This window comes from Calliopsis andreniformis, unplaced genomic scaffold (assembly GCF_051401765.1).
Source record: "Calliopsis andreniformis isolate RMS-2024a unplaced genomic scaffold, iyCalAndr_principal scaffold0121, whole genome shotgun sequence".
In the NCBI taxonomy this organism is placed as follows: Eukaryota; Metazoa; Arthropoda; class Insecta; order Hymenoptera; family Andrenidae; genus Calliopsis; species Calliopsis andreniformis.
Window position 1 is genome coordinate 401,862 of NW_027480530.1, and position 144,179 is coordinate 546,040.

Here is a 144,179-nt window from a genome sequence, read left to right on the forward strand (position 1 = left end):
ACACTGCTCCTGACAGTGCTCCTGACACAGACACTTCTGCTGATACTGACAATGCTCCTGTCGCTGCTTCTGACACTGCTCCTGACACTGACACTACACCTCAAACTGCTCATGACACTGACGCTGCACCTGACACAGACACTGCTGCTGATACTGACAATGCTCCTGACACTGCTCCTGACACGGACACTGCTCCGAACAATGCTCCTGACACTGACACTGCTCTTGTCACAGACACTGGTCCTGACACTGCTTCTGACACTGACACTGCTCCTGTCACTGACAGTGGTGCTGACACTGCTTCTGACACTGGCACTGGTCCCGACACTGCTCCTGACACTTACCCTGCTCCTGAAACAGCTCCTGACACTGCTCCTGACACTGACACTGCTCCTGATGCTGACACTGACACTGCTCCTGACACCGACACTGCTCCTGTCACTGCTCCTGACATTGACACTGCTCCTGACACTGCTCCTGACACTGACACTGCTCATGGCACAGCTCCTGTCACTGCTCCTGTCACTGACACTGCTCCTGACACTGCTACTGACACAGACACTGCTGCTGATACTGATAATGCTCCTGTAACTGCTCCTGACACTGACACTGCTCCTGACAAAGCTCGTGACACTTCTCCTGACACTGCTCCCTACACTGACACTGCTCCATGACACTGCTCCTGACACAGCTCCTGAAACTGACCCTGCTCCTGTCACTGCACCTGACACTGCTCCAGACACTGACACTGCTCCTGACACAGCTACTGTCACTGACACTGCTCCTGACACTGCTCCTGACACAACTCCTGACACTGACACTGCTCCTGAACCTGACACTGCTCCTGACACTGCTCCAGACACTGACACTGACACTGGTTCTGAAACTACTTCTGACACAGCTCCTGACGATGACACTGCTCCTGACACTGCTTCTGACACTGACACTGCTCCTGACACAGCTCCTGACACAGCTCCTCACACTGACACTGCTCCTGCCACTGCTCCTGTCACTGCTCCTGACACTGCTCTTGACACTGACACTGCTCCTGACACTGCTCCTGACACTGACACTGCTCCTGACACTGCTCCTGACACTGCTCCTGATACTGACACTGCTCCTGACACTGCTCCTGACACTGACACTGGTCCTGACACTGCTCCTGACATTGACACTGCTCCTGACACTGCTCCTGACACTGCTCGCGACATTGCTCCAGACACTGACACTGCTCCTGACACTGCTCCTGACACAGACACTGCTGCTGATACTGACGATGCTCCTGACACTGCTTCTGACACTGCTCCTGATACTGACAATCTCACTGCTACTGATACTGCTCCTGACACTCACACTGCTGCTGATCCTGACAATGCTCTTGACACTGCTCCAGACACTGACACTGATACTGCACCTGACACAACTCCTGAAATAGCTCCTGTAACTGCCACTGCTTCTGACACTGCTCCTGACACTGACACTGCTCCTGACACTGATACTGCTGCTGATCCTGACAAAGCTCCTGACACTGCTACAGACACTGCTCGTGACGTTGCTCCAGACACTGACAGTGCTCCTGACACAGCTCGTGACCGTGAACCTGCTCCTGACACTGCTCCTGACACTGCTCCTGACACTGACACTGCTCATGGCACAGCTCCTGTCACTGCTCCTGACACTGACACTGCTCCTGACACTGACACTGCTCCTGACACTGCACCTGACACTGCTCCTGACACTGTCACTGCTGCTACCACCGCTCCTGACACTGACGCTGCTGCTGATCCTGACAATGCTCCTGACAGTGCTCCTGACACTGACGCTGACACTGCTGATGACAGTGACACTGACACTGACACTGCTCCTGTCACTGACACTGCTCCTCAGACTGCTCTTCACACTGACACTGCTCCTACACTGCTCCTGACACAGACACTTCTGCTGATACTGACAATGCTCCTGTCACTGCTTCTGACACTGCTCCTGATACTGACACTCTCACTGCTACTGACACTGCTCCTGACACGGACACTGCTCCTGACACTGACACTACACCTCAAACTGCTCCTGACACTCCTCCTGACACTGACACTGCTCCTGGCACTGCTCCTGACAGTGACGCTGCTCCAGATGCTGACACTGACACTGCTCCTGGCACTGCTCCTGACGCTGCTCCTGTCACTGACACTGCTCCTCACACTGCTCTTCACACAGACACTGCTCCTGACACTGCTACTGACACAGACACTGCTGCTGATACTGATAATGCTCCTGAAACTGCTCCTGACCCTGACACGGCTGCTCACACTGCTCCTGATACTGACATTGCTCCTGACACTGGTCCCGACACAGACACTGCTGCTGATGCTGACAACGCTCCTGACACTGCTCCTGACACAGACACTGCCACCGAACAATGCTTCTGACACTGACACTGCTCCTGTCACTGGCACTGGTCCTGACACTGCTTCTGACACTGGCGCTGGGCCTGACACTGCTCCTGACACTCACGCTGCTCCTGACACTAACACTGACACTGCTCCTGACACTGCTACTGACACTGACACTGCTCCTGACACTGCTCGCGACATTGCTCCAGACACTGACACTGCTCCTGAGACAGCTCGTGACACTGACACTGCTCCTGACACTGCTCCTGACACTGCTGCTAACACTGACACTGCTCCTGACACTGGCACTGGTCCTGTCAATGCTCCTGACACTGACACTGCTCCCGACACTGCTCCTGACACTGCTGCTGACACTGACACTGTTTGTGACACTGCTCCTGAAACTGACACTGCTCCTCGATCAGCTCCTGACACTGCTGCTGACACTGACACTGCTGCTGATCCTGACACTGCTCCTGACACAGACACTGCTCCTGCCACTGCTCCTGACACTGCTCCTGACACTGCTCCTGACACTGACACTGCTCCTGACACTGCTCCTGACACTGACACTGCTCCTGACACTGCTCCTGACACTGCTCCTGACACTGACACTGCTCATGGCACAGCTCCTGTCACTGCTCCTGTCACTGACACTGCTCCTGACACTGCTACTGACACAGACACTGCTGCTGATACTGATAATGCTCCTGTAACTGCTCCTGACACTGACACTGCTCCTGACAAAGCTCGTGACACTTCTCCTGACACTGCTCCCTACACTGACACTGCTCCATGACACTGCTCCTGACACAGCTCCTGAAACTGACCCTGCTCCTGTCACAGACACTGACGCTGCTCCTGTGTCTGACACTGGTCCTGAGACTGCTTCTGGCACTTGCTGGTCCTGAAACTGCTCCTGACATTGCTCCTGACATTGCCGCTGGTCCTGACACAGACACTGCACCTGGTACTGACACTGACACTGCTCCTGACACTGTCACTGCTCCTGACGCTGCTCCAGGCACTGCGACTGACACTGGCACTGCCCCTGACACTGATCCTGACACTGACGCTGCTCCTGACACAGCTTCTGACACTGACACTGCTCCTGACACTGCTCCTAACACAGACACTTCTGCTGATACTGACAATGCTCCTGTCACTGCTTCTGACACTGCTCCTGATACTGACACTCTCACTGCTACTGACACTGCTCCTGACACTGACACTGCTCCTGACACTGCTCCAGACACTCCTCCTGACACTGACACTGCTCCTGACACAGCTCCTGGCTCTGACACTGCTCCTGACACTGACACTACACCTGACTGTGCTCCTGACACTGCTCCTGACACTGCTCCTGACACTGCTCCGGCGACTGACACTGACACTGCTCCTGAAACTACTTCTGACACAGCTCCTGACGATGACACTGCTCCTGACACTGCTTCTGACACTGACACTGCTCCTGACACAGCTCCTGACACAGCTCCTGACACTGACACTGCTCCTGACACTGACACTGCTCCTGACACTGACACTGCTCCTGACACTGCTCCTGACACTGACACTGCTGCTGATCCTGACAATGCTCCTGACACTGCTCCTGACACTGACGCTCACACTGCTCATGACTGTGACACTGACACTGACAATGCTCCTGGCACTGCTCCTGACACTGCTCCTGAAACTGACACTGCTCCTGATACTGACACTCTCACTGCTACTGACGCTGCTCCTGACACTGACACTGCTCCTGACACTGCTCCAGACACCCCTCCTGACACTGAAACTGCTCCAGACACAGCTCCTGACACTGACACTGCTCCTGACACTGCTCCTGACACAACTCCTGACACTGACACTGGTCCTCACACTGCTCCTGACACTGACGCTGCTCCTCACGCTGGTCCTGACAATGATACTGCCCCTGAGACAGCTCCTGACACTGACGCTGCTCCTGGCACTGCTCCTGGCACTGCTCCTGACACTGACACTGCTCCTCATGCTGACACTGACACTGCTCCTGACACCTACACTGCTCCTGTCACTGCTCCTGACGCTGACACTGCTCCTGACACTGCTCCTGACACTGACACTGCTCCTGGCACAGCTCCTGCCACTGACACTGCTCCTAGCACTGCTCCTGACACTGCTCCTGACACTGACACTGCTCATGGCACAGCTCCTGTCACTGCTCCTGACACTGACACTGCTCCTGACACTGACACTGCTCCTGACACTGCACCTGACACTGCCCCTGACACTGTCACTGCTGCTACCACTGCTCCTGACACTGACGCTGCTGCTGATCCTGACAATGCTCCTGACAGTGCTCCTGACACTGACGCTGACACTGCTGATGACAGTGACACTGACACTGACACTGCTCCTGACACTGCTCCTGACACTGCTCCTGACACTGACACTGCTCCTGACACTGCTCCTGACACTGACACTGCTCCTGCCACTGTTCCTGACACGGCTGCTCACACTGACACTGCTCCTGACGCAGGCACTGGTCCTGACACTGCTCCTGACTCTGACACTGCTCCTGACACTGCTCCTGACACAGCTCGTGACACAGACACTGCTCCTGACAATGCTCCTGACGCTGACACTGCTCCTCACACAGCTCCTGACACTGACACTACACCTCAAACTGCTCATGACACTGACGCTGCTCCTGACACAGACACTGCTGCTGATACTGACGATGCTCCTGACACTGCTCCTGACACGGACACTGCTCCGAACAATGCTCCTGACAGTGACACTGCTCTTGTCACAGACACTGGTCCTGACAATGCTTCTGACACTGACACTGCTCCTGTCACTGACAGTGGTGCTGACACTGCTTCTGACACTGGCACTGGTCCCGACACTGCTCCTGACACAGACACTGCTCCTGCCACTGCTCCTGACACTGCTCCTGACACTGCTCCTGACACTGACACTGCTCCTGACACTGCTCCTGACACTGCTCCTGACACTGGCACTGCTCCTGACACTGCTCCTGACACTGGCGCTGGTCCTGACACTGCTCCTGACACTCACGCTGCTCCTGACACTGACACTGACACTGCTCCTGACACTGCTACTGACACTGACACTGCTCCTGACACTGCTCGCGACATTGCTCCAGACACTGACACTGCTCCTGAGACAGCTCGTGACACTGACACTGCTCCTGCCACTGTTCCTGACACTGCTGCTCACACTGACACTGCTCCTGACACTGGCACTGGTCCTGACAATGCTCCTGACACTGACACTGCTCCCGACACTGCTCCTGACATTGCTGCTGACACTGACACTGTTTGTGACACTGCTCCTGACACTGCTCCTGACACTGGCACTGCTCCTGACACTGCTCCTCACACTGACACTGCTCCTGACACTGCTCCTGACACTGACACTGCTCCCGACACTGCTCCTGACACTGCTGCTGACACTGACACTGTTTGTGACACTGCTCCTGAAACTGACACTGCTCCTCGAACAGCTCCTGACACTGCTGCTGACACTGACACTGCTGCTGATCCTGACACTGCTCCTGACACTGCTCCTGACACAGACACTGCTCCTGCCACTGCTCCTGACACTGCTCCTGACACTGCTCCTGACACTGACACTGCTCCTGACACTGCTCCTGACACAGCTCCTGACACTGGCACTGCTCCTGACACTGCTCCTGACACTGACACTGCTCCGGACACTGCTCCTGACACTGACACTGCTGCTGATCCTGACGCTGATACTGCTCCTGTGTCTGACACTTGTCCTGACACTGCTCCTGACACTGCTCGCGACATTGCTCCAGACACTTACACTGCTCCTGACACTGATACTGCTGCTGATCCTGACAAAGCTCCTGACACTGCTACTGACACTGCTCGTGACGTTGCTCCAGACACTGACACTGCTCCTGACACAGCTCGTGACGGTGACACTGCTCCTGCCACTGTTCCTGACACGGCTGCTCACACTGACACTGCTCCTGACGCTGGCACTGGTCCTGACACTGCTCCTGACTCTGACACTGCTCCTGACACTGCTCCTGACACTGCTCGTGACACAGACACAGCTCCTGATGCTGACACTGACACTGCTCCTGACACTGACACTGCTCCTGACACTGCTCCTGACACTGCTCCTGACACTGACACTGCTGCTAATCCTGACAATGCTCCTGACACTGCTCCTGACACTGACGCTCACACTGCTCATGACTGTGACACTGACACTGTGACTGCTCCCGTCACAGACACTGACGCTGCTCCTGTGTCTGACACTGGTCCTGAGACTGCTCCTGGCACTTGCTGGTCCTGAAACTGCTCCTGACATTGCTCCTGACATTGCCGCTGGTCCTGACACGGACACTGCACCTGGTACTGACACTGACACTGCTCCTGACACTGTCACTGCTCCTGACGCTGCTCCAGGCACTGCGACTGACACTGGCACTGCCCCTGACACTGATCCTGACACTGACGCTGCTCCTGACACAGCTTCTGACACTGACACTGCTGCTGATCCTGACACTGCTCCTGACACAGACACTGCTCCTGCCACTGCTCCTGACACTGCTCCTGACACTGCTCCTCACACTGACACTGCTCCTGACACTGCTCCTGACACTGCTCCTGACACTGGCACTGCTCCTGACACTGCTCCTGACACTGACACTGCTCCTGACACTGCTCCTGACACTGACACTGCTGCTGATCCTGACGCTGATACTGCTCCTGTGTCTGACACTTGTCCTGACACTGCTCCTGACACTGCTCGCGACATTGCTCCAGACACTGACACTGCTCCTGACACAGCTCGTGACACTGCTGCTGACACTGACACTGCTTGTGCAACTGCTCCTGAAACTGACACTGCTCCTCACACAGCTCCTGACACTGGCACTGCTCTTGGCACTGCTCCTGACACTGACACTGCTCCTGACACTGATACTGCTGCTGATCCTGACAAAGCTCCTGACACTGCTACTGACACTGCTCCTGACGTTGCTCCAGACACTGACACTGCTCCTGACACAGCTCGTGACGGTGACACTGCTCCTGCCACTGTTCCTGACACGGCTGCTCACACTGACACTGCTCCTGACGCTGGCACTGGTCCTGACACTGCTCCTGACTCTGACACTGCTCCTCACACAGCTCCTGACACTGACACTACACCTCAAACTGCTCATGACACTGACGCTGCTCCTGACACAGACACTGCTGCTGATACTGACAATGCTCCTGACACTGCTCCTGACACGGACACTGCTCCGAACAATGCTCCTGACAGTGACACTGCTCCTGTCACTGACAGTGGTGCTGACACTGCTTCTGACACTGGCACTGGTCCCGACACTGCTCCTGACACTTACCCTGCTCCTGAAACAGCTCCTGACACTGCTCCTGACACTGACACTGCTCCTGATGCTGACACTGACACTGCTCCTGACACCGACACTGCTCCTGTCACTGCTCCTGACATTGACACTGCTCCTGACACTGCTCTTGACACTGACACTGCTCCTGGCACAGCTCCTGCCACTGACACTGCTCCTGACACTGCTCCTGACACTGCTCCTGACACTGACACTGCTCATGGCACAGCTCCTGTCACTGCTCCTGTCACTGACACTGCTCCTGACACTGACACTGCTCCTGACACTGCACCTGACACTGGTCCTGACACTGTCACTGCTGCTACCACTGCTCCTGACACTGACGCTGATGCTGATCCTGACAATGCTCCTGACAGTGCTCCTGACACTGACGCTGACACTGCTGATGACAGTGACACTGACACTGACACTGCTCCTGTCACTGACACTGCTCCTCAGACTGCTCTTCACACTGACACTGCTCCTGACACTGCTACTGACACAGACACTGCTGCTGATACTGATAATGCTCCTGAAACTGCTCCTGACACTGACACTGCTCCTGACACAGCTCGTGACACTTCTCCTGACACTGCTCCCTACACTGACACTGCTCCATGACACTGCTCCTGACACAGCTCCTGACACTCACACTGCTGCTGATCCTGACAATGCTCTTGACACTGCTCCAGACACTGACACTGATGCTGCACATGACACAACTCCTGAAATAGCTCCTGTAACTGACACTGGTCCTGACACTGCTCCTTACATTGGCGCTGGTCCTGACTCTGCTTCTGACACTGACACTGCTCCTGACACTGCTCCTGACACAGACACTGCTGCTAATACTGACAATGCTCCTGACACTGCTTCTGACACTGCTCCTGATACTGACAATCTCACTGCTACTGATACTGCTCCTGACACTCACACTGCTGCTGATCCTGACAATGCTCTTGACACTGCTCCAGACACTGACACTGATACTGCACCTGACACAACTCCTGAAATAGCTCCTGTAACTGACACTGCTTCTGACACTGCTCCTGACACTGACACTGCTCCTGACACTGATACTGCTGCTGATCCTGACAAAGCTCCTGACACTGCTACTGACACTGCTCGTGACGTTGCTCCAGACACTGACAGTGCTCCTGACACAGCTCGTGACCGTGAACCTGCTCCTGACACTGCTCCTGACACTGCTCCAGACACTGACACTGCTCATGACACAGCTCCTGTCACTGCTCCTGACACTGACACTGCTCCTGACACTGACACTGCTCCTGACACTGCACCTGACACTGCTCCTGACACTGTCACTGCTGCTACCACTGCTCCTGACACTGACGCTGCTGCTGATCCTGACAATGCTCCTGACAGTGCTCCTGACACTGACGCTGACACTGCTGATGACAGTGACACTGACACTGACACTGCTCCTGTCACTGACACTGCTCCTCAGACTGCTCTTCACACTGACACTGCTCCTACACTGCTCCTGACACAGACACTTCTGCTGATACTGACAATGCTCCTGTCACTGCTTCTGACACTGCTCCTGATACTGACACTCTCACTGCTACTGACACTGCTCCTGACACTGACACTGCTCCTGACACTGACACTACACCTCAAACTGCTCCTGACACTCCTCCTGACACTGACACTGCTCCTGGCACTGCTCCTGACAGTGACGCTGCTCCAGATGCTGACACTGACACTGCTCCTGGCACTGCTCCTGACGCTGCTCCTGTTACTGACACTGCTCCTCACACTGCTCTTCACACAGACACTGCTCCTGACACTGCTACTGACACAGACACTGCTGCTGATACTGATAATGCTCCTGAAACTGCTCCTGACCCTGACACGGCTGCTCACACTGCTCCTGATACTGACATTGCTCCTGACACTGGTCCCGACACAGACACTGCTGCTGATGCTGACAACGCTCCTGACACTGCTCCTGACACAGACACTGCCACCGAACAATGCTTCTGACACTGACACTGCTCCTGTCACTGGCACTGGTCCTGACACTGCTTCTGACACTGGCGCTGGGCCTGACACTGCTCCTGACACTCACGCTGCTCCTGACACTAACACTGACACTGCTCCTGACACTGCTACTGACACTGACACTGCTCCTGACACTGCTCGCGACATTGCTCCAGACACTGACACTGCTCCTGAGACAGCTCGTGACACTGACACTGCTCCTGACACTGCTCCTGACACTGCTGCTAACACTGACACTGCTCCTGACACTGGCACTGGTCCTGTCAATGCTCCTGACACTGACACTGCTCCCGACACTGCTCCTGACACTGCTGCTGACACTGACACTGTTTGTGACACTGCTCCTGAAACTGACACTGCTCCTCGAACAGCTCCTGACACTGCTGCTGACACTGACACTGCTGCTGATCCTGACACTGCTCCTGACACTGCTCCTGACACAGACACTGGTCCTGCCACTGCTCCTGACACTGCTCCTGACACTGCTCCTGACACTGCTCCTGACACTGGCACTGCTCCTGACACTGCTCCTGACACTGACACTGCTCCTGACACTGCTCCTGACACTGACACTGCTGCTGACCCTGACGCTGATACTGCTCCTGTGTCTGACACTTGTCCTGACACTGCTCCTGACACTGCTCGCGACATTGCTCCAGACACTGACACTGCTCCTGACACAGCTCGTGACACTGCTGCTGACACTGACACTGCTTGTGCAACTGCTCCTGAAACTGACACTGCTCCTCACACAGCTCCTGACACTGGCACTGCTCTTGGCACTGCTCCTGACACCGACACTGCTTCTGACACTGATACTGCTGCTGATCCTGACCAAGCTCCTGACACTGCTACTGACACTGCTCGTGACGTTGCTCCAGACACTGACACTGCTCCTGACACAGCTCGTGACGGAGACACTGCTCCTGCCACTGTTCCTGACACGGCTGCTCACACTGACACTGCTCCTGACGCTGGCACTGTTCCTGACACTGCTCCTGACTCTGACACTGCTCCTGACACTGCTCCTGACACTGCTCGTGACACAGACACTGCTCCTGACAATGCTCCTGACGCTGACACTGCTCCTCACACAGCTCCTGACACTGACACTGCTCCTGACAGTGCTCCTGACACAGACACTTCTGCTGATACTGACAATGCTCCTGTCGCTGCTTCTGACACTGCTCCTGACACTGACACTACACCTCAAACTGCTCATGACACTGACGCTGCACCTGACACAGACACTGCTGCTGATACTGACAATGCTCCTGACACTGCTCCTGACACGGACACTGCTCCGAACAATGCTCCTGACACTGACACTGCTCTTGTCACAGACACTGGTCCTGACACTGCTTCTGACACTGACACTGCTCCTGTCACTGACAGTGGTGCTGACACTGCTTCTGACACTGGCACTGGTCCCGACACTGCTCCTGACACTTACCCTGCTCCTGAAACAGCTCCTGACACTGCTCCTGACACTGACACTGCTCCTGATGCTGACACTGACACTGCTCCTGACACCGACACTGCTCCTGTCACTGCTCCTGACATTGACACTGCTCCTGACACTGCTCCTGACACTGACACTGCTCATGGCACAGCTCCTGTCACTGCTCCTGTCACTGACACTGCTCCTGACACTGCTACTGACACAGACACTGCTGCTGATACTGATAATGCTCCTGTAACTGCTCCTGACACTGACACTGCTCCTGACAAAGCTCGTGACACTTCTCCTGACACTGCTCCCTACACTGACACTGCTCCATGACACTGCTCCTGACACAGCTCCTGAAACTGACCCTGCTCCTGTCACTGCACCTGACACTGCTCCAGACACTGACACTGCTCCTGACACAGCTACTGTCACTGACACTGCTCCTGACACTGCTCCTGACACAACTCCTGACACTGACACTGCTCCTGAACCTGACACTGCTCCTGACACTGCTCCAGACACTGACACTGACACTGGTTCTGAAACTACTTCTGACACAGCTCCTGACGATGACACTGCTCCTGACACTGCTTCTGACACTGACACTGCTCCTGACACAGCTCCTGACACAGCTCCTCACACTGACACTGCTCCTGCCACTGCTCCTGTCACTGCTCCTGACACTGCTCTTGACACTGACACTGCTCCTGACACTGCTCCTGACACTGACACTGCTCCTGACACTGCTCCTGACACTGCTCCTGATACTGACACTGCTCCTGACACTGCTCCTGACACTGACACTGGTCCTGACACTGCTCCTGACATTGACACTGCTCCTGACACTGCTCCTGACACTGCTCGCGACATTGCTCCAGACACTGACACTGCTCCTGACACTGCTCCTGACACAGACACTGCTGCTGATACTGACGATGCTCCTGACACTGCTTCTGACACTGCTCCTGATACTGACAATCTCACTGCTACTGATACTGCTCCTGACACTCACACTGCTGCTGATCCTGACAATGCTCTTGACACTGCTCCAGACACTGACACTGATACTGCACCTGACACAACTCCTGAAATAGCTCCTGTAACTGCCACTGCTTCTGACACTGCTCCTGACACTGACACTGCTCCTGACACTGATACTGCTGCTGATCCTGACAAAGCTCCTGACACTGCTACAGACACTGCTCGTGACGTTGCTCCAGACACTGACAGTGCTCCTGACACAGCTCGTGACCGTGAACCTGCTCCTGACACTGCTCCTGACACTGCTCCTGACACTGACACTGCTCATGGCACAGCTCCTGTCACTGCTCCTGACACTGACACTGCTCCTGACACTGACACTGCTCCTGACACTGCACCTGACACTGCTCCTGACACTGTCACTGCTGCTACCACCGCTCCTGACACTGACGCTGCTGCTGATCCTGACAATGCTCCTGACAGTGCTCCTGACACTGACGCTGACACTGCTGATGACAGTGACACTGACACTGACACTGCTCCTGTCACTGACACTGCTCCTCAGACTGCTCTTCACACTGACACTGCTCCTACACTGCTCCTGACACAGACACTTCTGCTGATACTGACAATGCTCCTGTCACTGCTTCTGACACTGCTCCTGATACTGACACTCTCACTGCTACTGACACTGCTCCTGACACGGACACTGCTCCTGACACTGACACTACACCTCAAACTGCTCCTGACACTCCTCCTGACACTGACACTGCTCCTGGCACTGCTCCTGACAGTGACGCTGCTCCAGATGCTGACACTGACACTGCTCCTGGCACTGCTCCTGACGCTGCTCCTGTCACTGACACTGCTCCTCACACTGCTCTTCACACAGACACTGCTCCTGACACTGCTACTGACACAGACACTGCTGCTGATACTGATAATGCTCCTGAAACTGCTCCTGACCCTGACACGGCTGCTCACACTGCTCCTGATACTGACATTGCTCCTGACACTGGTCCCGACACAGACACTGCTGCTGATGCTGACAACGCTCCTGACACTGCTCCTGACACAGACACTGCCACCGAACAATGCTTCTGACACTGACACTGCTCCTGTCACTGGCACTGGTCCTGACACTGCTTCTGACACTGGCGCTGGGCCTGACACTGCTCCTGACACTCACGCTGCTCCTGACACTAACACTGACACTGCTCCTGACACTGCTACTGACACTGACACTGCTCCTGACACTGCTCGCGACATTGCTCCAGACACTGACACTGCTCCTGAGACAGCTCGTGACACTGACACTGCTCCTGACACTGCTCCTGACACTGCTGCTAACACTGACACTGCTCCTGACACTGGCACTGGTCCTGTCAATGCTCCTGACACTGACACTGCTCCCGACACTGCTCCTGACACTGCTGCTGACACTGACACTGTTTGTGACACTGCTCCTGAAACTGACACTGCTCCTCGATCAGCTCCTGACACTGCTGCTGACACTGACACTGCTGCTGATCCTGACACTGCTCCTGACACAGACACTGCTCCTGCCACTGCTCCTGACACTGCTCCTGACACTGCTCCTGACACTGACACTGCTCCTGACACTGCTCCTGACACTGACACTGCTCCTGACACTGCTCCTGACACTGCTCCTGACACTGACACTGCTCATGGCACAGCTCCTGTCACTGCTCCTGTCACTGACACTGCTCCTGACACTGCTACTGACACAGACACTGCTGCTGATACTGATAATGCTCCTGTAACTGCTCCTGACACTGACACTGCTCCTGACAAAGCTCGTGACACTTCTCCTGACACTGCTCCCTACACTGACACTGCTCCATGACACTGCTCCTGACACAGCTCCTGAAACTGACCCTGCTCCTGTCACAGACACTGACGCTGCTCCTGTGTCTGACACTGGTCCTGAGACTGCTTCTGGCACTTGCTGGTCCTGAAACTGCTCCTGACATTGCTCCTGACATTGCCGCTGGTCCTGACACAGACACTGCACCTGGTACTGACACTGACACTGCTCCTGACACTGTCACTGCTCCTGACGCTGCTCCAGGCACTGCGACTGACACTGGCACTGCCCCTGACACTGATCCTGACACTGACGCTGCTCCTGACACAGCTTCTGACACTGACACTGCTCCTGACACTGCTCCTAACACAGACACTTCTGCTGATACTGACAATGCTCCTGTCACTGCTTCTGACACTGCTCCTGATACTGACACTCTCACTGCTACTGACACTGCTCCTGACACTGACACTGCTCCTGACACTGCTCCAGACACTCCTCCTGACACTGACACTGCTCCTGACACAGCTCCTGGCTCTGACACTGCTCCTGACACTGACACTACACCTGACTGTGCTCCTGACACTGCTCCTGACACTGCTCCTGACACTGCTCCGGCGACTGACACTGACACTGCTCCTGAAACTACTTCTGACACAGCTCCTGACGATGACACTGCTCCTGACACTGCTTCTGACACTGACACTGCTCCTGACACAGCTCCTGACACAGCTCCTGACACTGACACTGCTCCTGACACTGACACTGCTCCTGACACTGACACTGCTCCTGACACTGCTCCTGACACTGACACTGCTGCTGATCCTGACAATGCTCCTGACACTGCTCCTGACACTGACGCTCACACTGCTCATGACTGTGACACTGACACTGACAATGCTCCTGGCACTGCTCCTGACACTGCTCCTGAAACTGACACTGCTCCTGATACTGACACTCTCACTGCTACTGACGCTGCTCCTGACACTGACACTGCTCCTGACACTGCTCCAGACACCCCTCCTGACACTGAAACTGCTCCAGACACAGCTCCTGACACTGACACTGCTCCTGACACTGCTCCTGACACAACTCCTGACACTGACACTGGTCCTCACACTGCTCCTGACACTGACGCTGCTCCTCACGCTGGTCCTGACAATGATACTGCCCCTGAGACAGCTCCTGACACTGACGCTGCTCCTGGCACTGCTCCTGGCACTGCTCCTGACACTGACACTGCTCCTCATGCTGACACTGACACTGCTCCTGACACCTACACTGCTCCTGTCACTGCTCCTGACGCTGACACTGCTCCTGACACTGCTCCTGACACTGACACTGCTCCTGGCACAGCTCCTGCCACTGACACTGCTCCTAGCACTGCTCCTGACACTGCTCCTGACACTGACACTGCTCATGGCACAGCTCCTGTCACTGCTCCTGACACTGACACTGCTCCTGACACTGACACTGCTCCTGACACTGCACCTGACACTGCCCCTGACACTGTCACTGCTGCTACCACTGCTCCTGACACTGACGCTGCTGCTGATCCTGACAATGCTCCTGACACTGACACTGCTGCTAATCCTGACAATGCTCCTGACACTGCTCCTGACACTGACGCTCACACTGCTCATGACTGTGACACTGACACTGTGACTGCTCCCGTCACAGACACTGACGCTGCTCCTGTGTCTGACACTGGTCCTGAGACTGCTCCTGGCACTTGCTGGTCCTGAAACTGCTCCTGACATTGCTCCTGACATTGCCGCTGGTCCTGACACGGACACTGCACCTGGTACTGACACTGACACTGCTCCTGACACTGTCACTGCTCCTGACGCTGCTCCAGGCACTGCGACTGACACTGGCACTGCCCCTGACACTGATCCTGACACTGACGCTGCTCCTGACACAGCTTCTGACACTGACACTGCTGCTGATCCTGACACTGCTCCTGACACAGACACTGCTCCTGCCACTGCTCCTGACACTGCTCCTGACACTGCTCCTCACACTGACACTGCTCCTGACACTGCTCCTGACACTGCTCCTGACACTGGCACTGCTCCTGACACTGCTCCTGACACTGACACTGCTCCTGACACTGCTCCTGACACTGACACTGCTGCTGATCCTGACGCTGATACTGCTCCTGTGTCTGACACTTGTCCTGACACTGCTCCTGACACTGCTCGCGACATTGCTCCAGACACTGACACTGCTCCTGACACAGCTCGTGACACTGCTGCTGACACTGACACTGCTTGTGCAACTGCTCCTGAAACTGACACTGCTCCTCACACAGCTCCTGACACTGGCACTGCTCTTGGCACTGCTCCTGACACTGACACTGCTCCTGACACTGATACTGCTGCTGATCCTGACAAAGCTCCTGACACTGCTACTGACACTGCTCCTGACGTTGCTCCAGACACTGACACTGCTCCTGACACAGCTCGTGACGGTGACACTGCTCCTGCCACTGTTCCTGACACGGCTGCTCACACTGACACTGCTCCTGACGCTGGCACTGGTCCTGACACTGCTCCTGACTCTGACACTGCTCCTCACACAGCTCCTGACACTGACACTACACCTCAAACTGCTCATGACACTGACGCTGCTCCTGACACAGACACTGCTGCTGATACTGACAATGCTCCTGACACTGCTCCTGACACGGACACTGCTCCGAACAATGCTCCTGACAGTGACACTGCTCCTGTCACTGACAGTGGTGCTGACACTGCTTCTGACACTGGCACTGGTCCCGACACTGCTCCTGACACTTACCCTGCTCCTGAAACAGCTCCTGACACTGCTCCTGACACTGACACTGCTCCTGATGCTGACACTGACACTGCTCCTGACACCGACACTGCTCCTGTCACTGCTCCTGACATTGACACTGCTCCTGACACTGCTCTTGACACTGACACTGTTTGTGACACTGCTCCTGAAACTGACACTGCTCCTCGATCAGCTCCTGACACTGCTGCTGACACTGACACTGCTGCTGATCCTGACACTGCTCCTGACACAGACACTGCTCCTGCCACTGCTCCTGACACTGCTCCTGACACTGCTCCTGACACTGACACTGCTCCTGACACTGCTCCTGACACTGACACTGCTCCTGACACTGCTCCTGACACTGCTCCTGACACTGACACTGCTCATGGCACAGCTCCTGTCACTGCTCCTGTCACTGACACTGCTCCTGACACTGCTACTGACACAGACACTGCTGCTGATACTGATAATGCTCCTGTAACTGCTCCTGACACTGACACTGCTCCTGACAAAGCTCGTGACACTTCTCCTGACACTGCTCCCTACACTGACACTGCTCCATGACACTGCTCCTGACACAGCTCCTGAAACTGACCCTGCTCCTGTCACAGACACTGACGCTGCTCCTGTGTCTGACACTGGTCCTGAGACTGCTTCTGGCACTTGCTGGTCCTGAAACTGCTCCTGACATTGCTCCTGACATTGCCGCTGGTCCTGACACAGACACTGCACCTGGTACTGACACTGACACTGCTCCTGACACTGTCACTGCTCCTGACGCTGCTCCAGGCACTGCGACTGACACTGGCACTGCCCCTGACACTGATCCTGACACTGACGCTGCTCCTGACACAGCTTCTGACACTGACACTGCTCCTGACACTGCTCCTAACACAGACACTTCTGCTGATACTGACAATGCTCCTGTCACTGCTTCTGACACTGCTCCTGATACTGACACTCTCACTGCTACTGACACTGCTCCTGACACTGACACTGCTCCTGACACTGCTCCAGACACTCCTCCTGACACTGACACTGCTCCTGACACAGCTCCTGGCTCTGACACTGCTCCTGACACTGACACTACACCTGACTGTGCTCCTGACACTGCTCCTGACACTGCTCCTGACACTGCTCCGGCGACTGACACTGACACTGCTCCTGAAACTACTTCTGACACAGCTCCTGACGATGACACTGCTCCTGACACTGCTTCTGACACTGACACTGCTCCTGACACAGCTCCTGACACAGCTCCTGACACTGACACTGCTCCTGACACTGACACTGCTCCTGACACTGACACTGCTCCTGACACTGCTCCTGACACTGACACTGCTGCTGATCCTGACAATGCTCCTGACACTGCTCCTGACACTGACGCTCACACTGCTCATGACTGTGACACTGACACTGACAATGCTCCTGGCACTGCTCCTGACACTGCTCCTGAAACTGACACTGCTCCTGATACTGACACTCTCACTGCTACTGACGCTGCTCCTGACACTGACACTGCTCCTGACACTGCTCCAGACACCCCTCCTGACACTGAAACTGCTCCAGACACAGCTCCTGACACTGACACTGCTCCTGACACTGCTCCTGACACAACTCCTGACACTGACACTGGTCCTCACACTGCTCCTGACACTGACGCTGCTCCTCACGCTGGTCCTGACAATGATACTGCCCCTGAGACAGCTCCTGACACTGACGCTGCTCCTGGCACTGCTCCTGGCACTGCTCCTGACACTGACACTGCTCCTCATGCTGACACTGACACTGCTCCTGACACCTACACTGCTCCTGTCACTGCTCCTGACGCTGACACTGCTCCTGACACTGCTCCTGACACTGACACTGCTCCTGGCACAGCTCCTGCCACTGACACTGCTCCTAGCACTGCTCCTGACACTGCTCCTGACACTGACACTGCTCATGGCACAGCTCCTGTCACTGCTCCTGACACTGACACTGCTCCTGACACTGACACTGCTCCTGACACTGCACCTGACACTGCCCCTGACACTGTCACTGCTGCTACCACTGCTCCTGACACTGACGCTGCTGCTGATCCTGACAATGCTCCTGACACTGACACTGCTGCTAATCCTGACAATGCTCCTGACACTGCTCCTGACACTGACGCTCACACTGCTCATGACTGTGACACTGACACTGTGACTGCTCCCGTCACAGACACTGACGCTGCTCCTGTGTCTGACACTGGTCCTGAGACTGCTCCTGGCACTTGCTGGTCCTGAAACTGCTCCTGACATTGCTCCTGACATTGCCGCTGGTCCTGACACGGACACTGCACCTGGTACTGACACTGACACTGCTCCTGACACTGTCACTGCTCCTGACGCTGCTCCAGGCACTGCGACTGACACTGGCACTGCCCCTGACACTGATCCTGACACTGACGCTGCTCCTGACACAGCTTCTGACACTGACACTGCTGCTGATCCTGACACTGCTCCTGACACAGACACTGCTCCTGCCACTGCTCCTGACACTGCTCCTGACACTGCTCCTCACACTGACACTGCTCCTGACACTGCTCCTGACACTGCTCCTGACACTGGCACTGCTCCTGACACTGCTCCTGACACTGACACTGCTCCTGACACTGCTCCTGACACTGACACTGCTGCTGATCCTGACGCTGATACTGCTCCTGTGTCTGACACTTGTCCTGACACTGCTCCTGACACTGCTCGCGACATTGCTCCAGACACTGACACTGCTCCTGACACAGCTCGTGACACTGCTGCTGACACTGACACTGCTTGTGCAACTGCTCCTGAAACTGACACTGCTCCTCACACAGCTCCTGACACTGGCACTGCTCTTGGCACTGCTCCTGACACTGACACTGCTCCTGACACTGATACTGCTGCTGATCCTGACAAAGCTCCTGACACTGCTACTGACACTGCTCCTGACGTTGCTCCAGACACTGACACTGCTCCTGACACAGCTCGTGACGGTGACACTGCTCCTGCCACTGTTCCTGACACGGCTGCTCACACTGACACTGCTCCTGACGCTGGCACTGGTCCTGACACTGCTCCTGACTCTGACACTGCTCCTCACACAGCTCCTGACACTGACACTACACCTCAAACTGCTCATGACACTGACGCTGCTCCTGACACAGACACTGCTGCTGATACTGACAATGCTCCTGACACTGCTCCTGACACGGACACTGCTCCGAACAATGCTCCTGACAGTGACACTGCTCCTGTCACTGACAGTGGTGCTGACACTGCTTCTGACACTGGCACTGGTCCCGACACTGCTCCTGACACTTACCCTGCTCCTGAAACAGCTCCTGACACTGCTCCTGACACTGACACTGCTCCTGATGCTGACACTGACACTGCTCCTGACACCGACACTGCTCCTGTCACTGCTCCTGACATTGACACTGCTCCTGACACTGCTCTTGACACTGACACTGCTCCTGGCACAGCTCCTGCCACTGACACTGCTCCTGACACTGCTCCTGACACTGCTCCTGACACTGACACTGCTCATGGCACAGCTCCTGTCACTGCTCCTGTCACTGACACTGCTCCTGACACTGACACTGCTCCTGACACTGCACCTGACACTGGTCCTGACACTGTCACTGCTGCTACCACTGCTCCTGACACTGACGCTGATGCTGATCCTGACAATGCTCCTGACAGTGCTCCTGACACTGACGCTGACACTGCTGATGACAGTGACACTGACACTGACACTGCTCCTGTCACTGACACTGCTCCTCAGACTGCTCTTCACACTGACACTGCTCCTGACACTGCTACTGACACAGACACTGCTGCTGATACTGATAATGCTCCTGAAACTGCTCCTGACACTGACACTGCTCCTGACACAGCTCGTGACACTTCTCCTGACACTGCTCCCTACACTGACACTGCTCCATGACACTGCTCCTGACACAGCTCCTGACACTCACACTGCTGCTGATCCTGACAATGCTCTTGACACTGCTCCAGACACTGACACTGATGCTGCACATGACACAACTCCTGAAATAGCTCCTGTAACTGACACTGGTCCTGACACTGCTCCTTACATTGGCGCTGGTCCTGACTCTGCTTCTGACACTGACACTGCTCCTGACACTGCTCCTGACACAGACACTGCTGCTAATACTGACAATGCTCCTGACACTGCTTCTGACACTGCTCCTGATACTGACAATCTCACTGCTACTGATACTGCTCCTGACACTCACACTGCTGCTGATCCTGACAATGCTCTTGACACTGCTCCAGACACTGACACTGATACTGCACCTGACACAACTCCTGAAATAGCTCCTGTAACTGACACTGCTTCTGACACTGCTCCTGACACTGACACTGCTCCTGACACTGATACTGCTGCTGATCCTGACAAAGCTCCTGACACTGCTACTGACACTGCTCGTGACGTTGCTCCAGACACTGACAGTGCTCCTGACACAGCTCGTGACCGTGAACCTGCTCCTGACACTGCTCCTGACACTGCTCCAGACACTGACACTGCTCATGACACAGCTCCTGTCACTGCTCCTGACACTGACACTGCTCCTGACACTGACACTGCTCCTGACACTGCACCTGACACTGCTCCTGACACTGTCACTGCTGCTACCACTGCTCCTGACACTGACGCTGCTGCTGATCCTGACAATGCTCCTGACAGTGCTCCTGACACTGACGCTGACACTGCTGATGACAGTGACACTGACACTGACACTGCTCCTGTCACTGACACTGCTCCTCAGACTGCTCTTCACACTGACACTGCTCCTACACTGCTCCTGACACAGACACTTCTGCTGATACTGACAATGCTCCTGTCACTGCTTCTGACACTGCTCCTGATACTGACACTCTCACTGCTACTGACACTGCTCCTGACACTGACACTGCTCCTGACACTGACACTACACCTCAAACTGCTCCTGACACTCCTCCTGACACTGACACTGCTCCTGGCACTGCTCCTGACAGTGACGCTGCTCCAGATGCTGACACTGACACTGCTCCTGGCACTGCTCCTGACGCTGCTCCTGTTACTGACACTGCTCCTCACACTGCTCTTCACACAGACACTGCTCCTGACACTGCTACTGACACAGACACTGCTGCTGATACTGATAATGCTCCTGAAACTGCTCCTGACCCTGACACGGCTGCTCACACTGCTCCTGATACTGACATTGCTCCTGACACTGGTCCCGACACAGACACTGCTGCTGATGCTGACAACGCTCCTGACACTGCTCCTGACACAGACACTGCCACCGAACAATGCTTCTGACACTGACACTGCTCCTGCCACTGGCACTGGTCCTGACACTGCTTCTGACACTGGCGCTGGGCCTGACACTGCTCCTGACACTCACGCTGCTCCTGACACTAACACTGACACTGCTCCTGACACTGCTACTGACACTGACACTGCTCCTGACACTGCTCGCGACATTGCTCCAGACACTGACACTGCTCCTGAGACAGCTCGTGACACTGACACTGCTCCTGACACTGCTCCTGACACTGCTGCTAACACTGACACTGCTCCTGACACTGGCACTGGTCCTGTCAATGCTCCTGACACTGACACTGCTCCCGACACTGCTCCTGACACTGCTGCTGACACTGACACTGTTTGTGACACTGCTCCTGAAACTGACACTGCTCCTCGAACAGCTCCTGACACTGCTGCTGACACTGACACTGCTGCTGATCCTGACACTGCTCCTGACACTGCTCCTGACACAGACACTGGTCCTGCCACTGCTCCTGACACTGCTCCTGACACTGCTCCTGACACTGCTCCTGACACTGGCACTGCTCCTGACACTGCTCCTGACACTGACACTGCTCCTGACACTGCTCCTGACACTGACACTGCTGCTGACCCTGACGCTGATACTGCTCCTGTGTCTGACACTTGTCCTGACACTGCTCCTGACACTGCTCGCGACATTGCTCCAGACACTGACACTGCTCCTGACACAGCTCGTGACACTGCTGCTGACACTGACACTGCTTGTGCAACTGCTCCTGAAACTGACACTGCTCCTCACACAGCTCCTGACACTGGCACTGCTCTTGGCACTGCTCCTGACACCGACACTGCTTCTGACACTGATACTGCTGCTGATCCTGACCAAGCTCCTGACACTGCTACTGACACTGCTCGTGACGTTGCTCCAGACACTGACACTGCTCCTGACACAGCTCGTGACGGAGACACTGCTCCTGCCACTGTTCCTGACACGGCTGCTCACACTGACACTGCTCCTGACGCTGGCACTGTTCCTGACACTGCTCCTGACTCTGACACTGCTCCTGACACTGCTCCTGACACTGCTCGTGACACAGACACTGCTCCTGACAATGCTCCTGACGCTGACACTGCTCCTCACACAGCTCCTGACACTGACACTGCTCCTGACAGTGCTCCTGACACAGACACTTCTGCTGATACTGACAATGCTCCTGTCGCTGCTTCTGACACTGCTCCTGACACTGACACTACACCTCAAACTGCTCATGACACTGACGCTGCACCTGACACAGACACTGCTGCTGATACTGACAATGCTCCTGACACTGCTCCTGACACGGACACTGCTCCGAACAATGCTCCTGACACTGACACTGCTCTTGTCACAGACACTGGTCCTGACACTGCTTCTGACACTGACACTGCTCCTGTCACTGACAGTGGTGCTGACACTGCTTCTGACACTGGCACTGGTCCCGACACTGCTCCTGACACTTACCCTGCTCCTGAAACAGCTCCTGACACTGCTCCTGACACTGACACTGCTCCTGATGCTGACACTGACACTGCTCCTGACACCGACACTGCTCCTGTCACTGCTCCTGACATTGACACTGCTCCTGACACTGCTCCTGACACTGACACTGCTCATGGCACAGCTCCTGTCACTGCTCCTGTCACTGACACTGCTCCTGACACTGCTACTGACACAGACACTGCTGCTGATACTGATAATGCTCCTGTAACTGCTCCTGACACTGACACTGCTCCTGACAAAGCTCGTGACACTTCTCCTGACACTGCTCCCTACACTGACACTGCTCCATGACACTGCTCCTGACACAGCTCCTGAAACTGACCCTGCTCCTGTCACTGCACCTGACACTGCTCCAGACACTGACACTGCTCCTGACACAGCTACTGTCACTGACACTGCTCCTGACACTGCTCCTGACACAACTCCTGACACTGACACTGCTCCTGAACCTGACACTGCTCCTGACACTGCTCCAGACACTGACACTGACACTGGTTCTGAAACTACTTCTGACACAGCTCCTGACGATGACACTGCTCCTGACACTGCTTCTGACACTGACACTGCTCCTGACACAGCTCCTGACACAGCTCCTCACACTGACACTGCTCCTGCCACTGCTCCTGTCACTGCTCCTGACACTGCTCTTGACACTGACACTGCTCCTGACACTGCTCCTGACACTGACACTGCTCCTGACACTGCTCCTGACACTGCTCCTGATACTGACACTGCTCCTGACACTGCTCCTGACACTGACACTGGTCCTGACACTGCTCCTGACATTGACACTGCTCCTGACACTGCTCCTGACACTGCTCGCGACATTGCTCCAGACACTGACACTGCTCCTGACACTGCTCCTGACACAGACACTGCTGCTGATACTGACGATGCTCCTGACACTGCTTCTGACACTGCTCCTGATACTGACAATCTCACTGCTACTGATACTGCTCCTGACACTCACACTGCTGCTGATCCTGACAATGCTCTTGACACTGCTCCAGACACTGACACTGATACTGCACCTGACACAACTCCTGAAATAGCTCCTGTAACTGCCACTGCTTCTGACACTGCTCCTGACACTGACACTGCTCCTGACACTGATACTGCTGCTGATCCTGACAAAGCTCCTGACACTGCTACAGACACTGCTCGTGACGTTGCTCCAGACACTGACAGTGCTCCTGACACAGCTCGTGACCGTGAACCTGCTCCTGACACTGCTCCTGACACTGCTCCTGACACTGACACTGCTCATGGCACAGCTCCTGTCACTGCTCCTGACACTGACACTGCTCCTGACACTGACACTGCTCCTGACACTGCACCTGACACTGCTCCTGACACTGTCACTGCTGCTACCACCGCTCCTGACACTGACGCTGCTGCTGATCCTGACAATGCTCCTGACAGTGCTCCTGACACTGACGCTGACACTGCTGATGACAGTGACACTGACACTGACACTGCTCCTGTCACTGACACTGCTCCTCAGACTGCTCTTCACACTGACACTGCTCCTACACTGCTCCTGACACAGACACTTCTGCTGATACTGACAATGCTCCTGTCACTGCTTCTGACACTGCTCCTGATACTGACACTCTCACTGCTACTGACACTGCTCCTGACACGGACACTGCTCCTGACACTGACACTACACCTCAAACTGCTCCTGACACTCCTCCTGACACTGACACTGCTCCTGGCACTGCTCCTGACAGTGACGCTGCTCCAGATGCTGACACTGACACTGCTCCTGGCACTGCTCCTGACGCTGCTCCTGTCACTGACACTGCTCCTCACACTGCTCTTCACACAGACACTGCTCCTGACACTGCTACTGACACAGACACTGCTGCTGATACTGATAATGCTCCTGAAACTGCTCCTGACCCTGACACGGCTGCTCACACTGCTCCTGATACTGACATTGCTCCTGACACTGGTCCCGACACAGACACTGCTGCTGATGCTGACAACGCTCCTGACACTGCTCCTGACACAGACACTGCCACCGAACAATGCTTCTGACACTGACACTGCTCCTGTCACTGGCACTGGTCCTGACACTGCTTCTGACACTGGCGCTGGGCCTGACACTGCTCCTGACACTCACGCTGCTCCTGACACTAACACTGACACTGCTCCTGACACTGCTACTGACACTGACACTGCTCCTGACACTGCTCGCGACATTGCTCCAGACACTGACACTGCTCCTGAGACAGCTCGTGACACTGACACTGCTCCTGACACTGCTCCTGACACTGCTGCTAACACTGACACTGCTCCTGACACTGGCACTGGTCCTGTCAATGCTCCTGACACTGACACTGCTCCCGACACTGCTCCTGACACTGCTGCTGACACTGACACTGTTTGTGACACTGCTCCTGAAACTGACACTGCTCCTCGATCAGCTCCTGACACTGCTGCTGACACTGACACTGCTGCTGATCCTGACACTGCTCCTGACACAGACACTGCTCCTGCCACTGCTCCTGACACTGCTCCTGACACTGCTCCTGACACTGACACTGCTCCTGACACTGCTCCTGACACTGACACTGCTCCTGACACTGCTCCTGACACTGCTCCTGACACTGACACTGCTCATGGCACAGCTCCTGTCACTGCTCCTGTCACTGACACTGCTCCTGACACTGCTACTGACACAGACACTGCTGCTGATACTGATAATGCTCCTGTAACTGCTCCTGACACTGACACTGCTCCTGACAAAGCTCGTGACACTTCTCCTGACACTGCTCCCTACACTGACACTGCTCCATGACACTGCTCCTGACACAGCTCCTGAAACTGACCCTGCTCCTGTCACAGACACTGACGCTGCTCCTGTGTCTGACACTGGTCCTGAGACTGCTTCTGGCACTTGCTGGTCCTGAAACTGCTCCTGACATTGCTCCTGACATTGCCGCTGGTCCTGACACAGACACTGCACCTGGTACTGACACTGACACTGCTCCTGACACTGTCACTGCTCCTGACGCTGCTCCAGGCACTGCGACTGACACTGGCACTGCCCCTGACACTGATCCTGACACTGACGCTGCTCCTGACACAGCTTCTGACACTGACACTGCTCCTGACACTGCTCCTAACACAGACACTTCTGCTGATACTGACAATGCTCCTGTCACTGCTTCTGACACTGCTCCTGATACTGACACTCTCACTGCTACTGACACTGCTCCTGACACTGACACTGCTCCTGACACTGCTCCAGACACTCCTCCTGACACTGACACTGCTCCTGACACAGCTCCTGGCTCTGACACTGCTCCTGACACTGACACTACACCTGACTGTGCTCCTGACACTGCTCCTGACACTGCTCCTGACACTGCTCCGGCGACTGACACTGACACTGCTCCTGAAACTACTTCTGACACAGCTCCTGACGATGACACTGCTCCTGACACTGCTTCTGACACTGACACTGCTCCTGACACAGCTCCTGACACAGCTCCTGACACTGACACTGCTCCTGACACTGACACTGCTCCTGACACTGACACTGCTCCTGACACTGCTCCTGACACTGACACTGCTGCTGATCCTGACAATGCTCCTGACACTGCTCCTGACACTGACGCTCACACTGCTCATGACTGTGACACTGACACTGACAATGCTCCTGGCACTGCTCCTGACACTGCTCCTGAAACTGACACTGCTCCTGATACTGACACTCTCACTGCTACTGACGCTGCTCCTGACACTGACACTGCTCCTGACACTGCTCCAGACACCCCTCCTGACACTGAAACTGCTCCAGACACAGCTCCTGACACTGACACTGCTCCTGACACTGCTCCTGACACAACTCCTGACACTGACACTGGTCCTCACACTGCTCCTGACACTGACGCTGCTCCTCACGCTGGTCCTGACAATGATACTGCCCCTGAGACAGCTCCTGACACTGACGCTGCTCCTGGCACTGCTCCTGGCACTGCTCCTGACACTGACACTGCTCCTCATGCTGACACTGACACTGCTCCTGACACCTACACTGCTCCTGTCACTGCTCCTGACGCTGACACTGCTCCTGACACTGCTCCTGACACTGACACTGCTCCTGGCACAGCTCCTGCCACTGACACTGCTCCTAGCACTGCTCCTGACACTGCTCCTGACACTGACACTGCTCATGGCACAGCTCCTGTCACTGCTCCTGACACTGACACTGCTCCTGACACTGACACTGCTCCTGACACTGCACCTGACACTGCCCCTGACACTGTCACTGCTGCTACCACTGCTCCTGACACTGACGCTGCTGCTGATCCTGACAATGCTCCTGACAGTGCTCCTGACACTGACGCTGACACTGCTGATGACAGTGACACTGACACTGACACTGCTCCTGACACTGCTCCTGACACTGCTCCTGACACTGACACTGCTCCTGACACTGCTCCTGACACTGCTCCTGACACTGACACTGCTGCTAATCCTGACAATGCTCCTGACACTGCTCCTGACACTGACGCTCACACTGCTCATGACTGTGACACTGACACTGTGACTGCTCCCGTCACAGACACTGACGCTGCTCCTGTGTCTGACACTGGTCCTGAGACTGCTCCTGGCACTTGCTGGTCCTGAAACTGCTCCTGACATTGCTCCTGACATTGCCGCTGGTCCTGACACAGACACTGCACCTGGTACTGACACTGACACTGCTCCTGGCACTGTCACTGCTCCTGACGCTGCTCCAGGCACTGCGACTGACACTGGCACTGCCCCTGACACTGATCCTGACACTGTCACTGCTGCTACCACTGCTCCTGACACTGACGCTGATGCTGATCCTGACAATGCTCCTGACAGTGCTCCTGACACTGACGCTGACACTGCTGATGACAGTGACACTGACACTGACACTGCGCCTGTCACTGACACTGCTCCTCAGACTGCTCTTCACACTGACACTGCTCCTGACACTGCTACTGACACAGACACTGCTGCTGATACTGATAATGCTCCTGAAACTGCTCCTGACACTGACACTGCTCCTGACACAGCTCGTGACACTTCTCCTGACACTGCTCCCTACACTGACACTGCTCCATGACACTGCTCCTGACACAGCTCCTGACACTCACACTGCTGCTGATCCTGACAATGCTCCTGACACTGACACTGCTCCTGACACTGGCACTGCTCCTGACACTGCTCCTGACACTGACACTGCTCCTGACACTGCTCCTGACACTGACACTGCTGCTGACCCTGACGCTGATACTGCTCCTGTGTCTGACACTTGTCCTGACACTGCTCCTGACACTGCTCGCGACATTGCTCCAGACACTGACACTGCTCCTGACACAGCTCGTGACACTGCTGCTGACACTGACACTGCTTGTGCAACTGCTCCTGAAACTGACACTGCTCCTCACACAGCTCCTGACACTGGCACTGCTCTTGGCACTGCTCCTGACACCGACACTGCTTCTGACACTGATACTGCTGCTGATCCTGACCAAGCTCCTGACACTGCTACTGACACTGCTCGTGACGTTGCTCCAGACACTGACACTGCTCCTGACACAGCTCGTGACGGAGACACTGCTCCTGCCACTGTTCCTGACACGGCTGCTCACACTGACACTGCTCCTGACGCTGGCACTGTTCCTGACACTGCTCCTGACTCTGACACTGCTCCTGACACTGCTCCTGACACTGCTCGTGACACAGACACTGCTCCTGACAATGCTCCTGACGCTGACACTGCTCCTCACACAGCTCCTGACACTGACACTGCTCCTGACAGTGCTCCTGACACAGACACTTCTGCTGATACTGACAATGCTCCTGTCGCTGCTTCTGACACTGCTCCTGACACTGACACTACACCTCAAACTGCTCATGACACTGACGCTGCACCTGACACAGACACTGCTGCTGATACTGACAATGCTCCTGACACTGCTCCTGACACGGACACTGCTCCGAACAATGCTCCTGACACTGACACTGCTCTTGTCACAGACACTGGTCCTGACACTGCTTCTGACACTGACACTGCTCCTGTCACTGACAGTGGTGCTGACACTGCTTCTGACACTGGCACTGGTCCCGACACTGCTCCTGACACTTACCCTGCTCCTGAAACAGCTCCTGACACTGCTCCTGACACTGACACTGCTCCTGATGCTGACACTGACACTGCTCCTGACACCGACACTGCTCCTGTCACTGCTCCTGACATTGACACTGCTCCTGACACTGCTCCTGACACTGACACTGCTCATGGCACAGCTCCTGTCACTGCTCCTGTCACTGACACTGCTCCTGACACTGCTACTGACACAGACACTGCTGCTGATACTGATAATGCTCCTGTAACTGCTCCTGACACTGACACTGCTCCTGACAAAGCTCGTGACACTTCTCCTGACACTGCTCCCTACACTGACACTGCTCCATGACACTGCTCCTGACACAGCTCCTGAAACTGACCCTGCTCCTGTCACTGCACCTGACACTGCTCCAGACACTGACACTGCTCCTGACACAGCTACTGTCACTGACACTGCTCCTGACACTGCTCCTGACACAGCTCCTCACACTGACACTGCTCCTGCCACTGCTCCTGTCACTGCTCCTGACACTGCTCTTGACACTGACACTGCTCCTGACACTGCTACTGACACAGACACTGCTGCTGATACTAATAATGCTCCTGAAACTGCTCCTGACCCTCACACGGCTGCTCACACTGCTCCTGATACTGACATTGCTCCTGACACTGGTCCCGACACAGACACTGCTGCTGATGCTGACAACGCTCCTGACACTGCTCCTGACACAGACACTGCTCCGAACAATGCTTCTGACACTGACACTGCTCCTGTCACTGGCACTGGTCCTGACACTGCTTCTGACACTGGCGCTGGGCCTGACACTGTTCCTGACACTCACGCTGCTCCTGACACTAACACTGACACTGCTCCTGACACTGCTACTGACACTGACACTGCTCCTGACACTGCTCGCGACATTGCTCCAGACACTGACACTGCTCCTGAGACAGCTCGTGACACTGACACTGCTCCTGACACTGCTCCTGACACTGCTGCTAACACTGACACTGCTCCTGACACTGGCACTGGTCCTGTCAATGCTCCTGACACTGACACTGCTCCCGACACTGCTCCTGACACTGCTGCTGACACTGACACTGTTTGTGACACTGCTCCTGAAACTGACACTGCTCCTCGATCAGCTCCTGACACTGCTGCTGACACTGACACTGCTGCTGATCCTGACACTGCTCCTGACACAGACACTGCTCCTGCCACTGCTCCTGACACTGCTCCTGACACTGCTCCTGACACTGACACTGCTCCTGACACTGCTCCTGACACTGACACTGCTCCTGACACTGCTCCTGACACTGCTCCTGACACTGACACTGCTCATGGCACAGCTCCTGTCACTGCTCCTGTCACTGACACTGCTCCTGACACTGCTACTGACACAGACACTGCTGCTGATACTGATAATGCTCCTGTAACTGCTCCTGACACTGACACTGCTCCTGACAAAGCTCGTGACACTTCTCCTGACACTGCTCCCTACACTGACACTGCTCCATGACACTGCTCCTGACACAGCTCCTGAAACTGACCCTGCTCCTGTCACAGACACTGACGCTGCTCCTGTGTCTGACACTGGTCCTGAGACTGCTTCTGGCACTTGCTGGTCCTGAAACTGCTCCTGACATTGCTCCTGACATTGCCGCTGGTCCTGACACAGACACTGCACCTGGTACTGACACTGACACTGCTCCTGACACTGTCACTGCTCCTGACGCTGCTCCAGGCACTGCGACTGACACTGGCACTGCCCCTGACACTGATCCTGACACTGACGCTGCTCCTGACACAGCTTCTGACACTGACACTGCTCCTGACACTGCTCCTAACACAGACACTTCTGCTGATACTGACAATGCTCCTGTCACTGCTTCTGACACTGCTCCTGATACTGACACTCTCACTGCTACTGACACTGCTCCTGACACTGACACTGCTCCTGACACTGCTCCAGACACTCCTCCTGACACTGACACTGCTCCTGACACAGCTCCTGGCTCTGACACTGCTCCTGACACAGCTCCTGGCTCTGACACTGCTCCTGACACTGACACTACACCTGACTGTGCTCCTGACACTGCTCCTGACACTGCTCCTGACACTGCTCCGGCGACTGACACTGACACTGCTCCTGAAACTACTTCTGACACAGCTCCTGACGATGACACTGCTCCTGACACTGCTTCTGACACTGACACTGCTCCTGACACAGCTCCTGACACAGCTCCTGACACTGACACTGCTCCTGACACTGACACTGCTCCTGACACTGACACTGCTCCTGACACTGCTCCTGACACTGACACTGCTGCTGATCCTGACAATGCTCCTGACACTGCTCCTGACACTGACGCTCACACTGCTCATGACTGTGACACTGACACTGACAATGCTCCTGGCACTGCTCCTGACACTGCTCCTGAAACTGACACTGCTCCTGATACTGACACTCTCACTGCTACTGACGCTGCTCCTGACACTGACACTGCTCCTGACACTGCTCCAGACACCCCTCCTGACACTGAAACTGCTCCAGACACAGCTCCTGACACTGACACTGCTCCTGACACTGCTCCTGACACAACTCCTGACACTGACACTGGTCCTCACACTGCTCCTGACACTGACGCTGCTCCTCACGCTGGTCCTGACAATGATACTGCCCCTGAGACAGCTCCTGACACTGACGCTGCTCCTGGCACTGCTCCTGGCACTGCTCCTGACACTGACACTGCTCCTCATGCTGACACTGACACTGCTCCTGACACCTACACTGCTCCTGTCACTGCTCCTGACGCTGACACTGCTCCTGACACTGCTCCTGACACTGACACTGCTCCTGGCACAGCTCCTGCCACTGACACTGCTCCTAGCACTGCTCCTGACACTGCTCCTGACACTGACACTGCTCATGGCACAGCTCCTGTCACTGCTCCTGACACTGACACTGCTCCTGACACTGACACTGCTCCTGACACTGCACCTGACACTGCCCCTGACACTGTCACTGCTGCTACCAGTGCTCCTGACACTGACGCTGCTGCTGATCCTGACAATGCTCCTGACAGTGCTCCTGACACTGACGCTGACACTGCTGATGACAGTGACACTGACACTGACACTGCTCCTGACACTGCTCCTGACACTGCTCCTGACACTGACACTGCTCCTGACACTGCTCCTGACACTGCTCCTGACACTGACACTGCTGCTAATCCTGACAATGCTCCTGACACTGCTCCTGACACTGACGCTCACACTGCTCATGACTGTGACACTGACACTGTGACTGCTCCCGTCACAGACACTGACGCTGCTCCTGTGTCTGACACTGGTCCTGAGACTGCTCCTGGCACTTGCTGGTCCTGAAACTGCTCCTGACATTGCTCCTGACATTGCCGCTGGTCCTGACACAGACACTGCACCTGGTACTGACACTGACACTGCTCCTGGCACTGTCACTGCTCCTGACGCTGCTCCAGGCACTGCGACTGACACTGGCACTGCCCCTGACACTGATCCTGACACTGTCACTGCTGCTACCACTGCTCCTGACACTGACGCTGATGCTGATCCTGACAATGCTCCTGACAGTGCTCCTGACACTGACGCTGACACTGCTGATGACAGTGACACTGACACTGACACTGCGCCTGTCACTGACACTGCTCCTCAGACTGCTCTTCACACTGACACTGCTCCTGACACTGCTACTGACACAGACACTGCTGCTGATACTGATAATGCTCCTGAAACTGCTCCTGACACTGACACTGCTCCTGACACAGCTCGTGACACTTCTCCTGACACTGCTCCCTACACTGACACTGCTCCATGACACTGCTCCTGACACAGCTCCTGACACTCACACTGCTGCTGATCCTGACAATGCTCTTGACACTGCTCCAGACACTGACACTGATACTGCACATGACACAACTCCTGAAATAGCTCCTGTAACTGACACTGGTCCTGACACTGCTCCTTACATTGGCGCTGTTCCTGACTCTGCTCCTGACACTGACACTGCTCCTGACACTGCTCCTGACACAGACACTGCTGCTGATACTGACAATGCTCCTGACACTGCTTCTGACACTGCTCCTGATACTGACAATCTCACTGCTACTGATACTGCTCCTGACACTCACACTGCTGCTGATCCTGACAATGCTCTTGACACTGCTCCAGACACTGACACTGATACTGCACCTGACACAACTCCTGAAATAGCTCCTGTAACTGACACTGCTTCTGACACTGCTCCTAACACTGACACTGCTCCTGACACTGATACTGCTGCTGATCCTGACAAAGCTCCTGACACTGCTACTGACACTGCTCGTGACGTTGCTCCAGACACTGACAGTGCTCCTGACACAGCTCGTGACCGTGAACCTGCTCCTGACACTGCTCCTGACACTGCTCCTGACACTGACACTGCTCATGGCACAGCTCCTGTCACTGCTCCTGACACTGACACTGCTCCTGCCACTGCTCCTGTCACTGCTCCTGACACTGCTCCTGACACTGACACTGCTCCTGACACTGCTCCTGACACTGACACTGCTCCTGACACTGCTCCTGACACTGACACTGCTCCTGACACTGCTCCTGACACTCCTCCTGACACTGACACTGCTCCTGACACTGCTCGTGACACTGCTCCTGACACTGACACTGGTCCTGACACTGCTCCTGACATTGACACTGCTCCTGACACTGCTCCTGACACTGCTCGCGACATGGCTCCAGACACTGACACTGCTCCTGAGACAGCTCGTGACACTGACACTGCTCCTGCCACTGTTCCTGACACTGCTGCTCACACTGACACTGCTCCTGACCCTGGCACTGGTCCTGACAATGCTCCTGACACTGACACTGCTCCTGACACTGCTCCTGACACAGCTGCTGACACTGACACTGTTTGTGACACTGCTCCTGAAACTGACACTGCTCCTCGAACAGCTCCTGACACTGCTGCTGACACTGACACTGCTGCTGATCCAGAGCATGCGCCTGATGCTGCCCCTGACACTGACACTGATACTGACACTGCTCCTGACACTGACACTGCTCCTGGCACTGCTCCTGACACTGACACTGCTCCTGACACTGCTCCTGAGACAGCTCCTGACACCGACACTGCTCCTGCCACTGCTCCTGTCACTGCTCCTGACACTGCTCCTGACACTGACACTGCTCCTGACACTGCTCCTGACACTGACACTGCTCCTGACACTGCTCCTGACACTGCTCCTGACACTGACACTGCTCCTGACACTGCTCCTGACACTGCTCCTGACACTGACACTGCTGCTAATCCTGACAATGCTCCTGACACTGCTCCTGACACTGACGCTCACACTGCTCATGACTGTGACACTGACACTGTGACTGCTCCCGTCACAGACACTGACGCTGCTCCTGTGTCTGACACTGGTCCTGAGACTGCTCCTGGCACTTGCTGGTCCTGAAACTGCTCCTGACACTGACACTGCTCCTGACACTGCTCCTGACACAGCTGCTGACACTGACACTGTTTGTGACACTGCTCCTGAAACTGACACTGCTCCTCGAACAGCTCCTGACACTGCTGCTGACACTGACACTGCTGCTGATCCAGAGCATGCACCTGATGCTGCCCCTGACACTGACACTGATCCTGACACTGCTCCTGACACTGACACTGCTCCTGGCACTGCTCCTGACACTGACACTGCTCCTGACACTGCTCCTGAGACAGCTCCTGACACCGACACTGCTCCTGCCACTGCTCCTGTCACTGCTCCTGACACTGCTCCTGACACTGCTCCTGACACTGCTCCTGACACTGACACTGCTGCTAATCCTGACAATGCTCCTGACACTGCTCCTGACACTGACGCTCACACTGCTCATGACTGTGACACTGGCACTGTGACTGCTCCCGTCACAGACACTGACGCTGCTCCTGTGTCTGACACTGGTCCTGAGACTGCTCCTGGCACTTGCTGGTCCTGAAACTGCTCCTGACACTGACACTGCTCCTGACACTGCTCCTGACACAGCTGCTGACACTGACACTGTTTGTGACACTGCTCCTGAAACTGACACTGCTCCTCGAACAGCTCCTGACACTGCTGCTGACACTGACACTGCTGCTGATCCAGAGCATGCACCTGATGCTGCCCCTGACACTGACACTGATCCTGACACTGCTCCTGACACTGACACTGCTCCTGGCACTGCTCCTGACACTGACACTGCTCCTGACACTGCTCCTGAGACAGCTCCTGACACCGACACTGCTCCTGCCACTGCTCCTGTCACTGCTCCTGACACTGCTCCTGACACTGACACTGCTCCTGACACTGCTCCTGACACTGACACTGCTCCTGACACTGCTCCTGACACTGCTCCTGACACTGCTCCTGACACTGCTCCTGACACTGACACTGCTGCTAATCCTGACAATGCTCCTGACACTGCTCCTGACACTGACGCTCACACTGCTCATGACTGTGACACTGACACTGTGACTGCTCCCGTCACAGACACTGACGCTGCTCCTGTGTCTGACACTTGTCCTGAGACTGCTCCTGGCACTTGCTGGTCCTGAAACTGCTCCTGACATTGCTCCTGACATTGCCGCTGGTCCTGACACAGACACTGCACCTGGTACTGACACTGACACTGCTCCTGACACTGTCACTGCTCCTGACGCTGCTCCAGGCACTGCGACTGACACTGGCACTGCCCCTGACACTGATCCTGACACTGACGCTGCTCCTGACACAGCTTCTGACACTGACACTGCTGCTGATCCTGACACTGCTCCTGACACAGACACTGCTCCTGCCACTGCTCCTGACACTGCTCCTGACACTGCTCCTGACACTGACACTGCTCCTGACACTGCTCCTGACACTGCTCCTGACACTGGCACTGCTCCTGACACTGCTCCTGACACTGACACTGCTCCTGACACTGCTCCTGACACTGACACTGCTGCTGATCCTGACGCTGATACTGCTCCTGTGTCTGACACTTGTCCAGACACTGCTCCTGACACTGCTCCTGACACTGACACTGCTCCTCACACAGCTCCTGACACTGGCACTGCTCTTGGCACTGCTCCTGACACTGATACTGCTGCTGATCCTGACAAAGCTCCTGACACTGCTACTGACACTGCTCCTGACGTTGCTCCAGACACTGACACTGCTCCTGACACAGCTCGTGACGGTGACACTGCTCCTGCCACTGTTCCTGACACGGCTGCTCACACTGACACTGCTCCTGACGCTGGCACTGGTCCTGACACTGCTCCTGACTCTGACACTGCTCCTCACACAGCTCCTGACACTGACACTACACCTCAAACTGCTCATGACACTGACGCTGCTCCTGACACAGACACTGCTGCTGATACTGACAATGCTCCTGACACTGCTCCTGACACGGACACTGCTCCGAACAATGCTCCTGACAGTGACACTGCTCTTGTCACAGACACTGGTCCTGACACTGCTTCTGACACTGACACTGCTCCTGTCACTGACAGTGGTGCTGACACTGCTTCTGACACTGGCACTGGTCCCGACACTGCTCCTGACGCTTACCCTGCTCCTGAAACAGCTCCTGACACTGCTCCTGACACTGACACTGCTCCTGATGCTGACACTGACACTGCTCCTGACACCGACACTGCTCCTGTCACTGCTCCTGACGCTGACACTGCTCCTGACACTGCTCTTGACACTGACACTGCTCCTGGCACAGCTCCTGCCACTGACACTGCTCCTGACACTGCTCCTGACACTGCTCCTGACACTGACACTGCTCATGGCACAGCTCCTGTCACTGCTCCTGACACTGTCACTGCTCCTGACACTGAAACTGCTCCTGACACTGCACCTGACACTGGTCCTGACACTGTCACTGCTGCTACCACTGCTCCTGACACTGACGCTGATGCTGATCCTGACAATGCTCCTGACAGTGCTCCTGACACTGACGCTGACACTGCTGATGACAGTGACACTGACACTGACACTGCGCCTGTCACTGACACTGCTCCTCAGACTGCTCTTCACACTGACACTGCTCCTGACACTGCTACTGACACAGACACTGCTGCTGATACTGATAATGCTCCTGAAACTGCTCCTGACACTGACACTGCTCCTGACACAGCTCGTGACACTTCTCCTGACACTGCTCCCTACACTGACACTGCTCCATGACACTGCTCCTGACACAGCTCCTGACACTCACACTGCTGCTGATCCTGACAATGCTCTTGACACTGCTCCAGACACTGACACTGATACTGCACATGACACAACTCCTGAAATAGCTCCTGTAACTGACACTGGCCCTGACACTGCTCCTTACATTGGCGCTGTTCCTGACTCTGCTCCTGACACTGACACTGCTCCTGACACTGCTCCTGACACAGACACTGCTGCTGATACTGACAATGCTCCTGACACTGCTTCTGACACTGCTCCTGATACTGACAATCTCACTGCTACTGATACTGCTCCTGACACTCACACTGCTGCTGATCCTGACAATGCTCTTGACACTGCTCCAGACACTGACACTGATACTGCACCTGACACAACTCCTGAAATAGCTCCTGTAACTGACACTGCTTCTGACACTGCTCCTAACACTGACACTGCTCCTGACACTGATACTGCTGCTGATCCTGACAAAGCTCCTGACACTGCTACTGACACTGCTCGTGACGTTGCTCCAGACACTGACAGTGCTCCTGACACAGCTCGTGACCGTGAACCTGCTCCTGACACTGCTCCTGACACTGCTCCTGACACTGACACTGCTCATGGCACAGCTCCTGTCACTGCTCCTGACACTGACACTGTTTGTGACACTGCTCCTGAAACTGACACTGCTCCTCGAACAGCTCCTGACACTGCTGCTGACACTGACGCTGCTGCTGATCCAGAGCATGCGCCTGATGCTGCCCCTGACACTGACACTGATCCTGTCACTGCTCCTGACACTGACACTGCTCCTGGCACTGCTCCTGACACTGACACTGCTCCTGACACTGCTCCTGAGACAGCTCCTGACACCGACACTGCTCCTGCCACTGCTCCTGACACTGCTCCTGACACTGACACTGCTGCTAATCCTGACAATGCTCCTGACACTGCTCCTGACACTGACGCTCACACTGCTCATGACTGTGACACTGACACTGTGACTGCTCCCGTCACAGACACTGACGCTGCTCCTGTGTCTGACACTGGTCCTGAGACTGCTCCTGGCACTTGCTGGTCCTGAAACTGCTCCTGATATTGCTCCTGACATTGCCGCTGGTCCTGACACAGACACTGCACCTGGTACTGACACTGACACTGCTCCTGACACTGTCACTGCTCCTGACACTGTTCCAGGCACTGCGACTGACACTGGCACTGCCCCTGACACTGATCCTGACACTGACGCTGCTCCTGACACAGCTTCTGACACTGACACTGCTCCTGACACTGCTCCTGACACAGACACTTCTGCTGATACTGACAATGCTCCTGTCACTGCTTCTGACACTGCTCCTGATACTGACACTCTCACTGCTACTGACACTGCTCCTGACACTGACACTGCTCCTGACACTGCTCCAGACACTCCTCCTGACACTGACACTGCTCCTGACACAGCTCCTGGCTCTGACACTGCTCCTGACACTGACACTACACCTGACTGTGCTCCTGACACTGCTCCTGACACTGCTCCTGACACTGCTCCGGCGACTGACACTGACACTGCTCCTGAAACTACTTCTGACACAGCTCCTGACGATGACACTGCTCCTGACACAGCTCCTGGCTCTGACACTGCTCCTGACACTGACACTACACCTGACTGTGCTCCTGACACTGGTCCTGACACTGCTCCTGACACTGCTCCGGAGACTGACACTGACACTGCTCCTGAAACTACTTCTGACACAGCTCCTGACGATGACACTGCTCCTGACACTGCTTCTGACACTGACACTGCTCCTGACACAGCTCCTGACACAGCTCCTGACACTGACACTGCTCCTGACACTGACACTGCTCCTGACACTGCTCCTGACACTGCTCCTGATACTGACACTGCTGCTGATCCTGACAGTGCTCCTGACACTGCTCCTGACACTGACGCTCACACTGCTCATGACTGTGACACTGACACTGACAATGCTCCTGGCACTGCTCCTGACACTGTTCCTGAAACTGACACTGCTCCTGATACTGACACTCTCACTGCTACTGACGCTGCTCCTGACACTGACACTGCTCCTGACACTGCTCCAGACACCCCTCCTGACACTGAAACTGCTCCAGACACAGCTCCTGACACTGACACTGCTCCTGACACTGCTCCTGACACAACTCCTGACACTGACACTGGTCCTCACACTGCTCCTGACACTGACGCTGCTCCTCACGCTGGTCCTGACAATGATACTGCCCCTGAGACAGCTCCTGACAGTGACGCTGCTCCTGGCACTGCTCCTGGCACTGCTCCTGACACTGACACTGCTCCTCATGCTGACACTGACACTGCTCCTGACACCTACACTGCTCCTGTCACTGCACCTGACGCTGACACTGCTCCTGACACTGCTCCTGTCACTGACACTGCTCCTGGCACAGCTCCTGCCACTGACACTGCTCCTGACACTGCTCCTGACACTGCTCCTGACACTGACACTGCTCATGGCACAGCTCCTGTCACTGCTCCTGACACTGACACTGCTCATGGCACAGCTCCTGTCACTGCTCCTGACACTGACACTGCTCCTGACACTGACACTGCTCCTGACACTGCACCTGACACTGCTCCTGACACTGTCACTGCTCCTGGTACTGACACTGACACTGCTCCTGACACAGGCACTGTTTCTGGTACTGACACTGACACTGCTACTGACACTGCCACTGCTCCTGACGCTGCTTCAGACAATGCAACTGACACTGGCACGGCTCCTCACACTGCTCCTGACACTGACACAGCTCCTGACACTGCTCCTGACACTGACACTGCACCTGACACTGCTCCTGGCATTGACATTGGTCCTGACACTTCTCCTGAAACAGACACTGATCCTCACACAGCTCCTGACACTGACACTGCTCCTCACGCTGCATCTGGCACTCACACTGCTGCTGATCCTGACAATGCTCTTGACACTGCTCCAGACACTGACACTGATACTGCACCTGACACAACTCCTGAAATAGCTCCTGTAACTGACACAGCTCCTGACACTGGTCCTGACACTGACACTGCTGCTGATCCTGAGAATTCTGCTGACACTGCTCCTGACACTGAGACTGACACGGATCCTGACACAGATACTGCTCCTCACACTGCTCCTGACACTGGCACTGCTCCTGGCACTGCTCCTGACACTGCTACTGACACTGACACTGCTTGTGGAACTGCTCCTGAAACTGACACTGCTCCTCACACAGCTCCTGACACTGGCACTGCTCTTGGCACTGCTCCTGAAACTGACACTGCTCCTGACACTCATACTGCTGCTGATCCTGACAAAGCTCCTGACACTGCTACTGACACTGCTCGTGACGTTGCTCCAGACACTGACACTGCTCCTGACACAGCTCGTGACGGTGACACTGCTCCTGCCACTGTTCCTGACACGGCTGCTCACACTGACACTGCTCCTGACGCTGGCACTGGGCCTGACACTGCTCCTGACACTGACACTGCTCCTGACACTGCTCCTGACACTGCTCGTGACACAGATACTGCTCCTGACAATGCTCCTGACACTGACACTGCTCCTCACACAGCTCCTGACACTGACACTGCTCCTGACAGTGCTCCTGACACAGACACTTCTGCTGATACTGACAATGCTCCTGTCGCTGCTTCTGACACTGCTCCTGACACTGACACTACACCTCAAACTGCTCATGACACTGACACTGCTCCTGACACAGGCACTGCTGCTGATACTGACAATGCTCCTGACACTGCTCCTGACACGGACACTGCTCCGAACAATGCTCCTGACACTGACACTGCTCTTGTCACAGACACTGGTCCTGACACTGCTTCTGACACTGACACTGCTCCTGTCACTGACAGTGGTGCTGACACTGCTTCTGACACTGGCACTGGTCCCGACACTGCTCCTGACACTTACCCTGCTCCTGAAACAGCTCCTGACACTGCTCCTGACACTGACACTGCTCCTGATGCTGACACTGACACTGCTCCTGACACCGACACTGCTCCTGTCACTGCTCCTGACACTGACACTGCTCCTGGCACTGACACTGCTCCTGACACTGCACCTGACACTGCTCCTGACACTGTCACTGCTGCTACCACTGCTCCTGACACAGACGCTGCTGCTGATCCTGATAATGCTCCTGACAGTGCTCCTGACACTGACGCTGACACTGCTGATGACAGTGACACTGACACTGACACTGCTCCTGTCACTGACACTGCTCCTCAGACTGCTCTTCACACTGACACTGCTCCTGACACTGCTCCTGACACTGACACTACTCCTGACACTGCTCCAGACACTGCTCCTGACACTGACACTGCTCCTGGCACTGACACTGCTCCTGACACTGCACCTGACACTGCTCCTGACACTGACACTGCACCTGACACTGCTCCTGGCATTGACATTGGTCCTGACACTTCTCCTGAAACAGACACTGATCCTCACACAGCTCCTGACACTGACACTGCTCCTCACGCTGCATCTGGCACTCACACTGCTGCTGATCCTGACAATGCTCTTGACACTGCTCCAGACACTGACACTGATACTGCACCTGACACAACTCCTGAAATCGCTCCTGTAACTGACACAGCTCCTGACACTGGTCCTGACACTGACACTGCTGCTGATCCTGAGAATTCTCCTGACACTGCTCCTGACACTGAGACTGACACGGATCCTGACACTGATACTGCTCCTCACACTGCTCCTGACACTGGCACTGCTCCTGGCACTGCTCCTGACAGTGACACTGCTCCTGACTCAGCTCGTGACACTGACACTGCTCTTCACACTGCTCTTCACACAGACACTGCTCCTGACACTGCTACTGACACAGACACTGCTGCTGATACTGATAATGCTCCTGACCCTGACACGGCTGCTCACACTGCTCCTGATACTGACTTTGCTCCTGACAACGGTCCCGACACAGACACTGCTGCTGATGCTGACAATGCTCCTGACACTGCTCCTGACACAGACACTGCACCGAACAATGCTTCTGACACTGACACTGCTCCTGTCACTGGCACTGGTCCTGACACTGCTTCTGACACTGGCGCTGGTCCTGACACTGCTCCAGACACTCACGCTGCTCCTGACACTGACACTGCTCCTGACACTGCTCCTGACACAGACACTTCTGCTGATACTGACAATGCTCCTGTCACTGCTTCTGACACTGCTCCTGATACTGACACTCTCACTGCTACTGACACTGCTCCTGACACTGACACTGCTCCTGACACTGCTCCAGACACTCCTCCTGACACTGACACTGCTCCTGACACAGCTCCTGTAACTGACACTGCTCCTGACACTGACACTACACCTGACTGTGCTCCTGACACTGCTCCTGACACTGCTCCTGACACTGCTCCGGAGACTGACACTGACACTGCTCCTGAAACTACTTCTAACACAGCTCCTGACGATGACACTGCTCCTGACACTGCTTCTGACACTGAGACTGCTCCTGACACAGCTCCTGACACAGCTCCTGACACTGACACTGCTCCTGACACTGACACTGCTCCTGGCACTGCTCCTGACACTGACACTGCTGCTGATCCTGACAATGCTCCTGACACTGCTCCTGACACTGACGTTCACACTGCTCATGACTGTGACACTGACACTGACAATGCTCCTGTCACTGCTCCTGACACTGCTCCTGAAACTGACACTGCTCCTGACACTGCTCCTGACACGGCTCCTGACACTTCTCCTGACACTGCTCGTGCACTGACACTGCTCCATGACACTGCTCCAGACACAGCTCCTGACACTGACCCTGCTCCTGACACTGCTCCTGACACTGCTCCAGACACTGACACTGCTCCAGACACAGCTACTGTCACTGACACTGCTCCTGACACTGCTCCTGACACAACTCCTGACACTGACACTGGTCCTCACACTGCTCCTGACACTGACGCTGCTCCTCACGCTGGTCCTGACAATGATACTGCCCCTGAGACAGCTCCTGACACTGACGCTGCTCCTGGCACTGCTCCTGGCACTGCTCCTGACACTGACACTGCTCCTGATGCTGACACTGACACTGCTCCTGACGCCGACACTGCTCCTCTCACTGCTCCTGACGCTGACACTGCTCCTGACACTGCTCCTGACACTGACACTGCTCCTGGCACAGCTCCTGCCACTGACACTGCTCCTGACAATGCTCCTGACACTGCTCCTGACACTGACACTGCTCATGGCACAGCTCCTGTCACTGCTCCTGACACTGACACTGCTCCTGACACTGACACTGCTCCTGACACTGCACCTGACACTGCTCCTGACACTGTCACTGCTGCTACCACTGCTCCTGACACAGACGCTGCTGCTGATCCTGACAATGCTCCTGACAGTGCTCCTGACACTGACGCTGACACTGCTGATGACAGTGACACTGACACTGACACTGCTCCTGTCACTGACACTGCTCCTCAGACTGCTCTTCACACTGACACTGCTCCTGACACTGCTCCTGACACTGACGCTCACACTGCTCATGACTGTGACACTGACACTGACACTGCTCCCGTCACAGACACTGATACTGCTCCTGTGTCTGACACTTGTCCTGAGACTGCTTCTGGCACTTGCTGGTCCTGAAACTGCTTCTGACATTGCGCCTGACATTGAAGCTGGTCCTGACACAGACACTGCACCTGGTACTGACACTGACACTGCTCCTGACACTGACCCTGCTCCTGACACAGCTTCTGACACTGACACTGCTCCTGACACTGCTCCTGACACAGATACTTCTGCTGATACTGACAATGCTCCTGTCACTGCATCTGACACTGCTCCTGATACTGACACTCTCACTGCTACTGACACTGCTCCTGACACTGACACTGCTCCTGACACTGCTCCAGACACTCCTCCTGACACTGACACTGCTCCTGACACAGCTCCTGGCACTGACACTGCTCCTGACACTGACACTACACCTCAAACTGCTCCTGACACTCCTCCTGACGCTGACACTGCTCCTGGAACTGCTCCTGACACTGACGCTGCTCCTGATGCTGACACTGCTCCTCACGCTGGTCCTGACAATGACACTGCCCCTGAGACTGCTCCTGACACTGACGCTGCTCCTGGCACTGCTCCTGGCACTGACACTGCCCCTGCCACTGTTCCTAACACTGCTGCTGAAACGGACACTGCTCGTGACAAAGCTACTGTCACTGACACTGCTCCTGAAACTGCTCCAGACACAGCTCCTGACACTGACACTGCTCCATGACACTGCTCCTGACACAGCTCCTGACACTGACCCAGCTCCTGACACTGCTCCTGACACAACTCCTGACACTGACACTGGTCCTCACACTGCTCCTGACACTGACACTGCTCCTCACGCTGGTCCTGACAATGACACTGTCCCTGAGACTGCTCCTGACACTGACGCTGCTCCTGGCACTGCTCCTGGCACTGCTCCTGACACTGACACTGCTCCTGATGCTGACACTGACACTGCTCCTGACACCGACACTGCTCCTGTCACTGCTCCTGACACTGGCACTGCTCCTGGCACTGCTCCTGACACTGCTACTGACACTGACACTGCTCCTGACACTGCTCGCGTCATTGCTCCAGACACTGACACTGCTCCTGAGACAGCTCGTGACACTGACACTGCTCCTGACACTGCTCCTGACACTGCTGCTAACACTGACACTGCTCCTGACACTGGCACTGGTCCTGTCAATCCTCCTGACACTGACACTGCTCCCGACACTGCTCCTGACACTGCTGCTGACACTGACACTGTTTGTGACACTGCTCCTGAAACTGACACTGCTCCTCGAACAGCTCCTTACACTGCTGCTGACACTGACACTGCTGCTGATCCTGACACTGCTCCTGACACTGCTCCTGACACAGACACTGCTCCTGCCACTGCTCCTGACACTGCTCCTGACACTGCTCCTGACACTGACACTGCTCCTGACACTGCTCCTGACACTGGCACTGCTCCTGACACTGCTCCTGACACTGCTCCTGACACTGACACTGCTGCTGATCCTGACGCTGATACTGCTCCTGTGTCTGACACTTGTCCTGACACTGCTCCTGACACTGCTCGCGACACTGACACTGCACCTGACACTGCTCCTGACACTGACACTGCTGCTGATCCTGACGCTGATACTGCTCCTGTGTCTGACACTTGTCCTGACACTGCTCCTGACACTGCTCGCGACATTGCTCCAGACACTAGCACTGCTCCTGACACAGCCCGTGACACTGCTGCTGACACTGACACTGCTTGTGGAACTGCTCCTGAAACTGACACAGCTCCTCACACAGCTCCTGACACTGGCACTGCTCTTGGCACTGCTCCTGAAACTGACACTGCTCCTGACTCTGCTCCTGACACTGCTCCAGACACTGACACTGCTCCTGACACAGCTACTGTCACTGACACTGCTCCTGACACTGCCCCTGACACAACTCCTGACACTGACACTGACACTGCTCCTGACACAGCTCGTGACGGTGACACTGCTCCTGCCACTGTTCCTGACACGGCTGCTCACACTGACACTGCTCCTGACAATGGCACTGGTCCTGACACTGCTCCTGACACTGACACTGATCCTGACACTGCTCCTGACACTGCTTGTGACACAGACACTGCTCCTGACAATGCTCCTGACACTGCACCTGAGACTGACGCTGCTCCTGACACTGCTCCTGACACTGCTCCTGACACTTCTCCTGACACTGCTCGTGACACTGACACTGCTCCATGACACTGCTCCTGACACAGCTCCTGACACTGACCCTGCTCCTGACACTGCTCCTGACACTGCTCCAGACACAGACACTGCTCCAGACTCAGCTACTCTCACTGACACTGCTCCTGACGCTGCTCCTGACACAACTCCTGACACTGACACTGGTCCTCACACTGCTCCTGACACTGACACTGCTCCTCACACTGCACCTGACACAGACACTACACCTGATACTGAGACTGACACTGCTCCCGACACTGACACTGACTGTGTTCCTGTCACAGCTCCTGACACTGCTCCTGACACTGACACTGGTCCTGACACTGCTCCTGAAACTGACACTGGTCCTGCAACTGGCACTGCTCCTCACACTGCTCCTGACACTGACTATGCTCATGACACTGCTCCTGACACTGACACAGCTCCTGACACTGCTCCTGGCACTGACACTGCGCCTGACACTGCTCCTGCCCTTGACACTGCTCCTGACACTCCTCCTGACACTGGCACTGCACCTCCACAGGGACTGCTCATAGTACTGACACTGACGCTGCTCCTGACACTGCTCCAGACACTGATACTGACACTGCTCCTGAAACCACTTCTGACACAGTTCCTGACAATGACACTCTTCCCGACACTGCTTCTGACAGCGACACTGCTCCTGACACTGCTCCTGACGCAGCTCCTGACACTGACACTGCTCCGGAAGCTGACACTGCTCCTGACGGCGCTCCAGACACTGCCACTGGTCCTGACACTGCTCCTGAAACTGACACTGGTCCTGACACTGACACTGCTCCTGACACTGCTCCAGACACTGCTACAGACACTGCTCCTGAAACTACTTCTGACACAGTTCCCGACAATAACACTGTTCCTGACACTGCTTCTGAAACTGACACTGCTCCTGACACTGCTCCTGACAGTGACACTGTTCCTGCCACTGTTCCTGACACTGCTGCTCACACTGACACTGCTCCTGACACTGGCACTGGCCCTGACACTGCTCCTGACACTGACACTGCTTCTGGTACTGACACTGACACTGCTCCTGACACTGCTACTGACACTGACACTGCTCCTGACACTGCTCGTGACAATTCTCCAGACACTGACACTGCTCCTGACACAGCACATGATAGTGACACTGCTCCTGCCACTGTTCCTGACACTGCTGCTCACGCTGACACTGCTCCTGGCACTGGCACAGGTCCTGACACAGCTCCTAACACTGACACTGCTCCTGACACTGCTACTGACACTACTCCTGACACTGCTGCTGACACTGTCACAGCTGCTGTTCCTGATAATGCTCCTGACACTGCTCCTGACACTGACACTGCTAATGACACTGCTCCTGACACTGACACAGCTCCTGACACTGCACCTGGCACTGACACTGCGCCTGACACTACTGCTGACGCTGACACTGCTCCTGCTATTGACACTGCTCCTGACACTGCACCTGACACTGACACTGCACCTGACACTGTCCCTAACACTGGTGATGACACTGACACTGCTCCTGACACAGCGCCTGTCACTGACACTGCGCCTGACACTGCTCCTGACGCAGCTACTGACACTGGCACTGCTCCAGAACCTGACACTGCTCCTGACACTGCTCCAGACACTGACACTGCTGCTGATCCTGACAATGCTCCTGACCATGCTCCTGACACTGCTCCTGACACTGACACTGCTCCTGACACTGCTCCTGACACTGACACTGCTCCTGACACAGCTCCTGACACTGTCACTGCTCCTGACACTGACACTGCTCCTGACACTGCTTCTGACACTGGCACTGATCCTGACACTGCTCCTGACACTGACGCTGACACTGCTCATGACAGTGACACTGACACTGACATTGCTCCCGACACTGACACTGACGTTGTTCCTGACACAGCTCCTCACACTGCTCCTAACGCTGACACTGGTCCTGACACTGCTCCTGAATCTGACACTGGTCCTGATACTGACACTGCTCCTCACACTGCTCCTGACACTGACACTGCTCCTGACACTGCTCCTGACACTGACACAGCTCATGACACTGCACCTCGCACTGACACTGCGCCTGACACTACTGCTGACGCTGACACTGCTCCTGCTATTGACACTGCTCCTGACACCGCTCCCGACACTGACACTGCACCTGCACAGGGAATGCTCCTGGTACTGAGACTGACACTGCTCCAGACACTGCTCCTAACACTGACACTGCCCCTGACACTATTCCTAACACTGGTGATGACACTGTCACTGCTCCTGACACAGCTACTGTCACTGACACTGCGCCTAACACTGCTCCTGACGCAGCTCCTGACACTGACACTGCTCCAGAACCTGTCACTGCTCATGACACTGCTCCAGACACTGACACTGACACTGCTCCTGAAACTACTTCTGACACAGCTCCTGACAATGACACTGCTCATGACACTGCTCTTGACACTGACACTGCTGCTGATCCTGAGAATTCTCCTGACACTGCTCCTGACACTGACACTGACACGGATCCTGACACTGACACTGCTCCTCACACTGCTCCTGACGCTGGCACTGCTCCTGGCACTGCTCCTGACACAGACACTGCTTCTGACACTGATACTGCTGTTGATCCTGACAAAGCTACTGACACTGCTACTGACACTGCTCGTGACGTTGCTCCAGACACTGACACTGCTCCTGACACTGCTCCTGACACAACTCCTGACACTGACACTGCTCCTGAACCTGACACTGCTCCTGACACTGCTCCAGACACTGACACTGACACTGCTCCTGAAACTACTTCTGACACAGCTCCTGACGATGACACTGCTCCTGACACTGCTTCTGACACTGGCACTGGTCCTGACACTGCTCCTTACATTGGCGCTGGTCCTGACTCTGCTCCTGACACTGACACTGCTCCTGACACTCACACTGCTGCTGATCCTGATAATGCTCTTGACACTGCTCCAGACACTGACACTGATACTGCACCTGACACAACTCCTGAAATAGCTCCTGTAACTGACACTGCTCCTGACACTGATCCTGACACTGACACTGCTGCTGATCCTGAGAATTCTCCTGACACTGCTCCTGACACTGACACTGACACGGATCCTGACACTGACACTGCTCCTCACACTGCTCCTAAAACTGGCACTGCTCCTGGCACTGCCCCTGACACTGACACTGCTGCTGATCCTGACAAAGCTCCTGACACTGCTACTGACACTGCTCGTGACGTTGCTCGAGACACTGACACTGCTCCTGACACTGCTCCTGACACTGCTCGTGACACAGACACTGCTCCTGACAATGCTCCTGACACTGCACCTGATACTGACACTGCTCCTGACACTGCTCCTGACACTGCTCCTGACACTGCCCCTGCCACTGTTCCTAACACTGGTGCTGAAGCGGACACTGCTCCAGACACAGCTACTGTCACTCACACTGCTCCTGACACTGCTCCTGACACAACTCCTGACACAACTCCTGACACTGACACTGGCCCTCACACTGCTCCTGACACTGACACTGCTCCTCACGCTGGTCCTGACAATGATACTGCCCCTGAGCCTGCTCCTGACACTGACGCTGCTCCTGGCGCTGCTCCTGGCACTGCTCCTGACACTGACACTGCTCCTGATACTGACACTGACACTGCTCCTGACACCGACACTGCTCCTGTCACTGCTCCTGACGCTGACACTGCTCCTGACACTGCTCCTGACACTGACACTGCTCCTGGCGCAGCTCCTGCCACTGACACTGCTCCTGACACTGCTCCTGATACTGCTCCTGACACTGACACTGCTCATGGCACAGCTCCTGTCACTGCTCCGGGCACTGACACTGCTCCTGACACTGACACTGCTCCTGACACTGCACCTGACACTGCTCCTGACACTGTCACTGCTACTACCACTGCTCCTGACACTGATGCTGCTGCTGATCCTGAGAATGCTCCTGACAGTGCTCCTGACACTGACGCAGACACTGTTGATGACAGTGACACTGACACTGACACTGCTCCTGTCACTGACACTGCTCCTCACACTGCTCTTCACACAGACACTGCTCCTGACACTGCTACTGACACAGACACTGCTGCTGATACTGATACTGATCCTGAAACTGCTCCTGACCCTGACACGGCTGCTCACACTGCTCCTGATACTGACATTGCTCCTGACACTGGTCCTGACACAGACACTGCTGCTGATGCTGACAATGCTCCTGACACTGCTCCTGACACAGACACTGCTCCGAACAATGCTCCTGACACTGACACTGCTCCTGTCACTGGCACTGGTCCTGACACTGCTCCTCACACTGGCGCTGGTCCTGAAACTGCTCCTGACACTGACACTGACACTGCTCCTGACACTGCTACTGACACTGACACTGCTCCTGACACTGCTCGCGACATTGCTCCAGACACTGACACTGCTCCTGAGACAGCTCGTGACACTGACACTGCTCCTGCCACTGTTCCTGACACTGCTGCTCACACTGACACTGCTCCTGACACTGGCACTGGTCCTGACAATGCTCCTGACACTGACACTGCTCCTGACACTGCACCTGACACTGCTGCTGACACTGACACTGCTTGTGACACTGCTCCTGAAACTGACACTGCTCCTCGAACAGCTCCTGACACTGCTGCTGACACTGACACTGCTACTGATCCTGACACTGCTCCTGACACTGCTCCTGACACTGACACTGCTTCTGCCACTGCTCCTGACACTGCTCCTGACACTGCTCCTGACACTGACACTGCTCCTGGCACTGCTCCTGGCACTGCTCCTGACACAGACACTGCTCCTGACACTGATACTGCTGTTGATCCTGACAAAGCTACTGACACTGCTACTGACACTGCTCGTGACGTTGCTCCAGACACTGACACTGCTCCTGACACTGCTCCTGACACAACTCCTGACACTGACACTGCTCCTGAACCTGACACTGCTCCTGACACTGCTCCTGACACTGCTCCTGACACTGACACTGCTCATGGCACAGCTCCTGTCACTGCTCCTGACACTGACACTGCTCCTGACACTGCACCTGACACTGCTCCTGACACTGTCACTGCTGCTACCACTGCTCCTGACACTGACGCTGCTGCTGATCCTGACAATGCTCCTGACAGTGCCCCTGACACTGACGCTGACACTGCTGATGACTGTGACACTGACAATGACACTGCTCCTGTCACTGACACTGCTCCTCAGACTGCTCCTCACACTGACACTGCTCCTGACACTGCTACTGACACAGACACTGCTGCTGATACTGATAATGCTCCTGAAACTGCTCCTGACACTGACACTGCTCCTGACACAGCTCGTGACACTTCTCCTGACACTGCTCCCTACACTGACACTGCTCCATGACACTGCTCCTGACACAGCTCATGAAACTGACGCTGCTCCTGACTCTGCTCCTGACACGGCTCCAGACACTGACACTGCTCCTGACACAGCTACTGTCACTGACACTGCTCCTGACAGTGCCCCTGACACAACTCCTGACACTGACACTGACACTGCTCCTGACACAGCTCGTGACGGTGACACTGCTCCTGCCACTGTTCCTGACACGGCTGCTCACACTGACACTGCTCCTGACAATGGCACTGGTCCTGACACTGCTCCTGACACTGACACTGCTCCTGACACTGCTCCTGACACTGCTTGTGACACAGACACTGCTCCTGACAATGCTCCTGACACTGCACCTGAGACTGACACTGCTCCTGACACAGCTCCTGACACTGCTCCTGACACTGCTCCTGACACAGACACTGCTGCTGATCATGTCAGTGCTGCTGACACGGCTCCTGAGACTGACACTGCTCCTGACACTGCTCCTGACACTGCTCCTGACACTTCTCCTGACACTGCTCGTGACACTGACACTGCTCCATGACACTGCTCCTGACACAGCTCCTGACACTGACCCTGCTCCTGACACTGCTCCTGACACTGCTCCAGACACAGACACTGCTCCAGACTCAGCTACTCTCACTGACACTGCTCCTGACGCTGCTCCTGACACAACTCCTGACACTGACACTGGTCCTCACACTGCTCCTGACACTGACACTGCTCCTCACACTGCTCCTGACACAGACACTACACCTGATACTGAGACTGACACTGCTCCCGACACTGACACTGACTGTGTTCCTGACACAGCTTCTGACACTGCTCCTGACACTGACACTGGTCCTGACACTGCTCCTGAAACTGACACTGGTCCTGCAACTGGCACTGCTCCTCACACTGCTCCTGACACTGACTATGCTCATGACACTGCTCCTGACACTGACACAGCTCCTGACACTGCTCCTGGCACTGACACTGCGCCTGACACTGCTCCTGCCCTTGACACTGCTCCTGACACTCCTCCTGACACTGGCACTGCACCTCCACAGGGACTGCTCATGGTACTGTCACTGACGCTGCTCCTGACACTGCTCCAGACACTGATACTGACACTGCTCCTGAAACCACTTCTGACACAGTTCCTGACAATGACACTCTTCCCGACACTGCTTCTGACAGCGACACTGCTCCTGACACTGCTCCTGACGCAGCTCCTGACACTGACACTGCTCCGGAAGCTGACACTGCTCCTGACGGCGCTCCAGACACTGCCACTGGTCCTGACACTGCTCCTGAAACTGACACTGCTCCTGACACTGCTCCTGACACTGACACTGCACCTGACACTGCTCCTGGCATTGACACTGGTCCTGACACTTCTCCTGAAACAGACACTGATCCTCACACAGCTCCTGACACTGACACTGCTCCTCACGCTGCTCCTGACACTCACACCGCTGCTGATCCTGACAATGCTCTTGACACTGCTCCAGACACTGACACTGATACTGCACCTGACACAACTCCTGAAATAGCTCCTGTAACTGACACAGCTCCTGACACTGCTCCTGACACTGACACTGCTGCTGATCCTGAGAATTCTCCTGACACTGCTCCTGACACTGACACTGACACGGATCCTGACACTGACACTGCTCCTCACACTGCTCCTGACGCTGGCACTGCTCCTGGCACTGCTCCTGACACAGACACTGCTCCTGACACTGATACTGCTGTTGATCCTGACAAAGCTACTGACACTGCTACTGACACTGCTCGTGATGTTGCTCCAGACACTGACACTGCTCCTGACACTGCTCCTGACACAACTCCTGACACTGACACTGCTCCTGAACCTGACACTGCTCCTGACACTGCTCCAGACACTGACACTGACACTGCTCCTGAAACTACTTCTGACACAGCTCCTGACGATGACACTGCTCCTGACACTGCTTCTGACACTGACACTGCTCCTGACACAGCTCCTGACACAGCTCCTGACACTGACACTGACACTGCTCCTGACACTGACACTGACACTGCTCATGACAGTGACTCTGACACTGACACTGCTCCCGGCACAGAGACTGAGACTGATCCTGACACTGACACTGCTCCTGTAACTGACACTTGTCCTGAGACTGCTTCTGACACTGGCACTGGTCCTGACACTGCTCCTTACATTGGCGCTGGTCCTGACTCTGCTCCTGACACTGACACTGCTCCTGACACTGCTCCTGACACTCACACTGCTGCTGATCCTGATAATGCTCCTGACACTGCTCCAGACACTGACACTGATACTGCACCTGACACAACTCCTGAAATAGCTCCTGTAACTGACACTGCTCCTGACACTGCTCCTGACACTGACACTGCTCCTGAACCTAACACTGCTCCTGACACTGCTCCAGACACTGACACTGCTCCTCACACTGCTCCTGACGCTGACACTGCTCCTGACACTGCTCTTGACACTGACACTGCTCCTGAAACTACTTCTGACACAGCTCCTGACGATGACACTGCTCCTGACACTGCTTCTGACACTGACACTGCTCCTGACACAGCTCCTGACACTGCTCCTGACACTGCTCCTGACACAGACACTGCTGCTGATCATGTCAGTGCTGCTGACACGGCTCCTGAGACTGACACTGCTCCTGACACTGCTCCTGACACTGCTCCTGACACTTCTCCTGACACTGCTCGTGACACTGACACTGCTCCATGACACTGCTCCTGACACAGCTCCTGACACTGACCCTGCTCCTGACACTGCTCCTGACACTGCTCCAGACACAGACACTGCTCCAGACTCAGCTACTCTCACTGACACTGCTCCTGACGCTGCTCCTGACACAACTCCTGACACTGACACTGGTCCTCACACTGCTCCTGACACTGACACTGCTCCTCACACTGCTCCTGACACAGACACTACACCTGATACTGAGACTGACACTGCTCCCGACACTGACACTGACTGTGTTCCTGACACAGCTTCCGACACTGCTCCTGACACTGACACTGGTCCTGACACTGCTCCTGAAACTGACACTGGTCCTGCAACTGGCACTGCTCCTCACACTGCTCCTGACACTGACTATGCTCATGACACTGCTCCTGACACTGACACAGCTCCTGACACTGCTCCTGGCACTGACACTGCGCCTGACACTGCTCCTGCCCTTGACACTGCTCCTGACACTCCTCCTGACACTGGCACTGCACCTCCACAGGGACTGCTCATGGTACTGTCACTGACGCTGCTCCTGACACTGCTCCAGACACTGATACTAACACTGCTCCTGAAACCACTTCTGACACAGTTCCTGACAATGACACTCTTCCCGACACTGCTTCTGACAGCGACACTGCTCCTGACACTGCTCCTGACGCAGCTCCTGACACTGACACTGCTCCGGAAGCTGACACTGCTCCTGACGGCGCTCCAGACACTGCCACTGGTCCTGACACTGCTCCTGAAACTGACACTGCTCCTGACACTGCTCCTGACACTGACACTGCACCTGACACTGCTCCTGGCATTGACACTGGTCCTGACACTGCTCCTGAAACAGACACTGATCCTCACACAGCTCCTGACACTGACACTGCTCCTCACGCTGCTCCTGACACTCACACCGCTGCTGATCCTGACAATGCTCTTGACACTGCTCCAGACACTGACACTGATACTGCACCTGACACAACTCCTGAAATAGCTCCTGTAACTGACACAGCTCCTGACACTGCTCCTGACACTGACACTGCTGCTGATCCTGAGAATTCTCCTGACACTGCTCCTGACACTGACACTGACACGGATCCTGACACTGACACTGCTCCTCACACTGCTCCTGACGCTGGCACTGCTCCTGGCACTGCTCCTGACACAGACACTGCTCCTGACACTGATACTGCTGTTGATCCTGACAAAGCTACTGACACTGCTACTGACACTGCTCGTGACGTTGCTCCAGACACTGACACTGCTCCTGACACTGCTCCTGACACAACTCCTGACACTGACACTGCTCCTGAACCTGACACTGCTCCTGACACTGCTCCAGACACTGACACTGACACTGCTCCTGAAACTACTTCTGACACAGCTCCTGACGATGACACTGCTCCTGACACTGCTTCTGACACTGACACTGCTCCTGACACAGCTCCTGACACAGCTCCTGACACTGACACTGACACTGCTCCTGACACTGACACTGACACTGCTCATGACAGTGACTCTGACACTGACACTGCTCCCGGCACAGAGACTGAGACTGATCCTGACACTGACACTGCTCCTGTAACTGACACTTGTCCTGAGACTGCTTCTGACACTGGCACTGGTCCTGACACTGCTCCTTACATTGGCGCTGGTCCTGACTCTGCTCCTGACACTGACACTGCTCCTGACACTGCTCCTGACACTCACACTGCTGCTGATCCTGATAATGCTCCTGACACTGCTCCAGACACTGACACTGATACTGCACCTGACACAACTCCTGAAATAGCTCCTGTAACTGACACTGCTCCTGACACTGCTCCTGACACTGACACTGCTCCTGAACCTAACACTGCTCCTGACACTGCTCCAGACACTGACACTGCTCCTCACACTGCTCCTGACGCTGACACTGCTCCTGACACTGCTCTTGACACTGACACTGCTCCTGGCACAGCTCCTGCCACTGACACTGCTCCTGACACTGCTCCTGACACTGCTCCTGACACTGACACTGCTCATGGCACAGCTCCTGTCACTGCTCCTGACACTGACACTGCTCCTGACTCAGCTACTCTCACTGACACTGCTCCTGACGCTGCTCCTGACACAACTCCTGACACTGACACTGGTCCTCACACTGCTCCTGACACTGACACTGCTGCTGATCATGTCAGTGCTGCTGACACGGCTCCTGAGACTGACACTGCTCCTGACACTGCTCCTGACACTGCTCCTGACACTTCTCCTGACACTGCTCGTGACACTGACACTGCTCCATGACACTGCTCCTGACACAGCTCCTGACACTGACCCTGCTCCTGACACTGCTCCTGACACTGCTCCAGACACAGACACTGCTCCAGACTCAGCTACTCTCACTGACACTGCTCCTGACGCTGCTCCTGACACAACTCCTGACACTGACACTGGTCCTCACACTGCTCCTGACACTGACACTGCTCCTCACACTGCTCCTGACACAGACACTACACCTGATACTGAGACTGACACTGCTCCCGACACTGACACTGACTGCGTTCCTGACACAGCTTCCGACACTGCTCCTGACACTGACACTGGTCCTGACACTGCTCCTGAAACTGACACTGGTCCTGCAACTGGCACTGCTCCTCACACTGCTCCTGACACTGACTATGCTCATGACACTGCTCCTGACACTGACACAGCTCCTGACACTGCTCCTGGCACTGACACTGCGCCTGACACTGCTCCTGCCCTTGACACTGCTCCTGACACTCCTCCTGACACTGGCACTGCACCTCCACAGGGACTGCTCATGGTACTGTCACTGACGCTGCTCCTGACACTGCTCCAGACACTGATACTAACACTGCTCCTGAAACCACTTCTGACACAGTTCCTGACAATGACACTCTTCCCGACACTGCTTCTGACAGCGACACTGCTCCTGACACTGCTCCTGACGCAGCTCCTGACACTGACACTGCTCCGGAAGCTGACACTGCTCCTGACGGCGCTCCAGACACTGCCACTGGTCCTGACACTGCTCCTGAAACTGACACTGCTCCTGACACTGCTCCTGACACTGACACTGCACCTGACACTGCTCCTGGCATTGACACTGGTCCTGACACTGCTCCTGAAACAGACACTGATCCTCACACAGCTCCTGACACTGACACTGCTCCTCACGCTGCTCCTGACACTCACACCGCTGCTGATCCTGACAATGCTCTTGACACTGCTCCAGACACTGACACTGATACTGCACCTGACACAACTCCTGAAATAGCTCCTGTAACTGACACAGCTCCTGACACTGCTCCTGACACTGACACTGCTGCTGATCCTGAGAATTCTCCTGACACTGCTCCTGACACTGACACTGACACGGATCCTGACACTGACACTGCTCCTCACACTGCTCCTGACGCTGGCACTGCTCCTGGCACTGCTCCTGACACAGACACTGCTCCTGACACTGATACTGCTGTTGATCCTGACAAAGCTACTGACACTGCTACTGACACTGCTCGTGACGTTGCTCCAGACACTGACACTGCTCCTGACACTGCTCCTGACACAACTCCTGACACTGACACTGCTCCTGAACCTGACACTGCTCCTGACACTGCTCCAGACACTGACACTGACACTGCTCCTGAAACTACTTCTGACACAGCTCCTGACGATGACACTGCTCCTGACACTGCTTCTGACACTGACACTGCTCCTGACACAGCTCCTGACACAGCTCCTGACACTGACACTGACACTGCTCCTGACACTGACACTGACACTGCTCATGACAGTGACTCTGACACTGACACTGCTCCCGGCACAGAGACTGAGACTGATCCTGACACTGACACTGCTCCTGTAACTGACACTTGTCCTGAGACTGCTTCTGACACTGGCACTGGTCCTGACACTGCTCCTTACATTGGCGCTGGTCCTGACTCTGCTCCTGACACTGACACTGCTCCTGACACTGCTCCTGACACTCACACTGCTGCTGATCCTGATAATGCTCCTGACACTGCTCCAGACACTGACACTGATACTGCACCTGACACAACTCCTGAAATAGCTCCTGTAACTGACACTGCTCCTGACACTGCTCCTGACACTGACACTGCTCCTGAACCTAACACTGCTCCTGACACTGCTCCAGACACTGACACTGCTCCTCACACTGCTCCTGACGCTGACACTGCTCCTGACACTGCTCTTGACACTGACACTGCTCCTGGCACAGCTCCTGCCACTGACACTGCTCCTGACACTGCTCCTGACACTGCTCCTGACACTGCTCCTGACACTGACACTGCTCATGGCACAGCTCCTGTCACTGCTCCTGACACTGACACTGCTCCTGACACTGACACTGCTCCTGACACTGCACCTGACACTGCTCCTGACACTGTCACTGCTGCTACCACTGCTCCTGACACTGACGCTGCTGCTGATCCTGACAATGCTCCTGACAGTGCTCCTGACACTGACGCTGACACTGCTGATGACAGCGACACTGACACTGACACTGCTCCTGACACTGCTCCTGACACTGCTCCTGACACTGACACTGCTCCTGACACTGCTCCTGACGCAGCTCCTGACACTGACACTGCTCCGGATGCTGACACTGCTCCTGACGGCGCTCCAGACACTGCCACTGGTCCTGACACTGCTCCTGAAACTGACACTGCTCCTGACACTGCTCCTGACACTGACACTGCACCTGACACTGCTCCTGGCATTGACACTGGTCCTGACACTGCTCCTGAAACAGACACTGATCCTCACACAGCTCCTGACACTGACACTGCTCCTCACGCTGCTCCTGACACTCACACCGCTGCTGATCCTGACAATGCTCTTGACACTGCTCCAGACACTGACACTGATACTGCACCTGACACAACTCCTGAAATAGCTCCTGTAACTGACACAGCTCCTGACACTGCTCCTGACACTGACACTGCTGCTGATCCTGAGAATTCTCCTGACACTGCTCCTGACACTGACACTGACACGGATCCTGACACTGACACTGCTCCTCACACTGCTCCTGACGCTGGCACTGCTCCTGGCACTGCTCCTGACACAGACACTGCTCCTGACACTGATACTGCTGTTGATCCTGACAAAGCTACTGACACTGCTACTGACACTGCTCGTGACGTTGCTCCAGACACTGACACTGCTCCTGACACTGCTCCTGACACAACTCCTGACACTGACACTGCTCCTGAACCTGACACTGCTCCTGACACTGCTCCAGACACTGACACTGACACTGCTCCTGAAACTACTTCTGACACAGCTCCTGACGATGACACTGCTCCTGACACTGCTTCTGACACTGACACTGCTCCTGACACAGCTCCTGACACAGCTCCTGACACTGACACTGACACTGCTCCTGACACTGACACTGACACTGCTCATGACAGTGACTCTGACACTGACACTGCTCCCGGCACAGAGACTGAGACTGATCCTGACACTGACACTGCTCCTGTAACTGACACTTGTCCTGAGACTGCTTCTGACACTGGCACTGGTCCTGACACTGCTCCTTACATTGGCGCTGGTCCTGACTCTGCTCCTGACACTGACACTGCTCCTGACACTGCTCCTGACACTCACACTGCTGCTGATCCTGATAATGCTCTTGACACTGCTCCTGACACTGACACTGATACTGCACCTGACACAACTCCTGAAATAGCTCCTGTAACTGACACTGCTCCTGACACTGATCCTGACACAGACACTGCTGCTGATCCTGAGAATTCTCCTGACACTGCTCCTGACACTGACACTGACACTGCTCCTGACACTGACACTGCTCCTGACACTGCACCTCACACTGCTCCTGACACTGTCACTGCTACTACCACTACTCCTGACACTGATGCTGCTGCTGATCCTGAGAATGCTCCTGACAGTGCTCCTGACACTGACGCAGACACTGTTGATGACAGTGACACTGACACTGACACTGCTCCTGTCACTGACACTGCTCCTCACACTGCTCTTCACACAGACACTGCTCCTGACACTGCTACTGACACAGACACTGCTGCTGATACTGATACTGATCCTGAAACTGCTCCTGACCCTGACACGGCTGCTCACACTGCTCCTGATACTGACATTGCTCCTGACACTGGTCCTGACACAGACACTGCTGCTGATGCTGACAATGCTCCTGACACTGCTCCTGACACAGACACTGCTCCGAACAATGCTCCTGACACTGACACTGCTCCTGTCACTGGCACTGGTCCTGACACTGCTCCTCACACTGGCGCTGGTCCTGAAACTGCTCCTGACACTGACGCTGCTCCTGACACTGACACTGACACTGCTCCTGACACTGCTACTGACACTGACACTGCTCCTGACACTGCTCGCGACATTGCTCCAGACACTGACACTGCTCCTGAGACAGCTCGTGACACTGACACTGCTCCTGCCACTGTTCCTGACACTGCTGCTCACACTGACACTGCTCCTGACACTGGCACTGGTCCTGACAATGCTCCTGACACTGACACTGCTCCTGACACTGCACCTGACACTGCTGCTGACACTGACACTGCTTGTGACACTGCTCCTGAAACTGACACTGCTCCTCGAACAGCTCCTGACACTGCTGCTGACACTGACACTGCTACTGATCCTGACACTGCTCCTGACACTGCTCCTGACACTGACACTGCTTCTGCCACTGCTCCTGACACTGCTCCTGACACTGCTCCTGACACTGACACTGCTCCTGGCACTGCTCCTGGCACTGCTCCTGACACAGACACTGCTCCTGACACTGATACTGCTGTTGATCCTGACAAAGCTACTGACACTGCTACTGACACTGCTCGTGACGTTGCTCCAGACACTGACACTGCTCCTGACACTGCTCCTGACACAACTCCTGACACTGACACTGCTCCTGAACCTGACACTGCTCCTGACACTGCTCCTGACACTGCTCCTGACACTGACACTGCTCATGGCACAGCTCCTGTCACTGCTCCTGACACTGACACTGCTCCTGACACTGCACCTGACACTGCTCCTGACACTGTCACTGCTGCTACCACTGCTCCTGACACTGACGCTGCTGCTGATCCTGACAATGCTCCTGACAGTGCCCCTGACACTGACGCTGACACTGCTGATGACTGTGACACTGACAATGACACTGCTCCTGTCACTGACACTGCTCCTCAGACTGCTCCTCACACTGACACTGCTCCTGACACTGCTACTGACACAGACACTGCTGCTGATACTGATAATGCTCCTGAAACTGCTCCTGACACTGACACTGCTCCTGACACAGCTCGTGACACTTCTCCTGACACTGCTCCCTACACTGACACTGCTCCATGACACTGCTCCTGACACAGCTCATGAAACTGACGCTGCTCCTGACTCTGCTCCTGACACGGCTCCAGACACTGACACTGCTCCTGACACAGCTACTGTCACTGACACTGCTCCTGACAGTGCCCCTGACACAACTCCTGACACTGACACTGACACTGCTCCTGACACAGCTCGTGACGGTGACACTGCTCCTGCCACTGTTCCTGACACGGCTGCTCACACTGACACTGCTCCTGACAATGGCACTGGTCCTGACACTGCTCCTGACACTGACACTGCTCCTGACACTGCTCCTGACACTGCTTGTGACACAGACACTGCTCCTGACAATGCTCCTGACACTGCACCTGAGACTGACACTGCTCCTGACACAGCTCCTGACACTGCTCCTGACACTGCTCCTGACACAGACACTGCTGCTGATCATGTCAGTGCTGCTGACACGGCTCCTGAGACTGACACTGCTCCTGACACTGCTCCTGACACTGCTCCTGACACTTCTCCTGACACTGCTCGTGACACTGACACTGCTCCATGACACTGCTCCTGACACAGCTCCTGACACTGACCCTGCTCCTGACACTGCTCCTGACACTGCTCCAGACACAGACACTGCTCCAGACTCAGCTACTCTCACTGACACTGCTCCTGACGCTGCTCCTGACACAACTCCTGACACTGACACTGGTCCTCACACTGCTCCTGACACTGACACTGCTTCTCACACTGCTCCTGACACAGACACTACACCTGATACTGAGACTGACACTGCTCCCGACACTGACACTGACTGTGTTCCTGACACAGCTTCTGACACTGCTCCTGACACTGACACTGGTCCTGACACTGCTCCTGAAACTGACACTGGTCCTGCAACTGGCACTGCTCCTCACACTGCTCCTGACACTGACTATGCTCATGACACTGCTCCTGACACTGACACAGCTCCTGACACTGCTCCTGGCACTGACACTGCGCCTGACACTGCTCCTGCCCTTGACACTGCTCCTGACACTCCTCCTGACACTGGCACTGCACCTCCACAGGGACTGCTCATGGTACTGTCACTGACGCTGCTCCTGACACTGCTCCAGACACTGATACTGACACTGCTCCTGAAACCACTTCTGACACAGTTCCTGACAATGACACTCTTCCCGACACTGCTTCTGACAGCGACACTGCTCCTGACACTGCTCCTGACGCAGCTCCTGACACTGACACTGCTCCGGAAGCTGACACTGCTCCTGACGGCGCTCCAGACACTGCCACTGGTCCTGACACTGCTCCTGAAACTGACACTGCTCCTGACACTGCTCCTGACACTGACACTGCACCTGACACTGCTCCTGGCATTGACACTGGTCCTGACACTTCTCCTGAAACAGACACTGATCCTCACACAGCTCCTGACACTGACACTGCTCCTCACGCTGCTCCTGACACTCACACCGCTGCTGATCCTGACAATGCTCTTGACACTGCTCCAGACACTGACACTGATACTGCACCTGACACAACTCCTGAAATAGCTCCTGTAACTGACACAGCTCCTGACACTGCTCCTGACACTGACACTGCTGCTGATCCTGAGAATTCTCCTGACACTGCTCCTGACACTGACACTGACACGGATCCTGACACTGACACTGCTCCTCACACTGCTCCTGACGCTGGCACTGCTCCTGGCACTGCTCCTGACACAGACACTGCTCCTGACACTGATACTGCTGTTGATCCTGACAAAGCTACTGACACTGCTACTGACACTGCTCGTGATGTTGCTCCAGACACTGACACTGCTCCTGACACTGCTCCTGACACAACTCCTGACACTGACACTGCTCCTGAACCTGACACTGCTCCTGACACTGCTCCAGACACTGACACTGACACTGCTCCTGAAACTACTTCTGACACAGCTCCTGACGATGACACTGCTCCTGACACTGCTTCTGACACTGACACTGCTCCTGACACAGCTCCTGACACAGCTCCTGACACTGACACTGACACTGCTCCTGACACTGACACTGACACTGCTCATGACAGTGACTCTGACACTGACACTGCTCCCGGCACAGAGACTGAGACTGATCCTGACACTGACACTGCTCCTGTAACTGACACTTGTCCTGAGACTGCTTCTGACACTGGCACTGGTCCTGACACTGCTCCTTACATTGGCGCTGGTCCTGACTCTGCTCCTGACACTGACACTGCTCCTGACACTGCTCCTGACACTCACACTGCTGCTGATCCTGATAATGCTCCTGACACTGCTCCAGACACTGACACTGATACTGCACCTGACACAACTCCTGAAATAGCTCCTGTAACTGACACTGCTCCTGACACTGCTCCTGACACTGACACTGCTCCTGAACCTAACACTGCTCCTGACACTGCTCCAGACACTGACACTGCTCCTCACACTGCTCCTGACGCTGACACTGCTCCTGACACTGCTCTTGACACTGACACTGCTCCTGAAACTACTTCTGACACAGCTCCTGACGATGACACTGCTCCTGACACTGCTTCTGACACTGACACTGCTCCTGACGCAGCTCCTGACACTGCTCCTGACACTGCTCCTGACACAGACACTGCTGCTGATCATGTCAGTGCTGCTGACACGGCTCCTGAGACTGACACTGCTCCTGACACTGCTCCTGACACTGCTCCTGACACTTCTCCTGACACTGCTCGTGACACTGACACTGCTCCATGACACTGCTCCTGACACAGCTCCTGACACTGACCCTGCTCCTGACACTGCTCCTGACACTGCTCCAGACACAGACACTGCTCCAGACTCAGCTACTCTCACTGACACTGCTCCTGACGCTGCTCCTGACACAACTCCTGACACTGACACTGGTCCTCACACTGCTCCTGACACTGACACTGCTCCTCACACTGCTCCTGACACAGACACTACACCTGATACTGAGACTGACACTGCTCCCGACACTGACACTGACTGTGTTCCTGACACAGCTTCTGACACTGCTCCTGACACTGACACTGGTCCTGACACTGCTCCTGAAACTGACACTGGTCCTGCAACTGGCACTGCTCCTCACACTGCTCCTGACACTGACTATGCTCATGACACTGCTCCTGACACTGACACAGCTCCTGACACTGCTCCTGGCACTGACACTGCGCCTGACACTGCTCCTGCCCTTGACACTGCTCCTGACACTCCTCCTGACACTGGCACTGCACCTCCACAGGGACTGCTCATGGTACTGTCACTGACGCTGCTCCTGACACTGCTCCAGACACTGATACTGACACTGCTCCTGAAACCACTTCTGACACAGTTCCTGACAATGACACTCTTCCCGACACTGCTTCTGACAGCGACACTGCTCCTGACACTGCTCCTGACGCAGCTCCTGACACTGACACTGCTCCGGAAGCTGACACTGCTCCTGACGGCGCTCCAGACACTGCCACTGGTCCTGACACTGCTCCTGAAACTGACACTGCTCCTGACACTGCTCCTGACACTGACACTGCACCTGACACTGCTCCTGGCATTGACACTGGTCCTGACACTGCTCCTGAAACAGACACTGATCCTCACACAGCTCCTGACACTGACACTGCTCCTCACGCTGCTCCTGACACTCACACCGCTGCTGATCCTGACAATGCTCTTGACACTGCTCCAGACACTGACACTGATACTGCACCTGACACAACTCCTGAAATAGCTCCTGTAACTGACACAGCTCCTGACACTGCTCCTGACACTGACACTGCTGCTGATCCTGAGAATTCTCCTGACACTGCTCCTGACACTGACACTGACACGGATCCTGACACTGACACTGCTCCTCACACTGCTCCTGACGCTGGCACTGCTTCTGGCACTGCTCCTGACACAGACACTGCTCCTGACACTGATACTGCTGTTGATCCTGACAAAGCTACTGACACTGCTACTGACACTGCTCGTGACGTTGCTCCAGACACTGACACTGCTCCTGACACTGCTCCTGACACAACTCCTGACACTGACACTGCTCCTGAACCTGACACTGCTCCTGACACTGCTCCAGACACTGACACTGACACTGCTCCTGAAACTACTTCTGACACAGCTCCTGACGATGACACTGCTCCTGACACTGCTTCTGACACTGACACTGCTCCTGACACAGCTCCTGACACAGCTCCTGACACTGACACTGACACTGCTCCTGACACTGACACTGACACTGCTCATGACAGTGACTCTGACACTGACACTGCTCCCGGCACAGAGACTGAGACTGATCCTGACACTGACACTGCTCCTGTAACTGACACTTGTCCTGAGACTGCTTCTGACACTGGCACTGGTCCTGACACTGCTCCTTACATTGGCGCTGGTCCTGACTCTGCTCCTGACACTGACACTGCTCCTGACACTGCTCCTGACACTCACACTGCTGCTGATCCTGATAATGCTCCTGACACTGCTCCAGACACTGACACTGATACTGCACCTGACACAACTCCTGAAATAGCTCCTGTAACTGACACTGCTCCTAACACTGCTCCTGACACTGACACTGCTCCTGAACCTAACACTGCTCCTGACACTGCTCCAGACACTGACACTGCTCCTCACACTGCTCCTGACGCTGACACTGCTCCTGACACTGCTCTTGACACTGACACTGCTCCTGGCACAGCTCCTGCCACTGACACTGCTCCTGACACTGCTCCTGACACTGCTCCTGACACTGACACTGCTCATGGCACAGCTCCTGTCACTGCTCCTGACACTGACACTGCTCCTGACACTGACACTGCTCCTGACACTGCACCTGACACTGCTCCTGACACTGTCACTGCTGCTACCACTGCTCCTGACACTGACGCTGCTGCTGATCCTGACAATGCTCCTGACAGTGCTCCTGACACTGACGCTGACACTGCTGATGACAGCGACACTGACACTGACACTGCTCCTGACACTGCTCCTGACACTGCTCCTGACACTGACACTGCTCCTGACACTGCTCCTGACGCAGCTCCTGACACTGACACTGCTCCGGATGCTGACACTGCTCCTGACGGCGCTCCAGACACTGCCACTGGTCCTGACACTGCTCCTGAAACTGACACTGCTCCTGACACTGCTCCTGACACTGACACTGCACCTGACACTGCTCCTGGCATTGACACTGGTCCTGACACTGCTCCTGAAACAGACACTGATCCTCACACAGCTCCTGACACTGACACTGCTCCTCACGCTGCTCCTGACACTCACACCGCTGCTGATCCTGACAATGCTCTTGACACTGCTCCAGACACTGACACTGATACTGCACCTGACACAACTCCTGAAATAGCTCCTGTAACTGACACAGCTCCTGACACTGCTCCTGACACTGACACTGCTGCTGATCCTGAGAATTCTCCTGACACTGCTCCTGACACTGACACTGACACGGATCCTGACACTGACACTGCTCCTCACACTGCTCCTGACGCTGGCACTGCTCCTGGCACTGCTCCTGACACAGACACTGCTCCTGACACTGATACTGCTGTTGATCCTGACAAAGCTACTGACACTGCTACTGACACTGCTCGTGACGTTGCTCCAGACACTGACACTGCTCCTGACACTGCTCCTGACACAACTCCTGACACTGACACTGCTCCTGAACCTGACACTGCTCCTGACACTGCTCCAGACACTGACACTGACACTGCTCCTGAAACTACTTCTGACACAGCTCCTGACGATGACACTGCTCCTGACACTGCTTCTGACACTGACACTTCTCCTGACACAGCTCCTGACACAGCTCCTGACACTGACACTGACACTGCTCCTGACACTGACACTGACACTGCTCATGACAGTGACTCTGACACTGACACTGCTCCCGGCACAGAGACTGAGACTGATCCTGACACTGACACTGCTCCTGTAACTGACACTTGTCCTGAGACTGCTTCTGACACTGGCACTGGTCCTGACACTGCTCCTTACATTGGCGCTGGTCCTGACTCTGCTCCTGACACTGACACTGCTCCTGACACTGCTCCTGACACTCACACTGCTGCTGATCCTGATAATGCTCTTGACACTGCTCCAGACACTGACACTGATACTGCACCTGACACAACTCCTGAAATAGCTCCTGTAACTGACACTGCTCCTGACACTGATCCTGACACTGACACTGCTGCTGATCCTGAGAATTCTCCTGACACTGCTCCTGACACTGACACTGACGCGGATCCTGACACTGACACTGACACGGATCCTGACACTGACACTGCTCCTCACACTGCTCCTAAAACTGGCACTGCTCCTGGCACTGCTCCTGACACTGACACTGCTGCTGATCCTGACAAAGCTCCTGACACTGCTACTGACACTGCTCGTGACGTTGCTCGAGACACTGACACTGCTCCTGACACTGCTCCTGACACTGCTCGTGACACAGACACTGCTCCTGACAATGCTCCTGACACTGCACCTGATACTGATACTGCTCCTGACACTGCTCCTGACACTGCGCCTGACACTGCCCCTGCCACTGTTCCTAACACTGGTGCTGAAACGGACACTGCTCGTGACAAAGCTACTGTCACTGACACTGCTCCTGAAACTGCTCCAGACACAGCTCCTGACACTGACACTGCTCCTGAACCTAACACTGCTCCTGACACTGCTCCAGACACTGACACTGCTCCTCACACTGCTCCTGACACTGACACTGCTCCTGACACTGCTCCTGACACTGACACAGCTCATGACACTGCACCTCGCACTGACACTGCGCCTGACACTACTGCTGACGCTGACACTGCTCCTGCTATTGACACTGCTCCTGACACCGCTCCCGACACTGACACTGCACCTGCACAGGGAATGCTCCTGGTACTGAGACTGACACAGCTCCAGACACTGCTCCTAACACTGACACTGCCCCTGACACTATTCCTAACACTGGTGATGACACTGACACTGCTCCTGACACAGCTACTGTCACTGACACTGCGCCTGACACTGCTCCTGACGCAGCTCCTGACACTGACACTGCTCCAGAACCTGTCACTGCTCATGACACTGCTCCAGACACTGACACTGACACTGCTCCTGAAACTACTTCTGACACATCTCCTGACAATGACACTGCTCATGACACTGCTCTTGACACTGACACTGCTGCTGATCCTGAGAATTCTCCTGACACTGCTCCTGACACTGACACTGACACGGATCCTGACACTGACACTGCTCCTCACACTGCTCCTGACGCTGGCACTGCTCCTGGCACTGCTCCTGACACAGAGACTGCTTCTGACACTGATACTGCTGTTGATCCTGACAAAGCTACTGACACTGCTACTGACACTGCTCGTGACGTTGCTCCAGACACTGACACTGCTCCTGACACTGCTCCTGACACAACTCCTGACACTGACACTGCTCCTGAACCTGACACTGCTCCTGACACTGCTCCAGACACTGACACTGACACTGCTCCTGAAACTACTTCTGACACAGCTCCTGACGATGACACTGCTCCTGACACTGCTTCTGACACTGACACTGCTCCTGACACAGCTCCTGACACAGCTCCTGACACTGACACTGACACTGCTCCTGACACTGACACTGACACTGCTCATGACAGTGACTCTGACACTGACACTGCTCCCGGCACAGAGACTGAGACTGATCCTGACACTGACACTGCTCCTGTAACTGACACTTGTCCTGAGACTGCTTCTGACACTGGCACTGGTCCTGACACTGCTCCTTACATTGGCGCTGGTCCTGACTCTGCTCCTGACACTGACACTGCTCCTGACACTGCTCCTGACACTCACACTGCTGCTGATCCTGATAATGCTCTTGACACTGCTCCTGACACTGACACTGATACTGCACCTGACACAACTCCTGAAATAGCTCCTGTAACTGACACTGCTCCTGACACTGATCCTGACACAGACACTGCTGCTGATCCTGAGAATTCTCCTGACACTGCTCCTGACACTGACACTGACACGGATCCTGACACTGACACTGCTCCTCACACTGCTCCTAAAACTGGCACTGCTCCTGGCACTGCTCCTGACACTGACACTGCTGCTGATCCTGACAAAGCACCTGACACTGCTACTGACACTGCTCGTGACGTTGCTCGAGACGCTGACACTGCTCCTGACACTGCTCCTGACACTGCTCGTGACACAGACACTGCTCCTGACAATGCTCCTGACACTGCACCTGATACTGACACTGCTCCTGACACTGCTCCTGACACTGCTCCTGACACTGCCCCTGCCACTGTTCCTAACACTGGTGCTGAAACGGACACTGCTCCAGACACAGCTACTGTCACTCACACTGCTCCTGACACTGCTCCTGACACAACTCCTGACACAACTCCTGACACTGACACTGGTCCTCACACTGCTCCTGACACTGACACTGCTCCTCACGCTGGTCCTGACAACGATACTGCCCCTGAGCCTGCTCCTGACACTGACGCTGCTCCTGGCGCTGCTCCTGGCACTGCTCCTGACACTGACACTGCTCCTGATACTGACACTGACACTGCTCCTGACTCCGACACTGCTCCTGTCACTGCTCCTGACGCTGACACTGCTCCTGACACTGCTCCTGACACTGGCACTGCTCCTGGCGCAGCTCCTGCCACTGACACTGCTCCTGACACTGCTCCTGATACTGCTCCTGACACTGACACTGCTCATGGCACAGCTCCTGTCACTGTTCCGGGCACTGACACTGCTCCTGACACTGACACTGCTCCTGACACTGCACCTGACACTGCTCCTGACACTGTCACTGCTACTACCACTGCTCCTGACACTGATGCTGCTGCTGATCCTGACAATGCTCCTGACAGTGCTCCTGACACTGACGCAGACACTGCTGATGACAGTGACACTGACACTGACACTGCTCCTGTCACTGACACTGCTCCTCACACTGCTCTTCACACAGACACTGCTCCTGACACTGCTACTGACACAGACACTGCTGCTGATACTGATACTGATCCTGAAACTGCTCCTGACCCTGACACGGCTGCTCACACTGCTCCTGATACTGACATTGCTCCTGACACTGGTCCTGACACAGACACTGCTGCTGATGCTGACAATGCTCCTGACACTGCTCCTGACACAGACACTGCTCCGAACAATGCTCCTGACACTGACACTGCTCCTGTCACTGGCACTGGTCCTGACACTGCTCCTCACACTGGCGCTGGTCCTGAAACTGCTCCTGACACTGACGCTGCTCCTGACACTGACACTGACACTGCTCCTGACACTGCTACTGACACTGACACTGCTCCTGACACTGCTCGCGACATTGCTCCAGACACTGACACTGCTCCTGAGACAGCTCGTGACACTGACACTGCTCCTGCCACTGTTCCTGACACTGCTGCTCACACTGACACTGCTCCTGACACTGACACTGCTCCTGACACTGCTCCTGACACTGCTGCTGACACTGACACTGTTTGTGACACTGCTCCTGAATCAGACACTGCTCCTCGAACAGCTCCTGACACTGCTGCTGACACTGACACTGCTACTGATCCTGACACTGCTCCTGACACTGCTCCTGACACTGACACTGCTCCTGCCACTGCTCCTGACACTGCTCCTGACACTGCTCCTGACACTGACACTGCTCCTGGCACTGCTCCTGGCACTGCTCCTGACACAGACACTGCTCCTGACACTGATACTGCTGTTGATCCTGACAAAGCTAATGACACTGCTACTGACACTGCTCGTGACGTTGCTCCAGACACTGACACTGCTCCTGACACTGCTTCTGACACAACTCCTGACACTGACACTGCTCCTGAACCTGGCACTGCTCCTGACACTGCTCCAGACACTGACACTGACACTGCTCCTGAAACTACTTCTGACACAGCTCCTGACGATGACACTGCTCCTGACACTGCTTCTGACACTGCTCCTGACACCGACACTGCTCCTGTCACTGCTCCTGACGCCGACACTGCTCCTGACACTGCTCCTGACACTGACACTGCTCCTGGCACAGCTCCTGCCACTGACACTACTCCTGACACTGCTCCTGACACTGCTCCTGACACTGACACTGCTCATGGCACAGCTCCTGTCACTGCTCCTGACACTGACACTGCTCCTGACACTGCACCTGACACTGCTCCTGACACTGTCACTGCTGCTACCACTGCTCCTGACACTGACGCTGCTGCTGATCCTGACAATGCTCCTGACAGTGCCCCTGACACTGACGCTGACACTGCTGATGACTGTGACACTGACAATGACACTGCTCCTGTCACTGACACTGCTCCTCAGACTGCTCCTCACACTGACACTGCTCCTGACACTGCTACTGACACAGACACTGCTGCTGATACTGATAATGCTCCTGAAACTGCTCCTGACACTGACACTGCTCCTGACACAGCTCGTGACACTTCTCCTGACACTGCTCCCTACACTGACACTGCTCCATGACACTGCTCCTGACACAGCTCATGAAACTGACGCTGCTCCTGACTCTCCTCCTGACACTGCTCCAGACACTGACACTGCTCCTGACACAGCTACTGTCACTGACACTGCTCCTGACACTGCCCCTGACACAACTCCTGACACTGACACTGACACTGCTCCTGACACAGCTCGTGACGGTGACACTGCTCCTGCCACTGGTCCTGACACTGCTGCTCACGCTGACACTGCTCCTGGCACTGGCACAGGTCCTGACACAGCTCCTAACACTGACACTGCTCCTGACACTGCTACTGACACTGCTCCTGACACTGACACTGGTCCTGACACTGCTCCTGAAACTGACACTGGTCCTGACACTGCTCCTGAAACTGACACTGGTCCTGCAACTGGCACTGCTCCTCACACTGCTCCTGACACTGACCCTGCTCCTGACACTGCTCCTGACACTGCTCCAGACACAGACACTGCTCCAGACTCAGCTACTCTCACTGACACTGCTCCTGACGCTGCTCCTGACACAACTCCTGACACTGACACTGGTCCTCACACTGCTCCTGACACTGACACTGCTCCTCACACTGCTCCTGACACAGACACTACACCTGATACTGAGACTGACACTGCTCCCGACACTGACACTGACTGCGTTCCTGTCACAGCTCCTGACACTGCTCCTGACACTGACACTGGTCCTGACACTGCTCCTGCCCTTGACACTGATCCTGACACTCCTCCTGACACTGGCACTGCACCTCCACAGGGACTGCTCATGGTACTGACACTGACGCTGCTCCTGACACTGCTCCAGACACTGATACTGACACTGCTCCTGAAACCACTTCTGACACAGTTCCTGACAATGACACTCTTCCCGACACTGCTTCTGACAGCGACACTGCTCCTGACACTGCTCCTGACGCAGCTCCTGACACTGACACTGCTCCGGAAGCTGACACTGCTCCTGACGGCGCTCCAGACACTGCCACTGGTCCTGACACTGCTCCTGAAACTGACACTGGTCCTGAAACTGACACTGCTCCTGACACTGCTCCAGACACTGCTACAGACACTGCTCCTGAAAGTACTTCTGACACAGTTCCTGACAATGACACTGTTCCTGACACTGCTTCTGAAACTGACACTGCTCCTGACACTGCTCCTGACAGTGACACTGTTCCTGCCACTGTTCCTGACACTGCTGCTCACACTGACACTGCTCCTGGCGCTGGCACTGGCCCTGACACTGCTCCTGACACTGACACTGCTTCTGATACTGACACTGACACTGCTCCTGACACTGCTACTGACACTGACACTGCTCCTGACACTGCTCGTGACAATTCTCCAGACACTGACACTGCTCCTGACACAGCACATGATAGTGACACTGCCCCTGCCACTGTTCCTGACACTGCTGCTCACGCTGACACTGCTCCTGGCACTGGCACAGGTCCTGACACAGCTCCTAAGACTGACACTGCTCCTGACACTGCTACTGACACTACTCCTGACACTGCTGCTGACACTGTCACAGCTGCTGATCCTGATAATGCTCCTGACACTGCTCCTGACACTGACACTGCTAATGACACTGCTCCTGACACTGACACAGCTCCTGACACTGCACCTGGCACTGACACTGCGCCTGACACTACTGCTGTCGCTGACACTGCTCCTGCTATTGACACTGTTCCTGACACTGCACCTGACACTGACACTGCACCTGACACTGTCCCTAACACTGGTGATGACACTGACACTGCTCCTGACACAGCTCCTGTCACTGACACTGCGCCTCACACTGCTCCTGACGCAGCTACTGACACTGGCACTGCTCCAGAACCTGACACTGCTCCTGACACTGCTCCAGACACTGACACTGCTGCTGATCCTGACAATGCTCCTGACCATGCTCCTGACACTGCTCCTGACACTGACACTGCTCCTGACACTGACACTGCTCCTGACACTGCTCCTGACACTGACACTGCTCCTGACACAGCTCCTGACACTGTCACTGCTCCTGACACTGACACTGCTCCTGACACTGCTTCTGACACTGGCACTGATCCTGACACTGCTCCTGACACTGACGCTGACACTGCTCATGACAGTGACACTGACACTGACATTGCTCCCGACACTGACACTGACGTTGTTCCTGACACAGCTCCTCACACTGCTCCTAACGCTGACACTGGTCCTGACACTGCTCCTGAATCTGACACTGGTCCTGATACTGACACTGCTCCTCACACTGCTCCTGACACTGACACTGCTCCTGACACGGCTCCTGACACTGACACAGCTCATGACACTGCACCTCGCACTGACACTGCGCCTGACACTACTGCTGACGCTGACACTGCTCCTGCTATTGACACTGCTCCTGACACCGCTCCCGACACTGACACTGCACCTGCACAGGGAATGCTCCTGGTACTGAGACTGACACTGCTCCAGACACTGCTCCTAACACTGACACTGCCCCTGACACTATTCCTAACACTGGTGATGACACTGACGCTGCTCCTGACACAGCTACTGTCACTGACACTGCGCCTGACACTGCTCCTGACGCAGCTCCTGACACTGACACTGCTCCAGAACCTGTCACTGCTCATGACACTGCTCCAGACACTGACACTGACACTGCTCCTGAAACTACTTCTGACACTGCTCCTGACAATGACACTGCTCATGACACTGCTCTTGACACTGACACTGCTGCTGATCCTGAGAATTCTCCTGACACTGCTCCTGACACTGACACTGACACGGATCCTGACACTGACACTGCTCCTCACACTGCTCCTGACGCTGGCACTGCTCCTGGCACTGCTCCTGACACAGACACTGCTTCTGACACTGATACTGCTGTTGATCCTGACAAAGCTACTGACACTGCTACTGACACTGCTCGTGACGTTGCTCCAGACACTGACACTGCTCCTGACACTGCTCCTGACACAAGTCCTGACACTGACACTGCTCCTGAACCTGACACTGCTCCTGACACTGCTCCAGACACTGACACTGACACTGCTCCTGAAACTACTTCTGACACAGCTCCTGACGATGACACTGCTCCTGACACTGCTTCTGACACTGACACTGCTCCTGACACAGCTCCTGACACAGCTCCTGACACTGACACTGACACTGCTCCTGACACTGACACTGACACTGCTCATGACAGTGACTCTGACACTGACACTGCTCCCGGCACAGAGACTGAGACTGATCCTGACACTGACGCTGCTCCTGTAACTGACACTTGTCCTGAGACTGCTTCTGACACTGGCACTGGTCGTGACACTGCTCCTTACATTGGCGCTGGTCCTGACTCTGCTCCTGACACTGACACTGCTCCTGACACTGCTCCTGACACTCACACTGCTGCTGATCCTGATAATGCTCTTGACACTGCTCCAGAAACTGACACTGATACTGCACCTGACACAACTCCTGAAATAGCTCCTGTAACTGACACTGCTCCTGACACTGATCCTGACACTGACACTGCTGCTGATCCAGAGAATTCTCCTGACACTGCTCCTGACACTGACACTGACACGGATCCTGAGACTGACACTGCTCCTCACACTGCTCCTAAAACTGGCACTGCTCCTGGCACTGCCCCTGACACTGACACTGCTGCTGATCCTGACAAAGCTCCTGACACTGCTACTGACACTGCTCGTGACGTTGCTCGAGACACTGACACTGCTCCTGACACTGCTCCTGACACTGCTCGTGACACAGACACTGCTCCTGACAATGCTCCTGACACTGCACCTGATACCGAGACTGCTCCTGACACTGCTCCTGACACTGCTCCTGACACTGCCCCTGCCACTGTTCCTAACACTGGTGCTGAAACGGACACTGCTCCAGACACAGCTACTGTCACTCACACTGCTCCTGACACTGCTCCTGACACAACTCCTGACACAACTCCTGACACTGACACTGGTCCTCACACTGCTCCTGACACTGACACTGCTCCTCACGCTGGTCCTGACAATGATACTGCCCCTGAGCCTGCTCCTGACACTGACGCTGCTCCTGGCGCTGCTCCTGGCACTGCTCCTGACACTGACACTGCTCCTGATACTGACACTGACACTGCTCCTGACACCGACACTGCTCCTGTCACTGCTCCTGACGCTGACACTGCTCCTGACACTGCTCCTGACACTGACACTGCTCCTGGCGCAGCTCCTGCCACTGACACTGCTCCTGACACTGCTCCTGATACTGCTCCTGACACTGACACTGCTCATGGCACAGCTCCTGTCACTGCTCCGGGCACTGACACTGCTCCTGACACTGACACTGCTCCTGACACTGCACCTGACACTGCTCCTGACACTGTCACTGCTACTACCACTGCTCCTGACACTGATGCTGCTGCTGATCCTGAGAATGCTCCTGACAGTGCTCCTGACACTGACGCATACACTGTTGATGACAGTGACACTGACACTGACACTGCTCCTGTCACTGACACTGCTCCTCACACTGCTCTTCACACAGACACTGCTCCTGACACTGCTACTGACACAGACACTGCTGCTGATACTGATACTGATCCTGAAACTGCTCCTGACCCTGACACGGCTGCTCACACTGCTCCTGATACTGACATTGCTCCTGACACTGGTCCTGACACAGACACTGCTGCTGATGCTGACAATGCTCCTGACACTGCTCCTGACACAGACACTGCTCCGAACAATGCTCCTGACACTGACACTGCTCCTGTCACTGGCACTGGTCCTGACACTGCTCCTCACACTGGCGCTGGTCCTGAAACTGCTCCTGACACTGACGCTGCTCCTGACACTGACGCTGACACTGCTCCTGACACTGCTACTGACACTGACACTGCTCCTGACACTGCTCGCGACATTGCTCCAGACACTGACACTGCTCCTGAGACAGCTCGTGACACTGACACTGCTCCTGCCACTGTTCCTGACACTGCTGCTCACACTGACACTGCTCCTGACACTGGCACTGGTCCTGACAATGCTCCTGACACTGACACTGCTCCTGACACTGCACCTGACACTGCTGCTGACACTGACACTGTTTGTGACACTGCTCCTGAAACTGACACTGCTCCTCGAACAGCTCCTGACACTGCTGCTGACACTGACACTGCTACTGATCCTGACACTGCTCCTGACACAGCTCCTGACACTGACACTGCTCCTGCCACTGCTCCTGACACTGCTCCTGACACTGCTCCTGACACTGACACTGCTCCTGGCACTGCTCCTGGCACTGCTCCTGACACAGACACTGCTCCTGACACTGATACTGCTGTTGATCCTGACAAAGCTCCTGACAATGCTCCTGACACTGCACCTGATACTGACACTGCTCCTGACACTGCTCCTGACACTGCTCCTGACACTGCCCCTGCCACTGTTCCTAACACTGGTGCTGAAACGGACACTGCTCGTGACAAAGCTACTGTCACTGACACTGCTCCTGAAACTGCTCCAGACACAGCTCCTGACACTGACACTGCTCCTGAACCTAACACTGCTCCTGACACTGCTCCAGACACTGACACTGCTCCTCACACTGCTCCTGACACAGACACTGCTGCTGATCCTGTCAGTGCTGCTGACACGGCTCCTGAGACTGACACTGCTCCTGACACTGTTCCTGACACGGCTCCTGACACTTCTACTGACACTGCTCGTGACACTGACACTGCTCCATGACACTGCTCCTGACACAGCTCCTGACACTGACCATGCTCCTGACACTGCTCCTGACACTCCTCCAGACACTGACACTGCTCCAGACACAGCTACTGTCACTGACACTGCTCCTGACACTGCTCCTGACACAACTCCTGACACAACTCCTGACACTGACACTGGTCCTCACACTGCTCCTGACACTGACACTGCTCCTCACGCTGGTCCTGACAATGGTACTGCCCCTGAGCCTGCTCCTGACACTGACGCTGCTCCTGGCACTGCTCCTGACACTGCTCCCGGCACTGACACAGCTCCTGACACTGCTCCTGCCACTGACACTACTGCTGACACTGACACTGGTCCTGACACTGCTCCTGACACTGGCACTCGTCCTGACACTGCTCCTCACACTGACCCTGCTCCTGACACTGATCCTGCTCCTGACACTGCTCCTGATACTGCTCCAGACACTGACACTACCCCTGACACTGTTCCTAACACTGCTGCTGACACTGACGCTGCTCCTGACACAGCTTCTGACACTGGCACTGCTCCTGACACTGCTCCTGACACAGCTCCTGACACTGACACTGCGACTGACCCAGAGACTGCTCCTGACACTGCTCCAGACACTGACGCTGACAGCGCTCCTGAAATTACTACTGACACAGCTCCTGACACTGACACTGCTCCTGTCACTGACACTGTTCCTGACACCACTCCAGACACTGACACTGACACTGCTCCTGACACTACTCCTCACACAGCTGCTGACACTGACACTTCTCCTGGCACTGCTCCTGGCACTGCTCCTGACACTGACACTGCTCCTGACACTGCTGCTGACACTGCTACTGACACTGACACTGCTCCTGACACTGCACCTAACACTGACACTGCTCCTGACACTGCTCCTGACACAGCTCCTGACATTGTCACTGCTGCTGACCCAGACACTGCTCCCGACGCTGCTACTGACACTGCTCCTGACACTGCTACTGACACTGACACTGCTGCTGAACCTGATAATGTTCCTGACGCTGCTCCTGACACTGACACTGCTAATGACACTGCTCCTGACACTGACACTGCTCCTCACACTGCTCCTGACACAGACACTACACCTGATACTGAGAATGACACTGCTCCCGACACTGACACTGACTGTGTTCCTGACACAGCTCCTGACACTGCTCCTGACACTGACACTGGTCCTGACACTGCTCCTGAAACTGACACTGGTCCTGCAACTGACACTGCTCCTCACACTGCTCCTGACACTGACTATGCTCATGACACTGCTCCTGACACTGACACAGCTCCTGACACAGCTCCTGGCACTGACACTGCGCCTGACACTGCTCCTGCCCTTGACACTGCTCCTGACACTGCTCCTGACACTGGCACTGCACCTCCACAGGGTCTGCTCGTGGTACTGACACTGACGCTGCTCCTGACACTGCTCCAGACACTGATACTGACACTGCTCCTGAAACTACTTCTGACACAGTTCCTGACAATGACACACTTCCCGACACTGCTTCTGACAGCGACACTGCTCCTGACACTGCTCCTGACGCAGCTCCTGAAACTGACACGGCCCCAGAACCTGACACTGCTCCTGACACTGCTCCAGACACTGACACTGACACTGCTCCTGAAACTACTTCTGACACAGCTCCTGACAATGACACTGCTCATGACACTGCTTCTGACACTGACGATGCTACTGACACTGCTCCTGACACAGACACTGCTGCTGATACTAACAATGATCCTGCACTGCTCCTGACACTGACACTGCTCATGACACTGCTCCTAACACTGACACTGCTCCTTACAGTGACACTGACACTGACACTGCTCCCGACACTTACACTGACTCTGATCCTGGCACTGACACTGCTCCTGTAACTGACACATGTCCTGACACTGCTTCTGACTCTGGCACTGTTCCTGACACTGCTCCTGACATTGGCGCTGGTCCTGACCCTGCTCCTGACACTGACACTGCTACTGACACTGCTCCTGACACTGCTCCTGACACTGACACTGGTCCTGACACTGCTCCTGAAACTGACACTGTTCCTGACACTGACACTGCTCCTCACACTGCTCCTGGCACTGACACTGCTCCTCAGACTGCTCCTAACACTGACACTGCTCCTGACGCTGCTCCTGACACAGCTCCTGACACTGACACTGCGACTGACCCAGAGACTGCTCCTGACACTGCTCCAGACTCTGACGCTGACAGCGCTCCTGAAATTACTACTGACACAGCTCCTGACACTGACACTGCTCCTGTCACTGACACTGTTCCTGACACCACTCCAGACACTGACACTGACACTGCTCCTGACACTACTCCTCACACAGCTGCTGACACTGACACTTCTCCTGGCACTGCTCCTGGCACTGCTCCTGACACTGACACTGCTCCTGACACTGCTGCTGACACTGCTACTGACACTGACACTGCTCCTGACACGGCACCTAACACTGACACTGCTCCTGACACTGCTCCTGACACAGCTCCTGACATTGTCACTGCTGCTGACCCAGACACTGCTCCCGACACTGCTACTGACACTGCTCCTGACACTGCTACTGACACTGACACTGCTGCTGAACCTGATAATGTTCCTGACGCTGCTCCTGACACTGACACTGCTAATGACACTGCTCCTGACACTGACACTGCTCCTCACACTGCTCCTGACACAGACACTACACCTGATACTGAGAATGACACTGCTCCCGACACTGACACTGACTGTGTTCCTGACACAGCTCCTGACACTGCTCCTGACACTGGCACTGGTCCTGACACTGCTCCTGAAACTGACACTGGTCCTGCAACTGACACTGCTCCTCACACTGCTCCTGACACTGACTATGCTCATGACACTGCTCCTGACACTGACACAGCTCCTGACACAGCTCCTGGCACTGACACTGCGCCTGACACTGCTCCTGCCCTTGACACTGCTCCTGACACTGCTCCTGACACTGGCACTGCACCTCCACAGGGACTGCTCGTGGTACTGACACTGACGCTGCTCCTGACACTGCTCCAGACACTGATACTGACACTGCTCCTGAAACTACTTCTGACACAGTTCCTGACAATGACACACTTCCCGACACTGCTTCTGACAGCGACACTGCTCCTGACACTGCTCCTGACGCAGCTCCTGATACTGACACGGCCCCAGAACCTGACACTGCTCCTGACACTGCTCCAGACACTGACACTGACACTGCTCCTGAAACTACTTCTGACACAGCTCCTGACAATGACACTGCTCATGACACTGCTTCTGACACTGACGATGCTACTGACACTGCTCCTGACACAGACACTGCTGCTGATACTAACAATGATCCTGCACTGCTCCTGACACTGACACTGCTCATGACACTGCTCCTAACACTGACACTGCTCCTTACAGTGACACTGACACTGACACTGCTCCCGACACTTACACTGACTCTGATCCTGGCACTGACACTGCTCCTGTAACTGACACATGTCCTGACACTGCTTCTGACTCTGGCACTGTTCCTGACACTGCTCCTGACATTGGCGCTGGTCCTGACCCTGCTCCTGACACTGACACTGCTACTGACACTGCTCCTGACACTGCTCCTGACACTGACACTGGTCCAGACACTGCTCCTGAAACTGACACTGTTCCTGACACTGACACTGCTCCTCACACTGCTCCTGGCACTGACACTGCTCCTCAGACTGCTCCTAACACTGACACTGCTCCTGACGCTTCTCCTGACACTGCTGCTGACCCTGTCACTGCTCCTGACACAGCTCTTGTCACTGACACTGTGCCTGACACTGCTCCTGACACAGCTCCTGACAGTGACACTGTTCCTGCCACTGTTCCTGACACTGCTGCTCACACTGACACTGCTCCTGACACTGGCACTGGCCGTGACACTGCTCCTGACACTGACACTGCTTCTGTTACTGACACTGACACTGCTCCTGACACTGCTACTGACACTGACACTGCTCCTGACACTGCTCGTGACAATTCTCCAGACACTGGCACTGCTCCTGACACAGCACATGATAGTGACACTGCTCCTGCCACTGTTCCTGACACTGCTGCTCACGCTGACACTGCTCCTGGGACTGGCACAGGTCCTGACACTGCTCCTAACACTGACACTGCTCCTGACACTGCTCCTGACACTGCTCGTGACACTGACACTGCTGCTGATACTGACAATGCTCCTGACACTGCTTCTGACACTGCTCCTGAAACTGACACTGCTCCTTATACTGACACTCTCACTGCTACTGTCTCTGCTCCTGACACTGACACTTCTGCGGATCCTGACAATGCTCCTGACACTGCTACCGACACTGCTACTGACACTACTCCTGACACTGCTGCTGACACTGTCACAGCTGCTGATCCTGATAATGCTCCTGACACAGCTCCTGACACTGACACTGCTCCTGACACTGCTCCTGACACTGCTCCTGACACTGACGCTGCTACTGTTCCTGAGAATGCGACTGACACTGGTCCTGACACTGACATTGCTCCTGACACTGCTCCTGACACTGACACTGCTCGTGGCACTGCTCCTGACACTGACACTGCTCCAGCCACTGCTGCTGACACTGACACTACTGCTGATCCTGATAATGCTCCTGACACTGCTCCTGACACTGACACTGCCTAATGACACTGCTCCTGACACTGACACTGCTCCTCACACTGCTCCTGGCACAGACACTACTCCAGACACTGAGACTGACACTGCTCCTGACACAGCTCCTGACACTGCTCCTGATACTGACACTGCTCCAGAGACAGTTCCTGTCACAGACACTGCGCCTGACACTGCTCCTGACACAGCTCCTGACACTGACACTGCTCCTGAACCTGACACTGCTCCTGACACTGCTCCAGACACTGACACTGCACTGCTCCTGCAACTACTTCTGACACAGCTCCTGACATCGACACTGCTCCTGACACTTCTTCTGACACTGACACTGCTCCTGACACTGCTCCCGTCACAGCTACTGACTCTGACACTGACACTACTCCTGACACTGACACTGACACTACTGATGACACTGACACTGACACTGACACTGACACTGATCCTGACACGGACACTGCTCCTGTAACTGACACTTGTCCTCACACTGCTTCTGACACTGGCACTGATCCTGACACTGCTCCTGCCACTGACACTGCACCTGCACAGGGACTGCTCCTGGTACTGACACTGACGCTGCTCCTGACACTGCTCCAGACACTGATACTGACACTGCTCCTGAAACAACGTCTGACACAGTTCCTGACACTGACACTGACACTGCACCTGGCACTGACACTGATACTGCTCATGATAGTGACACTGACACTGACACTGCTCCCGACACTGACACTGACACTGATCCTGACACTGACACTGCCCCTGTAACTGACACTTGTCCTGACACAGCTTCTGACACTGGCACTGTTCCTGACACTGCTCCTGAGACTGCTCCTTACATTGGCGCTGGTTCTGTCTCTGCTCCGGACAGTGACGCTGCTGCTGATCCTGACAATGCTCCTGACACTGCTCCTGCCACTGACGCTGACACTGCTGATGACAGTGACACTGACACTGACATTGCTCCCGACACAGACACTGACATTGTTGCTGACACAGCTCCTGACACTGCTCCTAACGCTGACACTGGCCCTGACACTGCTCCTGAAACTGACACTGGTCCCGCAACTGACACTGCTCCTCACACTGCTCCTGACACTGACACTGCTCATGACACTGCTCCTGACGCTGACACAGCACCTGACACTGTTCCTGGCACTGATACTGCGCCTGACATTACTGCTGACACTGACACTGCTCCTGACCCTGTCACTGCTCCTGACACTGCTGCTGACACTGACACTGCTCCTGGCACTGTTCCTGGCACTGCTCCTGACACTGCTCCTGACACTGCTCCTGACACTGACACTGCTCCTGACACTGACACTGCCCCTGACACTGCTCCTGACACTGACACTGCTGCTGACACAGCTCCTGACACTGTCACTGCTCCTGACACTGACACTGCTTCTGATACTGACACTGACACTGCTCCTGACACTGCTACTGACACTGACACTGCTCCTGACACTGCTCGTGACAATTCTCCAGACACTGACACTGCTCCTGACACAGCACATGGTAGTGTCACTGCTCCTGCCACTGTTCCTGACACTGCTGCTCACGCTGACACTGCTCCTGGCACTGGCACAGGTCCTGACACTGCTCCTAACAGTGACACTGCTCCTGACACTGCTCCTGACACTGCTCGTGACACTTACACTGCTGCTGACACTGACAATGCTCCTGACACTGCTTCTGACACTGCTCCTGAAACTGACACTGCTCCTTATACTGACACTCTCACTGCTACTGACTCTGCTCCTGACACTGACACTGCTGCGGATCCTGACAATGCTCCTGACACTGCTACCTGCACTGCTACTGACACTACTCCTGACACTGCTGCTGACACTGTCACAGCTGCTGATCCTGATAATGCTCCTGACACTGCTCCTGACACTGACACTGCTAATGACACTGCTCCTGACACTGACACTGCTCCTCCCACTGCTCCTGACACTGACACTGGTCCTGACACTGCTCCTGACACTGCTGCTGACACTGACACTGCTCCTGACACAGCTCTTGTCACTGACACTGTGCCTGACACTGCTCCTGACACAGCTCCTGACAGTGACACTGCTCCTGCCACTGTTCCTGACACTGCTGCTCACACTGACACTGCTCCTGACACTGGCACTGGCCCTGACACTGCTCCTGACACTGACACTGCTTCTGATACTGACACTGACACTGCTCCTGACACTGCTACTGACACTGACACTGCTCCTGACGCTGCTCGTGACAATTCTCCAGACACTGACACTGCTCCTGACACAGCACATGATAGTGACACTGCTCCTGCCACTGTTCCTGACACTGCTGCTCACGCTGACACTGCTCCCGGCACTGGCACAGGTCCTGACACTGCTCCTAACACTGACACTGCTCCTGACACTGCTCCTGACACTGCTCGTGACACTGACACTGCTGCTGATACTGACACTGGTCCTGACACAGCTCTTGTCACTGACACTGTGGCTGACATTGCTCCTGACACAGTTCCTGACAGTGACACTGCTCCTGCCACTGTTCCTGACACTGCTGCTCACACTGACATTGCTCCTGACACTGGCACTGGCCCTGACACTTCCCCTGACCCTGACACTGCTCCTGACCCTGACACTGCTCCTGACACTGATCCTGACACAGACACTGCTCCGGACACTGGCACTGCTCCTCACACAGCTCCTGACACTGACACTGCTCCTGACACTGCTCCTGACACTGACACTGCTACTGATCCTGAGAATGCGCCTGACACTGGTCCTGACACTGACACTGCTCCTGACACTGCTCCTGACACTGACACTACTGCTGATCCTGATAATGCTCCTGACACTGCACCTGACACTGACACTGCCTAATGACACTGCTCCTGACACTGACACTGCTCCTCACACTGCTCCTGACACAGACACTACTCCAGACACTGAGACTGATACTGCTCCTGACACTGCTCCTGACACTGCTCCTGGTACTGACACTGCTCCAGAGACAGCTCCTGTCACTGACACTGCGCCTGACACTGCTCCTGACACAGCTCATGACACTGACACTGCTCCTGAACCTGACACTGCTCCTGACACTGCTCCAGACACTGACAATGACACTGCTCCTGAAACTACTTCTGACACAGCTCCTGACAATGACACTGCTCCTGACACTTCTTCTGACACTGACATTGCTCCTGACACTACTCCTGTCATAGCTACTGACTCTGACACTGACACTACTCCTGACACTGACACTGACACTACTGATGACACTGACACTGACACTCACACTGCTCCTGTGACTGACACTTGTCCTCACACTGCTTCTGACGCTGGCACTATTCCTGACACTGCTCCTGCCACTGATACTACTCCTGACACTGACACTGATACTGAGACTGCTCCCGACACTGCTCCAGACACTCCTCCTGACACTGACAATGCTCCTGACACAGCTCCTGACACTGACACTGCTGCTGACACTGACACTGCTCCTCAAACGGCTCCTGACACAGACACTGCTCCGGACAATTCTCCTGACATAGACACTGCTCCAGTCACTGACACTGGTCCTGACACTGCCTCTGATACTGGCCCTGGTCCTGACACTGCTCCTGACACTCACGCTGACACTGCTCATGACAGTGACACTGACACTGACATTGCTCCCGACACAGACACTGACATTGGTCCTGACACAGCTCCTGACACTGCTCCTAACGCTGACACTGGTCCTGACACTGCTCATGAAACTGACACTGGTCCTGACACTGACACTACTCCTCACACTGCTCCTGACACTGACACTGCTCCTGACACTGCTCCTGACACTGACACAGCTCCTGACACTCCACCTGACACTGACACTGCGCCAGACACTACTGCTGACCCTGACACTGCTCCTGCTATTGACGCTGCTCCTGACATTCCTCCTGACACTGACACTGCACCTGACACTGTCCCCAACACTGGTGATGACACTGACACTGCTCCTGACACAGCTCCTGTCACTGACACTGCGCCTGACACTGCTCCTGACGCAGCTCCTGACACTGGCACAGCTCCTGACACTGTTCCTGGCACTGATACTGCGCCTGACATTACTGCTGACACTGACACTGCACCTGACACTGCTCCTGACACTGACAATGCTCCTGACACTGCTCCTGACACTGGCACTGCTCCTGACAGTGACAATGACACTGTTCCCGACACTTACACTGACTCTGATCCTGACACTGACACTGCTCCTGTAACTGACACTTGTCCTGACACTGCTTCTGACTCTGGCACTGATCCTGACACTGCTCCTGATATTGGCGCTGGCCTTGACACTGCTCCTGACACTGACACTGCTACTGACACTGCTCCTGACACTGCTCCTGACACCGACACTGGTCCTGGCACTGCTCCTGAAACTGACACTGTTCCTGACACTGACACTGCTCCTCACACTGCTCCTGGCACTGACACTGCACCTGAGACTGCTCCTAACACTGACACTGCTCCTGACACTGCTCCTGACACTGCTGCTGACACTGACACTGCTCCTGACACAGCTCTTGTCACTGACACTGTGCCTGACACTGCTCCTGACACAGCTCCTGACAGTGACACTGCTCCTGCCACTGTTCCTGACACTGCTGCTCACACTGACACTGCTCCTGGCACTGGCACAGGCCCTGACACTGCTCCTGACACTGACACTGCTCCTGATACTGACACCGACACTGCTCCTGACACTGCTACTGACGCTGATACTGCTCCTGACACTGCTCGTGACAATTCTCCAGACACTGACACTGCTCCTGACACAGCACATGATAGTGACACTACTCCTGCCACTGTTCCTGACACTGCTGCCCACGCTGACACTGCTCCTCGCACTGGCACAGGTCCTGACACTGCTCCTAACACTGACACTGCTCCTGGCACTGCTCCTGTCACTGCTGCTGACACTGACACTGCTCCTGACACAGCTCTTGTCACTGACACTGTGCCTGACACTGCTCCTGACACAGCTCCTGACACTGACACTGCTCCTGACACTGCTCCTGACACTGCTCCTGACACTGACGCTGCTACTGATCCTGAGAATGGGCCTGACACTGGTCCTGACACTGACACTGCTCCTGACACTGCTCCTGACACTGACACTGCTCGTGGCACTGCTCCTGACACTGACACTGCTCCAGCCACTGCTGCTGACACTGACACTACTGCTGATCCTGATAATGCTCCTGACACAGCTCCTGACACTGACACTGCCTAATGACACTGCTCCTGACACTGACACTGCTCCTCACACTGCACCTGACACAGACACTACTCCAGACATTGAGACTGAAACAGCTCCTGACACTGCTCCTGACACTGCTCCTGACACTGACACTGCTCCAGACACAGCTCCTGTCACTGACACTGCGCCTGACACTGCTCCTGACACAACTCCTGACACTGAGACTGCTCCTGAACCTGACACTGCTCCTGACACTGCTCCAGACACTGACACTGCACTGCTCCTGCAACTACTTCTGACACAGCTCCTGACATTGACACTGCTCCTGACACTTCTTCTGACACTGACACTGCTCCTGACACTACTCCTGTCACAGCTACTGACTCTGACACTGACACTACTCCTGACACTGACACTGACACTACTGATGACACTGACACTGACACTGACACTGACACTGATCCTGACACGGACACTGCTCCTGTAACTGACACTTGTCCTCACACTGCTTCTGACACTGGCACTGTTCCTGACACTGCTGCTGAGACTGCTCCTGACATTGGCGCTGGTTCTGTCTCTGCTCCTGACAGTGACGCTGCTGCTGATCCTGACAATGCTCCTGACACTGCTCCTGACACGGCTCCTGACACTGACACTGCACCAGCCACTGCTACTGACACTGATCCTGAGAACGCTCCTGACACTGCACCTGACACTGACACTGCACCTGACACTGCTCCTTACACTGACACTGCTCCTGAGACAGCTCCTGACACTGTCACTGCTCCTGACAGTGACACTGACACTGTTCCCGACACTGCTACTGAAACAGATCCTGACACTGACACTGCTCCTGCCACAGCTCCTCACACAGACACTGCTGCTGATACTAACAATGATCCTGCACTGCTCCTGACACTGACACTGCTCCTGACACTGCTCCTAACAGTGACACTGCTCCTTACAGTGACACTGACACTGTCACTGCTCCCGACACTTACACTGACTCTGATCCTGACACTGACACCGCTCCTGTAACTAACACTTGTCCTGACACTGCTCCTGACACTGCTCCTGACACTGACACTGCTCCAGACACAGCTCCTGTCACTGACACTGCGCCTGACACTGCTCCTGACACAACTCCTGACACTGAGACTGCTCCTGAACCTGACACTGCTCCTGACACTGCTCCAGACACTGACACTGCACTGCTCCTGCAACTACTTCTGACACAGCTCCTGACATTGACACTGCTCCTGACACTTCTTCTGACACTGACACTGCTCCTGACACTACTCCTGTCACAGCTACTGACTCTGACACTGACACTACTCCTGACACTGACACTGACACTACTGATGACACTGACACTGACACTGACACTGACACTGATCCTGACACGGACACTGCTCCTGTAACTGACACTTGTCCTCACACTGCTTCTGACACTGGCACTGTTCCTGACACTGCTGCTGAGACTGCTCCTGACATTGGCGCTGGTTCTGTCTCTGCTCCTGACAGTGACGCTGCTGCTGATCCTGACAATGCTCCTGACACTGCTCCTGACACTGACGCTGACACTGCTCATGACAGTGACACTGACACTGACATTGCTCCCGACACAGACACTGACATTGTTCCTGACACAGCTCCTGACACTGCTCCTAACGCTGACACTGGTCCTGACACTGGTCCTGACACTGCTCCTGACACTGCTCCTAACACTGACACTGCTGCTGATCCTGACAATGCTCCTGACCATGCTCCTGACACTGACACTGCTCTTGAAACTGCTCCTGACACTGCTGCTGACACTGACACTGCTCCTGGCACTGTTCCTGGCACTGCTCCTGACACTGCTCCTGACACTGCTCCTGACACTGACACTGCTCCTGACACTGACACTGCTCCTGACACTGCTCCTGACACTGACACTGCTCCAGACACAGCTCCTGTCACTGACACTGCGCCTGACACTGCTCCTGACACAGCTCCTGACACTGAGACTGCTCCTGAACCTGACACTGCTCCTGACACTGCTCCAGACACTGACATTGACAATGCTCCTGACACTACACCTGACACAGCTCCTGACACTGACACTGCTCCTGGCACTGCTCCTGACACGGCTCCTGACACTGACACTGCACCAGCCACTGCTACTGACACTGATCCTGAGAACGCTCCTGACACTGCACCTGACACTGACACTGCACCTGACACTGCTCCTTACACTGACACTGCTCCTGAGACAGCTCCTGACACTGTCACTGCTCCTGACAGTGACACTGACACTGTTCCCGACACTGCTACTGAAACAGATCCTGACACTGACACTGCTCCTGCCACAGCTCCTCACACAGACACTGCTGCTGATACTAACAATGATCCTGCACTGCTCCTGACACTGACACTGCTCCTGACACTGCTCCTAACAGTGACACTGCTCCTTACAGTGACACTGACACTGTCACTGCTCCCGACACTTACACTGACTCTGATCCTGACACTGACACCGCTCCTGTAACTAACACTTGTCCTGACACTGCTTCTGGCTCTGGCACTGTTCCTGACACTACTGCTGACGTTGGCGCTGGACCTGACACTGCTCCTGACTCTGACACTGCTACTCACACTGCTCCTGACACTGCTCCTGACACTGACACTCGTCCTGACACAGCTCTTGTCACTGACACTGTGCCTGACACTGCTCCTGACACAGCTCCTGACAGTGACACTGCTCCTGCCACTGTTCCTGACACTGCTGCTCACACTGACACTGCTCCTGACACTGGCACTGGCCCTGACACTTCTCCTGACCCTGACACTGGTCCTGACCCTGACACTGCTCCTGACACTGACACTGCTCCTCACACTGCACCTGACACAGACACTACTCCAGACACTGAGACTGACACTGCTCCTGACACTGCTCCTGACACTGCTCCTGATACTGACACTGCTCCAGAGACAGCTCCTGTCTCAGACACTGCGCCTGACACTGCTCCTGACACAGCTCCTGACACTGACACTGCTCCTGAACCTGACGCTGCTCCTGACACTGCTCCAGACACTGCCACTGCACTGCTCCTGCAACTACTTCTGACACAGCTCCTGACATTGACACTGCTCCTGACACTTCTTCTGACACTGACACTGCTCCTGACACTACTCCTGTCACAGCTACTGACTCTGACACTGACACTACTCCTGACACTGACACTGACACTACTGATGACACTGACACTGACACTGACACTGACACTGATCCTGACACGGACACTGCTCCTGTAACTGACACTTGTCCTCACACTGCTTCTGACACTGGCACTGTTCCTGACACTGCTCCTGCCACTGACACTGCACCTGCACAGGGACTGCTCCTGGTACTGACACTGACGCTGCTCCTGACACTGCTCCAGACACTGATACTGACACTGCTCCTGAAACAACTTCTGACACAGTTCCTGACACTGACACTGACACTACACCTGGTACTGACACTGATACTGCTCATGATAGTGACACTGACACTGACACTGCTCCCGACACTGACACTGACACTGATCCTGACACTGACACTGCCCCTGTAACTGACACTTGTCCTGACACTGCTTCTGACACTGGCACTGTTCCTGACACTGCTCCTGAGACTGCTCCTGTCATTGGCGCTGGTTCTGTCTCTGCTCCTGACAGCGACGCTGCTGCTGATCCTGACAATGCTCCTGACACTGCTCCTGACACTGACGCTGACACTGCTCATGACAGTGACAATGACACTGCTCCTGACACTGACGCTGACACTGCTCATGACAGTGACACTGACACTGACATTGCTCCCGACACAGACACTGACATTGTTCCTGACACAGCTCCTGACACTGCTCCTAACGCTGACACTGGTCCTGACACTGCTCCTGAAACTGACACTGGTCCCGCAACTGACACTGCTCCTCACACTGCTCCTGACAATGACACTGCTCATGACACTGCTCCTGACGCTGACACAGCTCCTGACACTGTTCCTGGCACTGATACTGCGCCTGACATTACTGCTGACACTGACACTGCTCCTGACCATGACACTGCTCCTGGCACTGTTCCTGACACTGACACTGCTCATGACACTGCTCCTGACACTGACACTGCTCCTGACACTGCTCCTGACACTGACACTGCTGCTGACACAGCTCCTGACACTGTCACTGCTCCTGACACTGACACTGCTCCCAACACTGCTACTGACACTGCTCCTGACACTGCTCCTGGCACTGACACAGCTCCTGACACTGCTCCTGCCACTGACACTACTCCTGACACTGACACTGGTCCTGACACTGCTCCTGACACTGGCACTGGTCCTGACGCTGCTCCTGACGCTGCTCCTGACACTGCTCCAGACACTGATACTGACACTGCTCCTGAAACTACTTCTGACACAGTTCCTGACAATGACACTCTTCCTGACACTGCTTCTGACAGCGACACTGCTCCTGACACTGCTCCTGACGCAGCTCCTGACACTGACACTGCTCCGGAAGCTGACACTGCTCCTGACGGCGCTCCAGACACTGCCACTGGTCCTGACACTGCTCCTGAAAATGACACTGGTCCTGACACTGACACTGCTCCTGGCACTGCTCCAGACAGTGATACAGACACTGCTCCTCAAACTACTTCTGACACAGTTCCTGACAATGACACTGTTCCTGACACTGCATCTGAAACTGACACGGCCCCAGAACCTGACACTGCTCCTGACACTGCTCCAGACACTGACACTGACACTGCTCCTGAAACTACTTCTGACAGAGCTCCTGACAATGACACTGCTCATGACACTGCTTCTGACACTGACGCTGCTACTTACACTGCTCCTGACACAGCTCCTGACAGTGACACTGCTCCTGAACCTGAAACTGCTCCTGACACCGCTCCAGACGCTGACACTGACACTGCTCCTGACACTACTCCTGACACAGCTCCTGACACTGACACTGACACTACTGATGACACTGACACTGACACTGACACTGACACTGATCCTGACACTGACACTGCTCCTGTAACTGACACTTGTCCTCACACTGCTTCTGACACTGGCACTATTCCTGACACTGGTCCTGCCACTGACACTACCCCTGACACTGACACTGCTCCTGACACTGCTCCTGACACTGCTCCTGACACTGACGCTGCTACTGATCCTGAGAATGCGCCTGACACTGGTCCTGACACTGACACTGCTCCTGACACTGCTCCTGACACTGACACTGCTCGTGGCACTGCTCCTGACACTGACACTGCTCCAGCCACTGCTGCTGACACTGACACTACTGCTGATCCTGATAATGCTCCTGACACAGCTCCTGACACTGACACTGCCTAATGACACTGCTCCTGACACTGACACTGCTCCTCACACTGCACCTGACACAGACACTACTCCAGACATTGAGACTGAAACTGCTCCTGACACTGCTCCTGATACTGACACTGCTCCAGAGACAGCTCCTGTCACAGACACTGCGCCTGACACTGCTACTGACACAGCTCCTGACACTGACACTGCTCCTGAACCTGACACTGCTCCTGACACTGCTCCAGACACTGACACTGCACTGCTCCTGCAACTACTTCTGACACAGCTCCTGACATTGACACTGCTCCTGAGACTTCTTCTGACACTGACACTGCTCCTGACACTACTCCTGTCACAGCTACTGACTCTGACACTGACACTACTCCTGACACTGACACTGACACTACTGATGACACTGACACTGACACTGACACTGACACTGATCCTGACACGGACACTGCTCCTGTAACTGACACTTGTCCTCACACTGCTTCTGACACTGGCACTGTTCCTGACACTGCTCCTGAGACTGCTCCTGACATTGGCGCTGGTTCTGTCTCTGCTCCTGACAGTGACGCTGCTGCTGATCCTGACAATGCTCCTGACACTGCTCCTGACACTGACGCTGACACTGCTCATGACAGTGACACTGACACTGACATTGCTCCCGACACAGACACTGACATTGTTCCTGACACAGCTCCTGACACTGCTCCTAACGCTGACACTGGTCCTGACACTGCTCCTGAAACTGACACTGGTCCCGCAACTGACACTGCTCCTCACACTGCTCCTGACACTGACACTGCTCATGACACTGCTCCTGACACTGCCACTGCACTGCTCCTGCAACTACTTCTGACACAGCTCCTGACATTGACACTGCTCCTGACACTTCTTCTGACACTGACACTGCTCCTGACACTGTTCCTGACACTGCTGCTCACACTGACACTGCTCCTGACACTGGCACTGGCCCTGACACTTCTCCTGACCCTGACACTGGTCCTGACCCTGACACTGCTCCTGACACTGACACTGCTCCTCACACTGCACCTGACACAGACACTACTCCAGACACTGAGACTGACACTGCTCCTGACACTGCTCCTGATACTGACACTGCTCCAGAGACAGCTCCTGTCACAGACACTGCGCCTGACACTGCTCCTGACACAGCTCCTGACACTGACACTGCTCCTGACACTGCTCCAGACACTGCCACTGCACAGCTCCTGCAACTACTTCTGACACAGCTCCTGACATTGACACTGCTCCTGACACTTCTTCTGACACTGACACTGCTCCTGACACTACTCCTGTCACAGCTACTGACTCTGACACTGACACTACTCCTGACACTGACACTGACACTACTGATGACACTGACACTGACACTGACACTGACACTGATCCTGACACGGACACTGCTCCTGTAACTGACACTTGTCCTCACACTGCTTCTGACACTGGCACTGTTCCTGACACTGCTCCTGCCACTGACACTGCACCTGCACAGGGACTGCTCCTGGTACTGACACTGACGCTGCTCCTGACACTGCTCCAGACACTGATACTGACACTGCTCCTGAAACAACTTCTGACACAGTTCCTGACACTGACACTGACACTACACGTGGCACTGACACTGATACTGCTCATGATAGTGACACTGACACTGACACTGCTCCCGACACTGACACTGACACTGATCCTGACACTGACACTGCCCCTGTAACTGACACTTGTCCTGACACTGCTTCTGACACTGGCACTGTTCCTGACACTGCTCCTGAGACTGCTCCTGACATTGGCGCTGGTTCTGTCTCTGCTCCTGACAGCGACGCTGCTGCTGATCCTGACAATGCTCCTGACACTGCTCCTGACACTGACGCTGACACTGCTCATGACAGTGACACTGACACTGCTCCTGACACTGACGCTGACACTGCTCATGACAGTGACATTGACACTGACATTGCTCCCGACACAGACACTGACATTGTTCCTGACACTGCTCCTGACACTGCTCCTAACGCTGACACTGGTCCTGACACTGCTCCTGAAACTGACACTGGTCCCGCAACTGACACTGCTCCTCACACTGCTCCTGACACTGACATTGCTCATGACACTGCTCCTGACGCTGACACAGCTCCTGACACTGTTCCTGGCACTGATACTGCGCCTGACATTACTGCTGACACTGACACTGCTCCTGACCCTGACACTGCTCCTGGCACTGTTCCTGACACTGACACTGCTCATGACACTGCTCCTGACACTGACACTGCTCCTGACACTGCTCCTGACACTGACACTGCTGCTGACACAGCTCCTGACACTGTCACTGCTCCTGACACTGACACTGCTCCCAACACTGCTACTGACACTGCTCCTGACACTGCTCCTGGCACTGACACAGCTCCTGACACTGCTCCTGCCACTGACACTACTCCTGACACTGACACTGGTCCTGACACTGCTCCTGACACTGGCACTGGTCCTGACGCTGCTCCTGACGCTGCTCCTGACACTGCTCCAGACACTGATACTGACACTGCTCCTGAAACTACTTCTGACACAGTTCCTGACAATGACACTCTCCCTGACACTGCTTCTGACAGTGACACTGCTCCTGACACTGCTCCTGACACTGCTCCAGACACTGACATTGACAATGCTCCTGACACTACACCTGACGCAGCTCCTCACACTGACACTGCTCCTGGCACTGCTCCTGACACGGCTCCTGACACTGACACTGCACCAGCCACTGCTACTGACACTGATCCTGAGAACGCTCCTGACACTGCACCTGACACTGACACTGCACCTGACACTGCTACTTACACTGACACTGCTCCTGAGACAGCTCCTGACACTGTCACTGCTCCTGACAGTGACACTGACACTGTTCCCGACACTGCTACTGAAACAGATCCTGACACTGACACTGCTCCTGTAACTGACACTTGTCCTGACACTGCTTCTGACTCTGGCACTGATCCTGACACTGCTCCTGATATTGGCGCTGGCCTTGACACTGCTCCTGACACTGACACTGCTACTGACACTGCTCCTGACACTGCTCCTGACACCGACACTGGTCCTGGCACTGCTCCTGAAACCGACACTGTTCCTGACACTGACACTGCTCCTCACACTGCTCCAGGCACTGACACTGCACCTGAGACTGCTCCTAACACTGACACTGCTCCTGACACTGCTCCTGACACTGCTGCTGACACTGACACTGCTCCTGACACAGCTCTTGTCACTGACACTGTGCCTGACACTGCTCCTGACACAGCTCCTGACAGTGACACTGCTCCTGCCACTGTTCCTGACACTGCTGCTCACACTGACACTGCTCCTGACACTGGCACAGGCCCTGACACTGCTCCTGACACTGACACTGCTCCTGATACTGACACCGACACTGCTCCTGACACTGCTACTGACACTGATACTGCTCCTGACACTGCTCGTGACAATTCTCCAGACACTGACACTGCTCCTGACACAGCACATGATAGTGACACTACTCCTGCCACTGTTCCTGACACTGCTGCCCACGCTGACACTGCTCCTGGCACTGGCACAGGTCCTGACACTGCTCCTAACACTGACACTGCTCCTGGCACAGCTCCTGTCACTGCTGCTGACACTGACACTGCTCCTGACACAGCTCTTGTCACTGACACTGTGCCTGACACTGCTCCTGACACAGCTCCTGACACTGACACTGCTCCTGACACTGCTCCTGACACTGCTCCTGACACTGACGCTGCTACTGATCCTGAGAATGCGCCTGACACTGGTCCTGACACTGACACTGCTCCTGACACTGCTCCTGACACTGACACTGCTCGTGGCACTGCTCCTGACACTGACACTGCTCCAGCCACTGCTGCTGACACTGACACTACTGCTGATCCTGATAATGCTCCTGACACAGCTCCTGACACTGACACTGCCTAATGACACTGCTCCTGACACTGACACTGCTCCTCACACTGCACCCGACACAGACACTACTCCAGACATTGAGACTGAAACTGCTCCTGACACTGCTCCTGACACTGCTCCTGATACTGACACTGCTCCAGAGACAGCTCCTGTCACAGACACTGCGCCTGACACTGCTCCTGACACAGCTCCTGACACTGACACTGCTCCTGAACATGACACTGCTCCTGACACTGCTCCAGACACTGACACTGCACTGCTCCTGCAACTACTTCTGACACAGCTCCTGACATTGACACTGCTCCTGACACTTCTTCTGACACTGACACTGCTCCTGACACTACTCCTGTCACAGCTACTGACTCTGACACTGACACTACTCCTGACACTGACACTGACACTACTGATGACACTGACACTGACACTGACACTGACACTGATCCTGACACGGACACTGCTCCTGTAACTGACACTTGTCCTCACACTGCTTCTGACACTGGCACTGTTCCTGACACTGCTGCTGAGTCTGCTCCTGACATTGGCGCTGGTTCTGTCTCTGCTCCTGACAGTGACGCTGCTGCTGATCCTGACAATGCTCCTGACACTGCTCCTGACACTGACGCTGACACTGCTCATGACAGTGACACTGACACTGACATTGCTCCCGACACAGACACTGACATTGTTCCTGACACAGCTCCTGACACTGCTCCTAACGCTGACACTGGTCCTGACACAGCTCCTGACACTGAGACTGCTCCTGAACCTGACACTGCTCCTGACACTGCTCCAGACACTGACATTGACAATGCTCCTGACACTACACCTGACACAGCTCCTGACACTGACACTGCTCCTGGCACTGCTCCTGACACGGCTCCTGACACTGACACTGCACCAGCCACTGCTACTGACACTGATCCTGAGAACGCTCCTGACACTGCACCTGACACTGACACTGCACCTGACACTGCTCCTTACACTGACACTGCTCCTGAGACAGCTCCTGACACTGTCACTGCTCCTGACAGTGACACTGACACTGTTCCCGACACTGCTACTGAAACAGATCCTGACACTGACACTGCTCCTGCCACAGCTCCTCACACAGACACTGCTGCTGATACTAACAATGATCCTGCACTGCTCCTGACACTGACACTGCTCCTGACACTGCTCCTAACAGTGACACTGCTCCTTACAGTGACACTGACACTGTCACTGCTCCCGACACTTACACTGACTCTGATCCTGACACTGACACCGCTCCTGTAACTAACACTTGTCCTGACACTGCTTCTGGCTCTGGCACTGTTCCTGACACTACTGCTGACATTGGCGCTGGACCTGACACTGCTCCTGACTCTGACACTGCTACTGACACTGCTCCTGACACTGCTCCTGACACTGACACTCGTACTGACACAGCTCTTGTCACTGACACTGTGCCTGACACTGCTCCTGACACAGCTCCTGACAGTGACACTGCTCCTGCCACTGTTCCTGACACTGCTGCTCACACTGACACTGCTCCTGACACTGGCACTGGCCCTGACACTTCTCCTGACCCTGACACTGGTCCTGACCCTGACACTGCTCCTGACACTGACACTGCTCCTCACACTGCACCTGACACAGACACTACTCCAGACACTGAGACTGACACTGCTCCTGACACTGCTCCTGACACTGCTCCTGATACTGACACTGCTCCAGAGACAGCTCCTGTCTCAGACACTGCGCCTGACACTGCTCCTGACACAGCTCCTGACACTGACACTGCTCCTGAACCTGACGCTGCTCCTGACACTGCTCCAGACACTGCCACTGCACTGCTCCTGCAACTACTTCTGACACAGCTCCTGACATTGACACTGCTCCTGACACTTCTTCTGACACTGACACTGCTCCTGACACTACTCCTGTCACAGCTACTGACTCTGACACTGACACTACTCCTGACACTGACACTGACACTACTGATGACACTGACACTGACACTGACACTGACACTGACCCTGACACGGACACTGCTCCTGTAACTGACACTTGTCCTCACACTGCTTCTGACACTGGCACTGTTCCTGACACTGCTCCTGCCACTGACACTGCACCTGCACAGGGACTGCTCCTGGTACTGACACTGACGCTGCTCCTGACACTGCTCCAGACACTGATACTGACACTGCTCCTGAAACAACTTCTGACACAGTTCCTGACACTGACACTGACACTACACCTGGCACTGACACTGATACTGCTCATGATAGTGACACTGACACTGACACTGCTCCCGACACTGACACTGACACTGATCCTGACACTGACACTGCCCCTGTAACTGACACTTGTCCTGACACTGCTTCTGACACTGGCACTGTTCCTGACACTGCTCCTGAGACTGCTCCTGACATTGGCGCTGGTTCTGTCTCTGCTCCTGACAGCGACGCTGCTGCTGATCCTGACAATGCTCCTGACACTGCTCCTGACACTGACGCTGACACTGCTCATGACAGTGACACTGACACTGCTCCTGACACTGACGCTGACACTGCTCATGACAGTGACACTGACACTGACATTGCTCCCGACACAGACACTGACATTGTTCCTGACACAGCACCTGACACTGCTCCTAACGCTGACACTGGTCCTGACACTGCTCCTGAAACTGACACTGGTCCCGCAACTGACACTGCTCCTCACACTGCTCCTGACAATGACACTGCTCATGACACTGCTCCTGACGCTGACACAGCTCCTGACACTGTTCCTGGCACTGATACTGCGCCTGACATTACTGCTGACACTGACACTGCTCCTGACCATGACACTGCTCCTGGCACTGTTCCTGACACTGACACTGCTCATGACACTGCTCCTGACACTGACACTGCTCCTGACACTGCTCCTGACACTGACACTGCTGCTGACACAGCTCCTGACACTGTCACTGCTCCTGACACTGACACTGCTCCCAACACTGCTACTGACACTGCTCCTGACACTGCTCCTGGCACTGACACAGCTCCTGACACTGCTCCTGCCACTGACACTACTCCTGACACTGACACTGGTCCTGACACTGCTCCTGACACTGGCACTGGTCCTGACGCTGCTCCTGACGCTGCTCCTGACACTGCTCCAGACACTGATACTGACACTGCTCCTGAAACTACTTCTGACACAGTTCCTGACAATGACACTCTTCCTGACACTGCTTCTGACAGCGACACTGCTCCTGACACTGCTCCTGACGCAGCTCCTGACACTGACACTGCTCCGGAAGCTGACACTGCTCCTGACGGCGCTCCAGACACTGCCACTGGTCCTGACACTGCTCCTGAAAATGACACTGGTCCTGACACTGACACTGCTCCTGGCACTGCTCCAGACAGTGATACAGACACTGCTCCTCAAACTACTTCTGACACAGTTCCTGACAATGACACTGTTCCTGACACTGCATCTGAAACTGACACGGCCCCAGAACCTGACACTGCTCCTGACACTGCTCCAGACACTGACACTGACACTGCTCCTGAAACTACTTCTGACAGAGCTCCTGACAATGACACTGCTCATGACACTGCTTCTGACACTGACGCTGCTACTGACACTGCTCCTGACACAGCTCCTGACAGTGACACTGCTCCTGAACCTGAAACTGCTCCTGACAACGCTCCAGACGCTGACACTGACACTGCTCCTGACACTACTCCTGACACAGCTCCTGACACTGACACTGACACTACTGATGACACTGACACTGACACTGACACTGACACTGATCCTGACACAGACACTGCTCCTGTAACTGACACTTGTCCTCACACTGCTTCTGACACTGGCACTATTCCTGACACTGGTCCTGCCACTGACACTACCCCTGACACTGACACTGCTCCTGACACTGCTCCTGACACTGCTCCTGACACTGACGCTGCTACTGATCCTGAGAATGCGCCTGACACTGGTCCTGACACTGACACTGCTCCTGACACTGCTCCTGACACTGACACTGCTCGTGGCACTGCTCCTGACACTGACACTGCTCCAGCCACTGCTGCTGACACTGACACTACTGCTGATCCTGATAATGCTCCTGACACAGCTCCTGACACTGACACTGCCTAATGACACTGCTCCTGACACTGACACTGCTCCTCACACTGCACCTGACACAGACACTACTCCAGACATTGAGACTGAAACTGCTCCTGACACTGCTCCTGACACTGCTCCTGATACTGACACTGCTCCAGAGACAGCTCCTGTCACAGACACTGCGCCTGACACTGCTACTGACACAGCTCCTGACACTGACACTGCTCCTGAACCTGACACTGCTCCTGACACTGCTCCAGACACTGACACTGCACTGCTCCTGCAACTACTTCTGACACAGCTCCTGACATTGACACTGCTCCTGAGACTTCTTCTGACACTGACACTGCTCCTGACACTACTCCTGTCACAGCTACTGACTCTGACACTGACACTACTCCTGACACTGACACTGACACTACTGATGACACTGACACTGACACTGACACTGACACTGATCCTGACACGGACACTGCTCCTGTAACTGACACTTGTCCTCACACTGCTTCTGACACTGGCACTGTTCCTGACACTGCTGCTGAGACTGCTCCTGACATTGGCGCTGGTTCTGTCTCTGCTCCTGACAGTGACGCTGCTGCTGATCCTGACAATGCTCCTGACACTGCTCCTGACACTGACGCTGACACTGCTCATGACAGTGACACTGACACTGACATTGCTCCCGACACAGACACTGACATTGTTCCTGACGCAGCTCCTGACACTGCTCCTAACGCTGACCCTGGTCCTGACACTGCTCCTGAAACTGACACTGGTCCCGCAACTGACACTGCTCCTCACACTGCTCCTGACACTGACACTGCTCATGACACTGCTCCTGACACTGCCACTGCACTGCTCCTGCAACTACTTCTGACACAGCTCCTGACATTGACACTGCTCCTGACACTTCTTCTGACACTGACACTGCTCCTGACACTGTTCCTGACACTGCTGCTCACACTGACACTGCTCCTGACACTGGCACTGGCCCTGACACTTCTCCTGACCCTGACACTGGTCCTGACCCTGACACTGCTCCTGACACTGACACTGCTCCTCACACTGCACCTGACACAGACACTACTCCAGACACTGAGACTGACACTGCTCCTGACACTGCTCCTGACACTGCTCCTGATACTGACACTGCTCCAGAGACAGCTCCTGTCACAGACACTGCGCCTGACACTGCTCCTGACACAGCTCCTGACACTGACACTGCTCCTGACACTGCTCCAGACACTGCCACTGCACAGCTCCTGCAACTACTTCTGACACAGCTCCTGACATTGACACTGCTCCTGACACTTCTTCTGACACTGACACTGCTCCTGACACTACTCCTGTCACAGCTACTGACTCTGACACTGACACTACTCCTGACACTGACACTGACACTACTGATGACACTGACACTGGTCCTGACACTGCTCCTGACACTGGCACTGGTCCTGACGCTGCTCCTGACGCTGCTCCTGACACTGCTCCAGACACTGATACTGACACTGCTCCTGAAACTACTTCTGACACAGTTCCTGACAATGACACTCTCCCTGACACTGCTTCTGACAGTGACACTGCTCCTGACACTGCTCCTGACGGAGCTCCTGACACTGACACTGCTCCGGAATCTGACACTACTCATGACGCCGCTCCAGACACTGCCACTGGTCCTGACACTGCTCTTGAAACTGACACTGGTCCTGACACTGACACTGCTCCTGACACTGACACTGCTGCTGAACCTGAGAATGCTCCTGACACTGCTCCTGACACTGACACAGCTGCTGATTCTGAGAATGCACCTGACACTGCTCCTGACACTGACACTGGTCCTGAAACTGCACCTGAAACTGACACTGACACTACTCCTCACACACTGCTCCTGACACTGACACTGCTCCTGGCACTGCTCCTGACGCTGCTCCTGACACTGCTCCTGACACTGACACTACTGTTGATGCTGAGAATGCTCCTGACACCGCTCCTCACACTGACACTACTCCTGACACTACTCCTGTCACTGACACTGCTCCTGGCACTGCTCCTGACACTGACGCTGCTCCTGATACTGGCTCTGTCACTGCTCCTGACACTGACACTGCTCCAGACACTGCTCATAACACTGACACTGCTCCAGGCACTGCTCCGCACACTGATCCTGATAATGCTCCTGACACTGCAACTGACACTGACACTGCTCCTGACGCTGCTCCTGACACTGACACTGCTCCTGACGCTGCTCCTGACACTGACACTGCTGGTGACACAGCTCCTGACACTGACACTGCTCCTGAACCTGACACTGCTCCAGACACTGACACTGACACTGCTGATGACTGTGACACTGACACTGACACTGCTCCCGACACTGACACTGACTCTGATCCTGACACTGACACTGCTCCTGACACTGCTCCCGACATTGACACTGCTGGTGACACTGCTCTTGACACTGACACTGCTCCTGAACCTGACACTGCTCCAGACACTGACACTGACACTGCTCATGACAGTGACACTGACACTGACACTGCTACCGACACTGACACTGACTCTGTTCCTGACACTGACACTGCTCCTGACACTGCTCCCGACACTGACACTGACTCTGATGCTGACACTGACACTGCTCCTGACACTACTCCCGACACTGGCGCTACTCCTGGCACTGCTCCTGACACTGACACTGCCTAATGACACTGCTCCTGACACTGACACTGCTCCTGAACCTGACACTGCTCCAGACACTGACACTGACACTGCTCATGACAGTGACACTGACACTGACACTGCTCCCGACACTGACACTGACTCTGATCCTGACACTGACACTGCTCCTGACACTGCTCCCGACACTGACACTGACTCTGATGCTGACACTGACACTGCTCTTGACACTGCTCCCGACACTGGCACTACTCCTGGCACTGCTCCTGACACTGCCACTGCCTAATGACACTGCTCCTGACTCTGACACTGCTCCTCACACTGCTCCTGACGCAGACACTACTCCTGATACTGAGACTGCCTCTGCTCCTGACACTGCTCCTGACACAGCTCCTGACACTGACACTGCTCCAGACACAGCTCCTGTCACTGACACTGCGCCTGACACTGCTCCTGAACCTGACACTGCTCCTGACACTGCTCCAGACACTGACACTGACACTGCTCCTGAAACTACTTCTGACACAGCTCCTGACAATGACACTGCTCCTGACGCTTCTTCTGACACTGACACTGATCCTGACACTACTCCTGTCACAGCTCCTGACTCTGACACTGGTCCTGACACTGCTCCTGACACTGACCCTGCTCCTGACACTGATCCTGCTCCTGACACTGCTCCTGATACTGCTCCAGACACTGACACTTCCCCTGACACTGTTCCTAACACGGCTGCTGACACTGACACTGCTCCTGACACAGCTTCTGACACTGGCACTGCTCCTGACACTGCTCCTGACACTGACACTGCGACTGACCCAGAGACTGCTCATGACACTGCTCCAGACACTGACGCTGACAGCGCTCCTGAAATTACTACTGACACAGCTCTTGACACTGACACTGCTCCTGACACTGCTGCTGACACTGCTACTGGCACTGACACTGCTCCTGACACTGCACCTGAAACTGACACTGGTCCTGCAACTGACACTGCTCCTCACACTGCTCCTGACACTGACAATGCTCATGACACTGCTCCTGACACTGACACAGCTCCTGACACTGCGCCTGGCACTGACACTGCGCCTGACACTACTGATGACGCTGACACTGCTCCTGCCCTTGACACTGCTCCTGACACTGCTCCTGACACTGACACTGCACCCCCACAGGGACTGCTCATGGTACTGACACTAACGCTGCTCCTGACACTGCTCCAGACACTGATACTGACACTGCACCTGAAACTACTTCTGACACAGTTCCTGACAATGACCCTCTCCCTGACACTGCTTCTGACAGTGACACTGCTCCTGACACTGCTCCTGACGGAGCTCCTGACACTGACACTGCTCCGGAAGCTGACACTACTCCTGACGCCGCTCCAGACACTGCCACTGGTCCTGACATTGCTCTTGAAACTGACACTGGTCCTGACACTGACACTGCTCCTGACACTGACACTGCTGCTGAACCTGAGAATGCTCCTGACACTGCTCCTGACACTGACACAGCTGCTGATTCTGAGAATGCACCTGACACTGCTCCTGACACTGACACTGGTCCTGAAACTGCACCTGTAACTGACACTGACACTACTCCTCACACACTGCTCCTGACACTGACACTGCTCCTGGCACTGCTCCTGACGCTGCTCCTGACACTGCTCCTGACACTGACACTACTGTTGATGCTGAGAATGCTCCTGACACCGCTCCTCACACTGACACTACTCCTGACACTACTCCTGTCACTGACACTGCTCCTGGCACTGCTCCTGACACTGACGCTGCTCCTGATACTGGCTCTGACACTGCTCCTGACACTGACACTGCTCCAGACACTGCTCATAACACTGACACTGCTCCAGGCACTGCTCCGCACACTGATCCTGATAATGCTCCTGACACTGCAACTGACACTGACACTGCTCCTGACGCTGCTCCTGACACTGACACTGCTGGTGACACAGCTCCTGACACTGACACTGCTCCTGAACCTGACACTGCTCCAGACACTGACACTGACACTGCTGATGACAGTTACACTGACACTGACACTGCTGCCGACACTGACACTGACTCTGATCCTGACACTGACACTGCTCCTGACACTGCTCCCGACATTGACACTGCTGGTGACACTGCTCCTGACACTGACACTGCTCCTGAACCTCACACTGCTCCAGACACTGACACTGACACTGCTCATGACAGTGACACTGACACTGACACTGCTACCGACACTGACACTGACTCTGATCCTGACACTGACACTGCTCCTGACACTGCTCCCGACACTGACACTGACTCTGATGCTGACACTGACAATGCTCCTGACACTGCTCCCGACACTGGCACTACTCCTGGCACTGCTCCTGACACTGACACTGCCTAATGACACTGCTCCTGACACTGACACTGCTCCTGAACCTGACACTGCTCCAGACACTGACACTGACACTGCTCATGACAGTGACACTGACACTGACACTGCTCCCGACACTGACACTGACTCTGATCCTGACACTGACACTGCTCCTGACACTGCTCCCGACACTGACACTGACTCTGATGCTGACACTGACACTGCTCCTGACACTGCTCCCGACACTGGCACTACTCCTGGCACTGCTCCTGACACTGACACTGCCTAATGACACTGCTCCTGACTCTGACACTGCTCCTCACACTGCTCCTGATGCAGACACTACTCCTGATACTGAGACTGCCACTGCTCCTGACACTGCTCCTGACACAGCTCCTGACACTGACACTGCTCCAGACACAGCTCCTGTCACTGACACTGCGCCTGACACTGCTCCTGAACCTGACACTGCTCCTGACACTGCTCCAGACACTGACACTGACACTGCTCCTGAAACTACTTCTGACACAGCTCCTGACAATGACACTGCTCCTGACACTTCTTCTGACACTGACACTGATCCTGACACTACTCCTGTCACAGCTCCTGACTCTGACGCTGGTCCTGACACTGCTCCTGACATTGACCCTGCTCCTGACACTGATCCGGCTCCTGACACTGCTCCTGATACTGCTCCAGACACTGACACTTCCCCTGACACTGTTCCTAACACTGCTGCTGACACTGACACTGCTCCTGACACAGCTTCTGACACTGGCACTGCTCCTGACACTGCTCCTGACACAGCTCCTGACACTGGCACTGCTCCTGAACCTGACACTGCTCCAGACACTGACACTGACACTGCTCATGACAGTGACACTGACACTGACACTGCTCCCGACACTGACACTGACTCTGATCCTGACACTGACACTGCTCCTGACACTGCTCCCGACACTGACACTGACTCTGATGCTGACACTGACACTGCTCCTGACACTGCTCCCGACACTGGCACTACTCCTGGCACTGCTCCTGACACTGACACTGCCTAATGACACTGCTCCTGACTCTGACACTGCTCCTCACACTGCTCCTGACGCAGACACTACTCCTGATACTGAGACTGCCACTGCTCCTGACACTGCTCCTGACACAGCTCCTGACACTGACACTGCTCCAGACACAGCTCCTGTCACTGACACTGCGCCTGACACTGCTCCTGAACCTGACACTGCTCCTGACACTGCTCCAGACACTGACACTGACACTGCTCCTGAAACTACTTCTGACACAGCTCCTGACAATGACACTGCTCCTGACACTTCTTCTGACACTGACACTGATCCTGACACTACTCCTGTCACAGCTCCTGACACAGCTCCTGACATTGTCACTGCTCCTGACCCAGACACTGCTCCTGACACTGCACCTAACACTGACACTGCTCCTGACACTGCTCCTGACACTGCTCCTGACACAGCTCCTGACATTGTCACTGCTCCTGACCCAGACACTGCTACCGACACTGCTACTGACACTGCTCCTGACACTGCTGCTGACACTGACACTGCTGCTGATCCTGATAATGCTGCTGACGCTGCTCCTGACACTGACACTGCTAATGACACTGCTCCTGACACTGACACTGCTCCTCACACTGCTCCTGACACAGACACTACACCTGATACTGAGACTGACACTGCTCCCGACACTGACACTGACTGTGTTCCTGACACAGCTCTTGACACTGCTCCTGACACTGACACTGGTCCTGACACAGCTCCTGACGATGACACTGCTCCTGACACTGCTTCTGACACTGACACTGCCCCTGACACAGCTCCTGACACGGCTCCTGACTCTGACACTGACACTGCTCCTGACACTGACACTGACACTGCTCATGACAGTGACTCTGACACTGACTCTGCTCCCGGCACAGAGACTGAGACTGATCCTGACACTGACACTGCTCCTGTAACTGACACTTGTCCTGAGACTGCTTCTGACACTGGCACTGGTCCTGACACTGCTCCTTACATTGGCACTGTTCCTGACTCTGCTCCTGACACAGACACTGCTCCTGACACTGCTCCTGACGCAGACACAGCTTCTGACACTGACACTGCTCCTGACACTGCTCCTGCCACAGACACTTCTGCTGATACTGACAATGCTCCTGTCAGTGCTTCTGACACTGCTCCTGATACTGACACTCTCACTGCTACTGACACTGCTCCTGACACTGACACTGCTCCTGACACTGTTCCAGACACTCCATCTGACACTGACACTGCTCCTGTCACTGCTCCTGACGCTGCTCCTGACACTGCTCCTGACACAGGCACTGCACCTGGTACTGACACTGACACTGCTCCTGACACAGGCACTGTTTCTGGTACTGACACTGACACTGCTACTGACACTGCCACTGCTCCTGACGCTGCTCCAGACAGTGCAACTGGCACTGGCACGGCTCCTCACACTGCTCCTGACACTGACACTGCTCCTGACACTGCTCCTGGCACTGCTCCTGACACTGACACTGCTGCTGATCCTGACAATGCTCCTGACACTGCTCCTGACCCTTATGCTGACAGTGCTCATGACTGTGACACTGACACTGGCACTGCTCCCGTCACAGACACTGACACTGATCCTGACACTGACCCTGCTCCTGTGTCTAATACTTGTCTTGAGACTGCTTCTGACACTGGCTGGTCCTGACACTGCTCCTGACATTGCTCTTGACATTGCCGCTGGTCCTGACACAGACACTGCACCTGGTACTGACACTGACACTGCTCCTGACACTGTCACTGCTCCTGACGCTGCTCCAGACACTGCAACTGACACTGGCACTGCCCCCGTCACTGATCCTGACACTGACACTGCTCCTGACACAGCTTCTGACACTGACACTGCTCCTGACACTGCTCCTGACACAGACACTGCTACTGAACCTAACACTGCTCCTGACACTGCTCCAGACACTGACACTGCTCATGACACTGCTCCAGACACAGACACTGCTGCTGATCCTGACAATGCTCCTGACACTGCACCTGAGACTGACACTGCTCCTGACACTGCTCTTGACACTGCTCCTGACACAGCACCTGACACTGACAATGACACTGCTCCTGACACTGACACTGACACTGCTCATGACAGTGACTCTGACACTGACACTGCTCCCGGCACAGAGACTGAGGCTGCTCCTGACACTGACACTGCTCCTGTAACTGACACTTGTCCTGAGACTGCTTCTGACACTGGCACTGGTCCTGACACTAATCCTTACATTGGCGCTGGTCCAGACTCTGCTCCTGACACTGACACTGCTCCTGACACTGCTCCTGACACAGACAATGCTGCTGATCCTGAGAATTCTCCAGACACTGCTCCTGACACTGACACTGACACGGATTCTGACACTGACACTGCTCCTGACACTGCTCCTGACACTGGCACTGCTCCTGGCGCTGCTCCTGACACTGACACTGCTCCTGACACTGACGCTGCCCCTGACACTGCACCTGACACTGCTCCTGACACTGTCACTGCTGCTACCACTGCTCCTGACACAGACACTTCTGCTGATACTGACAATGCTCCTGTCACTGCTTCTGACACTGCTCCTGATACTGACACTCTCACTGCTACTGACACTGCTCCTGACACTGACACTACACCTCAAACTGCTCCTGACACTCCTCCTGACACTGACACTGCTCCTGGCGCTGCTCCTGTCACTGACGCTGCTCCTGATGCTGACACTGACACTGCTCCTGGCACTGCACCTGACGCTGTTCCTGACTCTGCTCCTCACACAGGCACTGCACCTGGTACTGACACTGGCACTGCTCCTGACACAGGCACTGTTTCTGGTACTGACACTGACACTGCTACTGACTCTGCTACTGCTCCTGACGCTGCTCCAGACACGGCAACTGACACTGGCACGGCTCCTCACACAGCTCCTGACACTCACACTGCTCCTGACACTGCTCCTGACACTGACACTGCACCTGACACTGCTCCTGGCACTGCAACTGGTCCTGACACTGCTCCTGAAACTGACACTGGTCCTCACACTGCTCCTGACAGTGACACTGCCCCTCACGCTGGTCCTGACAATGATACTGCACCTGACACAACTCCTGAAGTAGCTCCTGTAACTGACACAGCTCCTGACACTGCTCCTGACACTGACACTGACACGGATCCTGACACTGACACTGCTCCTCACACTGCTCCTGACACTGGCACTGCTCCTGGCACTGCTCCTGACACTGACACTGCTCCTGATACTGACACTGACACTGCTCCTGACACTGCTACTGACACTGACACTGCTCCTGACACTGCTCGCGACATTGCTCCAGACACTGACACTGCTCCTGAGACAGCTCGTGACACTGACACTGCTCCTGCCACTGTTCCTGACATTGCTGCTCACACTGACACTCCTCCTGACACTGCTACTGACACTGACACTGCTCCTGACACTGCTCGCGACATTGCTCCAGACACTGACACTGATCCTGACACTGCTCCTGACACTGACACTGCTCCTGGCACTGCTCCTGACACAGCTCCTGACACTGACCCTGCTCCTGACACTGCTCCTGACACTGCTCCAGACACTGACACTGCTCCAGACACAGCTACTGTCACTGACACTGCTCCTGACACTGACACTGCACCTGACACTGCTCCTGGCACTGCAACTGGTCCTGACACTGCTCCTGAAACTGACACTGGTCCTCACACTGCTCCTGACAGTGACGCTGCCCCAGTCACTGATCCTGACACTGACCCTGCTCCTGACACAGCTTCTGACACTGACACTGCTCCTGACAATGCTCCTGACATTGACACTGCCCCTCACACAGCTCCTGACACTGACACTGCTCCTGACACTGCTCCTGACACAGACACTTCTGCTGATACAGACAATGCTCCTGTCACTGCTTCTGTCACTGCTCCTGATACTGACACACACACTGCTACTGACACTGCTCCTGACACTGACACTGCTCCTGACACTGCTCCAGACACTCCTCCTGACACTGACACTGCTCCTGACACAGCTCCTGACACTGACACTACACCTCAAACTGCTCCTGACGCTCCTCCTGACACTGACACTGCTCCTGGCACTGCTCCTGACACTGACGCTGCTCCTGATGCTGACACTGACACTGCTCCTGGCACTGCTCCTGACACTGACGCTCACACTGCTCATGACTGTGACACTGACACTGACACTGCTCCCGTCACAGACACTGACACTGCTCCTGTGTCTGACACTTGTCCTGAGACTGCTTCTGGCACTTGCTGGTCCTGAAACTGCTCCTGCCATTGCTCCTGACATTGCCGCTGGTCCTGACACAGACACTGCACCTGGTACTGACACAGACACTGCTCCTGGCACTGTCACTGCTCCTGACGCTGCTCCAGACACTGCAACTGACACTGGCACTGCCCCTGACACTGATCCTGGCACTGATCCTGCTCCTGACACAGCTTCTGACACTGACACTGCTCCTGACACTGCTCCTGACACAGACACTTCTGCTGATACTGACAATGCTCCTGTCACTGCTTCTGACACTGCTCCTGATACTGACACTATCACTGCTACTGACACTGCTCCTGACACTGACACTGCTCCTGACACTGCTCCAGACGCTCCTCCTGACCCTGACACTGCTCCTGACACAGCTCCTGGCACTGACACTGCTCCTGACACTGACACTACACCTCAACCTGCTCCTGACACTCCTCCTGACACTGACACTGCTCCTGGAACTGCTCCTGACACTGACGCTGCTCCTGATGCTGACACTGACACTGCTCCTGTCACTGCTCCTGACGCTGCTCCAGACACTGCAACTGACACTGACACTGCTGTTGATCCTGACAATGCTCCTGACACTGCTCCTGACACTGATGCTGACACTGCTCATGACTGTGACACTGACACTGACACTGCTCCCGTCACAGACACTGACACTGATCCTGACACTGACACTGCTCCTGTGTCTAACACTTGTCCTGAGACTGCTTCTGACACTGGCTGGTCCTGACACTGCTCCTGACATTGCTCCTGACATTGCCGCTGGTCCTGACACAGACACTGCACCTGGTACTGACACTGACACTGCTCCTGACACTGTCACTGCTCCTGACGCTGCTCCAGACACTGCAACTGTCACTGGCACTGCCCCCGTCACTGATCCTGACACTGACCCTGCTCCTGGCACAGCTTCTGACACTGACACTGCTCCTGACACTGCTCCTGACACTGACACTGCTCCTGACGCTGCTCCAGACACTGCAACTGACACTGGCACTGCCCCCGTCACTGATCCTGACACTGACCCTGCTCCTGACACAGCTTCTGACACTAACACTGCTCCTGACACTGCTCCTGACACTGACACTGCTCCTGGCACTGCTCCTGACACAGACGCTGCTCCTAATACTGACTCTGACACTGCTCCTGGCACTGCTCCTGATACTGCTCCTGGAACTGCTCCTGACACTGACGCTGCTCCTGATGCTGACACTGACACTGCTCCTGTCACTGCTCCTGACGCTGCTCCAGACACTGCAACTGACACTGTCACGGCTCCTCACACTGCTCCTGACACTGACACTGCTCCTGACACTGCTCCTGGCACTGCTCCTGACACTGACACTGCTGCTGATCCTGACAATGCTCCTGACACTGCTCCTGACCCTTATGCTGACAGTGCTCATGACTGTGACACTGACACTGGCACTGCTCCCGTCACAGACACTGACACTGATCCTGACACTGACCCTGCTCCTGTGTCTAATACTTGTCTTGAGACTGCTTCTGACACTGGCTGGTCCTGACACTGCTCCTGACATTGCTCTTGACATTGCCGCTGGTCCTGACACAGACACTGCACCTGGTACTGACACTGACACTGCTCCTGACACTGTCACTGCTCCTGACGCTGCTCCAGACACTGCAACTGACACTGGCACTGCCCCCGTCACTGATCCTGACACTGACACTGCTCCTGACACAGCTTCTGACACTGACACTGCTCCTGACACTGCTCCTGACACAGACACTGCTACTGAACCTAACACTGCTCCTGACACTGCTCCAGACACTGACACTGCTCATGACACTGCTCCAGACACAGACACTGCTGCTGATCCTGACAATGCTCCTGACACTGCACCTGAGACTGACACTGCTCCTGACACTGCTCCTGACACTGCTCCTGACACAGCACCTGACACTGGCAATGACACTGCTCCTGACACTGACACTGACACTGCTCATGACAGTGACTCTGACACTGACACTGCTCCCGGCACAGAGACTGAGGCTGCTCCTGACACTGACACTGCTCCTGTAACTGACACTTGTCCTGAGACTGCTTCTGACACTGGCACTGGTCCTGACACTAATCCTTACATTGGCGCTGGTCCAGACTCTGCTCCTGACACTGACACTGCTCCTGACACTGCTCCTGACACAGACAATGCTGCTGATCCTGAGAATTCTCCAGACACTGCTCCTGACACTGACACTGACACGGATTCTGACACTGACACTGCTCCTGACACTGCTCCTGACACTGGCACTGCTCCTGGCGCTGCTCCTGACACTGACACTGCTCCTGACACTGACGCTGCCCCTGACACTGCACCTGACACTGCTCCTGACACTGTCACTGCTGCTACCACTGCTCCTGACACAGACACTTCTGCTGATACTGACAATGCTCCTGTCACTGCTTCTGACACTGCTCCTGATACTGACACTCTCACTGCTACTGACACTGCTCCTGACACTGACACTACACCTCAAACTGCTCCTGACACTCCTCCTGACACTGACACTGCTCCTGGCGCTGCTCCTGTCACTGACGCTGCTCCTGATGCTGACACTGACACTGCTCCTGGCACTGCACCTGACGCTGTTCCTGACTCTGCTCCTCACACAGGCACTGCACCTGGTACTGACACTGGCACTGCTCCTGACACAGGCACTGTTTCTGGTACTGACACTGACACTGCTACTGACTCTGCTACTGCTCCTGACGCTGCTCCAGACACGGCAACTGACACTGGCACGGCTCCTCACACAGCTCCTGACACTCACACTGCTCCTGACACTGCTCCTGACACTGACACTGCACCTGACACTGCTCCTGGCACTGCAACTGGTCCTGACACTGCTCCTGAAACTGACACTGGTCCTCACACTGCTCCTGACAGTGACACTGCCCCTCACGCTGGTCCTGACAATGATACTGCACCTGACACAACTCCTGAAGTAGCTCCTGTAACTGACACAGCTCCTGACACTGCTCCTGACACTGACACTGACACGGATCCTGACACTGACACTGCTCCTCACACTGCTCCTGACACTGGCACTGCTCCTGGCACTGCTCCTGACACTGACACTGCTCCTGATACTGACACTGACACTGCTCCTGACACTGCTACTGACACTGACACTGCTCCTGACACTGCTCGCGACATTGCTCCAGACACTGACACTGCTCCTGAGACAGCTCGTGACACTGACACTGCTCCTGCCACTGTTCCTGACATTGCTGCTCACACTGACACTCCTCCTGACACTGCTACTGACACTGACACTGCTCCTGACACTGCTCGCGACATTGCTCCAGACACTGACACTGATCCTGACACTGCTCCTGACACTGACACTGCCCCTGGCACTGCTCCTGACACAGCTCCTGACACTGACCCTGCTCCTGACACTGCTCCTGACACTGCTCCAGACACTGACACTGCTCCAGACACAGCTACTGTCACTGACACTGCTCCTGACACTGACACTGCACCTGACACTGCTCCTGGCACTGCAACTGGTCCTGACACTGCTCCTGAAACTGACACTGGTCCTCACACTGCTCCTGACAGTGACGCTGCCCCAGTCACTGATCCTGACACTGACCCTGCTCCTGACACAGCTTCTGACACTGACACTGCTCCTGACAATGCTCCTGACATTGACACTGCCCCTCACACAGCTCCTGACACTGACACTGCTCCTGACACTGCTCCTGACACAGACACTTCTGCTGATACAGACAATGCTCCTGTCACTGCTTCTGTCACTGCTCCTGATACTGACACACACACTGCTACTGACACTGCTCCTGACACTGACACTGCTCCTGACACTGCTCCAGACACTCCTCCTGACACTGACACTGCTCCTGACACAGCTCCTGACACTGACACTACACCTCAAACTGCTCCTGACGCTCCTCCTGACACTGACACTGCTCCTGGCACTGCTCCTGACACTGACGCTGCTCCTGATGCTGACACTGACACTGCTCCTGGCACTGCTCCTGACACTGACGCTCACACTGCTCATGACTGTGACACTGACACTGACACTGCTCCCGTCACAGACACTGACACTGCTCCTGTGTCTGACACTTGTCCTGAGACTGCTTCTGGCACTTGCTGGTCCTGAAACTGCTCCTGCCATTGCTCCTGACATTGCCGCTGGTCCTGACACAGACACTGCACCTGGTACTGACACAGACACTGCTCCTGGCACTGTCACTGCTCCTGACGCTGCTCCAGACACTGCAACTGACACTGGCACTGCCCCTGACACTGATCCTGGCACTGATCCTGCTCCTGACACAGCTTCTGACACTGACACTGCTCCTGACACTGCTCCTGACACAGACACTTCTGCTGATACTGACAATGCTCCTGTCACTGCTTCTGACACTGCTCCTGATACTGACACTATCACTGCTACTGACACTGCTCCTGACACTGACACTGCTCCTGACACTGCTCCAGACGCTCCTCCTGACCCTGACACTGCTCCTGACACAGCTCCTGGCACTGACACTGCTCCTGACACTGACACTACACCTCAACCTGCTCCTGACACTCCTCCTGACACTGACACTGCTCCTGGAACTGCTCCTGACACTGACGCTGCTCCTGATGCTGACACTGACACTGCTCCTGTCACTGCTCCTGACGCTGCTCCAGACACTGCAACTGACACTGACACTGCTGTTGATCCTGACAATGCTCCTGACACTGCTCCTGACACTGATGCTGACACTGCTCATGACTGTGACACTGACACTGACACTGCTCCCGTCACAGACACTGACACTGATCCTGACACTGACACTGCTCCTGTGTCTAACACTTGTCCTGAGACTGCTTCTGACACTGGCTGGTCCTGACACTGCTCCTGACATTGCTCCTGACATTGCCGCTGGTCCTGACACAGACACTGCACCTGGTACTGACACTGACACTGCTCCTGACACTGTCACTGCTCCTGACGCTGCTCCAGACACTGCAACTGTCACTGGCACTGCCCCCGTCACTGATCCTGACACTGACCCTGCTCCTGGCACAGCTTCTGACACTGACACTGCTCCTGACACTGCTCCTGACACTGACACTGCTCCTGACGCTGCTCCAGACACTGCAACTGACACTGGCACTGCCCCCGTCACTGATCCTGACACTGACCCTGCTCCTGACACAGCTTCTGACACTAACACTGCTCCTGACACTGCTCCTGACACTGACACTGCTCCTGGCACTGCTCCTGACACAGACGCTGCTCCTAATACTGACTCTGACACTGCTCCTGGCACTGCTCCTGATACTGCTCCTGGAACTGCTCCTGACACTGACGCTGCTCCTGATGCTGACACTGACACTGCTCCTGTCACTGCTCCTGACGCTGCTCCAGACACTGCAACTGACACTGTCACGGCTCCTCACACTGCTCCTGACACTGACACTGCTCCTGACACTGCTCCTGGCACTGCTCCTGACACTGACACTGCTGCTGATCCTGACAATGCTCCTGACACTGCTCCTGACCCTTATGCTGACAGTGCTCATGACTGTGACACTGACACTGGCACTGCTCCCGTCACAGACACTGACACTGATCCTGACACTGACCCTGCTCCTGTGTCTAATACTTGTCTTGAGACTGCTTCTGACACTGGCTGGTCCTGACACTGCTCCTGACATTGCTCTTGACATTGCCGCTGGTCCTGACACAGACACTGCACCTGGTACTGACACTGACACTGCTCCTGACACTGTCACTGCTCCTGACGCTGCTCCAGACACTGCAACTGACACTGGCACTGCCCCCGTCACTGATCCTGACACTGACACTGCTCCTGACACAGCTTCTGACACTGACACTGCTCCTGACACTGCTCCTGACACAGACACTGCTACTGAACCTAACACTGCTCCTGACACTGCTCCAGACACTGACACTGCTCATGACACTGCTCCAGACACAGACACTGCTGCTGATCCTGACAATGCTCCTGACACTGCACCTGAGACTGACACTGCTCCTGACACTGCTCCTGACACTGCTCCTGACACAGCACCTGACACTGGCAATGACACTGCTCCTGACACTGACACTGACACTGCTCATGACAGTGACTCTGACACTGACACTGCTCCCGGCACAGAGACTGAGGCTGCTCCTGACACTGACACTGCTCCTGTAACTGACACTTGTCCTGAGACTGCTTCTGACACTGGCACTGGTCCTGACACTAATCCTTACATTGGCGCTGGTCCAGACTCTGCTCCTGACACTGACACTGCTCCTGACACTGCTCCTGACACAGACAATGCTGCTGATCCTGAGAATTCTCCAGACACTGCTCCTGACACTGACACTGACACGGATTCTGACACTGACACTGCTCCTGACACTGCTCCTGACACTGGCACTGCTCCTGGCGCTGCTCCTGACACTGACACTGCTCCTGACACTGACGCTGCCCCTGACACTGCACCTGACACTGCTCCTGACACTGTCACTGCTGCTACCACTGCTCCTGACACAGACACTTCTGCTGATACTGACAATGCTCCTGTCACTGCTTCTGACACTGCTCCTGATACTGACACTCTCACTGCTACTGACACTGCTCCTGACACTGACACTACACCTCAAACTGCTCCTGACACTCCTCCTGACACTGACACTGCTCCTGGCGCTGCTCCTGTCACTGACGCTGCTCCTGATGCTGACACTGACACTGCTCCTGGCACTGCACCTGACGCTGCTCCTGACTCTGCTCCTCACACAGGCACTGCACCTGGTACTGACACTGGCACTGCTCCTGACACAGGCACTGTTTCTGGTACTGACACTGACACTGCTACTGACTCTGCTACTGCTCCTGACGCTGCTCCAGACACTGCAACTGACACTGGCACGGCTCCTCACACAGCTCCTGACACTCACACTGCTCCTGACACTGCTCCTGACACTGACACTGCACCTGACACTGCTCCTGGCACTGCAACTGGTCCTGACACTGCTCCTGAAACTGACACTGGTCCTCACACTGCTCCTGACAGTGACACTGCCCCTCACGCTGGTCCTGACAATGATACTGCACCTGACACAACTCCTGAAGTAGCTCCTGTAACTGACACAGCTCCTGACACTGCTCCTGACACTGACACTGACACGGATCCTGACACTGACACTGCTCCTCACACTGCTCCTGACACTGGCACTGCTCCTGGCACTGCTCCTGACACTGACACTGCTCCTGATACTGACACTGACACTGCTCCTGACACTGCTACTGACACTGACACTGCTCCTGACACTGCTCGCGACATTGCTCCAGACACTGACACTGCTCCTGAGACAGCTCGTGACACTGACACTGCTCCTGCCACTGTTCCTGACATTGCTGCTCACACTGACACTCCTCCTGACACTGCTACTGACACTGACACTGCTCCTGACACTGCTCGCGACATTGCTCCAGACACTGACACTGATCCTGACACTGCTCCTGACACTGACACTGCTCCTGGCACTGCTCCTGACACAGCTCCTGACACTGACCCTGCTCCTGACACTGCTCCTGACACTGCTCCAGACACTGACACTGCTCCAGACACAGCTACTGTCACTGACACTGCTCCTGACACTGACACTGCACCTGACACTGCTCCTGGCACTGCAACTGGTCCTGACACTGCTCCTGAAACTGACACTGGTCCTCACACTGCTCCTGACAGTGACGCTGCCCCTCACGCTGGTCCTGACAATGATACTGCACCTGACACAACTCCTGAAATAGCTCCTGTAACTGACACAGCTCCTGGCACTGCTCCTCACACTGCTCCTGACACTGGCACTGCTCCTGGCACTGCTCCTGACACTGACACTGCTCCTGATACTGACACTGACACTGCTCCTGGCACTGCTCCTGACGCTGCTCCAGACACTGCAACTGACACTGACACTGCTGTTGATCCTGACAATGCTCCTGACACTGCTCCTGACACTGATGCTGACACTGCTCATGACTGTGACACTGACACTGACACTGCTCCCGTCACAGACACTGACACTGATCCTGACACTGACACTGCTCCTGTGTCTAACACTTGTCCTGAGACTGCTTCTGACACTGGCTGGTCCTGACACTGCTCCTGACATTGCTCCTGACATTGCCGCTGGTCCTGACACAGACACTGCACCTGGTACTGACACTGACACTGCTCCTGACACTGTCACTGCTCCTGACGCTGCTCCAGACACTGCAACTGTCACTGGCACTGCCCCCGTCACTGATCCTGACACTGACCCTGCTCCTGGCACAGCTTCTGACACTGACACTGCTCCTGACACTGCTCCTGACACTGACACTGCTCCTGACGCTGCTCCAGACACTGCAACTGACACTGGCACTGCCCCCGTCACTGATCCTGACACTGACCCTGCTCCTGACACAGCTTCTGACACTAACACTGCTCCTGACACTGCTCCTGACACTGACACTGCTCCTGGCACTGCTCCTGACACAGACGCTGCTCCTAATACTGACTCTGACACTGCTCCTGGCACTGCTCCTGATACTGCTCCTGGAACTGCTCCTGACACTGACGCTGCTCCTGATGCTGACACTGACACTGCTCCTGTCACTGCTCCTGACGCTGCTCCAGACACTGCAACTGACACTGTCACGGCTCCTCACACTGCTCCTGACACTGACACTGCTCCTGACATTGCTCCTGACACTGACACTGGTCCTGACACTGCTCCTGAAACAGACACTGATCCTCACACAGCTCCTGACACTGACACTGCTCCTCACGCTGCTTCTGATACTCACACTGCTGCTGATCCTGACAATGCTCTTGACACTGCTCAAGACACTGACACTGATACTGCACCTGACACAACTCCTGAAATAGCTCCTGTAACTGACACAGCTCCTGACACTGACACTGCTGCTGAACCTGAGAATTCTCCTGACACTGCTCCTGACACTGACACTGACACGGATCCTGACACTGACACTGCTGCTCACACTGCTCCTGACACTGGCACTGCTCCTGGCACTGCTCCTGACACAGACACTGCTCCTGATACTGACACTGGCACTGCTCCTGACACCGACACAGCTCCTGTCACTGCTCCTGACGCTGACACTGCTCCTGACACTGCTCCTGACACTGACACTGCTCCTGGCGCAGCTCCTGCCACTGACACTGCTCCTGATACTGCTCCTGACACTGCTCCTGACACTGACACTGCTCATGGCACAACTCCTGTCACAGACACCTCTGCTGATACTGACAATGCTCCTGTCACTGCTTCTGACACTGCTCCTGATACTGACACTCTCACTGCCACTGACACTGCTCCTGAAACTGACACTGCCTCTGACACTGCTCCAGACACTCCTCCTGACACTGACACTGCTCCTGACACAGCTCCTGGCACTGACACTGCTCCTGACACTGACACTACACCTCAAACTGCTCCTGACACTCCTCCTGACACTGACACTGCTCCTGGAACTGCTCCTGACACTGACGCTGCTCCTGATGCTGACACTGACACTGCTCCTGTCACTGCTCCTGACGCTGCTCCTGACACTGCTCCTGACACAGGCACTGCACCTGGTACTGACACTGACACTGCTCCTGTCACAGGCACTGTTTCTGGTACTGACACTGACACTGCTACTGACACTGCCACTGCTCCTGACGCTGCTACAGACACTGCAACTGACACTGTCACGGCTCCTCACACTGCTCCTGACACTGACACTGCTCCTGACACTGCTCCTGGCACTGCTCCTGACACTGACACTGCTGCTGATCCTGACAATGCTCCTGACACTGCTCCTGACACTGATGCTGACACTGCTCATGACTGTGACACTGACACTGACACTGCTCCCGTCACAGACACTGATACTGCTCCTGGGTCTGACACTTGTCCTGAGACTGCTTCTGGAACTTGCTGGTCCTGAAACTGCTCCTGACATTGCTCCTGACATTGAAGCTGGTCCTGACACAGACACTGCACCTGGTACTGACACTGACACTGCTCCTGAAACTGTCACTGCTCCTGCCGCTGCTCCAGACACTGCAACTGACACTGGCACTGCCCCTGACACTAATCCTGACACTGACCCTGCTCATGACACAGCTTCTGACACTGACACTGCTCCTGACACTGCTCCTGCCACAGACACTTCTGCTGATACTGACAATGCTCCTGTCACTGCTTCTGACACTGCTCCTGATACTGACACTCTCACTGCTACTGACACTGCTCCTGACACTGACACTGCTCCTGACACTGTTCCAGACACTCCATCTGACACTGACACTGCTCCTGTCACTGCTCCTGACGCTGCTCCTGACACTGCTCCTGACACAGGCACTGCACCTGGTACTGACACTGACACTGCTCCTGACACAGGCACTGTTTCTGGTACTGACACTGACACTGCTACTGACACTGCCACTGCTCCTGACGCTGCTCCAGACAGTGCAACTGGCACTGGCACGGCTCCTCACACTGCTCCTGACACTGACACTGCTCCTGACACTGCTCCTGGCACTGCTCCTGACACTGACACTGCTGCTGATCCTGACAATGCTCCTGACACTGCTCCTGACCCTTATGCTGACAGTGCTCATGACTGTGACACTGACACTGGCACTGCTCCCGTCACAGACACTGACACTGATCCTGACACTGACCCTGCTCCTGTGTCTAATACTTGTCTTGAGACTGCTTCTGACACTGGCTGGTCCTGACACTGCTCCTGACATTGCTCTTGACATTGCCGCTGGTCCTGACACAGACACTGCACCTGGTACTGACACTGACACTGCTCCTGACACTGTCACTGCTCCTGACGCTGCTCCAGACACTGCAACTGACACTGGCACTGCCCCCGTCACTGATCCTGACACTGACACTGCTCCTGACACAGCTTCTGACACTGACACTGCTCCTGACACTGCTCCTGACACAGACACTGCTACTGAACCTAACACTGCTCCTGACACTGCTCCAGACACTGACACTGCTCATGACACTGCTCCAGACACAGACACTGCTGCTGATCCTGACAATGCTCCTGACACTGCACCTGAGACTGACACTGCTCCTGACACTGCTCCTGACACTGCTCCTGACACAGCACCTGACACTGACAATGACACTGCTCCTGACACTGACACTGACACTGCTCATGACAGTGACTCTGACACTGACACTGCTCCCGGCACAGAGACTGAGGCTGCTCCTGACACTGACACTGCTCCTGTAACTGACACTTGTCCTGAGACTGCTTCTGACACTGGCACTGGTCCTGACACTAATCCTTACATTGGCGCTGGTCCAGACTCTGCTCCTGACACTGACACTGCTCCTGACACTGCTCCTGACACAGACAATGCTGCTGATCCTGAGAATTCTCCAGACACTGCTCCTGACACTGACACTGACACGGATTCTGACACTGACACTGCTCCTGACACTGCTCCTGACACTGGCACTGCTCCTGGCGCTGCTCCTGACACTGACACTGCTCCTGACACTGACGCTGCCCCTGACACTGCACCTGACACTGCTCCTGACACTGTCACTGCTGCTACCACTGCTCCTGACACAGACACTTCTGCTGATACTGACAATGCTCCTGTCACTGCTTCTGACACTGCTCCTGATACTTACACTCTCACTGCTACTGACACTGCTCCTGACACTGACACTACACCTCAAACTGCTCCTGACACTCCTCCTGACACTGACACTGCTCCTGGCGCTGCTCCTGTCACTGACGCTGCTCCTGATGCTGACACTGACACTGCTCCTGGCACTGCACCTGACGCTGCTCCTGACTCTGCTCCTCACACAGGCACTGCACCTGGTACTGACACTGGCACTGCTCCTGACACAGGCACTGTTTCTGGTACTGACACTGACACTGCTACTGACTCTGCTACTGCTCCTGACGCTGCTCCAGACACTGCAACTGACACTGGCACGGCTCCTCACACAGCTCCTGACACTCACACTGCTCCTGACACTGCTCCTGACACTGACACTGCACCTGACACTGCTCCTGGCACTGCAACTGGTCCTGACACTGCTCCTGAAACTGACACTGGTCCTCACACTGCTCCTGACAGTGACACTGCCCCTCACGCTGGTCCTGACAATGATACTGCACCTGACACAACTCCTGAAGTAGCTCCTGTAACTGACACAGCTCCTGACACTGCTCCTGACACTGACACTGACACGGATCCTGACACTGACACTGCTCCTCACACTGCTCCTGACACTGGCACTGCTCCTGGCACTGCTCCTGACACTGACACTGCTCCTGATACTGACACTGACACTGCTCCTGACACTGCTACTGACACTGACACTGCTCCTGACACTGCTCGCGACATTGCTCCAGACACTGACACTGCTCCTGAGACAGCTCGTGACACTGACACTGCTCCTGCCACTGCTCCTGACACTGACACTGCTGTTGATCCTGACAATGCTCCTGTCACTGCTTCTGACACTGCTCCTGATACTGACACTTTCACTGCCACTGACACTGCTCCTGAAACTGACACTGCCTCTGACACTGCTCCAGACACTCCTCCTGACACTGACACTGCTCCTGACACAGCTCCTGGCACTGACACTGCTCCTGACACTGACACTACACCTCAAACTGCTCCAGACACTCCTCCTGACACTGACACTGCTCCTGGCGCTGCTCCCGTCACTGACGCTGCTCCTGATGCTGACACTGACACTGCTCCTGGCACTGCTCCTGACGCTGCTCCTGACTCTGCTCCTGACACAGGCACTGCACCTGGTACTGACACTGACACTGCTCCTGACACAGGCACTGTTTCTGGTACTGACACTGACACTGCTACTGACACTGCTACAGCTCCTGACGCTGCTCCAGACACTGCAACTGACACTGGCACGGTTCCTCACACTGCTCCTGACACTGACACTGCTCCTGACACTGCTCCTGACACTGGCACGGCTCCTCACACAGCTCCTGACACTGACACTGCTCCTGACACTGCTCGAGACACTGACACTGCTGCCGATCCTGAGAATGCTCCTGATACTGCTCCTGACACTGATGCTGACACTGCTCATGACTGTGACACTGACACTGACACTGCTCCCGTCACAGACACTGACACTGATCCTGACACTGACACTGCTCCTGTGTCTGACACTTGTCCTGAGACTGCTTCTGACACTTGCTGGTCCTGAAACTGCTCCTGACATTGCTCCTGACATTGCCGCTGGTCCTGACACAGATACTGCACCTGGTACTGACACTGACACTGCTCCTGACACTGTCACTGCTCCTGACGCTGCTCCAGACACTGCAACTGACACTGGCACTGCCCCTGACACTGATCCTGACACTGACCCTGCTCCTGACACAGCTTCTGACACTGACACAGCTCCAGACACTGCTCCTGGCACAGACACTTCTGCTGATACTGACAATGCTCCTGTCACTGCTTGTGACACTGCTCCTGATACTGACACTCTCACTGCTACTGACGCTGCTCCTGACACTGACACTGCTCCTTACACTGCTCCAGACACTGACACTGCTCCTGACACTGACACTACACCTCAAACTGCTCCTGACACTCCTCCTGACACTGACACTGCTCCTGTCACTGCTCCTGACGCTGCTCCTGACACTGACGCTGACACTGCTCATGACTGTGACACTGACACTGACGCTGCTCCCGTCACAGACACTGACACTGATCCTGACGCTGATACTGCTCCTGTGTCTGACACTTGTCCTGACACTGCTCCTGACACTGCTCGCGACATTGCTCCAGACACTGACACTGCTCCTGACACAGCTCATGACACTGCTGCTGACACTGACACTGCTTGTGGCACTGCTCCTGAAACTGACACTGCTCCTGACACTGATACTGCTGCTGATCGTGACAAAGCTCCTGACACTGCTACTGACACTGCTCGTGACGTTGCTCCAGACACTGACACTGCTCCTGACACAGCTCGTGACGGTGACGCTGCTCCTGCCACTGTTCCTGACACGGCTGCTCACACTGACACTGCTCCTGACACTGGCACTGGTCCTGACACTGCTCCTGACACTGCAACTGACACTGGCACGGCTCCTCACACAGCTCCTGACACTGACACTGCTCCTGACACTGCTCCTGACACTGACACTGCACCTGATACTGACACTCTCACTGCTACTGACACTGCTCCTGACACTCACACTGCTGCTGACCCTGACAATGCTCTTGACACTGCTCCAGACACTGACACTGATACTGCACCTGACACAACTGCTGAAATAGCTCCTGTAGCTGACACTGCTCCTGACACTGCTCCTGACACTGACACTGCTGCTGATCCTGAGAATTCTCCTGACACTGCTCCTGACACTGACACTGACACGGATCCTGACACTGACACTGCTCCTCACACTGCTCCTGACACTGGCACTGCTCCTGGCACTGCTCCTGACACTGACAGTGCTCCTGACACTGCCACTGCCCCTGACACTGCACCTGACACTGCTCCTGACACTGTCACTGATGCTACCACTGCTCCTGACACAGACACTTCTGCTGATACTGACAATGCTCCTGTCACTGCTTCTGACACTCCTCCTGATACTGACACTCTCACTGCTACTGACACAGCTCCTGACACTGACACTACACCTCAAACTGCTCCTGACACTCCTCCTGACACTGACACTGCTCCTGGAACTGCTCCTGACACTGACGCTGCTCCTGATGCTGACACTGACGCTGCTCCTGATGCTGACACTCACACTGCTCCTGTCACTGCACCTGACGCTGCTCCAGACACTGCAACTGACACTGACACTGCTGCTGATCCTGACAATGCTCCTGACACTGCTCCTGACACTGATGCTGACACTGCTCATGACTGTGACACTGACACTGACACTGCTCCCGTCACAGACACTGACACTGATCCTGTCACTGGCACTGCTCCTGTGTCTAACACTTGTCCTGAGACTGATTCTGACACTGGCTGGTCCTGACACTGCTCCTGACATTGCTCCTGACATTGCCGCTGGTCCTGACACAGACACTGCACCTGGTACTGACACTGACACTGCTCCTGACACTGTCACTGCTCCTGACGCTGCTCCTGACACTGCAACTGACACTGGCACTGCTCCCGTCACTGATCCTGACACTGACCCTGCTCCTGACACAGCTTCTGACACTGACACTGCTCCTGACACTGCTCCTGACACTGACACTGCTCCTGGCACTGCTCCTGACACTGACGCTGCTCCTGATACTGACTCTGACACTGCTCCTGACACAGCTCGTGACACTTCTCCTGACACTGCTCCCTACACTGACACTGCTCCATGACACTGCTCCTGACACAGCTCCTGAAACTGACCCTGCTCCTGACACTGCTCCTGGCACTGCTCCAGACACTGACACTGCTCCTGACACAGCTACTGTCACTGACACTGCTCCTGACACTGCTCCTGACACAACTCCTGACACTGTGACTGCTCCTGTACCTGACACTGCTCCTGACACTGCTCCAGACACTGACACTGACACTGCTCCTGACACAGGCACTGTTTCTGGTACTGACACTGACACTGCTACTGACACTGCTACTGCTCCTGACGCTGCTCCAGACACTGCAACTGACACTGGCACGGCTCCTCACACAGCTCCTGACACTGACACTGCTCCTGACACTGCTCCTGACACTGACACTGCACCTGACACTGACACTGCTCCTGATACTGACACTGACACTGCTCCTGACACCGACACTGCACCTGCCACTGCTCCTGGCGCTGACACTGCTCCTGACACTGCTCCTGGCACTGCTCCTGACACTGACACTGCTGCCGATCCTGAGAATGCTCCTGATACTGCTCCTGACACTGATGCTGACACTGCTCATGACTGTGACACTGACACTGACACTGCTCCCGTCACAGACACTGACACTGATCCTGACACTGACACTGCTCCTGTGTCTGACACTTGTCCTGAGACTGCTTCTGACACTTGCTGGTCCTGAAACTGCTCCTGACATTGCTCCTGACATTGCCGCTGGTCCTGACACAGACACTGCACCTGGTACTGACACTGACACTGCTCCTGACACTGTCACTGCTCCTGACGCTGCTCCAGACACTGCAACTGACACTGGCACTGCCCCTGACACTGATCCTGACACTGACCCTGCTCCTGACACAGCTTCTGACACTGACACAGCTCCAGACACTGCTCCTGGCACAGACACTTCTGCTGATACTGACAATGCTCCTGTCACTGCTTGTGACACTGCTCCTGATACTGACACTCTCACTGCTACTGACGCTGCTCCTGACACTGACACTGCTCCTTACACTGCTCCAGACACTGACACTGCTCCTGACACTGACACTACACCTCAAACTGCTCCTGACACTCCTCCTGACACTGACACTGCTCCTGTCACTGCTCCTGACGCTGCTCCTGACACTGACGCTGACACTGCTCATGACTGTGACACTGACACTGACGCTGCTCCCGTCACAGACACTGACACTGATCCTGACGCTGATACTGCTCCTGTGTCTGACACTTGTCCTGACACTGCTCCTGACACTGCTCGCGACATTGCTCCAGACACTGACACTGCTCCTGACACAGCTCATGACACTGCTGCTGACACTGACACTGCTTGTGGCACTGCTCCTGAAACTGACACTGCTCCTGACACTGATACTGCTGCTGATCGTGACAAAGCTCCTGACACTGCTACTGACACTGCTCGTGACGTTGCTCCAGACACTGACACTGCTCCTGACACAGCTCGTGACGGTGACGCTGCTCCTGCCACTGTTCCTGACACGGCTGCTCACACTGACACTGCTCCTGACACTGGCACTGGTCCTGACACTGCTCCTGACAATGCTCCTGACACTGCTCCTGACACTGCTCCTGACACCGACACTGCTCCTGCCGCTGCTCCTGACACTATTCCTGACACTGACGCTCACAGTGCTCATGACTGTGACACTGACACTGACACTGCTCCCGTCACAGACACTGATACTGCTCCTGACAATGCTCCTGACACTGACACTGCTCCTCACACAGCTCGGGACACTGACACTGCTCCTACATTACTCCTGACACAGACACTTCTGCTGATACTGACAATGCTCCTGTCACTGCTTCTGACACTGCTCCTGATACTGACACTCTCACTGCTACTGACACTGCTCCTGGCACTGACACTGCTCCTGACACTGTCACTACACCTCAAACTGCTCCAGACACTCCTCCTGACACTGACACTGCTCCTGGCGCTGCTCCCGTGACTGACGCTGCTCCTGATGCTGACACTGACACTGCTCCTGGCACTGCTCCTGACGCTGCTCCTGACTCTGGTCCTGACACAGGCACTGCACCTGGTACTGACACTGACACTGCTCCTGACACAGGCACTGTTTCTGGTACTGACACTGACACTGCTACTGACACTGCTACCGCTCCTGACGCTGCTCCAGACACTGCAACTGACACTGGCACGGTTCCTCACACTGCTCCTGACACTGACACTGATCCTGACACTGCTCCTGATACTGACACTGCACCTGACACTGCTCCTGGCACTGCAACTGGTCCTGGCACTTCTCCTGAAACTGACACTGGTCCTCACACTGCTCCTGACACTGACACTGCTCCTGACACTGCTCCTGACACTGACACTGCACCTGACACTGCTCCTGGCACTGCAACTGGTCCTGACACTGCTCCTGAAACTGACACTGGTCCTCACACTGCTCCTGACACTGACACTGCCCCTCACGCTGGTCCTGACAGCGATACTGCCCCTGAGACTGCTCCTGACACTGACGCTGTTCCTGGCACTGCTCCTGGCACTGCTCCTAACACTGACACTGCTCCTGATACTGTCACTGACACTGCTCATGACACCGACACTGCACCTGCCACTGCTCCTGACGATGACACTGCTCCTGACACTGCTCCTGACACTGACACTGCTCCTGGCGCAGCTCCTGCCACTGACACTGCTCCTGACACTGCTCCTGACACTGCTGCTGACACTGACACAGTTTGTGACACTGCTCCTGAAACTGACACTGCTCCTCGAACAGCTCCTGACACTGCTGCTGACACTGACACTGCTGCTGATCCTGAGCATGCGCCTGATGCTGCTCCTGACACTCACTCTGATCCTGACACTGCTCCTGACACTGACACTGCTCCTGGTACTGCTCCTGACACTGACACTGCTCCTGACACTGCTCCTGACACTGCTCCTGACACTGCTCCTGACACAGACACTGCTCCTGCCACTGCTCCTGTCACTGCTCCTGACACTGCTCCTGACACTGACACTGCTCCTGACACTGCTCCTGACACTGCACCTGACACTGACACTGCTCCTGACACTGCTCCTGACACTGACACTGCTGCTGATCCTGACAATGCTCCTGACACTGCTCCTGACACTGACGCTCACACTGCTCATGACTGTGACACTGACACTGACACTGCTGCCGTCACAGACACTGACACTGCTCCTGTGTCTGACACTTGTCCTGAGACTGCTCTGGCACTTGCTGGTCCTGAAACTGCTCCTGACATTGCTCCTGACATTGCCGCTGGTCCTGACACAGACACTGCACCTGGTACTGACACTGACACTGCTCCTGACACTGCCACTGCTCCTGACGCTGCTCCAGATACTGCAACTGACACTGGCACTGCCCCTGACACTGATCCTGACACTGACCCTGCTCCCGCCGCAGCTTCTGACACTGACACTGCTCCTGACACTGCTCCTGACACAGACACTTCTGCTGATACTGACAATGCTCCTGTCACTGCTTCTGAGACTGCTCCTGATACTGACACTCTCACTGCTACTGACACTGCTCCTGACATTGACACTGCTCCTGACATTGCTCCAGACACTCCTCCTGACACTGACACTGCTCCTGACACAGCTCCTGGCACTGACACTGCTCCTGACACTGACACTACACCTCAAACTGCTCCTGACACTCCTCCTGACATTGACACTGCTCCTGGAACTGCTCCTGACACTGACGCTGCTCCTGATGCTGACACTGACACTGCTCCTGTCACTGCTCCTGACGCTGCTCCAGACACTGCAACTGACACTGGCACGGCTCCTCACACTGCTCCTGACACTGACACTGCTCCTGACACTGCTCCTGGCACTGCTCCTGACACTGACACTGCTGCTGATCCTGACATAGCTCCTGACACTGCTCCTGACACTGATGCTGACACTGCTCATGACTGTGACACTGACACTGGCACTGCTCCCGTCACAGACACTGACACTGATCCTGACACTGACACTGCTCCTGTGTCTACCACTTGTCCTGAGACTGCTTCTGACACTGGCTGGTCCTGACACTGCTCCTGACATTGCTCCTGACATTGCCGCTGGTCCTGACACAGACACTGCACCTGGTACTGACACTGACACAGCTCCTGACAATGTCACTGCTCCTGACGCTGCTCCAGACACTGCAACTGACACTGGCACTGCCCCTGACACTGATCCTGACACTGCCCTGCTCCTGACACAGCTTCTGACACAGACACTGCTCCTCACACTGCTCCTGACACTGAAACTGCTCCTGGCACTGCTCCTGACACTGACGCTGCTCCTGACACTGCACCTGACACTGCTCCTGACACTGTCACTGCTACTACCACTGCTCCTGACACTGACGCTGCTGCTGATCCTGACAATGCTCCTGACAGTGCTCCTGACACTGACGCTGACACTGCTGATGACAGTGACACTGACACTGACACTGCTCCTGTCACTGACACTGCTCCTCACACTGCTCTTCACACAGCCACTGCTCCTGACACTGCTACTGACACACACACTGCTGCTGATACTGATAATGCTCCTGAAACTGCTCCTGACCGTGACACGGCTGCTCACACTGCTCCTGATACTGACCTTGCTCCTGACACTGGTCCTGATACAGACACTGCTGCTGATGCTGACAATGCTCCTGACACTGCTCCTGACACAGACACTGCTCCGAACAATGCTTCTGACACTGACACTGCTCCTGTCACTGGCACTGGTCCTGACACTGCTTCTGACACTGGCGCTGGTCCTGACACTGCTCCTGACACTGACGCTGCTCCTGACACTGACACTGACACTGCTCCTGACACTGCTACTGACACTGACACTGCTCCTGACACTGCTCGCGACATTGCTCCTGACATTGCCGCTGGTCCTGACACAGCCACTGCACCTGGTACTGACACTGACACTGCTCCTGACACTGTCACTGCTCCTGACGCTGCTCCAGACACTGCAACTGACACTGGCACTGCCCCTGACACTGATCCTGACACTGACCCTGCTCCTGACACAGCTTCTGACACTGACACAGCTCCAGACACTGCTCCTGGCACAGACACTTCTGCTGATACTGACAATGCTCCTGTCACTGCTTGTGACACTGCTCCTGATACTGACACTCTCACTGCTACTGACGCTGCTCCTGACACTGACACTGCTCCTTACACTGCTCCAGACACTGACACTGCTCCTGACACTGACACTACACCTCAAACTGCTCCTGACACTCCTCCTGACACTGACACTGCTCCTGTCACTGCTCCTGACGCTGCTCCTGACACTGACGCTGACACTGCTCATGACTGTGACACTGACACTGACGCTGCTCCCGTCACAGACACTGACACTGATCCTGACGCTGATACTGCTCCTGTGTCTGACACTTGTCCTGACACTGCTCCTGACACTGCTCGCGACATTGCTCCAGACACTGACACTGCTCCTGACACAGCTCATGACACTGCTGCTGACACTGACACTGCTTGTGGCACTGCTCCTGAAACTGACACTGCTCCTGACACTGATACTGCTGCTGATCGTGACAAAGCTCCTGACACTGCTACTGACACTGCTCGTGACGTTGCTCCAGACACTGACACTGCTCCTGACACAGCTCGTGACGGTGACGCTGCTCCTGCCACTGTTCCTGACACGGCTGCTCACACTGACACTGCTCCTGACACTGGCACTGGTCCTGACACTGCTCCTGACACTGCAACTGACACTGGCACGGCTCCTCACACAGCTCCTGACACTGACACTGCTCCTGACACTGCTCCTGACACTGACACTGCACCTGATACTGACACTCTCACTGCTACTGACACTGCTCCTGACACTCACACTGCTGCTGACCCTGACAATGCTCTTGACACTGCTCCAGACACTGACACTGATACTGCACCTGACACAACTGCTGAAATAGCTCCTGTAGCTGACACTGCTCCTGACACTGCTCCTGACACTGACACTGCTGCTGATCCTGAGAATTCTCCTGACACTGCTCCTGACACTGACACTGACACGGATCCTGACACTGACACTGCTCCTCACACTGCTCCTGACACTGGCACTGCTCCTGGCACTGCTCCTGACACTGACACTGCTCCTGACACTGCCACTGCCCCTGACACTGCTCCTGACACTGTCACTGATGCTACCACTGCTCCTGACACAGACACTTCTGCTGATACTGACAATGCTCCTGTCACTGCTTCTGACACTGCTCCTGATACTGACACTCTCACTGCTACTGACACTGCTCCTGACACTGACACTACACCTCAAACTGCTCCTGACACTCCTCCTGACACTGACACTGCTCCTGGAACTGCTCCTGACACTGACGCTGCTCCTGATGCTGACACTGACGCTGCTCCTGATGCTGACACTGACACTGCTCCTGTCACTGCACCTGACGCTGCTCCAGACACTGCAACTGACACTGTCACTGCTGCTGATCCTGGCAATGCTCCTGACACTGCTCCTGACACTGATGCTGACACTGCTCATGACTGTGACACTGACACTGACACTGCTCCCGTCACAGGCACTGACACTGATCCTGTCACTGGCACTGCTCCTGTGTCTAACACTTGTCCTGAGACTGATTCTGACACTGGCTGGTCCTGACACTGCTCCTGACATTGCTCCTGACATTGCCGCTGGTCCTGACACAGACACTGCACCTGGTACTGACACTGACACTGCTCCTGACACTGTCACTGCTCCTGACGCTGCTCCAGACACTGCAACTGACACTGGCACTGCCCCCGTCACTGATCCTGACACTGACCCTGCTCCTGACACAGCTTCTGACACTGACACTGCTCCTGACACTGCTCCTGACACTGACACTGCTCCTGGCACTGCTCCTATCACTGACGCTGCTCCTGATGCTGACACTGACACTGCTCCTGGCACTGCACCTGACGCTGCTCCTGACTCTGCTCCTGACACAGGCACTGCACCTGGTACTGACACTGACACTGCTCCTGACACAGGCACTGTTTCTGGTACTGACACTGACACTGCTACTGACACTGCTACTGCTCCTGACGCTGCTCCAGACACTGCAACTGACACTGGCACGGCTCCTCAGACAGCTCCTGACACTGCTCCTGACACAGACACTGCTCCTGACACTGACACTGCACCTGACACTGCTCCTGGCACTGCAACTGGTCCTGACACTGCTCCTGAAACTGACACTGGTCCTCACACTGACACTGCTCCTGACACTGACACTGCTGCTGTTCCTGACAATGCTCCTGACACTGCTCCTGACAGTGACGCTCACACTGCTCATGACTGTGACACTGACACTGACACTGCTGCCGTCACAGACACTGACACTGCTCCTGTGTCTGACACTTGTCGTGAGACTGCTCTGGCACTTGCTGGTCCTGGAACTGCTCCTGACATAGCTCCTGACATTGCCGCTGGTCCTGACACAGACACTGACACTGCTCCTGACACTGCCACTGCTCCTGACGCTGCTCCAGACACTGCAACTGACACTGGCACTGCCCCTGACACTGATCCTGACACTGACCCTGCTCCTGACACAGCTTCTGACACTGACACTGCTCCTGACACTGCTCCTGACACAGACACTTCTGCTGATACTGACAATGCTCCTGTCACTGCTTCTGACACCGCTCCTGATACTGACACTCTCAGTGCTACTGACACTGCTCCTGACACTGACACTGCTCGTGACACTGCTCCAGACACTCCTCCTGACACTGACACTGCTCCTGACACTGACACTACACCTCAAACTGCTCCTGACACTCCTCCTGACACTGACACTGCTCCTGGAACTGCTCCTGACGCTGACGCTGCTCCTGATGCTGACACTGACACTGCTCCTGTCACTGCTCCTGACGCTGATCCTGATACTGCTCCTAACACAGGCACTGCACCTGGTACTGACACTGACACTGCTCCTGACACAGGCACTGTTTCTGGTACTGATACTGACACTGCTACTGACACTGCCACTGCTTCTGACGCTGCTCCAGACACTGCAACTGACACTGGCACGGCTCCTCACACTGCTCCTGACACTGACACTGCTCCTGACACTGCTCCTGGCACTGCTCCTGACACTGACACTGCTGCTGATCCTGACAATGCTCCTGACACTGCTCCTGACACTGATGCTGACACTGCTCATGACTGTGACACTGACACTGACACTGCTCCCGTCACAGACACTGACACTGATCCTGACACTGACACTGCTCCTGTGTCTAACACTTGTCTTGAGACTGCTCCTGACACTGCTCGCGACATTGCTCCAGACACTGACACTGCTCCTGACACAGCTCATGACACTGCTGCTGACACTGACACTGCTTGTGGCACTGCTCCTGAAACTGACACTGCTCCTGACACTGATACTGCTGCTGATCGTGACAAAGCTCCTGACACTGCTACTGACACTGCTCGTGACGTTGCTCCAGACACTGACACTGCTCGTGACGTTGCTCCAGACACTGACACTGCTCCTGACACAGCTCGTGACGGTGACGCTGCTCCTGCCACTGTTCCTGACATGGCTGCTCACACTGACACTGCTCCTGACACTGGCACTGGTCCTGACACTGCTCCTGACACTGCAACTGACACTGGCACGGCTCCTCACACAGCTCCTGACACTGACACTGCTCCTGACACTGCTCCTGACACTGACACTGCACCTGATACTGACACTCTCACTGCTACTGACACTGCTCCTGACACTCACACTGCTGCTGACCCTGACAATGCTCTTGACACTGCTCCAGACACTGACACTGATACTGCACCTGACACAACTGCTGAAATAGCTCCTGTAGCTGACACTGCTCCTGACACTGCTCCTGACACTGACACTGCTGCTGATCCTGAGAATTCTCCTGACACTGCTCCTGACACTGACACTGACACGGATCCTGACACTGACACTGCTCCTCACACTGCTCCTGACACTGGCACTGCTCCTGGCACTGCTCCTGACACTGACACTGCTCCTGACACTGCCACTGCCCCTGACACTGCTCCTGACACTGTCACTGATGCTACCACTGCTCCTGACACAGACACTTCTGCTGATACTGACAATGCTCCTGTCACTGCTTCTGACACTGCTCCTGATACTGACACTCTCACTGCTACTGACACTGCTCCTGACACTGACACTACACCTCAAACTGCTCCTGACACTCCTCCTGACACTGACACTGCTCCTGGAACTGCTCCTGACACTGACGCTGCTCCTGATGCTGACACTGACGCTGCTCCTGATGCTGACACTGACACTGCTCCTGTCACTGCACCTGACGCTGCTCCAGACACTGCAACTGACACTGTCACTGCTGCTGATCCTGGCAATGCTCCTGACACTGCTCCTGACACTGATGCTGACACTGCTCATGACTGTGACACTGACACTGACACTGCTCCCGTCACAGGCACTGACACTGATCCTGTCACTGGCACTGCTCCTGTGTCTAACACTTGTCCTGAGACTGATTCTGACACTGGCTGGTCCTGACACTGCTCCTGACATTGCTCCTGACATTGCCGCTGGTCCTGACACAGACACTGCACCTGGTACTGACACTGACACTGCTCCTGACACTGTCACTGCTCCTGACGCTGCTCCAGACACTGCAACTGACACTGGCACTGCCCCCGTCACTGATCCTGACACTGACCCTGCTCCTGACACAGCTTCTGACACTGACACTGCTCCTGACACTGCTCCTGACACTGACACTGCTCCTGGCACTGCTCCTGACACTGACGCTGCTCCTGATACTGACTCTGACACTGCTCCTGACACAGCTCGTGACACTTCTCCTGACACTGCTCCCTACACTGACACTGCTCCATGACACTGCTCCTGACACAGCTCCTGAAACTGACCCTGCTCCTGACACTGCTCCTGGCACTGCTCCAGACACTGACACTGCTCCTGACACAGCTACTGTCACTGACACTGCTCCTGACACTGCTCCTGACACAACTCCTGACACTGTCACTGCTCCTGTACCTGACACTGCTCCTGACACTGCTCCAGACACTGACACTGCTCCTGACACAGGCACTGTTTCTGGTACTGACACTGACACTGCTACTGACACTGCTACTGCTCCTGACGCTGCTCCAGACACTGCAACTGACACTGGCACGGCTCCTCACACAGCTCCTGACACTGACACTGCTCCTGACACTGCTCCTGACACTGACACTGCACCTGTCACTGCTCCTGACACTGCTCCTGACACTGACACTGCTCCTGACACTGCTCCTGACACTGCTCCTGACACTGACACTGCTCCTGACACTGACACTGCTGCTGATCCTGACAGTGCTCCTGACACTGCTCCTGACACTGACGCTCACACTGCTCATGACTGTGACACTGACACTGACACTGCTGCCGTCACAGACACTGACACTGCTCCTGTGTCTGACACTTGTCCTGAGACTGCTCTGGCACTTGCTGGTCCTGAAACTGCTCCTGACATAGCTCCTGACATTGCCGCTGGTCCTGACACAGACACTGACACTGCTCCTGACACTGCCACTGCTCCTGACGCTGCTCCAGACACTGCAACTGACACTGGCACTGCCCCTGACACTGATCCTGACACTGACCCTGCTCCTGACACAGCTTCTGACACTGCTCCAGACACTCCTCCTGACACTGACACTGCTCCTGACACTGACACTGCACCTCAAACTGCTCCTGACACTCCTCCTGACACTGACACTGCTCCTGGAACTGCTCCTGACGCTGACGCTGCTCCTGATGCTGACACTGACACTGCTCCTGTCACTGCTCCTGACGCTGATCCTGATACTGCTCCTAACACAGGCACTGCACCTGGTACTGACACTGACACTGCTCCTGACACAGGCACTGTTTCTGGTACTGATACTGACACTGCTACTGACACTGCCACTGCTTCTGACACTGATCCTGACACTGCTCCTGACACTGACACTGCTCCTGGTACTGCTCCTGACACTGACACTGCTCCTGACACTGCTCCTGACACTGCTCCTGACACTGCTCCTGACACAGACACTGCTCCTGCCACTGCTCCTGTCACTGCTCCTGACACTGCTCCTGACACTGCTCCTGACACTGCTCGTGACACAGACACTGCTCCGGACACTGACACTGCTCCTGACACAGCTCGTGACACTGACACTGCTCCTACACTGCTCCTGACACAGACACTTCTGCTGATACTGACAATGCTCCTGTCACTGCTTCTGACACTGCTCCTGATACTGACACTCTCACTGCTACTGACACTGCTCCTGACACTGACACTGCTCCTGACACTGACACTACACCTCAAACTGCTCCTGACACTCCTCCTGACACTGACACTGCTCCTGGCGCTGCTCCTGACACAGGCACTGCACCTGGTACTGACACTGGCACTGCTCCTGACACTGGCACTGTTTCTGGTACTGACACTGACACTGCTGCTGATCCTGACAATGCTCCTGACACTGCTCCTGACACTGATGCTGACACTGCTCATGACTGTGACACTGACACTGACACTGCTCCCGTCACAGACACTGACACTGATCCTGACAGTGACACTGCTCCTGTGTCTAACACTTGTCCTGTGACTGCTTCTGACACTGGCTGGTCCTGACACTGCTCCTGACATTGCTCCTGACATTGCCGCTGGTCCTGACACAGACACTGCACCTGGTACTGACACTGACACTGCTCCTGACACTGTCACTGCACCTGACGCTGCTCCAGACACTGCAACTGACACTGGCACCGCCCCCGTCACTGATCCTGACACTGACCCTGCTCCTGACACAGCTTCTGACACTGACACTGCTCCTGACACTGCTCCTGACACTGACACTGCTCCTGGCACTGCTCCTGACACTGACGCTGCTCCTGATACTGACACTGACACTGCTCCTGACACTGACACTGACACTGCTCATGACAGTGCCTCTGACACTGACACTGCTCCCGGCACAGAGACTGAGACTGCTCCTGACACTGACACTGCTCCTGTAACTGACACTTTTCCTGAGACTGCTTCTGACACTGGCACTGGTCCTGACACTGCTCCTTACATTGGCGCTGGTCCAGACTCTGCTCCTGACACTGACACTGCTCCTGACACTGCTCCTGACACAGACAATGCTGCTGATACTGACAATGCTCCTGACACTGCTTCTGACACTGCTCCTGAAACTGACACTGCTCCTGATACTGACACTCTCACTGCTACTGACACTGCTCCTGACACTCACACTGCTCCTGACCCTGACAATGCTCTTGACACTGCTCCAGACACTGACACTGATACTGCACCTGACACAACTGCTGAAATAGCTCCTGTAACTGACACTGCTCCTGACACTGCTCCTGACACTGACACTGCTGCTGATCCTGAGAATTCTCCTGACACTGCTCCTGACACTGACACTGACACGGATCCTGACACTGACACAGCTCCTCACACTGCTCCTGACACTGGCACTGCTCCTGGCACTGCTCCTGACACTGACACTGCTCCTGACACTGACACTGCCGCTGACACTGCACCTGACACTGCTCCTGACACTGTCACTGCTGCTACCACTGCTCCTGACACAGACACTTCTGCTGATACTGACAATGCTCCTGTCACTGCTTCTGACACTGCTCCTGATACTGACACTCTCACTGCTACTGACACTGCTCCTGACACTGACACTACACCTCAAACTGCTCCTGACCCTCCTCCTGACACTGACACTGCTCCTGGCGCTGCTCCTATCACTGACGCTGCTCCTGATGCTGACACTGACACTGCTCCTGGCACTGCACCTGACGCTGCTCCTGACTCTGCTCCTGACACAGGCACTGCACCTGGTACTGACACTGACACTGCTCCTGACACAGGCACTGTTTCTGCTACTGACACTGACACTGCTACTGACACTGCTACTGCTCCTGACGCTGCTCCAGACACTGCAACTGACACTGGCACGGCTCCTCACACAGCTCCTGACACTGACACTGCTCCTGACACTGCTCCTGACACTGATGCTGACACTGCTCATGACTGTGACACTGACACTGACACTGCTCCCGTCACAGACACTGACACTGATCCTGACAGTGACACTGGTCCTGTGTCTAACACTTGTCCTGAGACTGCTTCTGACACTGGCTGGTCCTGACACTGCTCCTGACATTGCTCCTGACATTGCCGCTGGTCCTGACACAGACACTGCACCTGGTACTGACACTGACACTGCTCCTGACACTGTCACTGCTCCTGACGCTGCTCCAGACAATGCAACTGACACTGGCACCGCCCCCGTCACTGATCCTGACACTGACCCTGCTCCTGACACAGCTTCTGACACTGACACTGCTCCTGACACTGCTCCTGACACTGACACTGCTCCTGGCACTGCTCCTGACACTGACGCTGCTCCTGATACTGACACTGACACTGCTCCTGACACTGACACTGACACTGCTCATGACAGTGACTCTGACACTGACACTGCTCCCGGCACAGAGACTGAGACTGCTCCTGACACTGACACTGCTCCTGTAACTGACACTTGTCCTGAGACTGCTTCTGACACTGGCACTGGTGCTGACACTGCTCCTTATATTGGCGCTGGTCCAGACTCTGCTCCTGACACAGACACTGCTCCTGACACTGCTCCTGACACAGACAATGCTGCTGATACTGACAATGCTCCTGACACTGCTTCTGACACTGACACTGCACCTGACACTGCTCCTGGCACTGCAACTGGTCCTGACACTGCTCCTGAAACTGACACTGGTCCTCACACTGCTCCTGACACTGACACTGCCCCTCACGCTGGTCCTGACAATGATACTGCCCCTGAGACTGCTCCTGACACTGACGCTGCTCCTGGCACTGCTCCTGGCACTGCTCCTGACACTGACACTGCTCCTGATACTGACACTGTCACTGCTCATGACACCGACACTGCACCTGTCACTGCTCCTGACGCTGACACTGCTCCTGACACTGCTTCTGACACGGACACTGCTCCTGGCGCAGCTCCTTCCACTGACACTGCTCCTGACAATGCTCCTGACACTGCTCCTGACACTGACACTGCTCATGGCACAGCTCCTGTCACTGCTCCTGGCACTGACACTGCTCCTGACACTGACACTGCTCCTGACAATGCTCCTGACAGTGCTCCTGACACTGACGCTGACACTGCTGATGACAGTGACACTGACACTGGCACTGCTCCTGACACTGACACTGCTCCTCACACTGCTCTTCACACAGCCACTGCTCCTGTCTCTGCTACTGACACACACACTGCTGCTGATACTGATAATGCTCCTGCAACTGCTCCTGAACCTGACACGGCTGCTCACACTGCTGCTGATACTGACCTTGCTCCTGACACTGGTCCTGATACAGACACTGCTGCTGATGCTGACAATGCTCCTGACAGTGCTCCTGACACAGACACTGCTCCGAACAATGCTTCTGACACTGACACTGCTCCTGTCACTGGCACAGGTCCTGACACTGCTTCTGACACTGACACTGCTGCTGATCCTGAGCATGCGCCTGATGCTGCTCCTGACACTGACGCTGCTCCAGACACTGCAACTGACACTGGCACCGCCCCCGTCACTGATCCTGACACTGAACCTGCTCCTGACACAGCTTCTGACACTGACACTGCTCCTGACAATGCTCCTGACACTGACACTGCCCCTCACACAGCTCCTGACACTGACACTGCTCCTGACACTGCTCCTGACACAGACAATGCTGCTGATACTGACAATGCTCCTGACACTGCTTCTGACACTGCTCCTGAAACTGACACTGCTCCTGATACTGACAATCTCACTGCTACTGACACTGCTCCTGACACTCACACTGCTGCTGACCCTGACAATGCTCTTGACACTGCTCCAGACACTGACACTGATACTGCACCTGACACAACTGCTGAAATAGCTCCTGTAACTGACACTGCTCCTGACACTGCTCCTGACACTGACACTGCTGCTGATCCTGAGAATTCTCCTGACACTGCTCCTGACACTGACACTGACACGGATCCTGACACTGACACTGCTCCTCACACTGCTCCTGACACTGGCACTGCTCCTGGCACTGCTCCTGACACTGACACTGCTCCTGACACTGACACTGCCCCTGACACTGCACCTGACACTGCTCCTGACACTGTCACTGCTGCTACCACTGCTCCTAACACAGACACTTCTGCTGATACTGACAATGCTCCTGTCACTGCTTCTGACACTGCTCCTGATACTGACACTCTCACTGCTACTGACACTGCTCCTGACACTGACACTGCACCTCAAACTGCTCCTGACACACCTCCTGACACTGACACTGCTCCTGGCGCTGCTCCTGTCACTGACGCTGCTCCTGATGCTGACACTGACACTGCTCCTGGCACTGCACCTGACGCTGCTCCTGACTCTGCTCCTGACACAGGCACTGCACCTGGTACTGACACTGGTACTGCTCCTGACACAGGCACTGTTTCTGGTACTGACACTGACACTGCTGCTGATACTGATAATGCTCCTGAAACTGCTCCTGAACCTGACACGGCTGCTCACACTGCTCCTGATACTGACATTGCTCCTGACACTGGTCCTGATACAGACACTGCTGCTGATGCTGACAATGCTCCTGGCACTGCTCCTGACACAGACACTGCTCCGAACAATGCTTCTGACACTGACACTGCTCCTGTCACTGGCACTGGCCCTGACACTGCTTCTGACACTGGCGCTGGTCCTGACACTGCTCCTGACACTGACGCTGCTCCTGACACTGACACTGACACTGCTCCTGACACTGCTACTTACACTGACACTGCTCCTGACACTGCTCGCGACATTGCTCCAGACACTGACACTGCTCCTGAGACAGCTCGTGACACTGACACTGCTCCTGCAACTGTTCCTGACATTGCTGCTCACACTGACACTGCTCCTGACACTGGCACTGGTCCTGACAATGCTCCTGACACTGACACTGCTCCTGACACTGCTCCTGACACTGCTGCTGACACTGACACTGTTTGTGACACTGCTCCTGAAACTGACACTGCTCCTCGAACAGCTCCTGACACTGCTGCTGACACTGACACTGCTGCTGATC